The 117,068-nt window shown below is 42.6% G+C and overlaps 8 protein-coding genes across 10 annotated transcripts in view; 6 read left to right on the forward strand and 2 right to left on the reverse strand.

Moving 5' to 3' along the window:
* lap3 (leucine aminopeptidase 3) overlaps positions 1-1,077 on the forward strand; it is a 4,731-nt gene extending 3,654 nt beyond the window's left edge. Inside the window, exons 11-13 of the mRNA XM_084005686.1 lie at positions 152-231; positions 316-428; positions 685-1,077. Coding sequence (XP_083861812.1) covers positions 152-231; positions 316-428; positions 685-871 — 380 coding nt within the window. The 3' untranslated portion in view covers positions 872-1,077. The remainder of the gene's footprint in view (positions 1-151; positions 232-315; positions 429-684) is intronic.
* Positions 1,078-1,624: 547 nt separating this feature from the next.
* On the forward strand, positions 1,625-3,303 carry med28 (mediator complex subunit 28). Its single transcript, XM_084005242.1, has 4 exons — positions 1,625-1,792; positions 2,389-2,455; positions 2,564-2,676; positions 2,965-3,303. Exons 1-4 carry the CDS (start codon positions 1,634-1,636, stop codon positions 3,166-3,168), a joined length of 543 nt encoding a protein of 180 aa, XP_083861368.1. The 5' UTR covers positions 1,625-1,633; the 3' UTR covers positions 3,169-3,303.
* A 1,873-nt stretch (positions 3,304-5,176) lies between these two features.
* Positions 5,177-16,879, forward strand: klhl2 (kelch-like family member 2). The gene is made up of 15 exons (XM_084005813.1): positions 5,177-5,609; positions 8,662-8,781; positions 8,880-8,986; positions 9,084-9,205; positions 9,505-9,667; positions 9,895-10,004; positions 10,129-10,245; positions 11,319-11,468; positions 11,558-11,675; positions 12,264-12,461; positions 12,674-12,775; positions 13,906-14,034; positions 14,175-14,315; positions 14,394-14,537; positions 15,270-16,879. The coding sequence occupies exons 1-15, from the start codon at positions 5,542-5,544 to the stop codon at positions 15,296-15,298; spliced, it is 1,818 nt and encodes a 605-aa protein (XP_083861939.1). The 5' UTR covers positions 5,177-5,541; the 3' UTR covers positions 15,299-16,879.
* Positions 16,880-17,625: 746 nt separating this feature from the next.
* msmo1 (methylsterol monooxygenase 1) lies at positions 17,626-21,834 on the forward strand. The gene is made up of 6 exons (XM_084005957.1): positions 17,626-17,645; positions 18,495-18,783; positions 18,870-19,018; positions 19,749-19,875; positions 20,083-20,237; positions 21,121-21,834. Exons 2-6 carry the CDS (start codon positions 18,529-18,531, stop codon positions 21,308-21,310), a joined length of 876 nt encoding a protein of 291 aa, XP_083862083.1. The 5' UTR covers positions 17,626-17,645; positions 18,495-18,528; the 3' UTR covers positions 21,311-21,834.
* Positions 21,835-24,239: 2,405 nt separating this feature from the next.
* On the forward strand, positions 24,240-35,842 carry cpe (carboxypeptidase E). Its single transcript, XM_084005955.1, has 9 exons — positions 24,240-24,516; positions 31,816-32,012; positions 32,174-32,341; positions 32,991-33,108; positions 33,412-33,594; positions 34,133-34,272; positions 34,557-34,656; positions 34,914-35,032; positions 35,265-35,842. The coding sequence occupies exons 1-9, from the start codon at positions 24,276-24,278 to the stop codon at positions 35,361-35,363; spliced, it is 1,365 nt and encodes a 454-aa protein (XP_083862081.1). The 5' UTR covers positions 24,240-24,275; the 3' UTR covers positions 35,364-35,842.
* Positions 35,843-44,222: 8,380 nt separating this feature from the next.
* On the forward strand, positions 44,223-86,536 carry tll1 (tolloid-like 1). 2 transcript variants are annotated; one of them, XM_084005949.1, is made up of 22 exons: positions 44,223-44,415; positions 45,906-46,382; positions 59,777-59,899; positions 60,089-60,169; positions 60,862-61,035; positions 61,136-61,253; positions 62,771-62,949; positions 63,494-63,599; positions 64,881-65,005; positions 66,370-66,485; positions 66,600-66,702; positions 67,391-67,507; positions 67,734-67,879; positions 68,377-68,572; positions 68,699-68,824; positions 69,742-69,902; positions 70,004-70,184; positions 77,188-77,313; positions 80,138-80,265; positions 83,145-83,358; positions 83,679-83,929; positions 84,579-86,536. In XM_084005949.1, the coding sequence occupies exons 2-22, from the start codon at positions 46,202-46,204 to the stop codon at positions 84,711-84,713; spliced, it is 3,087 nt and encodes a 1,028-aa protein (XP_083862075.1). In that variant the 5' UTR covers positions 44,223-44,415; positions 45,906-46,201; the 3' UTR covers positions 84,714-86,536. The 2 variants fall into 2 exon arrangements, with proteins under 2 accessions (XP_083862075.1, XP_083862076.1); XM_084005950.1 differs by having other exon boundaries at positions 44,223-44,402.
* Positions 86,537-91,474: 4,938 nt separating this feature from the next.
* On the reverse strand, positions 91,475-109,602 carry stox2a (storkhead box 2a). 2 transcript variants are annotated; one of them, XM_084005946.1, is made up of 4 exons: positions 109,233-109,602; positions 100,540-100,692; positions 94,428-96,984; positions 91,475-91,805 (listed from the first exon to the last, which is right to left on the reverse strand). In XM_084005946.1, exons 1-4 carry the CDS (start codon positions 109,585-109,587, stop codon positions 91,604-91,606), a joined length of 3,267 nt encoding a protein of 1,088 aa, XP_083862072.1. In that variant the 5' UTR covers positions 109,588-109,602; the 3' UTR covers positions 91,475-91,603. The 2 variants fall into 2 exon arrangements, with proteins under 2 accessions (XP_083862072.1, XP_083862073.1); XM_084005947.1 differs by lacking the exon at positions 109,233-109,602 and adding an exon at positions 102,156-103,450.
* A 1,514-nt stretch (positions 109,603-111,116) lies between these two features.
* Positions 111,117-116,572, reverse strand: casp3a (caspase 3, apoptosis-related cysteine peptidase a). Its single transcript, XM_084005066.1, has 6 exons — positions 116,399-116,572; positions 115,962-116,101; positions 113,204-113,332; positions 112,901-113,076; positions 112,681-112,792; positions 111,117-112,572 (listed from the first exon to the last, which is right to left on the reverse strand). Exons 1-6 carry the CDS (start codon positions 116,455-116,457, stop codon positions 112,343-112,345), a joined length of 846 nt encoding a protein of 281 aa, XP_083861192.1. The 5' UTR covers positions 116,458-116,572; the 3' UTR covers positions 111,117-112,342.
* Positions 116,573-117,068: the final 496 nt, after the last annotated feature.

The raw sequence follows: 117,068 nt of genomic DNA on the forward strand, positions 1-117,068 counted from the left end.
TTGTTTACACAGTGACATTTAAACAAGAGACGACGGATGTTTTTGTCTTTTCATCATATTTACACCATGTTTATGAGATCTATCCATAACCAGATGCCGGCTCTTCTTTGCCCAGTTTCAGCCTATAATCATGTTGTTATTCGTGTTCTAGGTGCGATGGATGTAGCTCTCGGCTCGGCAGCAACTGGAGTGTTTACAAACTCAGACTGGCTCTGGGAGCAGCTGCAGAAGGTACTGTGTATGCACAGTAAACGTGCAACATCAGTCCATCAGCTCCTGTGTTGACTAATGGTGTGTGTGTGTGCGTGTGTGTAGGCCAGTGTTGTGACAGGTGACAGAGTGTGGCGCATGCCTCTCTTCCAGCACTACACCAGACAGGTGACTGACAGCCAGCTGGCTGACCTCAACAACATTGGCAAGTACAGCCGGTACGTATCTCCCCCTACGCTCGGCGAGCGCCTGCAGCTCCTGCTTCAGACATTCCTATGCGGATAACCAAGCGATCCAGATTCGAGTGTTTAAACGGTTTGACATGAGTCAAAATGTTTCCTGATTTTAGTTTCGACTCTATTTCAAAATAAGGACACATTGTTGCTTAAAATAACATCATCCAGGATAAATCAAGAGGTATACCCATGGCTTTATTTCCCTGAGTCTGACTGTTTGTGTTGATTGTCTTTCAAGTTCCGGCGGCGCATGCACAGCAGCTGCATTCCTGAGGGAGTTTGTCACGGCCCCTCATTGGGCCCATCTTGACATCGCAGGTGTGATGAGCAACAAAGATGAAGTTCCCTACCTGAGAAAAGGCATGTCTGGAAGACCGACACGTACGCTGGTGGAGTTTGCTGCGGGACTGAGCCACAGTGGCTGAGAGATCGACACAAATGTCGGATGGGAAACGAGACTGTGAGCTGCTATTCTGGGGAGATTCAGCACTGATCTCTCAGAATTGCCAAGTTTAGAAGTCCGTGTACAAATGGACAATATCATAACCATGGAAAAGGCAAGGATTTATTACTGTATTTTCTAAACGAGTATATTTAAAACTGTTACGTCAAATAAAGTAGAATTAATTATGTGTGTGACGCATGTGTTATCTCTTTTGCTCTGTTTTAACATAGATTGGTTCAAATGTTCCAGCCATATGTGATTTGTGAACACCTCATTCTAAAACAATGGCCATTAATGCGCTCCAGTTATGGACTCCACTCTTCTGAGAAGGCTTACAATCAGATTTTTTTCAGAAAACCATTCAGCCACAAGAGGATTAGTGATGCTGAATGCTGATAACAGGACAGCCAGTCGACTTCTTCCCTATCAAATTTTGAAAACAATTTCTTTATGGACCTCTCGTTGTGTAATTGTCACGTGAAAAACAAGGAAGTGCCTTCCCTAAACTGTTGCCACAAAGTTGGAAGTGTGTTATTATGTAAGCGTTTTTGCATTTTTCTTGGTTTTGCCTTCCTAAATTACATTAAATTAATTATTATATGAATTATTAATAATTTGTGGCATCAAAATGACTCTCAAATAAACCAGCTAAATCGTGAGATCCCCAGAATAACAAACCTAACAAGTGGGCTGTCCAGAGAGCCACGTCCCTTTGTGCGCATGCGCATGCACACAGATCAAGATGGCATCGTCCATGAGTGGGATGTTCTCCGGTCAGCAGCCGCCGGGTCCCCATCCAGTCGGGGGTCCCGGTGCGCCGGGCCAGCCGGGCTTCCCCGGTACCGCTGCCAGACCCCCGGGAAACAACACGCTGGTGGATGAACTGGAGGCTTCCTTCGAGGTAGGAGACGAGCTTCCGCTGGCTGTGTGTGTGCTAACCGCCGTTAGCTAACTTAGCTAGCTAGGTGACGTTCGATGTACAAATCGGTGTTGTTGCTAAGATACTACGGTTTCACACGGGAGGGCTGTGGACATAATATCACATTTTGACATTGAGTACACGATGGTAAGATAATACTTAGCTAGATAACTGAAGTAAAGGAGCTAACGTGGATGCTAAGTTACTCTCAGACTTCCAGACATCCAGAAACTCATTTTCTAGCGTTATGATTGCAGCCCCATCCACTCTTATGGGATGAACTTTAACCCCAAGTATGAGTCAACGAATTTAAGTGACCTCTTTAATACTCTGAATGGGAGCAAATCCTTGCATATTATAACATCCTGTGGAAAGCTTTCCCAGAAGAGTGAAGACTGTTGCAGCTTATTTTTGTCCAGGGTTTTAGGGGGAGACATTCAACAATCATATACATATCACAGAATATGTCATCTCCATCATAACCCCCAGCCTGTGTGGCATGATGAGGTAAATTCTGTTTCTTTGAGGAAGCAGAATGACGCTCATGCATGCTGTTCTCTCTGCGTTTTGTTCTCCAGGCATGTTTTGCATCCCTGGTAAGCCAAGACTACGTTAATGGAACGGATCAAGAGGAGATTCGAACAGGTGAGTGAAGCCGTCTGATCATTAATGTGTCGTCGTTGTTGTTCGTGGTAAGTTTTAATTGATCTCGTGTTTTAATCTGCACATCCTCTATCTGCCTGTTGATTGCAGGTGTTGACCAGTGCATACAGAAGTTCCTGGATGTGGCTCGACAGACGGAGTGCTTCTTCTTACAGAAAAGGCTTCAGTTATCTGTGCAGAAGCCAGAGCAGGTGGTGAAAGAGGTACATTATTACATTCTTAGTTATCTTGAACCTTTTTAGGTGGTTCTCTCCAACTTATTTACCACTTATTTTCCTCTCATTTGCGTATTTGTACGTTTTGATCCACAAATTATCTCTGTAAGAACAATATTAACTCTTGATCTGTGGTGAAGCCAGACTTCCAGAGCGTTTATTTCTTAATTTCCCTGCGATATGTTGTCAGTGTTTACATATCATGCATTTCTCTCCATTTGTTAATGCACCATCTCTCTTCTCACATACGTTTTTTCTCTCTCTCTCACACCTCAGGATGTGTCAGAGTTACGTAACGAGCTACAGAGGAAAGAATTGCTGGTCCAGAAACACTTGTCCAAACTGCACCATTGGCAACAAGTGCTGGAGGATGTGAGCGTTCAGCACCGCAAACCCTCGGACCTTCCTCCTCCTGGACCGCTGGCCTTTCTGGAGCAGGCCTCTGCAAGTCTGCCACCTGCCCCTTTAAAACCAAATTAACACGCCACGATCACAGTAGTTTTGTTTCAACTTTCTTTCTTTTGAATTCTGTAAATATTTCTGTTGCTTAGTTTTTTTTTTTTTTACTGTAAAAATAAAAAATGTCTGAGTATTTTGACTCCGGACTAAAGTCTTGATTATGTTTTTCTTGTTGTACAGTACATTCTGATGTGTTTAAAAGCCAAATTTAAAGGGACAGTCCACCAGTTTTACATGAAGATGAGTTTACCAGCCGTAGTTCAGTACTCTACACACACACACACACACACACACACACACACACACACACACTCACACACACAGTTGTATAATTTATTTTGTGCCTGTTAGATTTGTTAAAGTCTAAAAAAAACTGGGAGCCTCTTGGGCATTTACAAAGCAGAGGCCATCTGACAGCAAGAGATGCTGTGGACTTATAGGAATTGTGGGATCCAGCATTCTTGGAGCATTACTCCTACTCAGGACAGGAAGTCAAGACCTCGGCTTCTGCTGCTTCAATTTCCACCATTCTTTGTTTTTGTCTCATCTCTCACAAGTCCCCAAACTGAATGGAAATCCTAAATGTAGTGGAGTGGAGTCCTCCTATCATCACTAAAGCTTGGCCCTGAGGAGAGTGGGTAGCTGCAACAGCATCGCTTACAGCAATGCAACTACGATGCATCATTTAAAACATCTACATATTTTGTCATTTTGGGTATAAAAACAACAACCCTGACAGATTTAACATTCTATGTCCCTTCTGCATGAAACCATGACTCCAGTTAAGCCCCGACTGAGCCTGTTTTTCTCTAATGCATTCAGCGTCTTCGCACCACAACAGACTTGTTCTCCGCAGCTTCACAGCTGTCGCCTTTTCCACTGACGGTACAGACACAAATCACCACAGATGGACGGCAGGGACAGAGCTTCTCGCAGAAACGAGGTCTGTGGCCTTGACACCATTAAACAGGGGAGCCATGGTTATGTTGTTGCGTTTGCAGAACTCCAGATGGGCTTTTCTTCTCTTTATACAGTACACGCTCTCATTGAGATCATGTCTACTCAACTGAATCAGCGGCAGTTGGGAAAATGCGTTATGCATCCTTAAGTCTAGTTGAATCTTACGGAAGCCTTATAAAAACTCAAATTATTTTATTAATGATGAATGTTATATTATTATATTAATAATTATTCATTAGTTAAGAGATAGAAAATCAAAAATGTCCAGTTAGGCACATTTCTAAGATAATATTCAGTTACTGAGTCAAACTTATTAGATGTAAAGTCATAATACAGTCAGTCAGATACTGAAGAAATTGTGAGATATATAAGGTTACCAAGTCAAAAGATTGCAAGCTATGAAGTCTAACAAGCCTTCTTCCAGACGTCACGAGGGTTATGAGATACAAAAATCAAAAACTACAAGGAAGCAAGTCAACATTGTGAAATAAAAAGTAAAAACTCAAGCAAGTAGCAAGTAAAAAGTTACACTCACTGAATCAAACGTATGAGAATGATGGGATTCTACATTTTTAATAATGAAGATTATGATATAAATTAAAAATTATGAAATCATGTGGAGGAAAATTGACTCACTAAATCAAAAAATGACGATAGAAAGTTGAATTATTCATGGATTCTACATTATTACACATGCAGACCTGTGTGAATTAACATGAAATGTACTGTACATAATAAAACATTTAATGATCTATTAATGTACAATATGTTATCTATTTAATTGGCCAGTGTATATTTAATACAAATTAAAGTTATAGATTGGGCTTTATTCTCAGCATGTATTTTAATATGTTTTATTTTTGTTGTTGTACAGATATGTGACTTGTTTCTTTATTAATAATTTTAGTTTATTATGATGAGCCTCCTCCCTCCCCGGTCGGTCTTCCACAGCTAGAGGGAGACAGTGCTTTCTTGCGGGACGCCTTGGCTGATCTGAGGACAGTCTTTGCCGACACGTCCTTGTTTGTGCGTTTTAATCAGCGATTGGAAAATAACAGGTAGCCTCGTCTGTCCGCCTCTCGCACCCGTATACACCCAGGAGGGGAGCGGGAGAGGACGGATCAAATAAACCCCCGCTAGACGCTGCTGCTCGGCTCCCTCACTGGGAGTGTGTGTGTCTTTTTTAGGGGGCCGACAGAAGAGGCAGTCCTGCGGGGCGCAACAGCCGGGTTGAATCGCAACGTGTTTTGTTACTGAGTGTCACCGCAGTCGGGCTGTGTGTGTGTGTGTGTGTGTGTGTGAGTGTGTGTGTCTCTATGAAACGGGCTGATTTAATGGGGCTGCCGTCAGCCCGCCTCGCCGCCTCCGGACAGCCGATCGCCGCGATCCACGCTTGGATTTAGACCCCTTCAAAGACGACGTTGTGGCTATGGAATGGTGCACGCCGCTGGGCCAAGTTTTCAGCCTCTGAAGAACACCGGAATCATGGACAGTCATCCGCTGTAAGTGCAACAAAAACAGTGTGTGTGTGAATGTGTGTGTGTGTGTGTTGACGTTTCCCAGTGGCGGCTTGACTGATGGTGCCGCATTGACAGCGACAGCGGCCAGCCGGTGTTGGCTGCTCGCTCACCGGGGAGGACCGGTCACTGACACCCGGGGACGGACACGGAGCCTGTCGGCGGCCGGGGAGGGAGGGATGGAGGGGGGGTTGTGTGTTGTACGTTGTGTGTTGTTTTTTGTTGTTGTTTATGTCAGAGGGAATGTGCGTTAAGTATGCGGCCATGTGTGTGTGTGGGTGTGATTGTGACAGAAAACAAGGGGCCACGTGATCTTTTCCCCCACGAGCAGCATGATGGATCATATGTGTGTGTGTGTGTGTGTGTGTGTGTGTGTGTGTGTGTGTGTGTGTGTCATTATGAAAGGGAGAGGCCATGAAAGTACATTTACAATCTCGAGGTTTCTCTTCTTTTTCAACTCCACTGCATTTCTGTGACAGTAAAAAAAACACAGAATAACTCATACAATACAATACAAGTATCACCAGCTGTAGCTTCCAGTCGTTTTGTCTTCACAGAATACTGCTAAATCCAAAGTTTTTTTTTATTTTTAACTTCCTCTCCCATCAATCATCTCACCCCCCCCATCTGATTTATTGAGTGACCCTTTAGAGGAGAATCACCCTTGGTTTGGGAACCACTGGACAAAACTTGCTTGACAACAGGAAACGCTACTTTGATGCAACAGTGCTGGCAATTTAATAATAATAATAGTAATAAACAGAATGCGTACTTTGACGCTTAAAAATGCTACATTTGACTCATAATATTCCTTCAAGTACAATTTTGAATGACAGATTTGTTCTTCAATAAAAGGATCTGAATAGGTTTTCCAGTCAGAGCTGAATATTACATTGTGTATTACTCATGGGTAAATGGTAAATGGCCTCATTTAAGCGCTTTACAGTTATGACTGACATTCACCCATTCACACAGGCATTCAGCTAGGAGGAGCCGGGCATCGAACCGGCAATCTTGCGGTTGCCAGCCAACCCGCTCTACCTCCTGAGCTAAACCCCCCCAACCCCCTGGCTGGTTCCAATTTTTTTTTAAAGGGAATTAAAGTACAAAAAAAAAGCAACAATTACCAGCTCAGCATTATCAGCTACTGTTGTGGCCCCAAAAAGTCAAAAGGTATTCATTTTCAAATCCATATTGAGCTCACATGGGGGCCTATTCTGAACTTAAGTGTCGGTTTCAATCAAACCAACTGGTTCACATAAACGCTGGGGACAGATGGGATTGTTCAAGGATACGAGCACTTGTTGGGTTTGGTCTTTAGGGGTAACTTGGAAGCGAATGGGTGCATGAATCCTGCTCAGAGGGTGTCATGTAGGTGGTGGGGTCTCACCAGGGCCCGGTTCATTAGGTAGTCCTATATAACACTGATTCTGATACCATAGTCCTGCCATAATACTGTCCGCTTTTAGAGATCTGCCGATTCAGCTTTCAACCAGTAGCTTAACTACCCTCGAATACTCCACATAAACGCCACATTCTCATTGCGACTGGTCACATGACGCTTTGTCAGAGCCCTGGGCGTCACTTTCTTAGTGCAGAAAACGCATCACTAACTGCAATAACTCCTCACCAGTCTAAAACACACGTCTGCTGATTGGGAGGCCTGATTTTCTTTGACACACACACCCCTTTTTCAGTCTTTATAATACGTCATCACACTGTCTAAGTGCTAATAACGATGCAGAAGGGTTGAGGTTGTAGTTGAAAACCCGCTGTTTCTACACCCCCAGTCTATTGGTTTCATATGCAGGGACGCAAATTGTCAATTTTTTTCTTCGTGTCGCTCAGCATGAAACCAAATGTTAACAGAAAGTCAATCAGGGTCGTTTTATTGTTTGTTTTTGCTTCCAATTGTAATACATTAGTTTGAAAGTCATGCCGAGCTGAACGAAACACCATGGTTTCACTTCTGGGATAGCCGTGAGACTGTGTCGGCCGGTATCAGACGGCGAGGGGCGTGGCGGAGCATCTGTGTTCGATACCCTGGGAACGAGAACAGGTTGACATGACATGCTGTCAACAGGTTTTACGGGGACCGTGTCTGTGGCAGGAAAGCATTGTGTTCTGGTGGAGGCAGACGTCGAAACCTCTGAAAACAAATCCAAAATGGCTGGAAACTTCAGGAAGCAAATGGAATAAGTGTGAAGTAACTTAATCCCCGTTGCATACCATCCTTTGACACATTTGCCACATCGACATACTAATCAATCCTGTCCCGTTGACCTTTGGCCTCCGTTTCGTTTGCTTCAAGCAGTGTGTTCATGTTTGGTGTTTATTGCAATGATTTTTTTATGTCATCTTCCCATAAAAACATTAAAGTGAATACAATGAAATGCTTTATTTTACCGCTGCACTTTGAGATTTACCTCTTTGTAGCCTCTAGTTCTGCTGATTAACATTCAACCTGCTGCGATGCAAACAAGTTTCAGACGTGTTGTAATTCATTCCAATGAAGCTGTTATACAATGAAGTGTTTACGTCACATACTTCAGTTTCTTATTGGTCCAATACATCATCTCATTATTACACCTCCCTTGTGGTTGTGAATGTAATACTGTGGGCACTGCAGAAAGACAATTAAAAAATCACCTGTATTGCATCCGAACGGAGGCAGAAATCTCAGAAATAAATATATTAAAATAAATAAATCCCACACTATTTGGGTGATTCGGGTGAATCAACACTTTAAAATAAGTTTGTAAGGTTATTAACCTGAAGGCACTTATAACAACCGCATGTGCTAATTGCCACTCCCTCCATGCAGTTCAGCCAACTTTTGCTATTGAGAAAGAGATGACGATTTGAACACAGCATCTCATTTTTCTTGTTGTTACTTCGACATCATACATGAAAGATAATATGCCTTTAAGATGTCTTTCAGAATAACAGCTATTCATCCATCAGGACACCTCGTTGTGTATTATTATCACTCACTCCTGTATACATATATGTTGTGTGTCTGTGCTGTCCTCCTCAGGTGCACCAGACTTTGTCCACATGCTCTGGACAAAGAAGACGGCGTGGAGAGGCAAGGTCCTGTCACTCTCAACCCTCGGCACATGAGGAAGGCCTTCAAAGTCATGAATGAGCTGCGCAGGTGATGCTCTCTCTCTCTCTCTCTCTCTCTCTCTCTCTTCAGTTCGTCGTCGTCCTCTCTGTGCCAACTTTTCAAACTTTCAAATCTCTCGATTGCAGCCAGAGCTTGTTGTGTGACGTGACCATAGTGGCGGAGGACGTAGAGATCGCTGCTCACAGGGTGGTTCTGGCTGCCGGGAGCCCCTACTTCCACGCTATGTTCACAGGTGAGGACTCGCCTCCGTCCACGCTGCCGGACATCCTGCGGGATCTTCGTTTCACCTGTGCATGTTGGTGACATGATGGATGCCTTTTAACCCACAGGTGAGATGGCAGAGAGCCGGGCGAAGCGAGTGAGGATAAAGGAGATGGACGGTTGGACTCTGGGCCTGCTGGTGGACTACATCTACACGGCAGAGATACAGGTCACGGAGGACAACGTGCAGGTGAACACACGGTTTAGTAATCTTTGTCTTCAGAGGTGTTCTAGTTTACTAGTTTGACCTTAAAATAGGAATCTGTTTTTTATGACATCAGAATTACTGCCGAGATCAGCAAACTGTAGATTTAAAAGCATCTTTTTGTTTCACTTGATCATGTTTTTAACTGTTTTAATTGCCAAGGGGGGGAATTCATTCTCTTTGAAAAGTGTAAAAGTTCAAACTAAATTTAAAGGAGTTCTTATTTCTTGGAATTGTACCGTAAACCACACCTTCATGTAAAGGATATTCTGTGTGTTTGCCAGGCGTTGCTGCCCGCCGCCGGCCTGCTCCAGCTGAACGAGGTGAAAAAGGCGTGTTGCGAGTTCCTGAGCTCTCAGCTTCATCCGTCCAACTGTCTGGGGATACGAGCCTTCGCCGACCTCCACGCCTGCTCTCAGCTCCTCACGCAGGCCAACACCTACGCAGGTTTGTGCATGCAGATCTCTATTATTGTGTGTGTGTGTGTGTGTGTGTGTGTGTGTGTGTGTGTGTGTGTAAACGGGTTTTGTGTGGAGGATGTGGGACAGAGGATGAGACGGAATGAGAGCAGGTTTAATTAATGACAGTGGGAGAAAATGTGTGTTCATCTGCAGTTCTAGTGCTTTTTTTAAAAAATAAAAAAATAAAAAAATAATTAATGCTTTTGCTGACAGAGCAACATTTCACGGAGGTGGTTGGGAGTGAAGAGTTCCTCAATTTGGGCATGGAGCAGGTGTCCAGCCTGATCGCCAGCGACAAGCTCACGATCCCCACAGAGGAGAAGGTATGCACCGGGGACACCGGGGACACCGGGGACACCGGGGACACTGGGGACACCGGGGACACCGGGGACACCGGGACCAGACGGCTGATGTGCTCAAAGTGTCTCTGTGTACTTGTCTGCGTAGGTGTTTGAGGCGGTGATCGCTTGGGTCAACCACGATAAAGACGTCCGTCAGGAACACTTGGCCCACCTGATGGAGCATGTCCGCCTGCCGCTTCTCTCCAGAGAATACCTGGTGCAGGTACGAGTACCTGACTGGAAAATGGATTCATAGGAAAATGTATCTGTAGTAGTCATCTATGTCAGGTTATTCTTTTTTTTTCTTCTGGCAAACTGACCACTGTCCTCGCTGCAGGAACATCTGGAACATCTGGTGGTTATCTCTAATCAGTAATACTGCTTCTGGCATCAAATCGTGTCTTTTGGACGTAGTGACGCCTTTAATTGTAGAAGTTTGACACTTGCTGCCTTCAAAAGAACGTACGTGGTTAAAATATATGAAATTTGAGAAAGTAATACAATTATAGCTGTATGAATCCATCCATATATCGAAGTTTATTACTTTTAATTGCATTTCAAGCGGGTCTGAAGCAGATTTAAGTTCAACTTCAGACCTCTATTAGAGTTAATCAGGCTCAGACTAAACCACAGGTTCAGTTTAAACCACAGTTAAGCTAACGCCAGAGCAACAGCCTATAGTGTTCTAAGGCCAGGCAACATGTTGCTACGTATCAAGTTGTTCTACTAGTTTGGTTTCTGCTGTTAAAACACGGTTGAGGTGGAGAAAACAACGTCAGGTCGTGTCTTGTAAAACACAATCAAGCAAATTCCCATGACAATCAGATCTGGGACCGGGACACTTTGTCGTCGTACTGCATTATTCTAGTTGATTGAGCTCAGGTTTGTTGTTTTGCTTATTGCTGTAACATTCTCTGTCTTAGGAAAAGAATGTAAATATGTCTTTTCTGGACAGCTGATATTACTGATGTTTGATTATCTAACATTCATCTCTGTGATCAATGCATCACTGGAGGTTATTAAACTAAATAGAACATTTAATCTATTAGTGTCATCAACATGCAGATCAAATATAAAGAACGCAAACTTGATCTATATAGAAAAAAACAAAAAATACAAATATTTTGTGATTTTTCAGTAGACTCGGGTCTGGTCTTGATTTTGGTTGAATATGATGGATTTCCGTTTTAGTCATACAGTGACGTCCGTGTCTCGGCTGCTGTGTGACAACACGCTGCAGCACTCTGTAAGTCCGCTTGGCTGACTCGCTCTTCTCTCTCTGCTTGCTTGGGTTAGCGGGTGGAGGAGGAGTCTCTGATTAAGAATAGCAGCGCGTGTAAAGACTACCTGATCGAGGCCATGAAGTACCACCTGCTGCCAGCTGACCAGAGAGCTCTGATGAAAACCGCACGCACACGCATGAGGACTCCGGCCTGCTGTCCGAAGGTACTCACACGACCTCTGCTCCCGTTGGTTCATCAGAAAACAACGATAGTTGACGTTCAATGTCATGTTTCTGGTTGGGTTCTGTGTAGGTGATGGTTGTGGTCGGAGGCCAGGCTCCCAAGGCCATCCGCAGCGTTGAATGTTTCGACTTTGAGGAGCAGCGATGGTACCAGGTGGCTGAACTCCCGACCCGGAGGTGCAGAGCAGGTGGGTGACCCTCCGTAACTCCAACAGCAACCTGCATCACAGCTGAGGCCATTTACAGCTCCATCAGAACACCTGAACGCCACCTAAGTCACCAAACTAATGTTGCATTCAGGTGGCTCATCAACTTGTAATGAAGTTATTAAATCAAGTTTTGTAGTCTCATTTAGCCACCTTTTTTTTAAGGTGTGTAAAACCTTTTTTATTCAGAAGAATTATAGTGCTGAACGTTAAAATCTTTGTGAGGAGGGAATCAAAGTGCAAAAGTTGCTAACTCGTTGCTGCTAAATTCTGCAGCAACCTTTTGCAATTGGGATATAATTTGTGATATCAGTGAAAATAATAATAATCATTTTTACATCTTTATTGTCATTTCATTGAAAAAGATATTATAATGGTTGTGGTGTGATTTTGCATTGCAGCACAAAAAATATTTAATTCAAAATTGTATATATTTTTTTTAATTTGCAGCGAGCCATATTGTGATTTTGATAAAAAAAAAAAAAAAAAAAAAGATTAATAGTGCAGCCCTACCCCCCAACTTGATTTGCAGTCTATTACCTGTGTATTTCCTGTGTTTCTGCCTGTTAGGTGTGGTATACGTGGGCGGGTGTGTGTATGCAGTCGGTGGTTTCAACGGTTCTTTGCGCGTCCGAACGGTCGACTGTTACGACCCGATGATGGACCGCTGGACGAGCGTGAGCAGCATGCAGGACCGTCGGTCAACGCTCGGGTCCGCCGTGCTCAACGGGCTCCTGTACGCGGTGGGGGGCTTCGACGGCAGCACAGGTACCGCTGTGTGGCTGGGACTTTAAAATACTTTCAACTGCTCAGTGAAGGCTGAATCACTACAGTGTGTGTGTGTGTGTGTGTGTGTGTGTGTGTGTGTGTGTGTGTGTGTGTGTGTGTGTGTGTGTGTGTGTGTGTGTGTGTGTGTGTGTGTGTGTGTGTGTGTGTGTGTGTGTGTGTGTGTGTGTGTGTGTGTGTGCGTGTGTTTGCAGGTCTGTCAACAATCGAGGCATACAATGCGAAGACAGACGAGTGGTTCCATGTGTTACCCATGAGTACCCGGCGAAGCAGCGTAGGAGTGGGTGTTGTCAATGGTGAATACAACTCCCACTTCAGTTTGACCGTCAGTATATAGGACTAGAGCAAAGCAACAGAAGCACTTGATTAACCGTTCAATAGTCCTGCAATAAATACATTTTATGCAAAGCACATAACTTTGTTTTTATCTTCAAAGTTTGCAGAGACAAGCAGTTGGCTTGAAGTTTGATATAATAATGCATTATAGCACTGTTTTAACTTATAAACAAGTAGATTATATCAATGAAGAATCATCATCGAATGAAGGATACTTAATCAAGCACGCATACTTTATTTCTATAGTTTTATTTCAAATCAGAAGTTTCTTCACAGGAAGAAGGAAAGGGGAAAGGGAGATGGAAGAGATGAAGAGGAATAAGTATATAACCCACAAAGTAAAAGTTACAAAATCAAATACTTAAAAAGTAAATATAAAATACTTGCATACTTAAAAAATTACAAATAAAATACTTGCATACTTAAAAAGTAAAAATAAAATACTTGCATCCTTAAAAAATAAAATACTTGCATCCTTAAAAAATAAAATACTTGCATACTTAAATAATAAAATACTTGCATACTTAAAAAATACAAATAAAATACTTGCATACTTAAAAAGTAAAAATAAAATACTTGCATCCTTAAAAAATGAAATACTTGCATACTTAAATAATAAAATACTTGCATACTTAAAAAATACAAATAAAATACTTGCATACTTAAAAAGTAAAAATAAAATACTTGCATCCTTAAAAAATGAAATACTTGCATACTTAAATAATAAATACTTGCATACTTAAAAAAATACAAATAAAATACTTGCATACTTAAAAAAATACAAATAAAATACTTGCATACTTAAAAAGTAAAAATAAAATACTTGCATACTTAAAAAATAAAATACTTGCATACTTAAATAATAAAATACTTGCATACTTAAAAAATACAAATAAAATACTTGCATACTTAAAAAGTAAAAAAAAAAAACTTGCTTACTTAAAAAATAAAAATAAAATACTTTAAAAAGTTTGGCTAAATTGCATCAAATACTATCACTGTTTTTAGTTTGACAAACCTTTTATTTCCTGCACTTAAATGGATTTCAATGTGTTTCTACTATTTTGTCCACCACCTCTTCGTTCTCCAGGGATCCTGTATGCAGTCGGAGGTTATGATGGCGCGACAAGGCAATGTCTGAGTACAGTAGAAGCTTACAACCCTAAAGGCAACGCGTGGAGCTACATCGCAGAGATGGGCACGAGACGCAGTGGAGCAGGTCAGTGTGTGTGGTTTTGCTTTCATATTGTAAATCCTCTACATGTAATTAAAGAAAAAAAGACAAGATAATTGATTGTAGTGATGGAAATTCACGATGAGACAGAAATGGTGAGCAGGTGTTCTCGCTGCCTTCCTCAGGTGTAGGTGTGTTAAAAGGTCTACTGTACGCTGTGGGGGGTCACGATGGACCGCTGGTGAGGAAGAGCTGCGAGGTTTATGACCCGGCCTCCAACAGCTGGCGGCAGGTAGCCGACATGAACATGTGTCGACGCAACGCAGGTAATGCAGCCCGTCCGTCCAGCAGACGTCCTCGGACGTGAGAGGCTCGCTGGTCTTCATCCCAGTGTGTGTTTTCAGGCGTCTGTGCTGTGAACAACGTGCTCTACGTGGTGGGAGGAGACGACGGCAGCTGCAATTTAGCCTCCGTGGAGTTCTACAATCCAAACTCGGACAAGTGGACGCTACTGCCGGCCTGCATGAGCACGGGACGCAGTTATGCAGGTGTGTAGAGAACCGTGAACGCATGCTGGAAACGTAGTCTAACTCACACATTAACATGCATCCAGACTGCAGAGAGGGGTTACTTAAAATCGGGCCATAGTTGAAAATTATTAGAAAGAGATATCATAATCATTTGATAACATCGTGCATCTCTTTTCTGAATTGCAAAAGCAAAAAAAATCATTATTGTTGTTATTAAACATATAGATCTAATGAACATGTGATGGGAATTTCTTCAAATTTGGCACATCCACTTGGACTCAAGGATAACTGATAAGAATTTGGTGGTCAAAGGTCAAGGTCAATGTGACCTCACACATCACTTTTTTTGTTGTGGAACTAAATAATTCATATGCTAATTATGACAATTTCACACAAATGTCTAATGAGATAAAATTAGATAAAATTCGGTGATGAAGTGATGGTATTTTGGACAGACGGCGAGGCGTACAACCATGTGGCAGTAATTCTAGTTTAACGACTATAAAATAATACAAAATTAAATTAAATTAAAAAAATATTTGTAATACAAGTGATGGAACTACTCCTACTTTTCAGAGTATTAGCAACATTTACTATAGTGGACATAAAAACTTTTTTTCCCTTTGAATTTCTTTCATTTTTCTTCCCATTTGTATTAAATATTTATTAACATTTGCTCGGTCTGAAAATGATGTCACGCATGGCGATAGCGACGCAGCCTCTCATCCTTTGTGTTGTCTTTGACCACAGGTGTGACCGTGATCGACAAGCCCTTATGACTGCTCTCGTGACACCTGCCGCCGATTCGAAGCAGGATTTATTCGCCTGCTGAATACTAATCTTGGATCTGTCTATGATGCCGATGCTTCAATGCTGGGCAGAACTGGCACAGGCACTGGCGAAGATGAAGAACATGACAGGACTGCTGTTGTTGTGGAGGATGATGATGATGAAGAAGAAGATTTTTTTGCACTTACCTGAAAGGGGGAGCTGTAACAAACCGGGATCGGGGAGGGGGGGGGGGATCTCCTGGCGGGACTGTTGCTAAGCGATGGGACAAACCAGCTTGAAGAAGTCATTGAAACGCTACTGAAACAAAGCTACGTGAACTGCAACGTTACTTTAACGTTAGGAATGTTAACGTGAACCAGCTCGGAGAGAAACCACTGAGAAAGGAAGGCAGAGAAGCACCATTTGGGACTGAAATCTTTGGTTTCTCCTTTGTTTTTATCCTGAGTGTGTGTGTGTGTGTGTGTGTGAGTGTGTGTGTGTGTGTGTGTGTGTGTGTGTGTGTGTGTACGCTTGCATTTAAAGGTGCTCTTTTGCTTGCACATGTGAGCATGTGTGTTTGTGTGCATCTGAGTCTCTGTGTGGTGACGCCTGGTCCGACGCCGCATGAAACGCATTCCGTCATGACCTCTGACCTTTTTACAGTGTTGCAGTGTGGCTGTTCAAGAGTGCCTGAATGTCAAAATGAAAACCCGCTCCCCTCCCCCCCTCCCTCCCTATCTCCTTCCCCCCTTTCGTCATGCCTCGAGTACTGTTACTGGACGGAGAAACAGCTGGAGTCGGCAGCTGTGCTGGGAATACGTTTGAGAACTGTCTCCAGGTCAGCCATGATGGAATCCCCCCCCCCCTCAGCATGACATGAGAACGGCGACGTGAGAGGCAGAAAATGTACATTTCTTCGAAATAAAAACAATACTTTAACTGGAAGAGTTCTCTTCTGGTGGAGGTCGTTCATGTCGCCAAAAAGACGTGACAGACGGAGGGAGAAGCTGTTTGAGATGAGAACCAGCTGGATGTATCAGTGCTTTACTGTCACCCGGCAGCCATCTTTGTTGTGGTTGTAGCCGCCGATGACGACGACAGCCTGAACTCGCTGCATGGTCCCCCAAAGTCTAACCTCCTATCCTTCAACCCTCCTCCTTCTCCTCCTCCTCCTTTTGGTGTAGCAACCCTATTAACTACTGCACACCCTGACGTACTATGAATGTGCCAATTTGAATATGTCTCTTTCATTTCTGTCTCTCTTTACTAATCTGTTCTCTCTTTCTGGAAAGTGACCAAACCTACTCTTGATTTTCTGTTTCTTCAGTCTCTCTTTCTCTTCTTCCCCTCTCTCTCCTCCTATATTGAAAAAAAACAACAACAAAACAAAAAAAATGCTATAATAGTAACTGGTATCGCTGTTTTCTTGTCAGTGTATTGAGGAATGTCATGTAGGCTAATGACTTTGAAAATGTTTCATTACTTGTTTTATATTATCATTAATAAATATGCTTCTTGTATTTAAAGCTGTGAAAATGACATAATCTGTTTTTAAAACTTTGCCAAATCAGTAAAACGTTGAAATGGAACACCCTGTGTGTGTGTGGTGTTTTAATAATTATACAGCGACTAACATATTTCAATTTCATGTCACCCTGACTGTTCTTGATATGGTTTAGACGATGTTTAATATTTGAGAACGTTGACTTATTTTTTTGAAGTGAAAAAAAACAAACAATATATGCAGTGGTGGAAAATAAATGCACATTTACTGTCATTTTAATGCAACTTCCACCACTTTGTGGAGTGAAAACATATTGTTTTGGTGCTCGGCTATGATTTTAATACCAGTACTGAAAAGTTAAATATGATACTCAGCTGTTTAGTCAACATTAAATATGAGAAGAACTGAAATACAACAAGGATGAGCTTTATATTATTAAATACGTTTTAGGGAAAAAACAGCTGTGAAGAGAAAGTCTTATTGTTTGTATTTAAGGTTTAAAAAAACGTGCTTTAACTGACTTTATTGACATAAACAGTTGCATGTAAATTGAGCCGGACAACACACGGATGACTCACGGTTCTCCGGACCACCCCATCTCTCTCCTCGCTCACTTCACTCGCCACTGCAGAGGTTATGAAAAGCCGAGCTCGCCGCTGATTGGCTGTCGCTCTAGACACACGCAGTCTCACTATCATCGCTCCATCCCGCGGACCAATCGGCGAGGCGGCTCGGCCCGGCGACGCCGGTCTCCTCTCCTCTCGGCCAATCAGAGGGCTCTCTGCGACTGTACTTCACGGGAACCGGCCGCCTCTGCTCGCAGGTAGACGGACGGGACGTGCCGCGGAAAGGTGAGTTTACCGTCGTCGTTTGCGGTCAATGAGGTATTTTAATGTATTTGTTTATTAGCGATGGCTTGAAATGCATGTTTTGTTTATGTATTTGAGGGAATAGAGGCAGACGGGCTCCGGCATCGATAGAACAATATGTTCTGCCGGTTTTGTAAGCGGAAACACACATAATCGACCAAGTGTTAGTGATACTGGAAGGTCTGTCTCTTTGTTTGAGGTGTTTAAGTTGCTGCATATGCGGTCTGTTAGCAGTGGGACTCTGCATGCGTCTGTACATCATGTATTGATTTAAATGTTGTTTATTGTTTCCTTATGCTCCTGGTATTATGCAACAGTGTTATGTCATATGTGCCATCATTGTGTTTGCTTTAAAGTAATGTCTTTAGGTTCTGCAGTGGTAGTATAGAGTAGAAGTATAATGTTATTTATTTTATAATTTCTTCTTCTTCCTTGAGTTTATACGTGACATTTATTTTTAATTTGAAAACTCACAGTTACTAGCTAGATGGCAGATTCAATTTGATTTTTACATATAAAACCATTTCCATTTATAGCATATAATGCATAATTATAGATTAAACTATCATATCATCTGATAAAAAAAATCAACAAGTTGGGATGTGTAAAAAAAAATCATAGCCTATATATGTACAGCACTCCAAAGCCTCTGAATTCTGTTTGGTGTGGTTAAAAAGTGGTGTTTGGTATCACTATATTCATAAAATGTGTTTTAGAAGTATTAATACCTATAGACATGTGGTAATAACTGTTGAATGAATGTTAGAAACTGAATACCTGAGTGTATGATCCTGTCTAGTACACGAAATATTTAGTGTCCCTGTTCTTCAGTCTTCTCTCCAGACCTCACCTTGCATCATCCATCATGGCGGTGAACGACACGGCAGACATCTTGAGCTCTGCCTACCTGGCGGCGGAGTACGTAGACGCGGTGTTGCCCGAGAACCCCCTCCAGCCCTCCCTGAAACACGCCTGGGACTACATGCTGGACAACTACACCAAGTTCCAGATCGCCACCTGGGGGTCGCTCATCGTCCACGAGTTCATCTACTTCTTCTTCTGCCTGCCCGGTTTCCTCTTCCAGTTCATGCCCTTCATGCAGAAGTACAAGATCCAACAGGTTTGTTTGGCTGCTAAGATTTTATATTCAGAATGTACGATGACGCCCCTGCTAACAGAGCTGTGTGTGTGTGTGTGTGTGTGCAGGACAAGCCAGAGACCTGGGAGAAACAGTGGAGATGTTTCAAGATGCTGCTGTTCAATCACTTCTGCATCCAGCTGCCGTTGATCTGTGGGACTTACTACTTCACTGAATTCTTCAACATCCCGTATGACTGGGACTCCATGCCACGCTGGTGAGTAGACGTACGACAGCAGACCGAACACGTCGCATTCAAAGCACCGAGCTGGGATAAAGAGAAGAGCACTACAGCTGCTCCACACGCCCCCATTTGTAAATGTTAAAAAAAAGGGTGTGAAAATGCAACATAGACTCAGCAATATTATTAATGTTTTATTAGCATGGACATATTTGTTATGGTCATTAGACTTGATAGAGTTTACCTTTTTGTTTAGATAAAGATATCCATGTGTAAATGTATTTGAATACGGAAAAATGGGGATAAAATCACATATAAAATCAAATGGAGATTTGAAGCAATTCACTGTTTTACTGTTAGAAAAACTCATCACACGTGTAAAACAAGATGATGAACAGTTTTTTTTTCATTAATTTTGAAATAAAGATATCAGGCAAATACAACTACTACTAATAATGATGATGATTATTATTACCTGGGCTTTAGGTATCAGCCGATACCAAGTACTGATACGCTACCAGTGTTTAATTAGTAATGTAGGCTTGTAAAAAAATATATAACAAATAAATACATAGATACAAATTTACTGATTTTTTATTTATTGAAACGATGGTTTACCAGATTGGCCTGTCGTCACTGATACCTGATCCAGCCATTTGAGTCATTATCGGACTGATATCTGATCCCGGTATCAGCATCTCCAGTGGGAACCTGCAGTCTAATCGGCTGCTTGAGATAACGAGGCGTGCTTTTCCTTCTCCTCCAGGCCGTACGTCCTGACTCAGTGCTTCGGCTGTGCCGTCGTGGAAGACACCTGGCACTACTTCCTCCACCGCCTGCTGCATCACCGCAGGATCTACAAGTACATCCACAAAGTCCACCACGAGTTCACCGTGAGTAAAACACACAAGCCACGAGATCAATAAACCACAGGGACGCTCCAGTTAATCTCTTTACTGAGGAGTTACTGATTAACGAGTCCACACACACACACACACACACACACACACACACACACACACACACACACACACACACACACACACACACACACACACACACACACAGTCGTCTTCATCAGTGTCTCTGCTGTCCCTCAGGCTCCCTTCGGCATGCAGGCTGAATACGCCCATCCTGCCGAGACTCTCATCCTGGGAGCCGGTTTCTTCATCGGCATCATGATCTTCTGTAACCACGTGTTCTTCCTGTGGGCCTGGGTGTCCTTCCGCCTGCTGGAGACCATCGATGTCCACAGGTAGGACGCGTTTTCTATGTCATTTTGTTGTTTGTTACGGTATTGCTGTGACTCTAAAGAGATATTTTTTTGAAGAGTATTGGAGAACAGGAACAGCCATTACATCACCGATGACCGATTACATGAGAAACTGCATGTGTAACTCTGTTAGTAATACATGAGGTCGGCCACTAGAGGGCCACAGAGAACACAAGATGATACAGGTCACATAGAACTCCTTTGTCTTGTGGTACTTAATGTTATAAAACATTAATATGTTGCTATTATTTCTGGATTACATACATACGTCACTGAAGACTGACATGGACTCAGTAGACACATCACACGAGGCTCGCAGTGTAGTAGCGTAAACAATGGAACAAATTCACCCTGTCTTTTAGAACACATTGTTTTATTCCTGCCTTTTTACTTACTTTGTTTGATTTGTCACACCTTTCTTTTTTTTTACACCCTTAGCCTCACTTTTTTTTTTGCTAAAATGATATTTTAAATCAAATTAAAATAAATAAAACTAGCAAATTTAATTGTAAATAATTTGAGTTAGTTTCACTCTGGTCAATGCATTTTCTGGTTTTATATATTTTCGTAAAAGGCTCTGCAACTTGCCTTTTAAAATTATCTGAAAAAATAATATTTCATAAATTCTTATTTTATGTTAAATAACCCACTGATTCTAAATTACAAATGAGTAATGAAAGTAATTTCTGTCATTTAAATAAAATAATGTAATAATTGAATCACAGATTTATATAAATCAACAAATAGCAGAACAAATATTAATAAATATACACAAATTAGAGTTTTTCTTGCGTTTTTTTTTTTTTTTTAAATCGGCACATTATCACCATTAAAACAAAATCCTCTTATTGTCGCTCCCTCTCAGTGGTTACGACATCCCTCTGAACCCACTTCACCTGATCCCCTTCTACGCCGGCACCCGCTTCCACGACTTCCACCACATGAACTTCGTGGGGAACTACGCCTCCACCTTCACCTGGTGGGACAAGCTGCTGAAGACCGACAACCAGTACAACAAACACACGCTGAAACAGGATGACAAGAAGGAGCAGTAAACCACTCGGCGCTTCGGTCTCTACACTCGCCTGGTCTGTCAGGAGGTGGCGAGTTGTACAGACACACAGACTCTGCTGCTTTTCCTCACACCAACACACTAAAGGCTACCGATTCTGAATCGGACTGTGTTCAGTTCGTCCTCCGTGCCTTTTTTTGTAAAATAAATATTTTTGTCTGCTTCTACCAACAGCTGCTAGCTGAATAAAAACCACCAACAATCCTAATTTTTATTTGACACTCTGCTTGGTCATTGGATGAAAAAAAAGTTCGTACCACATGACTTCCTTGTGAACCTTACCTCTGAATGTCTAAGCACTTTAGCGTTTCCTCTTGCGTTCAACTGAGTCAGAGTGACATTGTGTTACAGCTGCAGTTCAGTTGAGACTGAGAACTCAAGGCAGGCTTGTTTGATGCAAATCCGTGTGAACAAACATATGACACTTCTGAGGTGTTCAAGCCTATTTTGTATACGATTGTATAATAAATAAATAAATGCTGTTTTGATTTTACAAAAAAAACAAAACTTTGAATATGTTTTGGTTTTTCTGTTTTTGTCATAAATATATTAACTAATTTGAACAGGTTTAGTTGTGTTGAGCAGTTTTTGACAGAATTTCATACAAAAAGAAACAATATTCAATCCTGATAAATGGGGAGACATACCAGGCAAAAAAGCTGTCTTATTCATGTCCTATTAAATAAACTCTGTGTCCTTTCTCTGCACCAATATAAGATAAGAGAATCCTTCATTGGTCCCACGCTGCAGGGTTACAGCAGCAAAGAGTGCAAATGACAGAGAGCAGTGCAAAATACAATACAAACATACTAAAATAATGGACTACAGCAGTGTGCATATGTAATAGCAGTGTGTGTGTGTGTGTGTGTGTGTGTGTGTGTGTGTGTGTGTGCATCAGGAAGAGCAGTGCTGATTGTAGTCCGACTGCTGCAGGAAGGAACGGATGTTGAATATGGCAATTAGGCTACATTTATATTGACTACATTGAATTGGATATTCCATTGAACGCACCTTATAAGCAACACTTTAAATCATCCTTCCGTCTCCTATCCATTCAAAGTGGATATATTTGTGTAGTGCCACCAGACAATATTTACTGTTCCTATCCATCATCATCCACTAGATGGAGCCATCCCAATAAACAAAAGAACAAAAAGCCAGTGGATTTATTAGAACACAGATGGTTTTAGATTGTCCCCAACATCCATCCATCCATCCATCGTCTACCGCTTATCCTGTATTCAGGGTCGCGGGGTGCTGGAGCCGATCCCAGCTGTCATTGGGTGAAGGCAGGGTACACCCTGGCCAGGTCACCAGTCTATGACAGGGCCGACATGTAGAGACAAACAACCATTCATGCTCACATTCACACCTACGGGACATTTAGAGTCATCAATGAACCTATCCCCATCCTGCATGTCTTTGGCCTGTGGGAGGAAGCCAGAGAACCCGGAGAGAACCCACGCTTACACGGGGAGAACATGCAAACTCCACACAGAAGGAACCCGGGCCCGACCCGGGAATCGAACCCTAGACCCTCTTGCTGTGAGGCGACAGTGCTAAATGCAAATCCACTCATCACACCTTTCTCTTTAGTTCTCTCTAAACTCTGTATAAAACTCTGACTAGCCCCGTTTTATGGCAACGCTGTGAACTCCTTTTCCCACTGAATAGTGGTCAAACGTTATCTGAACCAGCCACAGAATTGGACCCGAAGAGTTTTTCTTCCACACAAATCAACTGGGGAAGCTACATGGTGATATCTGTTAATAAGGGCTTCTCCCCTTATTACAAGTATTGACACATGACATTTCTACACAGGATCCATGACTGTTCACCCTCAGATATCTCTGCGATTACATCACAGATCTGAGTGTTGTCTGTGAGGGTTCCTGTGTAAGTGGAGGTTGATGGAGGAAGTGGGTGATGTAGGTTCCCTCCATCTCTCTGCTGCACTGTGGACACACCCCTAATGCTGCGTCAAGTCAGCCAGCAACAGCAGCAGCTACCAAACAGGAAGGGAGGCACTTTTATACTTTAGACGACCCAAACTGAGTTAATAAACACGTGAGTGGATAATGAATGGATAACATGGTCCAAAACTCCCTGAGATACATCAAATAAATGAAAAAATAAATAAAAAACTATAGGCAAATGTGCAATGTCACCATGAAAAATGATTACTTTAATATAAAATTACATCATTGTTATGTTATTTCTTCTTGCTTCTTTTCACAATAAGACAACTTATTGCAAGACGCTTTTATTTAATTCCATTCCAAAGCAGATTCCATTCAAAATGTCCCCTTTAAAAAGTTGTTTTTCCTAATGACTATTTTATTTAATTGTGCTAATTTTCACCACAGTCTGTCAGACAATCAGGGCAGATGACGTGTTACACTCATTAAATGTTATTGTGGCAGAGAGGCAGGAAGAAATAACCTTCAATAATGCTACGATGAGTTTTGACAACTTAATAAGGATATTTCACATGTAAGGGTCGTTTATTTTGTCTATTTATTTCATGTTTTATTTATTTATACTATTGAGTTTCCATCTAGACTTTTATTTGTGGTATTTTCTGTTCTAAATATCATAAACACATGTTGTCTGTGATGTTAAACATACAAAAACAGCACATTCTGTTGTTCATGTCATGGAGGGGGGGAACGTCTTTATTCTGACAGTGTTGGCCGGATGTGTAAACGATGTGTGTTTGGGGCTTGACGCTGGAGGGAGTCTGCGCTCAGGTAGGGCAGCGCATCACAGACGGACGGAGGGAGAGAGAGGCAGCAGCAGCAGCAGCAGCAGCAGAGGGAGGTGTATTAATAGCTTAGAGCGAGGCTGCAGCAACAGAGATAAGGCTTGGGACCAAGCCGCAGGCAGGGAGACAGAGACAGGAGCTTATAGGGAGAAGATAAAAAAACGAGAGGATACGTCCAAAAAAAATGAAACAGTTCACCTCGCTAGTTTTATTCGGGGCCGCGGTGGTCGCCCTGGTCGGCGCAGCCGGCACCGAGGGCGAGATCTCCTTCGAGTACCACCGCTACGAGGAGCTGCGGAAGGCGCTGGTGTCGGTGTGGCTGCAGTGTCCGACCATCAGCCGCATCTACACCATCGGGGAGAGCTTCGAGGGCCGCGAGCTGCTGGTGCTGGAGATGTCCGACAACCCGGGGACGCACGAGCCTGGTCAGTTTTTACGCATAGACTAACCCTTCCAACCCCCCCCACCTTTTTGTGCCCGCTTCCCTCCAGTGTTAAACCCGTCCCCCCCCCCCCCATGATAATAACACAAACACATCACGCGCGCCGTATTGCGCATAGCGCGTGCGGGTGCTCTTCTTTATTAAAGTGTGTGCGAGGAGGTTGTTCCGAAGCGACCCGTGTGGCTGATGTGCGCCGAAATGACCGGCGATCAAGCAGAGGAGGAGCGCAGGTGTGTCGCGCGTGCGAAAAAAAAGGGGGGCGAGCGCGCGCGGGCCTGCTGCATCACTTCAGAGGGATCTGGATAGATAGATGGTGCGATCGGCCACGCAAAAGCCGCCATTTTGCTGTTTGATAGAAATCGCTTCGTGCTTTTTAATAGTCGTGATGCTGATAAAAGAAAGATAACAATCATCCAGAACATTCCACGGCTCGTTTTCAAATCCGCATCCCTTCCAATCAGAATCAGATGCATCAGCAGCTGCCAGGAATCAGAGAACATAGTTCATGCATTCAAAGGTGGACTGAATATTAAATGAAGTGGTGTGACAGCAGTTGTTATGTTATTGGGTTATGTCAGATTCCCATCATCTCCATCACTCTCCTTCCTCCTGGCTGGACTGCAGGCTGGAGGAACATATGTGAGACTTCTTGCATCAGCCACAGCAACACTACTGTTTTTAGATACAATGCAGCTTCTCCTCGTTATGAATTCACACCTTAGTGTGAATAGGTCCATTTACATCACCTCGAAAACAATGGTTTCAGGATATTCGCCATAAAAAAGGAAGAAAAGAATGTCTGAAAAGTCACCAGATAATATTAAAACGACAAGGAAGTCTGCGATACAAAAAGCCTTTTGGAGATGGAGGGACGGGCCTGAATGATCTCAAGCTGTTTGTGTGATAAAGAGACGAACACTGAGACCCAAATTCTCTGGAACTGGGTTACGTCACGCTGGAGCTGATCGTATCGCACTATGATCATATTCTAGCTTTTTTAGAATGTAATTGTCTATTTCTCAAGAAACTGAATGCTCTTTCTCCATATTGGTAGAAGTGATTGAACACCGGGGTCAATGATGGAAATAAGTCTGGGTCACACAAAGTCTCGACATATTCCACATGTTGTGACCAAAATTGTCCATATTTAACCGCTTAATCCAAAACAAACAAAAACAACAACCCGTGCTGCAAGGTCCACATTTCCCTCCTGATAGCAAGAGAACACCGGGTCGACACCTCGAGCAATCATGCAACGTAATGGATTAGCTTAATGAACTGCCGGGTCAGTGGTTCCTGTCCAACTGTCTGACCAGGAGACTTAACTGTTAATGTCAGCAGGAAGTGATTAATTTCATCCTCCCGAAACAGAGAAGAAGAAAAACAAACATTGCCTCTAATTACAGTATATTTGGTTTACAATGTGGTTGTTTTTCAGCTATACGTCGTTTTTTTTTTTTTGGTGTAAAGGTGTATTTTCTTCTCTGGGTGTAATCGTGCGGTCCTAACGGTGCAACCACAGGTTGTGTGTGTTTAGCTGCTCGCATGGTCACAGAGTGACCGTATGTGCGTACTATATGTAAGCCAGTAATAGTCCGGTGGGCCTGCGCCGGGCATGAGTCACAGTAGCGTTGTGGAGGCCTTATTACTACCAGATGAGTTTCCAAGCTGCCGCTTCACCAACAGGGGCAGCCCTCCCCTCTCCTCCCCTCTCCTCCCCTCTCCTTCCACCTCTGCTGAGCAAAACATCCAGAGCCAGCAGGAGGGGGATGAAACAGACAGGAGCTCCAGAGACACAGAAAACAGTTCTGTTTCATAAGACAAGAAAATATGCTAAGAAACCGAAGCTTCTGCTTTTACTTCGCCCTCACCAATATTTTATCTGATCCCCGCAATGTGTGTCGAAAAAACTCCAAGGTGGAGCCAAAATAGCAGTTGCCGGGGCGACAGATCGGCTTAGTGCGCTGAGCTGACGGACAGCTCGTGGTTGGCTGGTTAGCTGGCTGGCCCCGGCTCTGGAGGACGACGGTCCTCCTGAGCACGTGCATCTGTCGGTAAGCAGCCATCTGTCAGCTCCACTGCAGGAAGTGTGTAGCCAAGAGTGGATACACCGCTTACATATTAGTATACGGTGCATGCAATGTAGGAACACGGGTACTGCTCTTAAAGAGGTACTGGGTTTATGACGTGTGTCGTGACCTAGTGGGTGAAGTTTCACTATAAATACAATATTATCATTATTTTTATATGAGCAATGGATCACATGACGTCTTGTGCAAAGGGACACTTGTGCCGTTTCCCTCAGCTCGACAGGGTCTAAAGTGGCCTTTACAGCACTCATTGTTTTGGTTTTACGGCCAGCATTTTACTACTAATCAAGTCTTTCTATCAGCAGCAGGTAATTGTTTGAGCTCTAGCTTGTAGTGCCACCTACCAGGCAGGCACCAAACATCATAGATAGCTAATGAAGGAACATTTACTGCCTCCAAGTAGCCAAAAAACAAATCAGCTATTGCAAGTTCAGCCAAAATAGTTTGACATTTTGGGAAATAAGCTACAGCGTATTCGCCCTCTAAAGGAGCATTTAAGTTTCATATCACTCTCAATCCTGTTAGCATAACGTCCTGTCTTTGTGCTAAGCTACGCTAATCAGCTGCTAGCTTCATATTTAGCGTGCAATCATCAGAATGGTATGAGTCTTCTCATCTAACTCTCTGCCAGAAATAGTTTATTTTCCAAAGGGTCGAAGTTCAAATTTGATACATACTTGATTATTTTGTTGTATGCTAGCCTACTTTATACATGCACTTTTTACTCCACTACATCTATCGGCTGGCTATCGGATATGGCCTACTAGTTGCTTTACAGATTAAATTATACATTTAAAACATGTGATGAGCGGGTTGGCTGGCAACCGCAAGATTGACGGTTCCAACCCCGGCTCCTCCTAGCTGAGTGCCTGGTGTCCCTGAGCAAGACACCTCCTGACTGGGTGAATGACAGTCATAACTGTAAAGCGCTTTGGATAAAAGCGCTATATAAATGAGGCCATTTACCATTTTATGAAAAATATAATATAAGTTTAACAAGCCAACATTATTAATTAATTAATTAATTAGTAATACAATTCAAGAATATCATACAGCCTATAAAGTATAGTAATAATGTACTTTGCTTTAGTAAGATGTATGTTGCTACTTAGGTAGTAAGGTAAAGGATCTGAATACTTCTTCCACCACCTAACACGGGTGACGTGTTTTCTCATTAAGGAGGTGTTTACTTCTTGCAGCTGGGTCACATTTGAGGGTACGAGATCTGAAAAGGGGCGTTTTTTCCTCCAGTGGAAGGGGCTCCGGCTAAACTCGTTTGACTCTCATGTCTGGAACTATTTAGAAGGCTTCTAGTATGAGGAGAAACCCTATATTCTACAGCATGAGGCACGGCTCCATCATCTATGCTGTAGACCATCTCATTTAACAGAAGTCGAGGAGAATAGAGCATCGTTTGGACATTTTAGCTGTGAGGAGCTTCCTCAAGCACAGATCGCAAAAACAGCTGAGAGGAAGGACAAGCCGATGAAAAGGAGAGATTAAAAAAAAGAAAGGAATGATGATCGAGAAAACGGGAATGTCCGGGTGACGAGGGAGAAGGAGAGGGATGGGCGAGAGAATAAGGGAATAAGGGAGAGGCAGAGACGGAAAGGAGATGAGAGAAAGGCCATCAGCCAGAGGTCATTTATTATACATCAGACAGCGACGTGCATCCTCCTCCTCCTCCTCCTCTCTACCTTCATGTTGCTCTGACTCTCCTCTTCTTCTTGCCTCCAAAGCCTCCTTCCTTTTTCTCGCTGTTTCCCGCACAGATTTTCTTTCCACCATTCCTTTTATGCTCTCGATTTCACCTTCACCATTTGCTGTCTTGCAGTTTATTTCTGCGTGGTTTGCATGCATGACGACGATGTGTATTGGCCTTAAAAGCAATAGAAGTCCCACCTCCTTTGTCTCGCCTCCTTTCCGTTTTATTCTACATGGTTTATTCTCATATATGTCTCTCACAGAAAATGTTTTGAGAACATGTTGTCTTTTTAGCACTCTTTTGCAGCTAATTTGTTACTAATAAGCAATTACAGCCCCCACAAGGCTTAGACGGTGTGCCAGTGACTCAGCGGATATGTTGTCAATGAACCCTAACAAAACCACAATATTTACACTAATAGATACACATTAATGTACAATATGGATGTCACAGTTTTAAATATTAGAGCTGAAGCAATTCATGGATTCACGAATAATTAATGAGCAACGTGAAGCGAAATATTATATACACCAGACAATTGATAAATTGATCGACAAACAGATTAATTGATAATAAATTAATCATTGGAACAAATAAAAATGACATTTTGACATTTATTTCTGTGTGTGGTGTGTGTGTGTGTGTGTGTGTGTGTGTGTGTGTGGTGTGTGTGTGTGTGTGTGTGTGTGTGTACACGAGGCAGGCAGACAGACGCAGAGGGAGAGTGTTTGCTCAGCATCCCAGTTGATTTGTCTCCCTAAGCACCTGTCCGTGTCAGCGTTGCCATGCCGACTGAGAGTACTCTAATGTGGTGTTTCCCCTAATGACGTTGCAGCAGCAGTCATTATTACGTGGTCGCCATGGAGACCGTATTGATCACCTGCCAGACGCGCTTCTGATAATTCGTGATGAAGTGGAACATGATGCGGTGGATTTTTGTCGGCCTCAGATGTGTCATATCCACCCGGAGAGAGCTTAAACAACCTCGGCTGCTTCGTCATATGATTCCACGTTACATGTATCAAAAAAAAAGAAAAAGAAAAAGGAGAGGTTGTCCACACACTGAACATTGCAAGCTTGCAAAACATATTTAAAAAGCACCATCAATTTCTCATTCAAACATACGTGTGCAGGCCATCTATTGGTCACTAGAGTGGCAACAATCAATACGTCGATTAGTTCAGTGACAACAAATTAATTAGCAACTGTTTTGTTTTGACAAAACAAGACTTTTCAAGACTGGGATCTCTGGGAACACTGTGTCCACTGCACTCTATTTATCGACTAAACAACCAAAAATGACAGATCCTACTACGATGCTGGAGATCTCACCACGTACTTGATGGTTTAAATGCTGCACCCTTAAATGTCGGATTGTGCACACTGTCCACCTTCTTTGCTTTAAATAAACGAGCATGTACGAACGGGAAAGTATTCTCACGTGTCCGAAAAGCCACATGTTATCCATGTTAAACTTACATGTGCACTTTTTTTTTTAAACTTCACTTTATGTGCAAGAGACTAGAATCTCAGTGAGTTTGCCAGGAAAGAGGAATGAATAGAATAAATATATATTCCTCCATAAAGTTAAGGACGCTTCGCTTTGTGGAAAAATGCTCCCTCTGGTCAAAACGACATGTGTACAACAGAGTCAACACAATTAGCAAAATAATCTGTGCATTGAATGCATTGAATCATCATGAATCATCGTCCTGCCTTGTCTGTCTTACATGGATCACTTCATACATGTGTCGGAGAAGGAAAGGTCTTCAGATACAGAGCATCTGTGTAATAGCTTGAATCATAGTAACTCATTTTGGCAGAGTCCAACTTCAAAGTGTGTGTGTGTGTGTGTGTGTGTGTGCGTGTGTGTGTGTGTGTGTGTGTGTGTGTGTGTGTGCTCAGGCCTCTGAAGCCTGTAAAAAAAAGTTCACCAATGTCAGAACAGAAAGAGTTAATTGTAGTCTTGAAATCATTAGTAGCAACTCACATATGAACCGGATTCAAGCGGTTAAAAATAACCTGACTACCAGATGTGTGCTGGGCGGTGTGTGTGTGTGTGTGTGTGTGTGTGTGTGTGTGTGTGTGCGTGTGTGTGCGCAGCCACCGGGATACATCAAACGCTCAAAGAAATATGCTCAAATGGATCAAAAAGATGCAAATGTGAAAAAATATTGACGCAAATCTACTCGCATCTTGAAAGCATTATTTTTTGTTATTCCAGGCAGCAAATTGGATTTAATGACGAAAACGAGTTAAAGTAAAAACAAAGCAAACAAACAATAAAGACATGCACACAAAAAAGCCCCTCATTAAAAACAGGAGCCCTGCTGCAATTTGGCTTCAACACACACACACACACACACACACACACACACACACACACACACACACACACACACACACACACACACACACACACCCTTCACCATCTGCCACTTGTGGGCTTCTTTTTTTTTGTCTTTATTCCTCAGAGCTCTGAGAAGTTCCTTTATTCTGGTACGGAAACCGAACGCCACTAATCTTTGGTTTGTAGTTAATCAAACGACGTAGCTCAGACTCCATCATGCTCTTTGTCGTTCTGTTACAGGGCTTTAGTAACGCCTTAGTAGCGCTCTCTCTCGTTCATGTGTGTTTGCAGTTGCAGAAACAGAGAAGAGTAGAAACGGCTAATTAGTACATTAGACAGATGGTTAGAGCCTTGGTCATTAAAACACAACTCTACTGAGCATGCTGATATAAATATGTTTCAGATATAAAAGCAGTGTCTCCTATAGGAAAGTAAATCAAGATAAAGGAAATGTCATGTTTTATGCCTGTACACAAATGTCAGTGAAAGAAGGAAATACAATTTGATCAAACACATTCAGACATTTGATTAATCAACAATTCTGATACACCAAATAATCTCTGGCTTCATCTTCATGTGCAAAACTGTGCACCAAGTTGAGGATCAGAGTCTGCCTTTGATGCGTTTACCCTGAAGCTATTGTGAAACCATGACAATAGCATTATGAAAATAATTTTTTTCAGATGAATCAATCATGAAAATAATTGAGAATAAACCCCACACGTTTCACATTGAATGTGAATCAGCTGTTCACACGTGAAAACATACATTTCATATGTTTTTTCTTTTGTAAGCATGAGGTGTATATTTTACAAAAGTCCCTAAATTTGTAACATGTCCTCGAGGCAAACTCTCTGCGGTGAAGTTGAATCTGACCTCAGACCTGTCACTCCAGCAAGTGAATAACCTGTGACAGCGTCACTTAATAAGCCACCGTCTCTTGGCCATTATTGCCCAAATCTACTTCTGGCCTGCAAAGTTCAATTGTGTTAAACCTCTAGCTGCCAGCTGATGAGTCAGGGTGTTTGTCACTGCTGGAGTGTGAGAGTCCAGTGTTATAGTTGAATGGTGTGCATGCATTCTTCTCAAGAAATGTGACGCCCAGTTGTGAAACCTTCCGTTTTCCTCCCGTTGCAGGAGAGCCTGAGTTCAAATACATCGCCAACATGCATGGCAACGAGGCCGTGGGCAGAGAGCTGCTCATCTACCTGGCCCAGTACCTGTGCAACCAGTACCAGCAAGGCAACGAGACCATCATCGAGCTCGTCCACAACACCCGCATCCACTTCATGCCGTCCATGAACCCAGACGGCTTCGAGAAGGCCGCTTCACAGGTGAGATGACGCACCGGAACACAGACAGATTAAGTGCAGGCGACAAACATTGAATTAGTAGCCACGAGTCTTGGTTGTTAAGTCGCACATGCACACCGAGAATAGCAATTATCAAAAGCGCCCTGTTTATGTGCGATCGTCGTCTCCTGCCTCCTGCTCAGCCCGGAGAGATCAAGGACTGGTTTGTCGGCCGCAGCAACGCACAAGGGGTGGACCTGAACCGCAACTTCCCCGATCTGGACCGCATCATCTACATCAACGAGCGGGAAGGCGGAGCCAACAACCACCTGCTGCAGAACATGAAGAAGGCCGTGGATGAGAACACCAAGGTATGCAAACAGACAGTGAGAACACAATAAATCTCATTAAAAGTCCCAAAAACAACAACAACAACAACAACAACACCTCACTCAATAATTATCATTTATTGACCCTGTCTGTGGCACTCTAGTTCCTTCTGACTGTGTTAATCTTTATAAACAGGTCACGAATGTATAAAGGTTAATTGTATTTACCTGCCAGGTGTTTAAGTGACCACCTTGAGGAGCATTAAGCAGCTAAAGAGCTAGATTTTTACCCTCAGAGAGACCAAAACCGAACAGAGAGTACATATTGGAATTACATCTGGATAGTGGCACAACCTAAAATGAATGATAATGTTGCTCTGTAATGGCTGGATGGCTAGAAAAGCAACTAAAAAGGTGCTTTATCCGGTTTCTGCTGCCCTCAAGTGGCCAAATCAGTTATTGCATTTTTAAAATAAATACAGAATGTCATCAATGTGTTTTAAGAGTTGTTTTTATTTTTATTAACAATTGAAGTCCATGACAGACAAGAATAAATTAAACCAGGCTTTACTTATAAGTAGGATGAATAAGACAAAAATAGAAGTGGTAATATTTTAGATACAGAAATGTGTCTTTGACCTGCTTGTTTGTGTGTTTAAGTATCATCAATGTATGTGTTTCTGCCTTTCAGCTGGCTCCAGAGACCAAGGCAGTGATCCACTGGATCATGGATATCCCCTTTGTGCTCTCAGCTAACCTGCATGGAGGAGACGTGGTGGCCAACTACCCATACGATGAGACCCGCACTGGTACATGAACATAAATTGTATTAAAAACGTTCCCTTAATTTTTATGAAAATGTTCACCTAATGAGACAAATATTAGGCACTTAAATTACACAACAAACTCTTTTATTTGTTTCGAATGCTGTAACTCTAATTTAAATCAGATGGAAACGTATGCTTCTACGGCTCCCTTTGCATTATTACACCAAGTAAAACAAAATGTGTTTGCGCAGGCTCACATGTACTGTGTTGCAGATGAGAGAGATTAACACATGCATAAACATTGTGCACTTGTTTGTTCCTTCCCCTCTCGTTCCCTCCTCTAAGGCTCGACCCATGAGTACAGCTCCAGTCCAGATGATGTGGTGTTCAAGTCTCTGGCCAGGGCCTACTCCATTTACAACCCAGTCATGTCCGACCCCAACCGACCCCCCTGCCGTAAGAACGACGACGACTCCAGCTTCAAAGATGGCATCACTAACGGAGGGGCCTGGTACAGCGTGCCAGGAGGTAAGAGACACACTTGATACTAGAGAATTACTGCATATATTATATTTGGGACAATGTGGGGTTCCCTCTGTTTGAATCTGTCTGGGGATCCTCGTTGCATGTCACGCTCATCCCTTTCCTTAATTTCCTGTTAATTCCCTGCTGTATTCTGTCTAATAAAGGCAGAAAATGTCCCCCGAAATATATCTGTATCAGCATTTTGACAAGGATCCTGTGTTTTATTAGAGAAAAAAGAAATATGCGTTTAAGGGAATATTTTACAGTCGTCAGTGCTCTCTAGTGTTCAGTTTAAGCAATGGCAATGCTTCCCAAATTATCCCAAACATATCTTTGTTTGTCACTACAGTACATCAGCAACAACAATCAGCAAAACCAGACGTACTGGGCTCTGAATATCTGAATATGTATGTTCTCTTCTGTCATACAGGCTGCAAACTACAGGGGGAGCCAGTTGCAGCTCAGCTCCCATGATTGTCTCTAAAATATTGACCGTATGCAACATCCTGACACTCTGTCTCATTAATTTCTCCCATTACAGGAATGCAGGATTTCAACTACCTCAGCAGCAACTGCTTTGAGATCACTCTGGAGCTCAGCTGTGACAAGTTCCCCAACGAGGACACACTCAAGACCTACTGGGAGCAGAACCGCAACTCACTGGTTAACTACATCGAGCAGGTCGGCAGCACCGCCAGGACGTTATATAATATCCCCTAAATATGTCTACGTTCATCTGTAGTTTGGAATCTGGTATTAATGAATCTCTATGAGGTCACTCTAAATGAGATCGCTGAATTACCTTTGGGGGAAAAAAAGTGATGATTCTGATTTTACACTTTTATGGTCAAGGATCGGTTAAGTTTAGCTTAGATGAAAAATGACTTTAATAAAAAGCAACGCCCCCTTCTTTCCTTGAACCAAACCTTGACTGTGCCTCTGTGTGTGTGTGTGCATGTTTGAAGGTTCACCGTGGTGTGAAGGGCTTCGTGCGTGATCTCCAGGGCAACCCCATTTCCAACGCCAGCATCTCTGTGGAGGGCATCGACCATGACATCACGACAGGTATCGGCATCCAGTGCAAAGTCGCACAATCCTGACAACTGCTGACATGAAGTGGGATGACATTTTTAGAACATTATAAGCATTTTTGGACCATCTGGTGGTCAAAGTTGGTACTGCAGCACTGTTTCCAGCAGCTGATTTGTGCTCATCACATAACTGTGATTGTAACGGAAACTCACAAAAGAGTGATGGATCAGTTAGACATTCTGTTTATCGCTCACGTACATGCATTAATGAGGAAAATCGTTATTTTGTAGCCAAAGATGGAGACTACTGGCGCCTCCTGGCTCCAGGAAACTTCAAAGTGGCAGCAACTGCCCCAGGATACCTGACAGTCATCAAGAAGGTGGCTGTTCCTTACAGCCCCGCAACCAGGGTAAGACTCACAGACACATGAACCAATCAAAAAGTGCCTCACATTCTCGTCCTATTTCCAAAATGGCAGAGCAGACCTGTCTCTTTGTGAGAGACTATCCTTAGATCAAATAATTCACTTTCGTTTGCGCTGAACAAAAATAGTTAAATCTCTGGTAAATTTAACACAGTCTTTGGTGGGACATTTACAAATTGGAGTGTGTAAAATAAGAAAGTGTCTCTTTCCATCTCAGGTGGACTTTGAGCTGGAGTCTCTGGTGGAGAGGAAGGAGGAGGAGCGGGAGGAGCTGATGGACTGGTGGAAGATGATGTCAGAGACACTGAATTTCTAAAACCCTTTGTCTGATTGATGATCAGGCCGTCTGCACATCGATGTAATATATTCAACATTATGTGTGCCCTAAAAAAAAGGATATATTGTCTCTTTATTTGTTTTGTTCTCTTTCAATCATCATTTTAATTGATTATTACTGTTTATCAATGTAATGGTTTTGCCTCATACTCCTGTAGACTGGTTGTATATCCTGCAGAGAAACATCTACTGACTGGACACGGGATGAATTTTGCAGGTAGTTTAATTGGCAGTGAGATCGGTGTGGATTTCTGTGGTATTGTGTTCTTTATCGTACACGTGATTTGGTAACCATGGCACCCATCTATATAACCAATGACTGACTGAGTAATTATGTATGTAAAAAGAGCTGTTTACATCATGAACACATTCGTCATTTTTTCCGGTTTTAAATGTCTCTGTTTCTCCAGACTTTAGTACACAAATGTAACACCCACACACACCCCAACACACACACACCTTTGACAACTGTAAACGTGCACACAAGTAATCTTTTCCTTTCTCTGTTAATTAAAAAAAACCCCAATGCTTCAGTTTTGAGAACATCAGACATTAAAAACACTGTACAATCACTGTAAACATGATATTGTAAACAATCTATACAGGCAAGCCCATTTCCATGTACGTTATTGATGTTGAGATTATTTTTTTTTATAAACTGTCTGCAGCACAGCTTTGATTTTAGCACAAGATGAATGGTTATAATATATACTGTATTTATGAACTATAGGTATAGCAAGAAATATGTGGTTTTTGTAACTTAAAAAAAAATCAAAGAAAACAAGGCCATAACACCCATAAATCTGTTCACCTCTGTCCCAAAGGAACTGTGGTACATGTACAAGGAGTTTTTTCATGGATAGATTAACACTAATCTGCTGAATGATCGAGAATGTATTGAATGTATATCAACATTTACATTTAGAAACCGTTACAAATGCAAACAATGAACTACTTAATAAAATCTCCCCTCTTTGTGTTGTCAAAAGTAGTCTTGTGGCCTTTTGTTTGCTCATTTAGGGGAAAGTAGCCACAAACACGATCAGCTTCGTGGTTGCTAGGAGGCTTGTTGCTAGGAGGCTTGTTGCTAGGAGGCTGGTTGCTTAATGGGAGTATATTCCATTTATGGCCGCTAGGGGGGGCAAACAACTTCTGAAGAAGCTAGCAGGTACCCGGTAAACACCGAAAACACCGGTTTTATAGTTGTTAATTATGGTTAACGGGTTAAAATGTTGGCAAGCAGACACCCGACAGATGAAGAGCAACAGTCTCTCCCCCGTGAAGTCATGTTTCGTCCACCGGACGAATGTGAGTCCAACATTAATCTCTCCTTTTTCGCATTTTGGTCCTCGCCAACACCGTAGAAAAGCAACGTTAGCTTGTCAGATGCTAACGTCGCTTGTGTGTAGTGTTGTTACGACGGAAAGGTAAGACTTCATTCATTCATTCCTTTGATTTAGTTCATTAATTCTAATTGTTAGTGTTAACTGTGTTAACTGGTGATATACGTATAAACCATATTCAAGCGTCTGTACTTGAATTGCAGCTCAGCCTCCTGCGACTTTGTAATAAGTTCATTTATTATGGCCCATTAACACGTTTTATCTGCTGAAAAGGTGCCACTTAAACTTTTTTTTATTATTTTAAATGGTGTGCAGAAGTGTGTACCCCCCTGTGGCAAATATATATATATATATATATATATATATATATATATATTGCTTTCAGAGTACAAGATGTCTCTAGTTCTCTGAAAATATTGCTACAATAAATGAAAAATATAAGTTAATATATGAAACTGAATCTGATGAATTGTGGATATTTGGTAGTTTCAGGTCCTTTAAGAGCTGTTGGAAGGCTACAGTTTAGTTTAGGCGTTAAAACTGATGAATAAACTAGATGAAGTTTGGTCGAGGGTTACTGTGAGCCCTGTTCTGATGGATAGTTGGACAATGGTCACGTCTGAGTGATTTTAAGTCAATACAAATGTGACTTTAGCTGTGAATCCAGGCATTATCTGTGTGTATAATGGTGTCCTTCAGCCTTAAGTAGGAAGGCATTGTAACTCAAGTGTATACACACACACACACACACACACACACACACTCAGAGCAAGGGTGGCACTTTTAGTCCAACTATGTCGTTGAATCAGCTGTTTTAGCATGAGGTGCTAACTCTGCAGATCAATGGCTCCCTCGGTCTATTAGTCATACCGGCCCTATTAGCATCAGCTATTAGCATCTCCTCATCAATACCATTGATCGAGCTGCTCTTGCTTCAACGAAAGAGTGGGACACAGAGGAGACCTGGAGAGAGAGAGAGAGAAAGATGAGGATATTAATCTGATCGGAGAGTTGACACTAAAATGTGATGTCTGAGTTATTTTCCTCTATTTCTGACATTTTATAAACAAAAATGCAGTTTATTTTTTGTTGCCATTTAGCTTTAATGAAACATTGTCATTGGACTTCTCAGTATGAACCGTATTTGGATTAAATACACCAGAAACAAAGACATCTGTAATTTGTTTTTTGATCAGTTTTTGCTGCATAATTTGTCATATTACACTCTGGTGTCACAGGTGTCCGGTATATGACAGCAGTCCATCTTTTTCTTTGTCATTACTCCTTTAATCCTGCAGATGACAGTAGTGTGCTGATGACCTCACAGTCATTGACAAGTTTAGTCTCTACGGGCCCCTCTGTGAGGATCCACCGCCTGGTCACGGGTCATTATTTTTATGTGGATCTGAGCTCATGCATCATAGGATGTGGCTGTCTTTAGCTGTGGTGGTTGTGGACTCAGTGGATGTTCTTCATTAAAGCGGGGTTTCCCCAACTCTCAGAGAAAGAAGCTGCAGGCCCATCGACCTGATTTGTACATACATATAATCGTTTTCATCTGATATGTGAGAAAAGGTGTATAAGAACCTTTGAGAACACAGAACAGAACATCTCTTTGTCTATGCTGCGTGCATGTGTTCACGTTATTTTTCCTTCCTGTTGAGAGTTTAGTAAGGTCGAGGATGAGTAGAGCAAACTGCCAGCAATCAATTCAGACAGATGTCATAATAAAAAAGACTGCATCATCAAAGCGAAGCGTAAAAAATGGTGTCATTTATTCTCAACACTCAAATTGTACCCATCCATCCATCCATCCATTGTCTACCGCTTATCCTGTATTCAGGGTCGCGGGGGGGCTGGAGCCGATCCCAGCTGTCATTGGGCGAAGGCAGGGTTCACCCTGGACAGGACGCCAGTCTATCACAGTCAAATTGTACCCGTGTTCATATTTTTAAAAATACTTATTATTTTTTTAAAAGATCGAAGCTTTTGATTTCAACCTGCGAAATAGCAAGAAATGGCCCAGTGTACCTTACCGGTGGCCTACAGCAGCATTTTTCAAGACACTATGGCGACTGCCGGAGTCAGAGATAACAGAGAAACGGCAGAACTGGAAAAATCCTCCTGCTTTAAGGAATAAGCAACACTTGGTGTGTAAACAATGAAGGCATGATTGACAGAAAAACACTACAGGACCACGATCTGGTGGCTTCTTGCAGGTGAGGAAACTCAAACTGCAGGTGTAAAGTGCCCTTCTGCCATCTAGTGGCTGTTCTTCATTTGTTTTGTCAGTCTAATAGGCGTCAGTGCCTAAAACAAAGTTTGTTTAATTGTGACGGTAAAATCCAAAGTCAAATTGAATTGTGAAATGTTGTGTATGTGACCACACTGTAAGTGTTGAAACTGTTGCTAATTATACCGTCTTTTGCTATAGTTGGTGCAGGCTGACGGCCGTCGAACAGGCCCCCCCCCCATCCTTTGAATATTCTACATAACATGACTGAGTGAGTTTTTGAATACCTTTACAAGAGATGCTTCATATTTAAATACAACTTTTCAGTTGTATTACATGTTTTCACGAGCTGAGGAAAGACATTTTTCCAGTGTACCAAAGTTGCGTTCTACACACACACACACACACACACACACACACACACACACACACACACACAGAGACTCACACACACACACAGTCTGAGGTCTTTGCTGCTTATTTCTACAGTCTTTCTGAAAGGAAGCATATCTGCAGGGAGCAGAGGCCAGGGCGCACACACACACACACACACACACACACACACACACACACACACACACACAAGTTCCTGAAGAAGTGTCGTGTCAGCAAGGGACTACTGTTTACATTCACACACACATACAGCATCTTGGGCTTTCAGAGCAGCAAGACGGTATGAACAGGAGGATTTGGTCTGTTATTGCTCGCTCAGTACAACTTCTTTCTCGCTGTTTAATTCACCAAAATCTAACTCGTTGTGTGTGCAAGTGCTGTTCAAATGTGCACTTTTATATAAGATATTAATGAAAATATCACCAAAGGTGTAACGTGAATTACAGGGAAATCATTTTTTATTGAAGTCAGAATTTCACATTTGATGTAATATCGCAGACAAAGAAGGTGGTTTGGATTCTGATATTTCAAATAGTGTTCTTGTAATACACTATAAAGAATCAGATATATACATGTGATGTTGTCCAAAGAAAATGATGTGTTTTGGGAAAACTTAATTACCCTAGCGTAGCATAAAGACTGAGGGGAAACAGCAAGACATGCTGGCTCAGTCCGTTGTTAAAAAAACCCACCAACAACTCTAAAGCCTTGGTTATACTTTCCTCAAGGACGATTGCACGGACATGAGCAGATGTGGAATTGTGATGTTTGGATCTTTTAACCTGTGCTCACTGAACATATCTGGCAACCCGTGGTATAGCTGGCGATACTGCACAAGCGGATTGATAAACATTGTCAAGAAATAGTTCTGAATAGTTCCTGAATGACACCCAAACATCACAGTGTTATCAATCATCTCATGCATTTCTTGGAAAGACAGCATAAAGGGTATTTCCCAAAATGTTTAAATATTCCAGTGCTTTGATTTACTCTGAAGGAATGTGAATTTTAAGGGGAATATGTGGAATGTATGGATGTGAAAAGTTAGATTTCTGCCCTACATTATTTAATAATCCAGAGTTTATCAAGAGGATATTCTAGTAACTGAAACTGAGAAAATGTTTATTCCGTCAGCGTTTATCTCCATTTCCAGTATTCATTTCTTTGTTTTCCATCTTTTCCTCCTCCCAGCTGCAGACATTGTTTTTAACGCCAACATGCATCCTGCATGCATTCTTCTTCTCCCCTGTCGGTTTATTCTGGTGGCATGAAGACCAAAGCTGGTCCCTTTTTCCAAACGCACGACCAGGATCGTGAATGCGAGGCACAAGCTGGCACGTGCACGCCCACACAGTCACGCCCACATGCACGAAACACACAAGAGGCAGCGGAGGAGAGATAAAGTTGGAGAATCTGAGCCCTGAGGGATGCAGAAAAGAGGAAATAAGAATGGGAGAGAGAGAATGGCACGCACAGCTTGGCATTTAGACAGGATTTCCTCCATACCTCGTCTTCCCTCTGCTCTCTCTGTTTATATAAGGAATGTCTACTTGACATATGAGTCTGAGAGTGTGTGTGTGTGAGTGTGTGTGTCATCATTTGTATTAACAGTTTCACACAGTGTGAATCAATAACTCTTAACTTAAACTTCCCCTTAAGTGGCTTCAAAGTGAATACCATCTTGTGTTTGTTTTTTTGTCTAGTTGGCACTAATCGAATTTAAGAAATGAAGTGCTAAAGAAATTAAACTGATCTGCCATTTTCTTTTTGGAGCTAACAATATTGAAGCGTTTTGTACTGGTGCATTCTGCTGTAGTGTCAGCAGACTGTCTTCCTCTGCGTTTTAGCCAAAAGGTGATGGATGTCTCTGGCCACCTCTTTGCTCCTTCAGGGGAATTTAATAAAACACTTGACACAATCAGAGTCAGCAGGTCTGAGAGAAAAGATAATATTTTCTTCTGTCTCCAACTTTTTATCAGCTGTTTAATGTTTTAGACGGCATACCTTGTAGAAAGGAAAGGGAAGAAAAGTTGCTGGTTTGGTTACTTTATTGTCATCATCACATGGCATTAAATATGACAAACATCAAGAACGGATATGTGGCTTAATTTGTTTTTATTATTTTGGGATTAAACAGTCAGATCTGTTTCCCTTTCAGGTTAAATCTAACAGGCTGTTTCAGGCAAACATTTGACTATTTATGAATCCAGATGACACGGAGCGACATAAGCATTTGGATTTTTCTCTTTCTTTCCAACTGACGAACGTATACGTCTGACATTCACTCTCCTACTGGCTCTGGTTTTGGTTTCCATTAAAGCTGTAGTCTACCATTTGAAAGATTTGTCAAAATTCATCCAATAGTAGTCATGCGGTCCACGGTGTCAGCGATCGCCGAGCAGTTTGGGATCGGGGACAAACATGCAGTCGGGGTGAGAGAGAAATCCGACTGTTACCGGCTGCATTTACACCGATAATGTGTCATCATTCGTGGCCGTAATAAACACTATTACTGCTTTGTACATGTTGTGGAAGTCCCGGACACACAGGGAAACTAAACCGGCGTCCACAGAGGGGAGGGGTGTGTGTGTGTGACCTTTGAAAGTTTTTTTTTCAAACCTTTCAAATCGTAGACTACAGCTTTAACTGTTGGGACAAATTTCTGGCTCATAGCTTGTAAATGTTCCGCTCGGTTGGTAACGTTGCCGTTTGTGCTGGAGATGAGGCAGCTTTTCAGAGAATGAGCAACTGTCTGCTACTGGAAGCAAGATGGATGAGAGTGTTGAGAAAGAAGCTCAAAACTAAAGTTGCAGGCCAGAAAAATAAAACCCACAATGGGTGTTTCCCACAGTGGGGTGGATCCCATGGAAGGATCGTATAGTGAAGGATCCTTCAGTGGTTGAATTTCAAGGATACTACGTCATCGAGGGACTGACAGCCAAAGGACTGCTCCAATGTCAAGGATGCTTCAGATTCTACCAATGACTTGAAACTTTTCATCCCTGTGCATTCCAGAAACACCCAAAATCCAATGCACGGGATGCATTTCCTGTCCCGCAGTTTGGGAACGTTAAAATATGCGAGTAAACTTTTAGTTATATCCCCTCAGCAGTCTGCCCAAATCTGTTTCTGAATAAATCTGAGGCAAGAAATCACCAATCCATTTGCTGAATCGTACAAGAACTAATTTAAAAGTTTGTTCCCGACTTTCGTCACTGGGCGAGTGTTGGGACTATTGCCTGCCCCCCCTTATCCTCTTGAGAGATATATTGACGAAGCTGCAATTGTTTAGAACATAAGCGTTTGCACGGACAGCAGAGAAGAGGATTATGCTGCGGGTGTGGTTCGAGAAGTTTCAATAGATTTTTTTTTTATTGTCTCAGTTGTGAAAATCCATCACCACTGGAATCGTAATGACTGAAGTTAAGTTAACCGCATTAACTTAATCTCAATTTAAAAAATATATAAATTATTTATCACTATATTTTGATTGCTGTGTTTGATATTCAAAAGGCAGTATATAGCTTTTTTTTTTTAAAGTTAAATGAGTACAGTGCCTCTACCTTCTGGAGTTGAGCTGCTGCATATAATTGAATGCAAAGGCTGTTTGAGGAAAACAAAGCTAATAATAGTGCACAAATACCTGCAGACCACAGCACTTGAGGGAGTCTCGAGGGGCTGCTGGGTACCCGATGTGTGTGTGTGTTTGTTTGTGAGGTGTGTGTGTGTACGTGCGTATCAGGGAGGGGCGGTGGTGGTCAGTGTGCTGGGTCAGAATGCTGGCGAGGTACTTTTCACAGAGTTTCAGAGACGCACTGATCAATACATTCTTTAAATAGGGACACAAATACCTGCACACAGCATTAATCTCAATAGCTGGATCCTATTTAAGAAGGAAGCATTTTGCTGAATATAGATTTGTACAGTAAGTGGCTGGAGAGGCCCAAACGTCACTCACTGCCTTCCCCGGTGTTAATTAGCAACTGTTCAGGAGAGAATTCTACACCAGAAACACACACAAAGTTATATTATGCTTTTTTTCCTATTAGTTTTAGATCAATCTCCTCTGAGTTGCCACTATCATGTCTAAAGCTTACTTCTACGTGATCTTGCAGAAATACCTATAATAAACACAACCTCTTAACAGCACATTACCTGTTGTGTGATGTTTAAAATGTCACCACGGAAACAAATGAAAGATTAGGCAACAAATTGGATAGGTTTATGAAAAAAAACATCATACTTATATGGGCTTGTTTGACCAATCCACCTCCCCTCATCCATCTGTCACCTATCTTCTTCCACCCACTTAAAAGAAGTCTTCCTCCTTCTATATACTGCATCAATAACCATCACCAATATACAAATTCAGGTGGATGCATTTATTTTACAAATCCCCTCAACTCATTGTGTGTTAAACCACGTAATGCTCCGTGGTTGTGTCCAATATTTTACAACAAAATACCCGGCATCCTTATTTAAAACTGAATTTCATATTAAACTAGACTGCCAGATATTTGTCTGAGGAATCAATTTCAACATGTTATTGTTTTATTGTTATGAGAACTGCTGATACTTTCTCCTTTTTATCTGTTGTTGAAGATAATCTGCTTCTTCCTCTTATAATATGAAGGTTCAGGTTGGATCTTTGGGGGGAAAAATCAGGAGTGTTTTGACCTACACTTACTAAACTGTGTGTGTGCGTGTGTGTGTGTGTGTGTGTGTGTGTGTGTGTGTGTGTGTGCGTGCGCGCAGCCTCCAGGGGATTTGCGTCCATGCCTCGGGGCGTGTGTAGTGGACAGCTTGCGGCTGGATTGATAGAGTGACGTCAGCGCGCCGCTACCTCTACCCGAGGGCAGGATTAGTCGGGAGCAGCAGAGACAGCGCTCCGGTAATCTCCCGGCAATAAATGGGGGGAGACGGGCACGTTCGGAACTGCCGGTACCGAGTGATACCAGAGGCCCCCTGAGACTCCTGAGATTTGACTCCCGCAGTTGAGGCGTGATGGGCCGCTTCGTGACGCCGCAGCAAACCGACGCGCCCCGGGCAGGTAAACGCAGCAGGTAAGCTGGGGGAGACGCAGGGTGAACTCGTCTCAGGAGGATTTACCTTTGGCAAGGTGTTCACAAGGCTGCACTGATTGTCAACAACTGCTGCTGTTTTATTTTTACTGCTTGTGTCTGCCGTGTGCGTGCGTGCGTGCGTGCGTGCGTGCGTCTGTGTGTGTGTGTACGTGGGGATTGCGTTAAGGGATATTATGGGAGAATGTTGACAACTTTACAGTGCGCACAATATGTTAGTGAACAAAACGCCAAGTTGCTCTCTTAACGCGTGTTTGGTTGCACACACACACACACACACACACACACACACACACACACACACACACACACACACACGCACGGGAGTAGAGGTTCTTTCAGTGAGCTACTTGTGGGTACCAGTGATGCGGTGGAGGATGGTGAACCCACTTAGGGTCGTCTGTTGTTGACCGACCTACAGACTGACGTGGCCTTGCTAAATGTGTGTACCTTTGCTTAAAGAAAAATAAATAATCAGAATTAAAAGTCAAAATCGTCAATGTGCTGGCGATGAAAAAACGTTTTGTTGTTTATGTCACGTTTCCAAGTCAGTGTTCACGCTGCAACGTCCTTTTTTTACGCGCATGCCTTAATTAGGCGTAATTCTGTTCTAATAACAATTAATCTAGCCTTTGATCTTTTTTTTCTTTTCTCTCTCTCGAGGACAGAATATGGGGAGGTGAGAGGACGGATAATGACAGACCTGTATACTACCTCTGGGCATTTATGGTTTGGTTGTCACCTACTTGGCACATGCCTCTAAATAACCAGAGGGGTCTCAAGGGCTGATGGACACTAAAAACCCACGGGCCAATTTGTAGCCGCCGTGTTACTTTTACCGCTACCGGTTTTTACTGTAAGTTCTCTGTCGCCCACTTTACGGATCCGTGCGAGTAAAGGTCCAATGACCTCGAAAGATTAGTGCGCGTTTTCTTCCGCTGTCACCGCGCTGAGATGAGGAAGGGAGCCCCTGACGGGTATTTATTACAGTGGGTTATCCGAATGTATGCGCCCTTTCTGCTAAGTGTGTAGGGAGAGAGGAGGAGAGGGAGGGAGAGGGGGGAGAAAGAGGGGAGAGAGGGAGTCTTTGCACATGAAAAAGGCAGCAAATGCTCAGTGAATAGAGACAAAGGGAGACAAAGAAAGTTTTGGTTCTGCACCACTTGGGTCAAACAGTGCAGGTATCTGACGGAGTGTGTGTGTGTGTGTGTGTGTGTGTGTGTGTGTGTGTGTGTGTGTGTGTGTGTGTGTGTGTGTGTGTGTAGGCGGTGCGCTGACTCTGGCAGAGAGAGAGAGAGAGAGAGAGAGAGAGAGAGAGAGAGAGCGCGCGCTGATTGGAAATGAAATGTGCGGATGTTTCTTGTGAGCAGTAGACACACAGCCGTGCGTCTTTGCGCTCACAGATCATCCAGTCCGGGTCCACTCACTGCGTATTTCTCTCCTTTTTTTCTTCTTCTTCTTTCTCCCCCCAGTCTCACCTGCGAAGCCACAGCGGGAGCTCCTCAGCGGACACTTGGCTGACTGACAGACACCGGGACGGACAGACCGACACCTCAGTGTACTTTTACCATGGAGGAGAGCCGGGCAGAGTAACTTCCAGCCAGCCTACAGTATCCACAACCGAGACTGTAGGAGAGGAGAGCGGTCTTAAACAATGATCCGTTAAATTCCTGCCGCCGATGTTTTCTTTGGAGAGTGCATTCACCATCTCCTAACGGCAGAGGAGACGAGCAGAGCGGCCTTTTATTCCCTTTATTTCAGTCTTCAGATGGACCGAGTGCCCTCGGCACTGGCCGCTAAAATGCGCTGGATCACGCTGCTGCTCGCCGGCTTGACTTTCTGGGGCAAAGTGACTATTTGTAACTGTTTCGACTACGAGGAGCCAGACTATGATTATTATGAAGAGGAGAGAGCGGAGACCATCGACTACAAAGACCCGTGCAAAGCCGGTGAGTCCTGCATTTACTCAGTTGTTACTTTGTAATAATAAAATAACATTGCAAATAAGTATTTTTACGCGTGTGGTCCCGAGTGATCCCGAACCCCTCGTGCGCGCTGGCTCTTAGGTAGCACGTGTATGAGAGATGACAGCAGGTGTGTGCGCGCGCGCGTGCACACCGGTCCAGATGACCCCCTTTTCTATCACGATTCATAACCGACGGTTATGATCCCTCGGTGGTGCACGTGCAGATCGGTGACATCCGGCTAAGCACGCGCGCACATCCAATGCATGCATCACCTGTAGGCAGAGGTTTGGTGACGATTGTGGATGAAATGTTGGTGCTGCATGTATGGACATGCGCGTGCAAGTGGGTGTCTGTATGTGTTCGCGCATGCACCCAGATGTGAAATCAACCATCAAGGAAGATGAGAAACAGCTGGACACAAATGTACCAAAACATGCTCTCTCTCTCTCTCTCTCTCTCTCTCTCTCTCTCTCTCTCTCTCTCTCTCTCTCTCTCACTCACTCACTCTCACACACATAAACACACACACACACACACACACACACACACACACACACACACTCACACACACACTGTGAAACCATTGGTTGGAAATTATTTAATGACAGTCCGGGAGCTTCTGTGGACCAACAGTGAATATCAAGATATACAGAAGGCATGTGCATGTAATCAAAGAACAAACATTTACAAGTTTACAAGAAGTTTTTCCTCTCTATATTATAGGTCTTTTATAGTTGTGTGTCATGTCTGGTGTTCTTTGTGTGCTCCACCCAAATTAACTCATGTTTTTGACACAAAGCTGGAGATTTTGTGCAGTCCCTATTTAAATTGAGCTTCCAGACCATTCTTCTTTCTTTTACTACATATTTAACAACCCGTATGGGCTGTATTTGTTGGTGCGACACCATCTACTTCATGATTTGAAAATTTGTATTGAATGTGAGTTTCAGTAAAGATACCTGTATACTTCTTTCCAACATCATAGATCAGTATCTTCATTTTATACGTACATCCTTTTGCATGTAACTAAGTATTCTACATGACTTTGCTTAAAACATATATTAAGACCATAATTAAGTGCTTTTGATTTATGATCAGACGCTCAATTGCCAGCCCCCAAATTTGCGTTTATCTCGCACTTATCGAGCTCTCCGTTTACGATCGCCACACTTTGTCCAGACCATGTAGCAAAGCTCAGTGTTATTGTTGCATGCCAACCCTCCGGCAGTACAAGCATCATTCCTGTGGAGCAGGTGGAGGAATCTGAACCTCTCCTTTCTTGTCGATTCTTGTTTTGGTTACGCCCATCTGACTGTGTTTGTATGCACAGATGTGTTTGTGCACACCAATTCCATTCATATGTGTTTTAATGGCACTTTTGAGGCCTTAATGTTGTCTGTGATGACACGTCGGACTGATAAGAACTCCACCCAGAACACTGAGTGTCCACATGCTGACCAACACACATTCCTCACATACCAAATACACAAACCTGACAACCCTGGACGCCAGCCTGTGTGTGTGTGTGTGTGTGTGTGTGTGTGTGTGTGTGTGTGTGTGTGTGTGTGTGTGTGTGTGTGTGTGTGTGTGTGTGTGTGTGTGTGTGTGTGTGTGTGCACGCATGTTTTTTCATGTTACACTGATCTCTATGTGGGTGAATTTATGTTGATACTGCAATCCCATGACTTTGTGGTTTTTAGTTATGCTGCGACCTGACTATGTTTGTGTGTGTTTGGATTAAAGCCCGGCAGGTTACAGAGAGACAGTCAGTCTATATATGTTTGAGTAACTGAGCGACTCTTAAAGGTTAAAATAACTCGGTGAGAAAAACACAGGCAATGCTTTTATTTGCTGGAAGTACATAAAGAATGTATTCATACATACACGCTTAGATTTCTCACAGCAACTGCATGCACGAGTATCCCCTTTTCCCTATAAACCTTAATTGGTACCAAGTTCTGCTTCTTCCAATAAAATCATGTGTGCATTTGAAGGCATTGTTTTTCCTCCATTAGGTAGATGACAGTAGAGTGCAACATATAATACAGATAAAGTGGGTTTAGGAGGTCCCTGTCTCAGAACATTGTATTTACAAACGTCAGCCTCGCTTTCTTCTGCTGGAGTGCTGTCCTTGTTCACAGGGGACAGTGTGGACATTTTCTTTAGTCACCTAACAGCATGCACATGTGCAGTATGTAAGATTTCAAAACTTCAAATCAGGCATTTTTTGTTTTTGGTCCTGTCTCCGTACATCAATCCTTCGCCTCAGAATAGCCTGAAATGTTTTGATTAAATTGAAACATTTTCAAATCAATATGTCTTCATTGCAATAAACACCATCTAGATCAAATCCACATCTGTTTGCATCCATACATTTACTTAAATTTTGTTTTGCAACTTTTAGATTTTGCCCGACATTCCCGTCATCTTCATTCAACCTATTCACGTTCATCCTTATACTGTGTCGAGCTTTAAATGAGGTCATTTTATTGCATATATAATCTGTAGTGCTGAAATTCTAAGTGGGTTACTTGATTAGTCGGTTGAAATAATAATCCACCCGTAAGGTCCATTTAATAGCTCTTAGAGCTTTCGTCTGAATAACAGGATCCTAATCCACAGATTGAGTTTTGTTAATTTCCATGGAAGGTGGATATTCAAACACCTCTATTCATTATTAAAAAAAACAAATCAAGTCCTTCTCTTACACCATTTTTACACTTCCATTTACAAAACCACAATACCACTGCTCCTCCTGCAGCAGAGACAATTTAACCTCATATAGGGTGGCCATATTTCTAACCCCCAAACCGGGGACCCTCAAGCGTACTGCACGTTCATGCACCCATCATAGGCGTACGTGAGCACCAGTCGGAGTCTACAGTGAGTTGCTTGCACCTGCACATCCATCCATGAATTGAAAAAGGAACGGGTCAGTTAGTCGGTGTGTAAAGAGTCGGTGGCTGTGCGTTACTGCGTGTGTGCAGCTCGTAAGAAGTGGAAGTGCGGCTCATTCCAGGCCTGACCCTGTGGCATTGGTCTGAGTGGTTGGTATTCCGCCTCCTGTTTTCGCTGGGAAAACACAAGGGGAATATTTGGCTGTCTGCTTATCTCCTCCGAGTCTCGCGCTGGTAGACAGGAGAACACACACTTCCAGGCCTTTGTGAAGTGATTTCCCTACACTCACACACACACACCCACATGCACACAGACGCACACACTCGCGACACACACTCACACACACACACACACACACACACACATGCAGAGCTCCTTCCATTCACCCGTGCTTATCTCTTCCTGGTTGTCTGCATCCTGCTACTCAGCTGGAGATGACACACACGCGTGCACGTCCACACACACTTGCGTGGACGTGCACAAGCTCTTACGCTCACTCAAGAGTCATTCATGCTTCCTTCCAAATCACTGTTCTCATAAAATGCTCACACAAACGGAGCGCAAGCTAAACAAACCTCGATGTCCGAGTGAAGCTGTGGGTCATTTCTTCAGGAGTGACCCAAGAGACCAACTGCCTGTACTTCAGATACAATAGTGGTATATCACAGGAGTGTGTAGTACAATACATAATGTACATTTTCTCATGGGTGTACATGCTGAACTCAGATGTTACTGTTAGTACAGGAATTACAATAAGAGTTCAGCCTGTAACAAACTCTTCATCATGCAATTATGCAGCTTGACTGCTATTAAAACTTCCCCAAATCCTGCAGCGAGGAATTGTTCTTGTCCGTCTTGTCTGGATGGGAGGGTAGAGTTAGATAAAAGGGTTGACGGTGATTAAAGGTCAAGTTTATGAGCACTTAAGTAACATTTTCTAATAATAATAATAATAGTAGTTACGTCATAGTTTCCATGTGGAGCTTGAACCAGGACCGTCTACTTGAAGTGGTTTACGTGCAGCTCGTTCTGTTGTCCAAGGCCGGCGGCTGAGTCTTAATGGAGTGGGATGGGGTACATGTACAGTGCTCATGTTATATCACAGGTGTAGAGGAGAAAAGCATATGTTGGCAATTTAGTTGTTCCGGAGTAATGTAAGAGGTACTTCCAGGTGTTTGGAAGTTGCTGTCATGTTGGTTTATCATCGTTTGATAGACACACGTTTGTTTGTGTGTCAGAAAACTTTTTAAGGTACCATTTTTGGTTTGTGCAAACTGTGTAAAAGCGTCGTAATATGATGAACGCACATGGATTTCTTTCTTTATCTGAATTGCTGGTCGGGGGTTTATTCTCCACAAACAGCCAACGTAACGATGGTACGGACGTTAGCTGTAAGCTGTTGGCTAGCTGGCAACGTGTGCAGCAACTTTGTGCGTGGGATGTGTGAATGTTTACAGGTCTTCACAATACAAAACAGACTGATGTGATATAAACTGCACATATTCCAGTTTGTTTCCAAAAAAGAGACCTGATCCAAAAAGGACAGCAGGACAGTTAGTACTGATTCGAAAGGCAGTCGACCTGAACACACAAATAGAGAGAGACAGACATTTCAGTTGCACTCTACAGTTTAAAATCTTGAATTTAGTCTGAGCACAACTTAATAAGTCCAAAAAGGAAATCAAAAGTCACAATAAATGATTATACTTTATATAGGGTTTTTTTTGGCAGTTGTGGGTGAGATCTTGTGTAAGTTCATAAGAGTTAATGGCTCTCGGGCATATTGTTTGTGATTTCCAGACGATTATTAAAACCGAAAAGCAATTGAAGTACATTTTCTAAGTAAAGCTTCATTCGCTCGTCGACTCTTTTCCTGGAATCAGGCGACACTTGCGGGTGTTCACGCTGCTGTTTTGGTGTTTAACTAGCATTCTTAACGCTTTCATCTGCCAAATGCAAGTAAATTTAGTCTTTGGCGAGTAAATTATGGAGACCACCCACCAATCTGGCTGGTTAGAAAACAAATAATCTCCAAAACGCTGGAGAAAGCTGCCACCTGGCATACTGGGACCAATCCCGGTGAACCTCCACATCAGGTGGGCTGATCAAAAAATCCGTTGCACATGAGACCAAGAAGACATGCTTAGTTAAAAAGTAATAGCAGAGTGCAATTGTTAAAAGCAATTTATTATATTGTGCTGGCCAGTAAATCTTTTCATCTATCAGCCACCTAGCCAAAAAGTGAATTTTGGACCCCGATAACATCAGTATCCTATCAGTGCATCAGGTGTGTGTTAAACAGCTGAATGTGTGCGGGCCGATGGCCCTGTATGTGTGATTTTGAGTTTTTCAGTCAGAGAGTGAAGCCCACCATGTCGTGACAGTGAGCTGCAGCTACTGTTCACCCCTTCCCCCATTTCTCAGTAGGAAGGAAACTAGAGCAATGTGTGTGTTTGACACTGAGGCTGCTGTGTGTGTGTGTGTGTGTGTGAGCTAGAGGACGAGCGGTCTCACTCATATTATATTAAACAGGATTTTCCCGAGCAGAGTGCTCCTGCCACTGAGCTTCCGAAGTCTTCTTCTGGATTCCCAGCTCAGCATAAACCCTGCGGCCGCGCTGAGAGGCCGACTGTTTGTTTTGGAGCGTCATTGTTCCGGAGCTGCAGAAGCCATGAGTCAGCACCGCCGTCACTCCACCCACCTGCCATGCTTTGCTCAATTATTAAATGTCCGGCTGCTTTTATGTCACCTAGCTTTTCCTGATGGTATTTATAGCAGCAAAATCATTGACGTTATTGGGTAGCTGTCCCGAGTGTAGTGGGAATAACCCAGCTGTGTCACAGTTGCAGCCTCGTCGCATCACACGACGCATGGCTTCATACTCGGTCCGCTCTGTGGATGGTTCAGCTAGACACAAACCTTAGTTTGCTAAACAAATGTGCAAAGACAGTACTGCATATACAGTTACCTTGAATTGCTACGTCAAGGGCAACAGGACTTCTTCAGTTTATGCTGACTGGTGGGGATTCCCAGATATTTAACCCCTTTGGGAACACTTTGCGAGTTGTTACGGTCACATGTGGGTTGTTAGTCCACCTAGCTGTCATGTGAGAGTCTTTATGGTCACATGATTCAAAGGCAGAACACCTTGAAGAAGGCCAAGCGAGTCCAGTTGCCCTTGGCTTAGCACTTCTAGATAGCCTCTCACTCCCACTTGAGTGAAGCCATGCCTTCACGACGATGCAGAACTATCCATCATCCTCACCAAAAATAACTCTCCTTTACACATCTTTCATTTGATCTTCATACATGTAAGAGTGTGCAGCAGTGTGCACACACAGGACGCCCTGATGGTTAAACCGAGCCATGATCGTGTCCCGTCACAATGTCTGGCCAAACCCATGACCTGCTGGAGGGAATCTCAGTGTCGCAGTAATGTGATTAGGAGGTTAAACCAGCTCTCTCTCTCCCTCTCTTGCTCTCTGTGTGTGTGTCATATGATATTATGTTATCTTGCCTGTTATCTCCTTCAGTATATGTGTGGTAATATAAGTGCTCTTCACATCTGTGTGCTCTTTAGTAGTCACAGATGTTCCTTTTTATTGAATATTAAATTACAGTGCATTGTAACAGACTGTTTTTGCCAAGCGACTCAATAACATTTTGTTTTTAATAATATTTTTTTTCCACTTCATTTTGGTTTTGACTCAAGTAAGACTTTGGGATTGTATTTTGGTGGGTTCTCCACCGCGCTGCTTTTGGTCTTGTATACTTTCATACAATCGCACACACAGCTATTCTTGTTGATTCATGTTTAAACAAAATAAAATAAAAAATAGTTCTGTGTGGGAAGCAGCAGGACAGTGTTTCCCTGTTAATTGGATTTCTATGTGATCAGTCCGGGCTTTATTTCCGGGTCGTTTCAGAAGTCCAGTGGTTCGCCTCACTGCTCTGCCATTAGGGATGTGAATCTTTGGCTTCACAGCGATTCGATTACCGATACAGTAGTTGGCGATTTTTTTGGGAATGATTCGATTTGATTCTGTAAACCACGATTTGATTCAGTAACTTGTAACCAAAATTCTATATCCATGAAATAAACATGCAATAATGTATTCTTCCTAAAGGTGAAAAAATATACAGAAAACAGAATCAGTTATTTAACATATTCTATAAAAAAGTAGTTCTGTATAATATTTTATGCTGAAAACAAAAATGTAATGCTCTGTTATTTTTAACATTTTCAGTAGACTACATGCTGGCAGGGGAGAGAGTGTCTTAAACATATTACAACATTAATCATAATTAAGAATCACGATTCATCCAATTAAACGCATTTATATTGATTATTGGTGAAGCCAAAACGATTCATTCTATTTATTTATTATAGCAGATCGATTTAGTTGAATCAATAGGGCTGACAATCGATTCATCGGTTAATGGAATGAATCGTTACTCCTCTATCTACCATCTTTTTCTTTTTAGTTTTTTTTTTTAGCTGCAGCTTGAAGAGACTTTGCCTAAACTCATCAGTAGACAAACATACACACACATTGTCAACGTAGAGGTGAGTAATTGGGTCTTCGCAAGCGCCACAACAGTTTGTGTATATATTGTTGATAATATCATGAACTCTAGAGATGCATGTTAAACATATGTGAAGAACTTAGTCTTAACTTTTAAAAATGTGCATCTTATGTCAGAGGTCGAGATTATCCCACCATCTCTCTCTTTCCATCTCTCGTTCTCTTTTAACACACATGCTTGCAGGAGGGTGGGGGTATGAACTTTCTGAACTTGGCCTGAGGTTCTTCCCTTTCCATTTTTTCTCCTCTAAAGAGCACATTTCCTACCGATGACATTTCAGACTCCAGCATCTCTTCACATTGAAACACCTCACATGTGCCAGGTGGCACATTGTTATTCCATCTTTTAATGCTCAGAAAGAAAGCTATAAATCGTAATCTCAGTTTAAAGTACTACTTAAAGTAATGCTTTGCAGTTTTGCCCCTCCGTGGAGAATGTGGTTAGCTTAGCTACTAAGTAGTAATGGATTCCATCAGTGGCGAGGATCAAAACATCCAAAGAAACTTCCCAAACAACTCATGTAGCATAACCCAGTAAGCCCAGTAATGATGTTCACATTGGACCATTCCACACCCCATGATTTACGTCCAATGCCAACATTCAATGCAGATGCAGGAAAAATTGGGCCAAATATGTAGCGAGGCGGAAATTAAGGGTGTGGAGGGTCAGGACAGCGGCTCTGACATTCATGCAAGCAGCTGGAGTCTTTGCCTAACCGTAACCGTGTTTTGACCACAGTTTATGTTTATGTAACCATGACCTTTCCATAACCTATAACTTATTGTTCTGGGTTTTGTAGAATGTGAGCGCTTGAAGAGCCTCGGCATTGGATATAACAAAAAAAGTGTGTGAATGTTTTGTCGAATTGTCCAATAGGGACGTTTCTGTCCCAGTTGTATGTTGCTCAATATGTTTCAAGCAGTTTAATTTTGCCAAATCATTACACTATACAGACAGAGCTTCCATTTAGATCCGCCTGAACAACCCTCTACTCATTGGCTCCTTAGTCTAATTAAAACAAAGTATGAGCAGAAGATTATTACAAATTTACTGTCATACGCGTAGTGAGAGTAAACAAAAGGGAATGAAGGTAGTGTCTGATATTTTTTTGTAGAGGAAGTTATATTTATTGTTGAGCCCTACAATTTTTGGGGCATTTTTGTACATTTTTCAACACTGTTGGCTTACAGTGAACTGGCATTGCAGCACCTGCTAAGGGTTAACGTGGATCAAGCAGCTTGCACAACAATTCCTTTTGGAGAAAATCCTCCAACGGGGCAAAATTAATCTCTTTTTAATATCAAAGTACGTTCACAGTCAGTTATATACTGGAAGGGCTCATACACATGCACATATTGATACACGCGCGCTCGCACACACATCTTAGGCCACCTACAGTGTGACCTTATATTTGCTTAATGAGGAGCTTAGTGAGGTGTGTGTGTGTGTGTGAGAGAGAGAGAGAGATACAGAGCAGCGAGTGCAGCATGAGTGCATAACTCAGCAGTACATAATACTCCACTGTATTCTACCGTTGTGTCTGTAAAAAATGAGAGGAACATATGAGTCTCTTTTAAAAAAAATAGCACGTGAAACGTGTCAGGAAAAGTACAAATACTAAATGTTATTGTGTTTATCAATATATTTTTTTAGATTTATTTCTTATGTTGCTGAATGTGCATTGTGTCTATTCACTCCAGCTGTGACCAATTCAGTCATTGCAACACTCATTAAACTAGTGCATATCAGCAGTGGAGTCTGGTGACTTATGAGGACAGTTCTGTGAGAAAACCATCAAAGTCTGAACGTTAAAAGACAGTTGGGACTGTCTCTAAGAATTGTACAAAAACATATTAAAGTCAAATATATAGTGACATTGAGGGGGGAAAAAAACAAAAGCTCTTATAATTCAATTTTAATTATTTCTCTATCAGATAAAAACAATAATAAGCTGAATTGTTTTATTATTATTTTTGCATCTATCAATGCAAATTGGATCAAACTGATCTAATGGGAGGAAGGAGAAGTCTGGGTTTTGGCACGCATAGCCAACAGGTTTTGGTTGGATGACCTAAGTGTCCGTTCAATGGTGTAAGGGTTTTGTAACTTGGAAATGTAGGCGGGAGCTAGGCGATGGACGATGTAGTGCCTCATAAGAGATGAAAACAACCTTAAAATCAATCCTGAAGAGAGGCTAAAATAGGACTGATGTGAAATCTACGCCTAGTCCTAGTTAGGAGCGAGCTGAAGCTGGGTCAGGCCTTAGTTTGACTAAGGCAGGTATTTGACTAAGCATGGGACGTCAAACAGTCACACATAGCCACTAGTGTCCTGACATTTGTTAGCAGGCTGCAGAGTACACTTGCAGAAAGCCACACCGCTCCCATGAGAAGTTGATCAATACAACGCAAACCGATCCGGTTGCTCTCCGTGGTGTGAGGTGCTGGATGCGTGTGAGGGAAGTCTGCCTCCCACTCTTGTTTGGTGCATTATTCCTGTGTGTGTTTGCTGCAGTGCCCCTGCTGAAGGGCGAACACTAAGGCCCTGGTCAGCATGATGTAGGTCCCCCGGGACATCCTGGGGTTTTTTGGATCAATACTTTTTCTCCTGCATCTCCCTGCATCACTGTCCTCACCCCTCCTCTCCCACTGGCTTGACTTTGGGCTATTTATGGTAGCCCTTTGGATTAACAAGACCCCGACAATCAATGGGCCAAACTTACCATCGGTGTACTCTCCCTCTTCTTCTCTGCTTGTGTCAGCTCCTTTTTCCTCTGGGAAACTTTTAGTCCTCGTAGTTTTTCTTGTCGTCCTAAAATACCAGAAACTACTCAAAGTGTAATGACACAAACACGCCGTCCCACAAATAGAAACAAAAGCCAGGGGGATATCGTTTCAAATGCAGGTGCAATGTGATACTGTTTATAGGAGAATTCAGTAACGATGACCTTTTGCTTTAGGTTTCTTTACGAGTGTTTGTGACTCACTATGACAACCACTTTGGCAGAGTTTGTACCCGTGTCATTGTCACCCCACGGTACAATTTATACAGCCCGTGTTCAGATCACGTCTTAGCACAAGCAATGACGTAATTGCTATTTTTGCGGCTTTAAATTGCGAAGTCACATCAAGCTCTTCAGAATCAAATAAACCTCTTTTATAGTTTTCATTAAAAAGCAGACAAGGGAAAGACATTTTACTGTCCTATGTTATTACTTCTGCACATTTCATTAAGGGATAAATCACTTTTCCATAGCGATGTTACAAAGCAAACAGTAAATGACAAGAACTGATGTGGTTGGTTGTTATTGGTCCAGCTATGTGATGGAACCATTGCTCATAAAATGACCAAAAACCTGTCGGCCATGGCCAAGTCATTGGTATGAACCCGTACCTGCACCTGAACTTGCACTCTGATTCACACAAAGTACCGTCTGTATAATAGATACACAATATATTTCCTTTGGATCAGACATTATCCTCAAATCCATCAACCCAACGCATCGTATGCCACCATCCATCGGCACACACACCCAGTCTGTATCGAATATCATGATTTGTAAACCATCTGTGGTCATTGTGGTTCGCACCTCACTTCAACAATAGCTTGGAGTCGAGCACAATGGCACCCTGACCCCCCGTTTCCTTTAGTGGCAATCCTGATTAGCTAAGTGACAAGCTTCTCCCATGCCATTGTTTATGTATTAGTGTCTTGAGTCCCCGTGGAGGGCAGTAACTCCGCTCAGCTAATCATTCAGCGATGGTTATCGTCCAGTTGTTCATTGTTGGAGGCCGAGAGGTGTATCGTAGATATGGAAAGAGAGGGAGGGAAGAAATAAATAAAAATGTGTGTAAGGAGTCACAAAGGGATGAGGGAGGATGGGGATTGAAGCGGGAGCAGGAGGGAAGGTTATTCAGTGAGGCGATGAAGAGAGGCAGGCAGGTGAGGCATGCTGCAGGAGGGATTTTAAGATTGTAAAAAGCATTTGATATGACAGGTGTGTTCATCTTCCAGATGTTTTTACTTCAAAATTCCTTCCACAGAAAGAATTGGCTTGCTGAGTTTCAGTGGAGGTTTGGTTGCAAAAAGGGAATTTCTATGAAAGAAAGGCCGTTTCCTAAGGGTAAGCCCAGAGATGCACTGATTCCAAAGGTATTGCCGATTACGATTTTTATAAAGATTTATGCTGATTGTGATTTTCTCCCGAAAAATAATTTAAAATGTCCGGAAGTCAGATTAAACGGGTTTTTACGTTGTTATTTTCTTGTATTGTGCTCATTTGCATAAACCATGCTTCAAATGATTAGGTAATATACAATATAAAAAAGCATTAACACATTTAATTCTATATTATAAACTACTTAGAGTGGTCAAACTTCGATATTCTAATCTTACTTGGTTAAAATCACTGCATTTCCCAACAGCATTTTTTCAGCCTAACGTTGTAGATACAGAGCAGATAATAGGTTACTGTTACCGAGACCAATAAGTTCCAAATGTTTGAAAGCCGTCTCTGCTCTCGGCATATTGTAACCGATAGCAGATCCAGCTATTTGAGGATCGGTATGCGAAATTGGTATCTGAATTATTACATCTCTAAAACTAGGTAAATAAATATCTTTCTCATATTAGATTACATCATATTACATTTAGCTAAAGCTTGCGACCCGGTTGAGAGGAGGAACAACTATTTCAATGTACATATGAATGTGTTAGTATTGTTTTAGGAGAGATTGGATGAAACGTGAACGATCCTTTTAACAGTCGGCATGAGTCACACTGAGACCTTTAACCAGATTGGTTAAAGGAGAGAGGAGGGACGTGAGGATGAGCAGGGAGAGGATGGAGGGGTCCCAGTAGGCATGGAGGGAGGGAGAGAATAGGCTAGGTGCCGAAAGGCCTTATATCAGACCACTGTAGGACCACCGGGTCTTACTGGTGACTGTTCCTGTGTGATAGGGAGGGAGAGGAAGAACGCTGAAATCAGCTCTCTGGGCAGCTGATATCAAACACACATTAATATATTATAGGTGGTGTCAGATGTGTAAGTGGAGTGAAGTGGAACTAAGATGCTTGTGGTATGACAGTGTTGATGTAACTCAGAGAATCAATAACCAGATTTATGTGATGACTTCCCCTATTCTGATAAAGAAAACATCAGAGTACACTTCTAATTTGCACTTCTAATTTGCCTACAAATGATTTTTAATCCCTTGTAGAATTTTCTAATTGTTTCTATGTCTGACTCAAACCAGGGCAGTAGAGATTCACACTCGTAGTTACACTCACAAACCTGGGAGCTGCCATAGAACGACCAAAGCTCCACTAGAGTATTCGAGGGGTTGATGAAGGGGTAGCAAGTGCCGCTCTTTCACTTTATCTTGAGTCACTTCCTCTTTGTCAGCCTCTAATTCATGGTTCACAATTCAGGATTTTATTAATAGTAAACCACACACAAAAGAACAAAAGAAGACTTTTATGTTGGAGCACAAGACATGCAAATATAAGACATAAGTTGTGAACTCTGCTAGAGACTTGGGACAAGTTCAAGAAAGAGATAATGCCTGCTTATTCCAAGTTTTCCACTTTTTCTACAGTGACGCTGTTTGATGTGCGTATGATTCCTCCCCTTCACTCTGGACACACACCTACATGGGCATCTAACTCACTAGGAAAAAAACTAACAAGCCAACAGCAGAGCTCTTGAATTACCAGAAACAATATCAGACATTTCTTGGATTCCGTTGAATGGATTAAAACTTGCTATAACACAGACCTGAGATGGGGAAAAGGGTGCATATTATACGTGTCCTTTCCAGTGATCGTGATACTATGTGCGTGAGCCTGTTGTGGATTGTGATTGTAACCCAAGTTTTTGTCTCGACTTCCAGCGGCATTCTGGGGCGACATCGCTTTGGACGAAGAGGACCTGCGCATGTTCCAGATCGACAGGACGATAGACCTCACGCAGCACACACACATGCACACGCACTCCCGGCAGGGCCACACGTCTGGTAAGTCACGTCTCAGTAATCAACATGAAATACTCACGTTTCCTTCTGAAACTCTCGTTTCTCATTACCTGTCGGCTGTAGAGTAAAGCAGCTTCGGTGGGAAGGAAGTAGACGGGGGGGGGGGGCATGTGATATCAGCATTTATTGTGCATTGTTCGTGTTTTGACTCTTGGCTCCTGTGTTTGTCAGGTGGCCTGGAGGAACATGACATTTCTAAGAAGAGAGGATCTTTATATCTGCTGCTTGATAGAATACGCAGGTTCGGCTTCGGTAAGGACCCTTAACTCTACTGCTCACTTTTAGCCAATAAACTACACATCCTATATCCTGTGCCTAACATGCAATAATGACATCCGAGATCTTCTGGGAATTTCCCTTTATTTCCAACAACAGAACCCTTTTCTGCAGAGAGCTTCGATTAGACTTCTAAAACCCACAACTTTGAATGCACTAACATTGCTTGTAACAATGCAAATGTTGACAAAAAACATATAATGAGATTTGATGATGAGCAAATGTCACGTGTCTGACGTTTTTTTCAATAAGTGTTGCTGGACCCGTGACAGTGACTGCTTTTCTTCTGTATGCTTTTTACAAGTGGGCTTGCAAATAGCAAGTTTGTACCAAGACTCTACCGGAGCACAAATAGATCCAGAACTACAGAATGTTTAAAATTAACTTTTTAGCGCAACTCATTCAGTAAACATGAAATTAAATTAAATTGGAATGTTATGTTTGATAAACCAGTATATTGTAGCCAGAGCTATATCTGTCTGAGTTTTATTACCCTCTGATCTGAGGAGAAACTCTGAAAGGTCACGTATATAATAAGAAATCGTGTGATCCAATAATCTCAGAGCACATTTATGAACTGACGTTCATAATAATAGTCCGGTAATTTATTCTGTTTGAACACACGACAAGAACTTGTGGAACTTTCTCTCTCCTCGCGACTCTCTAAGACTATCTCCCCAAGAACTCCAGCAAGGCAGCTGCCATTCCCAAGAGCCAAACTGGGAAGCTTGGGAAGGCTGGCAACGTCGCGAAGAGCCGCACTCCTCGAGCGGCCACATCCCGAGCTGAGAGGATATGGCCCGGAGGAGTCATTCCGTACGTCATAGGAGGAAACTTCACTGGTAAGCAACTCCACTGGAAAGCTGCCTGCACAGCTCAACAGTAAAATACACGGCGACATGTCATTTTGTAAAAGTAGGATGTGAAACGTGTGTGTTTCAGGTAGTCAGAGAGCCATGTTCAAGCAGGCGATGCGTCACTGGGAGAAACAGACGTGCGTAACCTTCATTGAGAAGACGGATGAGGAAAGCTACATCGTGTTCACCTACAGACCCTGCGGGTGAGTTTGGTGAATCTCTGTGTGTGTGTGTGTGTGTGTGTGTGTGTGTGTGTGTGATTGTGTACCTAGAGTTCAGTAGTGACCTTGTCACAGCGAGAGACGATACGGTCACTCAACAATGGCTCCACTTTCCTTCCTGTCCTGCTGCTGTTTCCCCGTCCCACCAATCACGCTGCTCACTCTTAAGTTTTTTTGTGTGTTTGTGCACTTTTTTTTGTTTGTACACTGCAGAAGTGCATTGTTCTGTCGAGTGGCAGCACGGTGGGGGTCATAGTGTGTTTGTACAGTGGTGGCACTTCACTGACTGTAAAGTTGGAGGGTTTTTAGAATGGCTGAAATCCGGACGTTTGGGTTTATCTCTCCCAGGATGTTGGATTAAAAGAGTATGATAATAGGATATTGAAAATGGTTAGTTAATTTCATACATTGATTGGTTGACCAGCAGTGAATGAACCAGCAGCAATTAGTTTGCTCTGCACTGTTTGAGTATTTTGGTATCAATATGTAAACTCAAGTCTTTTATTGTATCGCAACGAGTTCTATACCCAGAGCTACATTTTAAAACGACTTTATCATTGAACAATAACAGTAAGGCAATGAGTAGGTTGCAATTAACTGCATGTTGTTTTTTGGCTCGCAAAATAATATTAGATGCCCAATGAAGATCAAAATGATGTTAAATGATTATTAATGTTTGGTTGGAACAAAGAAACAGATTCTAATTCTACTTTCTTTGGATTTGCCTAGTCCTCTCTTTTAATTGAACAATTATGGTTATTTGCGTCCTAAAGAAGTTCATCTTGAAATATATGTGCTTTTCAGATGTAAAACGCTATTTAGATTGAGTGAAAGATCTGCGTGTGAACAGATAGCAGCAGTTGTCTCGTGCTCTGTGACTGGCTGGCTGTATCAGAGATTAGACACTTTAATCTGATGTATAAATACCCTGCAGCTTGGATGTGTGACAGAGACGGAGACAGAGACGGAGAGAAAATGCAGAAAAATAAGTGATTTATGTTTTATAACACAACCGCAGTAAATGCGGCGCACCTGTTGTGAGTGAAGTGCTGATACTAGAGCTACACACGCTTGAATAAAAGACTCTGTATCTACTCCAGTGACTCCTGATCCTTACCCTGCAATCAGCTCGCTGGATAACTTTAATCAGATTTGTTAGCTTGGCACGGATGTCTCGGCTAACCAGAAAAAAAAAAGAATGAGCGTGTGTGTTATGTGTGTGTTCTTTGAGCAGCGATATGCGAATTCTCACAGCCTATTCACATTTGGTTATGAAACAGCAGCGCTATCGGAGCATTGTATGTAAATAAATGGCTTTCCCTCTGGTGGACGTAGTACGGGGCAGGAAATCCTGAAAAGTGTGTGTGTGTGTGTGTGTGTGTGTGTGTGTGTGTGTGTGTGTTCATACAGCACTGCTAGTGCCTTTTTCCACTGCCAAATGTGTAGTAAATATCATCCGCCTATCTCCCTGCTATCAACTTCCTACTAATTCTTATTAGGTGTTGTTCCTATGTGGGTCGTCGTGGCAACGGGCCCCAGGCTATCTCCATAGGCAAGAACTGTGACAAGTTTGGCATCGTGGTGCACGAACTGGGCCACGTCATTGGCTTCTGGCACGAGCACACGCGGCCTGACCGCGACGATCACGTGACCATCATCCGCGATAACATCCAGCCAGGTGAGACTCGGTACCCACGATGCACCTGGGTCTCTTGTTGGAATCATCCAGGCTTGTTAGCACTTTTAAAATGAGTGCGTTCATGGAAAACGTGTGTGTATGTGTGTTTTAAATTCATACTAGTGTGTGTGTGTGTGTGTGTGTGTGTGTGTGTGTGTGTGTGTGTGAGAATGAGGCTTTTAATGACTGTGAAGTTATCTTGACCCCAGATTGTCTTTTTTTTCCTCCCACACACTCCTTTGCACCGTCACGCAATTTTGACATGAAATCAAATGAAGCAGCAGTGAATCAGACCTTTCACAAGTTTTTATTAAACATACCAGAGCCCTCCGCTCAGCTCTATTAGTCTTCAAGTATTTAATGAATGCCCTGATCTTGATCATTTAAAGGATGTTTTGTGTGATCAGTGATGTGTAAAGAGTGTATCTGTGCATGTTTGTTGAGGCGTGATAAAATTAAAACCTTTCTAATACCGCTGTCCTTGCATGCGTGCCAATGTGTGTGTGTGTGTGTGTGTGTGTGTGTTTGTATGTGCGGTTCCCAGGCCAGGAGTATAACTTCCTCAAGATGGAGCCAGGGGAGGTCAACTCTCTCGGGGAGCCATATGATTTTGATAGCATCATGCACTATGCCAGGAACACCTTCTCACGGTAACAGGCGTCATAATCGCATCTCTTGACTCTTGACTTAAAAAAAAAAAAGAAAGTAACCTCAATGTTTTAAAAAAAAAAATGTTCCTCTATGTTGATGTTGTTCGCAAATGATGGCTCAGTTCAACATATAAAAATGAATATAGAAAGACTGTAACTGTGTAACAAACAAAACGTATCCAGAGATCGTAGTGAAGGGGACGTAGTTAGCTTGGGCGTCATCAGAATGCTTAACAAACGGAACATGTGATCATTGTGTAAACCCAACACAGTATTTGTACTCTAACTGGAAAACAGGAAATACAGATGCTAACCTTATGTCTGAGTCAGGCAACTGTTAAGTTGTAGCAGTGTTACCCAATCTTTTTGGCCATTAAAAGTATGTCTTCTTGTGACCCTGTGTCATGAGTTGCTTATGTCTTCTGAGCAGTTCAAATAAAAAGCAGTGATAACCAGCATTTTAACATTGTGAAAGGGAATTATCACCTTAATCCGCAGCTCTTGCCAGCTTTATGGAGCTTGACAGTGATTGTCAGTTGATTATTTAGCTGTCTGCAGTTTTTCTTCACTCTCCTTGCTCTCTCGGCATCGTTTTCGGCCGCATCGGCCAGCTGTTTTCTAGTGAAAACGCTCTAAAAAACACCCTCATTGGGTATAATCATCAGGTGACTCAGGGAGCACGACTCCAAATGGATGATAACGTTGCTCCGTATCTGCTGGATGTGTAAATATGCAACTAATTGCTAACAAGTTTGCTATATCGACTCAAAACTTGACGACAATGTTACACTCACAACTTGTTTCCACTGCCTCCAAGTGGCCAAAAGTTATTGCAGGTTTAAATGGAGATCACCCAGAGTTAGAAAATGCAGTAATTCACAAAACATTTGTCTTTGTACCACAAGGAAGCGACCGAGTTTGAGGTCTAGTCAGCGATAGAACATTTACTTTGAGAGAAATTGGAAATAATCACTTACACCACAGTAAAACTAATGGAAGCTTTTCAGCATCATGAAATCACTTCCCATGTTATTTGGCAGCGACAGCAGTCACGGATTTACTTTCCATGCTTCCCATGTGAGGATGCTTTTTAATCTCTGCAATACCTACTCTCATGAGCCCTCCTGTTCCCACTCAGCTCCATGTCACACATTAGAACGCTGGCGGTGTGATCAGTATTCACTCTTTGAGTTCATTAGATCATTTTGAAGATACATGAATGGGTGGCTTTATTTGATTTCATTGAAAAAAAATCAAAGATCCCTCTTTTCTTTCCTGAAGAGGGATGTTCCTCGACACCATCCTTCCATCCAGAGATGAAAACGGGGTCCGGCCTGCTATTGGCCAGCGCACCAGGCTCAGTAAAGGAGACATTGCACAGGCAAGGAAGCTGTATAGATGTCCAGGTACTGATATATTTACTATGAGAATATAGTGTGTGTGTGTGTGTGTGTGTCAAAAGGTTACTTCTGTCTATCTGCTCGTATCATTGACGTAAAAATGTGCCCACCCCTTTACGTTCTCCGAGGCACAGAGGTGAAGTTGAGTAATTTGTTTTTCCATGTGATGCTCGCACACATCACACACACTCCACCCAATCGACACGCCATCTTGCGCACACCCGTGCTGTCCGTGACGTCCCTCTGGACCCGGTTGCGCAGCTCTTGCGTGATCTAGATCTGCTCTCAAGCTGTGTTGTGCAGAAATGTCGCAATGGCTGACGATCACAAAATGCCGCCATCCCTCTTTTTTGGCCCGCGCACACACACACACACACACACACACAAACACACACACACACACCCAGGACAGTTTCACGCTTTAGGTCATCTGTATCTGAGACAAATGGATTAAAGTCTCTGTTTCATAGTGTTTTTGTGTCTGTATCATTTTGACTAATTTATCATCTGTTCAAATCCAACCAATCTGACAAAATGCAATTGTGGCGTTTATTTATTCCGTTAATATGAATAACTGCTTAATCCATCTTCATACTCGAGTGAGAACAAGACTGTTTGTGTGTCCCAGCTGGAAATAGATACAACTTCAACCTTATAAGGTCATGTTTGAGTGATACCATATTCACTGACAGATGAACCGAGCCCCAGGGCATTGTGGGGGAAAACAGCATGCATGATGGGATAGGAGGGGCACATTTGGCTAACCTCCTTTTGCGAGGGAATGACAGCGTTAAACTCAGACTGAAGAGAGAAATGTTATCTGAGGATTTTTACATTCAGCTGTAATTGTTCTCTGTGGTTTTCTTCATTGCGATACATTTCAAGTCCGTCTGCCTTGTTCACTTACTGTCAATGACTGTACTGCTGAACCGTGACGAGGCTTCCTGACTGCGGTCGGAGCTCACTTGTATAGTGATACACACAGGGATACAAACATGCATATTGCAGCTTCCATCATGCCAAATTCAAACAAAAACAACAAAAAAACACAAGTTTGTTTGGGAGAATCATTTTCATTGCTTTACTGGTTTATGAATCGCGAAATACGTGCCTGACAGTTTCCATATGGACGGATCAGATATTATAGAATGAGCCGTAGTACCTATGTTTATTTGTGGTAAATTCTCAGTTAAAAAATGAGAATAATAATAGATAGAGAGCCATGTGTTCTTTATTAATATACCCAAAATAAGGATCGGTACGCAGCTGAAAGGATTACGCATGACTCACCACAAAAAGTAACCATGTGTGTGTGTGTGTGGGTGTGTTTGTGTGTGTGTGTGTGTGTGTGTGTGTGTGGGTCTTTACAGCATGCGGCGAGACGCTCCAAGAGTCAACTGGCAACTTCTCGTCGCCCGGATACCCCAATGGATACCCATCATACACACATTGTGTCTGGAGGATATCTGTTACACCCGGAGAAAAGGTGCGCACGCACACACACACACACACACTTCTTGCTCCCCCTGCCTCTTGTCTGCTTCCGTCTGGTGTAAACATCTGTATGACATATGATAAATATTTACTGTTTTCCCTCCAGATCGTCCTCAACTTCACCACCATGGATCTGTATAAAAGCAGTCTGTGTTGGTACGACTACATCGAGGTTCGGGATGGATACTGGAGGAAAGCTCCACTCCTTGGTAAGGTCGAGCCACAGCCAGCCAAAGGGTACAGTGGCTACCTTTTGAATAAACTGCCTTTCCTTATTTGCTTGGTAGAAATTTACTCCAACCTTTCAGTTTCAATTTCTTTCACATGCCCATCCCACACTCTTTTAAAAGCAGAACCAAGAACCAAGACAGCGTTCATGTTCCCATCAGGAAGAGGGAAAGAGAGAGAGTTTCTTCTGTTATAAATTAAATCAATTTATTCCAAGTTTTGTTTTGATTTTTTTTTTTTCCTTTTTGGATCCTCAGTGGCAGTAGCCACTTCCTAGTGATGTTTTTTTTACTTGCTGCCAAAACGGCCTGCAGCAGCTTTGTATCCCTCCTCTCTTTCAAAAACAAAACATGGCCCAGATAAAGAAGTCTCCAAGTTCAGGGCTATTTGAGTCTTGAATGCCGTGCGTAATGTTTTCTGAATGCCATTCCAATATAAACTCAGTTTGGGACAAGCCCAAAATATATGGAAATGATTTGCCTCCGTTGAACCACGTCGTCTGCAACATGTCCAACATGTTTATTTCTCCTGGTCGAGAAGTCTTAGAACATCCTATAATATTTTCCAGCAGTGGTCTCTCCGATCCATGGAGTCAGTTCATCATGTATTTCCCATCACATTTCGTAGGTTGTATATCCCTAGTTTGTTTTTCTGTGTGTTTTTTAACAGGCCGGTTTTGTGGAGATAAAGTTCCTGACGTCTTGATCTCCACTGACAGCAGGATGTGGATCGAGTTCCGCAGCAGCAGTAACTGGGTGGGAAAAGGCTTCGCCGCCATTTATGAAGGTAACGCCCCTTACAAACTCAAATATTAAAATAATATGGACACACTGTGATTGTAAACACACTGTATGTGATGAAACAAAGGTTGGTTTCAAAATTGATGACCGTGACCTCAAGGTTTCCTTGCATTCCTACGTACACACGTGTGTTTCATCTGTCTCATCTGTCCTGTCTGTCTGTCTGTCTGTCTGTCTGTCTCTCTCTCTGTCTGTCTGCCTCTCCTGTGCAGCGATCTGTGGAGGAGAAATCACCAAGGACTCAGGACAGATTCAGTCTCCCAACTACCCTGATGACTACAGACCGTCCAAAGAGTGTGTGTGGAGGATCACTGTGTCTGAGGGGTACAACGTTGGGCTCAGCTTCCAGGCCTTCGAGGTGAGTCACTCCGTGTGTGTGTGTGTGTGTGTGTGTGTGTGTGCGCTCAGGAATGTCTGGGTCAAATTTCACGCTTGTGTAGCTGCTAGGAAGTTAATAATGTTAGTGTTGCACGTGTGTGTGTGTGTGTGTGTGTGTGTGTGTGTGTGTGTGTGTGTGTGTGAGTGTGTGAGTGTGTGAGTGTGTGAGTGTGTGAGTGTGTGAGTGTGTGTGTGTGTGTGTGTGTGTGTGTGTGTGTGTGTGTGTGAGTGTACAGAGAACAGACGAGGATCAGTTTAGTGCCATAAAAATGTCAGTGTGCTGAATGACTCATCTATCCTCAACCTGACTTCCCTCTTGTAAGGTCAAAGTTCACCGTTACACAGAAGGTCAAGCTCGTTTAAAAGTGCTCCAGATATTTTTTCTAGGCTTGAACTTCACAGAGATATTTGAAGGGTGATAGGATGGATTGTTGATATTCATACTCCGTATGTCTTCGCGTGAACCCAAAAATTCAGATCGAGAGGCACGACAGCTGCGCTTACGACTACCTGGAGGTCCGAGACGGCCCCCTGGAGACGAGCCCTCTGATTGGTCGTTTTTGTGGCTATGACAAACCCGAGGATGTGCGCTCCACCTCGCACACACTATGGATGAAGTTTGTCTCAGACGGGACGGTTAACAAGGCCGGCTTTGCCGCTAACTTCTTCAAAGGTGTGTTTTGTGTGTGTGTGTGTGTGTGTGTCGGTTGATTATGTTGTCTTTTTTTTTTAAACCAAAGCATTCTTTAAATGTGTGTGAAAATAAATGTGCGCTGACGTGTGTGTGTGCATTTTCCAGAGGAGGATGAGTGTGCCAAACCGGACAACGGTGGATGTGAACAGAGGTGTGTAAACACTCTCGGCAGTTTCAAGTGTGCCTGTGACCCGGGCTATGAACTAGCTCCTGACAAGAAGAGCTGTGAAGGTAACTGAGTGTGTGTGTTTGTGATTGTGTGTGTGTGTGTGATGCTGAATGCACGTGCCTTCCTTTGTATGCCGCTGTGTGTTTCTGTAGGATATGAGTCTTAAGTCACACATCTGAACCGCCTACATCAACAGGAAAAAACACATTTCTGACGCAAAGCCACATGCCTAGTTGTTCCAATGCCACAAATGCTGTGAAGGTCCTTTTAATCCCACAAAATAGATTAACTACCCGTAATGACCCACATACTGAAACAACTGGGGGAAAAAACACTTCTGAGGCAGAGAGAGGAAAAAGCTTTGCTTTGCTATCCAAACGGTGGTTTTTGCTGTATTTCTTTGATGAGCAGTATTTATTTTGGCAACTTTCATGTGTGGGGGAAGATTTAAAAAATATATGAAACATCTGTAGTCAGTATGTACAATTCCAGTGTCATTTCACCATACCCACCTCAAAAAGGACAAATTAAAGCACTAAATAATAAATATGATGCTCCTGCTACGTTGTTTTGAATTTCCTTTTCTACTCCTATTTTATTTCCATGGAAACTCTTATTTCTTTACATCCATCCATCCATCCATTTTCTACCGCTTATCCTGTATTCAGGGTCGCGGGGGGGCTGGAGCCAATCCCAGCTGTCATTGGGCGAAGGCAGGGTACACCCTGGACAGGCTTATTTCTTTACATGTTACGTGTAATTCATATCTTTAAAAACATAGGAGTCACCACCACTTGTTTATGTATGATGCGGTTTGGCAGGGTCAGGGGAATCCCACTCCCACCGCCATGTAAAGTAAAACAGATCAAACACATTCTGTACAATTCTGTACATGTGGTTTGTAAAACATGTGAGCACATATACAGTTTCCCAGGAGTGTGTGTATGTCTATGTCTGAATTGTTTGTGTGTGTTTCCAGCGGCGTGCGGCGGCCTCCTCTCTAAGTTGAACGGGACCATCAGCACTCCCGGTTGGCCAAAAGAGTATCCGCCCAATAAGAACTGTGTGTGGCAGGTGGTCGCTCCCACTCAGTACCGCATCTCCATGCAGTTCGAGGCCTTCGAGCTGGAGGGGAATGAGGCGAGTGTGTGTTTGTGCGTTGATATCAGGGAGACGCGATGTAGTGTTGCCCCCCCCCCCTCTGTGGATGCGTGTTAAAAGAGCCTCATTTGTGCGTTTAGGTGTGTAAATACGACTACGTGGAGGTGCGCAGCGGCCTTTCATCCGACTCTAAGCTGCATGGTAAATACTGTGGCACCGAAGTCCCTGAGGTCATCACTTCTCAATACAACAACATGAGGATTGAGTTTAAGTCTGACAACACCGTCTCCAAGAAAGGCTTCAAGGCTCACTTCTTCTCTGGTAAGACACATGTGTTTCACCTGTGTGTGTGTGTGTGTGTGTGTGTGTGTTTGTGTGTGTGTGTGTGTTTGTCGGGGGTGGGCAGAGCAGTGTGTTTTGTTTGGAAAGTACAGATTACGTTACAGGAGCCATTTGAGGAGAATTAACTGTGGATATTTTAATACTTTTTATTTTAAGCAGGAAACTAGCTCACAACTGGAATTCATTACAAGGGAATAAAATGTAATGGCTCACTGGGTGCTTTGCTGCTGTCTAGTTAAAGTTTTTCAAAGTATTTCCATGGCCACAACAACATTGATACTAGATGAACCTGCAACCGCCGCCAAAAGTAGTTTTTGAATGTAGGTTGTTTTAAGTGTTAATTGTACCTCAGATATTCTTCTTTAGTGACTCCGATGTCGTTAAGTGGTTAAGACAACGATCCGTTCCCGCCACATATGGTAGGGTGTTACATTTCTTTCTCTTCGTGCTACCAGTGCAGGGAAACAGAATCCCATAAATGAGTGTATCTTCACAAATCATGCTAGACTTATCTATCTTAATTTCGATACAAAGGAATATGCAAGTGGATGGTTACAAGACTTTCAGAAAAAACGCTGGTTTGAAAAATGTTCTGCAATTTCCCGCTCATCTCATATCAGCACAGGGCAGACATTTCTATGGGCTACTAATAATTTATAATTTAATCAGTTGATCAATTGATTTCAACCCCTCACCTTACCTTTGTTGCTCTTTTATGAAGGGTTATTATCCAGTAATGGACACTTCCAAACTAGGGGTAGGGCCAAGGGAAGGGAATTGGGATTAGGCCTACCATTTAATTAAGATTAGGAAAAGATAAAAGGTCCCAGTTAAATATCAAAAACATTTAGAGTAAACAGCGGAGGGTGGAAGGCAAACCAGAGTCTTTACCTCCCCCATTAAACCCCTCTACTACCTCCACACCTTTACCTTTTCGCCACACACTTTCCTGCATTTGCATGGGTTGTACTTTTTCCATTCCTGATTCCTGACCTGCCCACCTCCATTGCGTGTCCACATGTGTGTGTGTCCGCTTGCATGGTTTCAGTATTTGTGAAAATACCCATATGTTATGTGTGCACACCCCCACTCTGCTCTTCTGCCCGTCGACATGTGCTACGTATGTCATGCTGTGTCTCCCGAGCTTCCACCGGCTCTCAGGCCTCCTGCACCCATCACCCATCACCCATCACCCATCACCCTGCACTCTGCCCTCTCTCCCTCAGACAGGCTGCCTCTGTGTCACGAGCGTATGATTGTGTTTGAGTCATGCCAGGACATAAAGCGCAGCCGCTCTCCCATCCGTGGGGATTTCAACAACAAGCTGGCAACCTCATCAAAGGTCAGAGGTAACATGACCTCACAATCGGAGTACTCTGATTGGCTCTGGTCTCCTGTGTGACGAGGGAATGGATGGATCCCGTTTTAATGGCGTGGATTGTTGATGTAATCCATTCCCCTCCAGAGGGAAGCATGTGCTTCGTCCCAATTCCATGCTACATACTAATACTATGGATATGAGCACAACACAATATTAACATTCAGTGACTTTTCAGCAGAATAATAATTAAACATACACATGCATAGTTTTCATTTGTTAGAGCTGTGTGAAGGTCCTCCTTTTCTGTTTGCATTGTGTCATCAGCACCATTAAGTCTCTTATTGATAATGTGAACATAATAGGTATGCATATTATTGTTCCACTTTTCACGCCACACTGTGAAGAGTTCGTACGTAGTATGGAATGGGACCGAGCGATGATTCCCCAGGAGAAACACAACAAATCCCCTACTCTGTGTCGCAGGGATGAATTTGTTGGACGTTAACATCAGATAACAGTTTAAGGAAGTTGTTCTGATGAAAATATCTCTTTTCCTTACTCTTCACATTTAAGGTCGCTTGAAAAGGAAACTGATCTAAAAGTCAACTTCAGTGTAACATTTCGGCGGCTTCCTCCTCCGTCAGAGGAAGTAAAGCTGTTGACTGGATGAGCTTGTCAAAATTAAATTACACCTGGAAGTTAAAGTGCTCAGCGGAGCGTGGCTTCACAGAGAAAGTACTTACTCAGATATAGATAATGTGTGTGTGTGTGCGTGTGCGTGTGTGTTAATTGTTGCTGTGTGAGTGTCTCGCTGCTATTGTCAGAAGCTTTTGGTTGGCAAAGATCCAGTAGCTTTAGGGAGGTCCCTTCGGCCTCCCACACACTACTAATCCATGTGAATGTGCACGTGTGTGTGTGTGTGTGTGTATGTGTGTGTGTGGATATTGTGTGCTTGACCTGAAGAAAGCTACAATGAACACTGTGTAGCATCCAACGGCAAAGCTTCTTAGCCTGTGTTAGGGTGAGACTGAGCCCACAATAGCACCGTAATACCACATCAGACACAGACAAACGCATACGCACGTACACACGCACATACACACACACGTGTACATACACACACACACACACACACACACACACACACACACACACACACACACACACACACACCGGGAGCGGAGGATTTAGTGCTTTCATTAAAAGCAGATCTGGTTTGATTCACAAGCTCTTGAGTTGAGGTGAGACTCTGTGTGTGTGTCTAATCTCCCATCTCTTTATAAGAATCTGTCTCCCACTCAGTCACAAACACTCTGTCTCCCGTACTCCCCCATACTCTCCCGTTCTCTCCACCAGCACTCTCCCGTACTCTCCCATACTCTCCCATACTCTCCCGTTCTCTCCACCAGCACTCTCCCGTACTCTCCCATACTCTCCCATACTCTCCCATACTCTCCCGTTCTCTCCACCAGCACTCTCCCGTACTCTCCCGTACTCTCCCATACTCTCCCGTACTCTCCCATACTCTCCCGTACTCTCCCATACTCTCCCATTCTCTCCCGTTCTCTCCACCAGCACTCTCCCGTACTCTCCCATACTCTCCCATACTCTCCCGTTCTCTCCACCAGCACTCTCCCGTACTCTCCCATACTCTCCCGTTCTCTCCACCAGCACTCTCCCGTACTCTCCCATACTCTCCCGTACTCTCCCATACTCTCCCATACTCTCCCGTTCTCTCCACCAGCACTCTCCCGTACTCTCCCGTACTCTCCCGTACTCTCCCATACTCTCCCATACTCTCCCGTTCTCTCCACCAGCACTCTCCCGTACTCTCCCATACTCTCCCGTTCTCTCCACCAGCACTCTCCCGTACTCTCCCATACACTCCCATACTCTCCCGTTCTCTCCACCAGCACTCTCCCATACTCTCCCATACTCTCCCGTACTCTCCCGTACTCTCCCATACTCTCCCGTTCTCTCCACCAGCACTCTCCCATACTCTCCCGTACTCTCCCATACTCTCCCATATTCTCCCGTACTCTCCCGTACTCTCCCATACTCTCCCATACTCTCCCGTACTCTCCCGTACTCTCCCATACTCTCCCATACTCTCCCGTTCTCTCCACCAGCACTCTCCCATACTCTCCCGTACTCTCCCATACTCTCCCGTACTCTCCCATACTCTCCCGTACTCTCCCATACTCTCCCGTTCTCTCCACCAGCACTCTCCCATACTCTCCCGTACTCTCCCATACTCTCCCGTACTCTCCCATACTCTCCCATACTCTCCCGTTCTCTCCACCAGCACTCTCCCGTACTCTCCCATACTCTCCCGTACTCTCCCATACTCTCCCGTTCTCTCCCCTACTCCCCCGTACTCCCCCGTACTGTCCCGTACTGTCCCGTACTCTCCTGTACTCTCCCCTACTCTCCCGTACTCTCCCGTACTCTCCCCTACTCTCCACTGCTCTCCCGTACTCTCCCGTCCACATGCTCCGTCTCCTTGTGCGTCCATCTGTAGATCCCCACCTCTCTCCGTTGCCGTGTCTCTAACACAATCAGTGTCGTCAACATGGCGACCCGCACAAAGCGAGTCTTCCCTTCTCTTTCCGCCTCTGCCCTGTGATCCTTCAGTGTTCGGCTTCACTAAAAATGGGCGTTGTCATCATCACGCTGAGAAGAAGCGGCGCGGTTGCAAAGAAGCCCCAAAAAAAAGGGAGAGGGAGGGAAAATGAGCGAGAAGCGAGAAAACACCACAGTTGGGTTCTTTCAACTTTTGTTTTAAGCCTACGGATATTCAAACCTAATCTCCTAACGAGCATCGGCACGCCAGTCATTATAAACTCACGCTGTCTTCGAGTTTATTCCAAGTTCTCGTGGAGAACTACGTCTCTGAAGATGCAAAATATGTCAGGCAGAGTTTTGGGGGGAAATGTGTATAAAAAACATTTGACTAGACATCTGGAAATGATGCGGCCAATTGAAGATAAAGTCTTCAGGTTTGACTGTTTCACTCTTTGTTAACATCACATAGCTTCAATGAAGAGGTTTGACAGAATATGTTTCATACCGTCAGACCGTGTGGAATAAGATTTGAACAACCTTAAAGTTACTTAAGTTGAAACAAAGAGGGGAAACTGTTTCGGAAATACGCATCTTCTCTTGCCGAGAATAAGATGAGGAGAGGAATGCCGCTCTCACGTTTCTCTGGTAGATATGAAGCTCCAGCAGCAATGAGCTTAGCTTAGCACAAGGACTGACAACGGGAAAACAGCCAGGCTGGCCCTGTTCAAACATAACAAAATCCATGTAAAAAGCACATCCAAAGCTCAGAAGTGAAACCTTTCTTTGTATATTTATTTAATCCGTGCTCTATAATGTCTGCACGGATTAAATAAATATACAAAGAAAGGTTTCAGAAGTGAAACCTTTCTTTGTATATTTATTTAATCCGTGCAGACATTATAGAGCGTTATCGATCTTCTCATCTCACTTTGCAAGAAAGCAAATTGCGCGTATTTCACCGAAATATATGCATATAAAGAATGTAAATCCTCAAACAGTTTCTTTGCATTGCTGTGCCAACATAACCAACACCAAAACAAACAAAAAGAATGATAAAAATAACTGTAACAAGTGATTTCATGTAACGCAACCATTTGGTGTAAAGCAGTAAGGCTTTATTTGACTTTCAAGATAATCAGTTCAGCCTTGTTTGCATGCAAATTTATGGAGCAAAGTGCTCCAAATATCAAATCAGTTTTATTCATGGGGGGAATTTGTGGTCTACATTTCGGCATCACCATGACAACGTAATGTCCCACCCTACCATGTACCGCGGTGATGAACGTACAAATCACAGAGAATTAGGTCTCCGGTATCTTTCCAAATGTATGACACGCTGCTCACAAGATTCGAATGCGGCGACGGAAGCTTTCATCACATTCAGTTTCTCTGAGTCGGCTGAGTGAACACATCACACGGGTTTAACAGTGGTGGGCTGGCCACAGGAAAGAGCAGCGGATCTGAAAACAGCTGTTATGGGCAGAGGTGTTTCAGAGCCAAAGTCCTGAGACTGACCACAGAGCAGCCATAACCATGAACCCCCAAGAGCAACACAAAGACGGTTTTACAGGCCAGACCCACACACACTAACTGACTTAACCCTGTGGAGGTATCCTGTGACTTAAACTTCTGTTAATTCCTCCTTTAGATGCTAGTATTTCAAAATAGTTGTGCTGCAAACAATATCTAAAGCTGCGATGGCTCTACATGACTTAATTCCCACCTTTCTAAGTCCCGCCCCCTTAGTTATTGCTGCTATGCCCTTCAAGCTTTCTCTTCTGCCACATATTCAGTTGAAAATGACAAACGTAGCATATTTATAATAATAATAATATATAATAATAACTTTATTTATATAGCACCTTTAAAAACAGGGTTTACAAAGTGCTTTGACAAGCAGAGCAGAGACGATTAACATTTGGGGTCATGTCAGACAGAGACAATCAAAAACGATGATAATCAACCAAAAGACATGGAAATAGTTCATTAAGGTAAATAAAAGCAATAAAAAGGCTTTTAAAGGTGCTTTACCACTTTAAATTCTTGAAACAATCATTCCCTCATTTCACACAGTGGTAAACAAAAGCAGGCTTTTTATTTATTTCAAGCCAGCAAACGTCCATTTTGCCAGTTGAAATCACAGCTAAATTGTTAGCCGACTAACTTAAGTATCAACTAAACTCAAACACTGGCTGACTCGCTTTAATACAAGAACCCTGTAAGGGCTCTAACATATCTATTTGATGACTTAGACACCGAGGCTAAGCTACATGTTCCGGGGAGGAAAAAGTCCATAGGAAACATGGAAACAGATGTGCAACATTCTTCTAATATTGCGGGCAACACTGAGATTTATTTATGCTTTGTTCCTTGTAAAAGTATATTCACGCTTACAAGGGCTTCGGGGATTTGGATTAACCAATGAGTTTGGCAAAAGTAACCCTATCTTATGTAACGAAGTGTAAACTTTCCCAAATCCAATAAAGTGCAGGACAGAGCAGCGATCACTCTGATATACGGTAGTAGTAGGTGGCTAACATTGACAGCTACCGTTCATTACACCCTTGCTCTTTGTGCTTTTGGTTGAGGAAATGAATAAAAGGTGCAGTAATCCAAAGCTCGACAGGCCTGCTGCGCCCAGTAAAGCTGTTTTGGGGAGGGGTTGAGCCAACGGTCCATTGAGCCACTCTCTTGGCTTTAGCTCTTTACATGTGTTTAATGCAACAGTCTTACTTTAGTTGTGGTTGATCATGTTTGCCTGACATGATTGCTGGATATTCATGCTTTCTTAATTTGTCACCTTCTCTTATTTTGACTGTACTTTTTTTTTCGCTGACTGTAACTTCCTACTTAGATGTGATTTCCATCTGGTGCTCTCTTTATATCACTGTGTTCCTCCACCTCTGCCTTTTTTTCCCTGCAGTCCGCCCGTCACTCCTTATCATCTCATTTTCTCATTTTCCTTAAGGTCTCATCTTTCCCCTCCCCTGCTTGACCTCTTGCTTCCCCTCCACCCCGTCTTTTTGTGTGTGTGTGTGTGTGTGTTTTTGTTGCTGTTCCCACATGAGTGATGTGTTGCATGTGTATCTCTCACAGACAAAGATGAGTGCAGCAAGGACAACGGCGGCTGCCAGCACGAGTGCATCAACACAGTGGGCTCGTACGTTTGTCAGTGTCGCCATGGCTTTGTACTGCATGAGAACAAACATGACTGTAAGGAAGGTGGGTTCCACGCACATTCACATCAGCACACATACCGGCACAAAAGCATCGGAGTGCACATGCACGTGCTGCCACACTCGCACAAGCATGCTCTCGTTCACAAGAACGGCCATCGTCCGTCGTACAGCCCGTACTTTGTTTACCCGCACCAGAGTCCACACGACAACAGGCTGGTCCTTTCCATTTGAGGGTTTACATACATTACATTACCACACTTGGTGCCTGCAAGCAGACCTGCGGGTTTGAGGCTTCAGATGTGGGCACGAGTCACATCAAGTTACAGAGCTGAGGACTGAAAGACGTGACTTGTGCGGTCAGTCAAGTCTCACAGCCACGTGACTTGAACATTTAAAACATTCAAGTCTTAAGCTTTGACCTGGTAAAATCCTAACACAACAAGACACTTGAAAAAAACTGTGTCAAGAAGGCTTATCAACATGCCTTAAATAATTCATTGCTCTACTTCTATTCATGTTTAGTTTTATGCAGCAAAATTACTTGCTGTTGGCTATTTACAGGTTATGCTTTTTTCTCTGAAAGACTTTACTTGTAAATAACTATTTAATTGAACTTGAGACTGGACTTGGATTTGAAAGACTTGAGACTTAACTTGGACCTCCAAAATGTTTAAAACAGCGCTGGTGTCTAGTCACTACAGCTCTGCTCACTAAGACTTGACTTGGACTTGCACTGAAGTACTTGATGGCAGGTCTGCTTGACGTGGACTTGGCTTAGAGGACTTGAGATTTACTGTAACACAAGCCTGACTCGTCTCAGACTGGACTTGAACTTGCCTCAAAAGACTTGAAAACAGCTCTGCCTGCAAGTCACTGAAGCTGTGTTCACGGTGATGTGTGTTTGTGTGTAAGAGTCAGACTCACTCAGGGAAAAAGGTTTCAGTTTGACAGAAGACTATTATTTATTAGAAGCTGTTGGCACATCCCCCTGTGCAAGCAAACACACACACACACACACACACACACACACACACACACACACACACACACACACACACACACACACACAAACTGTTGAATTGACATATTACACTCAACCCTTTGAAGTTGAACTTTTGAACGTGTACACACACACACACACACACACACACACACACACACACACACACATCAACACACTCATACTCACCTCACTAAAGGCTCCCTGCGCTGCCCATAAAAACACTCGAGTTTCAAACATCTGGGAGTTTGAAAGCTTCGCATGTAGCGCCGACTTCCTGCGAGCGTGTGTTTACGCGTGCATTAGACATGCAGCTTGACCCAGTAACCTTGCGGAGTCATGTAAATCCATATTCCCATCACGCGGCGTGTGTCCGTGGTTATGTACACACATACGTGTTTCAGCATGTGAGGATGGACATTTGGATATGGCGTGTGTTGTTAACATGTTGGAGTAATACACACATCACCTTTTAGTGATAGTAGTCACCTGACACAAGTGTGTGACAGTATGAGACAGACAAAGACTAAAAAAAAAAAAGAATAGATCTTGAAACTGTTATTTACTTGAATTCTTGTAATATTATATGATGCTGTGGAACTCTATTCCTGGTGATTATGTGACAAAATTCTCTGCTTTGTCAGACTACACAATTTATTATTGTCAGAGCTTAAATCTGTATCATGTAAGTAGCTAGATTTCTTTTTTCTTTTTTTTTAAAGATGTGAGGGTCTTGTGTAAACGTGTGTGTGTGGACTATGACGTCTGTATTTAATACTTTGCCAGACTGTCCTTTTACGACATTGTTCTTGTAAAAATCCATCCATCTCATTCTGTACATGGGTTCAGTTTGTCTGAGTCTAAATAAAAACTCACTCTGGAATACATCCTGTTGTCTTTTGCATGCCTCCTGCCTCCCATCACCTTCATTAGGCTATCCATCAGCTCACACACACACACACACACACACACACACACACACACACACACACACACACACACACACACACACACACACACACACACATATATAGAAATGCCATGTGTGACTGTAAGGGCTGACGTGGGTAACTTTCTCACCGCATTTACAGCAATATATATATATATATATATATATTACATGTTTCTGTAACATTATAGAGTAGCAATATTGGCAAAGCTTGACTTTGACTTGTCTCGAATAACTCGAGAGACACATTAAATTAAAAAACAACAAAGATGTAAAAAGAGATGTATGTGGCCCACATCAGTGTCATCCTCATCAAGTCATTCAATGATCCCAACTACATTTGCTACGTTTCTCTATCTCTGTCTTTTACATGTCACGTATTTCTGAACTCATCCAGAACGGAGCATGAATTTGAATGAATTTACAGCTCAGCTATTGGATGTTTAGGAAGTGTTTTAGGATACATTTCTGATAACCCCTTAGTAAACATCCAGTTCCCAAGGGCTTATATTTTAGACAGCAGAATGTAACTATAAGCACTCAAATTTTCTCTGCGTTGGATCAAGTATTGTGGACTTTTGCTTTCGCTTCTAAAAATACTGATCACATTCAAGGTTCAACTGTCCTGCTGCTAATACAGATATTCCATCAAGACAAAGTACACCAGGCTTACTGTAGCTGCTTGTTTGTCTTAAGCATGCGTGCAATGCAACCATGTGAAATTCACACTGAACGTGTCATCAGGATGTGTTTCTTTGAAATCCTTTCTCCGTCTTTGGTTCTCTCGTTTCTCTCCTTCCTGTTCCCTTTCCATTTCCTCTGACCTTTTCCTGTGCAGCTATGATTTTAACTTCCTCTCTGTGTGTGTGCTTGCGTGTTTCTGTGTGTGTGTGTGTGTGTGTGGATATGTGTGTTCAGCTGAGTGTGAGCATAAGATCCACAGCCCCAGTGGGACCCTGAGCAGCCCTAACTGGCCAGACAAGTATCCCAGCCGCAAGGAGTGCACTTGGGACATCACGGCCACGCCGGGACACCGAGTCAAGATAGTAAGTGTGTTGAAAACTAGCAGATTTCAGAGGCTTTTGAAGCCTCTTTCACCCCTTTTACTTTGGCATTATTGGACGTCGTCTTCCCTTCCTCATAACGATGCATTATTCTGTCTGTGGGGTCACGTCTGATGTTAAACCCTCAGGCTGCCTCCCCTCCCCCCTTCATTGTCTATGATCTCTCTTTCCCGTGTTCCTCTTATGAAACCCAAATGTGAACGGGAGAGAACGCGCACGTTTATAAATTCGGGCTAACTGCGAGCGTGTGCTCATGCGTTAGAAAGAGGCCTTGGGCAGCGGCCATCTGTGTCCTTGTGGCTTTTATGTGCATGTGCAAGTGCATGTGTGTGTGTGTGTGTGTGTGTGTAGCCTGGACGTACACACATGCATTTGTGCATGTAAGCATTTATGCGTGACCACAAATAGTCATCTCCACATTTTACTGCAGATAGTTATTTGGGAAGAAACCGACATTTTATGCCGTGCTGTGTGCTTCACGGATTGAAGATAGTTTTAATGGGCAGAAAAGTTCCACGGCGATGTGTGTGTGTGGTAGAGAGAGAGAGAGAGAGAGGAGACGATGTGACTCAAGACAGATGGTGTTTGGCTAACAGTGTTAGCTTTGATGCACACAGAGTTCCTCCTGACTCAGGTGGATTCACAGTAGATGATTCACACTGTCTGCAAGAGGTGATGGACATGCATATACAGAGTCTAACCTTGAGGATAAAACCAGACAGAATGTCCTCGCTCTAGTTGTGAATATACGTTCACGCTTTTTATCAACACGGACACACACCGATAACTTTTATATCATGACGGAAAAAGCAACAGTGGCAAGCTCTTATTACTTTCAGAGCCGGCGAAGAGACGGTCTTCAAGTTGTTTAGTTCGGCCAACGGTTCAAAAACTACAGATGTTCAGTTTATTATCACATCGCACGAAAGAAGTCAGCAAATCCTCACATTTTGAAACGAGAAAAATTCACATTTAATTCATAGTTCTCGGTCAATGCTTCTCACAAAGGTACAGGAGCACACGTGCCCACATTCACACACATTATCCTCCTGAAGTCGCTTTCTTCGTGCAAATCGCGTCACACAGGCGCACAAACACACACACACACACACACACACACACACACATTCCCGGTTGAGACACACAGTCAGATGTTTAGGATTTGGCTTCTCACCTCACTTCCTCTCTGCAGCCACACGCTGACATCGCTGCATGTTATCTAAATTCTCATCAGCTGTCATTTTGACTTTTCATAATCTCTTAACGCCGTTTATGTAACTGAAAACACATTACATCATCAACTGATATATTTCCTTTTTAGAGGAGAAATACGAGCATAGACACATGAAGGTCATTCTGTTATTGATTCTTCGCTCTCTGTGTCACACACATACACACACACACACACACATACACACACACTAGAGTTGGAAACAGCTGGAAACCGTCGTGACCCCAGAATCAAACACTTCCCCTCACATCAGCCCACCTTCGCTCCCCTCCCTCCCCTCCTCCAGGCCGGCTGGTAGAAATCAATGCGGTGTGGTGTTTGTGGCGGCGTGATGGAGCGCGGCTCAGAAGACAATCAGGGAGATGTGTGACTGTGTGGGAGAGGGGCCTGCAAGGTGTTATGACTCAGCTCACGGTGACTTGATTAGATCAGGAATCGTGACACATCCATGTCAGTGTGTAAGCAATGTGTCGGGAAAAAAAGAAGCAAGCAGGCGTCCTCGTCTGTAGATGTGTATTAAAGAGCATGACATGCAAATATATCTATTTTGGTTTGGAAGGATTTTGAAGGGGCGCACTGATGGAAGATATTCAGCATCTCGACCCAAGGTGTCTCATATTTAAGCAAACCATTCAAAATTCCATCCATCCATCGTCTACCGCTTATCCTGTATTCAGGGTAGCGGGGGGGCTGGAGCCGATCCCAGCTGTCATTGGGTGAAGGCAGGGTTCACCCTGGACAGGACGCCAGTCTATCACAGGGCCGACATGTAGAGACAGACAACCATTCACACTCACATTCACACCTACGGGCAATTTAGATTCACCAATGAACCTATCCCCATCCTGCATGTCTTTGGACTGTGGGAGGAAGCCGGAGAACCCGGAGAGAACCCACGCTTACACAGAAGGAGCCCACCATTCAATATTAATGACAGAAATTACTAATATGAAATATTTTTGTATGTATTCACATGACATGACCTTTATAGCAATTTTCACCTTTACTGCTCCTGTTCACTAGTTCCACGTTGTCATCCCGCTGTTTATTTTTTAGATGTTTCCACATGAAACACTTGAAAAACTCCCTTCATGCTCCCATCACAGCACCCGGTGACTAGCTGGTGACCATAGTGGAGCATTAAAAAGCTAAAAAGTCAGATCATTTCCCCAGGAGTTGAAGGAGAACAAAAGAGGTAGCCAGAACACTCCTGGACGTGTAACTTTTAACAACAAGTTCACCAATATATCAACTTAAAAGGTGGTAATATTTCAGTGTTGTGCCCAAAAATCTGTTATTGCAGGTTTGATTAAAGACGTGAAAGATGTGTTCTAGCTTTTCCATCCAGCTATTAACTCAGAAGTTAGTGTGCCTTGTTTTTTCTAAATTACATTATTAGAATCAATTCAGGAAATGATTCAGATATTATAATGAAGATTTCTGCTTAATGCTGGAAACGGTGTCCCCGTTGACTCTGGATAATCCAGGGAAAAGTTTTCACTGGAACTGCTTTCTAACAAAGAGATCACCCCTATAAAAACTGTGGACAGCGTGGTCAACAGTTAATCTGTCGACGCTTTCTCCCATCACACCCAGCGATCTCTCACCCTCTGTGCTTCTGCCTTCCCAGGCCTTCAATGAGTTTGAGATCGAGCAGCATCAGGAATGTGCATATGACCATCTGGAGGCCTTTGACGGGGACAGTGACACGGCAGCTATCTTGGGTCGACTGTGTGGCAGCAAGATCCCGGAGCAGCTCGTCTCCACCGGCAACAAGATGTACCTCCGCTTCATTTCCGACGCCTCGGTTCAGAGAAAGGGCTTCCAAGCTTCACACTCCACAGGTGTGTGTGTGTGTGTGTGTGTGTGTGTGTGTGTGTGTGTGTGTGTGTGTGTGTGTGTGTGTGTGTCTATGTGGAAGCATATTTCAGTGTTCATGTATGTTTGTCGTAATCGTTCACTTTATGGGCAACAAACACTGAGTTTTTGTGATTGCAAAGAGCATCTCTAATATAGCAATACCTCCCTCTAGTGGTTTACAACAGCAAATGCACGATGAATGTCATTCATGAAATCTGACTAGAGTTGATTGACGATCAAACTGACAAATGCATAGTTTTTCCACATTAGAACGTCACACTTCCCTTCTCCCGTGTCTCGGCAGAGTGCGGAGGTCGTCTGAAAGCAGAAGCTCGTCAGAAGAACCTTTACTCTCACTCCCAGTTTGGAGACAACAACTATCCGGGTCACACCGACTGCGAGTGGCTGCTGACGGCCGAGCAAGGCTACGGCATCGAGCTGAGCTTCATTACGTTTGAGGTAGAGGAGGAAGCCGACTGTGGCTACGACTACATCGAGCTGTACAACGGGTACGACGCCAACTCACATCGACTCGGCCGCTTCTGCGGTTCAGGGGTAAGATTTTATGTTCTTCTTAAAGGCTCACTTTTCCTCTTTATGTGAATACTCTGCCGGGTTTAGGGGACTGTTAGCCCTAAGAATTAAAACCAACAATTATTTCATTCCACGTGCACCATCCTGGTGCTTTAAATGCTCAAAGCAGAACATGCATGTTATTCTGCAGAGATTTTAGTCCCCAACCAATGTGCTCTTTAGTACTGTTTGAGTAGCATTTGCTCAAAACTTTAACTTGTATTCTCTCTGGACTTCAAGTTGTAAAAAGAAGTCCGATTGCATGGAAGTCTATGAGAAAATGACCCTTCTTCTCACCTGATTTATTACCTCGGTAAACATTGTAAACATGAGTTTATGGTCTCAATGGCTAGTTTTGTACTGTGGACGAATGACCCCTGTAAGTGATGCTCAAAGTACCTCAAATTTGTACTTAAAGTAAGTACAGTACTTGATACTTCTAATTGATGGTCATACATAATGAATGTAAACTTCGCCTGGAAGGTTGGAAAAATACACAACAACATCTAAGCTACGAGGGAAAGTATATTTGATTAGTTAGTTAATGGACAAAATTACACAAAACCAGAGTCATGTAGCTCTAGATGTCCGGCAAAATGCTTCACACGTCTCTCTGTCTTTCCTTCCCCAGCCCAGGGAGGGGATCTACTCGTCCGGAGGCGCTATGCTGATCCGTTTCCATAGCGATGACACGATCAGCAAGAAGGGTTTCCACATCCGCTACACGAGCACCAAGTTCCAGGAGAACCTCCACACCAGGAAATGACCTCACACACAGCCTGGGACCTCTGACCTCTGTGCGTCCCCCCCCCCCCCCCACCCCCGCCACTGTCACCCTGACCTTCACCATGGCAACGAGAAAAGTCCAGCCTGTCCCCTCTTCTCGGAGCTAACGGACAGACGCGGACGTTTGTGGACGCTGGCGGCAGCGGGAGGAAGACGGCACTTTACGGGAACATTAGTCTCCTTCCGCGGCTCCACACGGCGTCACGTCGCACTCTGAGAGGAGGCACGACAAACTATGAGAAATCAACACACGTGACGACTGAGTGAGCCGTTTCTGTGATGGCTTTCATTACTACACTATCAAGCGACTGTCAGTGTAAATACTCACGGTCGCAAAGCAAGAGTACAAACACACACATAAACCCCAGTAGATTCATATTCAGAATTATAAACTCTGGATGCGTGAGAAACTAAGGAGCTTCTGCCTAAAAGAAAAATGCATCCAACAAGGGAGCTTAGAGCCTTTCTGACTCCCTGAACTGCAACTTACTGTGATCAGACAGGCTGCTCATACCAACAGTTACCGAGAGGAAACTCTTGATCAGACATTTGTATTGCCTTTGATGCCTGGGAACTGGTCTCTTCAACCCAGCTCAGAATGGCTTCAGATAATTTTATTTCATGTCTTATTGTAAAACCCATTGTGTTTACTGTATGTGTGTCTGTGTACATAGAAAAAGTACAAACAAAAGGCGGAAACGTCACTTGCCCTTTTTTTTTGCTTCAAGCTTATGCAGACGACCATCGTTGAATGGGGGAAAAAAAGAAAAAATGCAAATGGAGAATTTCCAAATGATCTGTGATGTTAATATTAAGCCTTGCATTATGTTGTGTGTGAGTGTTTGTGTGCGTGTGTGCGTGAGTGCGTGTGTGTGTCCGTGTGTCCATGCTGTTTTTGAGTTTGCACCATCTTGTAATGAACTTCCATGGATGTTTCCAGCTTCCACCTCACCCCAAAAGAAAAAGGATATCTGAAGGGAATATTTTCACACCTGTCTCTCGGAGTGACAGGTTCTGATTGAAGGAGAGATTCCCATGGTGCTAACAATAAAGAAATACACTGAATGACAGATGACTGCAGTTGGAAGTGAAAGGTTTTCAATAGGAGACAGTCAGCGTGCAAACAGCACGCTGCATCAACAGCACTAGTCCTGTGGAACTACAATATTGCCTTAGAACCTAAATGTATGCCGTCGGAGGTCGCTCCGATGCTCTTGGGTCAGCGGAGTGTTTTTGAGGTTTCCTGGCAGCATATCTCATTTGTTTGGAGATCTCGAATGGTTTTATTGTTAAAAAAAAACAAAAAAAAAACATGGGAAATGTAGTCTGTGTGTGTGATAGAGTATCAATTGTGCATGTGTGTTTGGGTGTCATTTTTGTAGCTGCTCTCAGAGATACATAGACACATGCTTACACATCCACTTATACACAAAAACTCATCTCTGGGCATTTTCCCATTTTCCGAACACACACTTCCCCTTCTGTATATTTGGAGCGTGGCCTGCAAGGTGCTGTAAATTGAAAAGGAATATCACGGTGCATAAAGGATGCATCATTTGTTGTGTTAAATGCAAATTTGTAAGTGTGTGTTATAGGAGACTATATAGAAATAATGTGTGTGCGTGCGTGTGTGTGTCTGTAAAGCGTATGTTTTTAAGTTGAATCATTCATTGCTGTACGTGCCAAGCTCCAGGTGACCCTGATCCACTGTAGTTTTTGTTTTATCATTCCACCTCTGTGTCTATAGTTCAGAGACGTGATGTCCTCCGCATCGGTCATTAAAATACACACAGGTAAAAACTACACACAGCCGTGTTTCGTGGTTTATTGCTGTTTTGAATTAATAGACTGCTGTGTTTTTAAACCTGTTTAGATGAGACAACCAGCAACAACACCATGAATCAAATCCTGGCGTTTTTTCCTTTGGTGATGATTATATTCAAGTGCTTTCTTTCACATGATTAATTATGATGAATTATGTTATTCTTATAACACGCCATCATATCTGGTGGTTTTTAATGCATCTGATTAGGTCTGTTTGTTAGTCGGTATTAGACCTTGGCAAAAGTGTCAAAGAAGCTAACCCAGAAGAATCTTTAAGCCCCGTTTTTGTTAGACTTAACAGACATGTTTTCTATGAAATCTGTACAACTTGAGTAAATATAAACGGTCTTTTTAAATGTTCCATTATACCAATTTATAAGTTGATATTTTTGGGGGAAATATGCATGTTTGCTTTCTTGCGGAGAGTTAGAGGAGAAGATAAATACCATTATCTTGTCTGTGTGATAAATATGTCAATTGACATGATAATGGTAACAAGCAGCTGGTTAGTTTAGCTTAGAAAAAACACTGACAACGGGGGAACAGCTAGAAGACATCATGCAGAACTGCATCTATTTATAAACCGAGTACATTTAAATACTGTAAAGTTAATAATCACTGATGACACCATAAATAATATTCCATAGTGTTTGAGGCAAAGCGCCACCTGCTGGCTATCAATAAACTACTGAGTCATTGAGAAATTATTATGATTCTGGTTTAATGCATGATAAAAAAAAACGTACGGATCATTAACCTGCAGTTTAAGGTAAGTAGCTGATTTAGTTTTAAATGCGCTTTGGTCGCCCGCAAAAGTGCCTAATATGGGAACGCAACAACGCGCATGCTCAAAGAAACTCTCGCGAGATGTGCCACTTGCGGCTGGTGCCCCGCTGCAGTTTGATTGGCTGTTTGGCGAGGGGCGTTGGCGTCTTTTTGACGTTCGTAAGTTCGGCCACCGCGAGTTGTGTGTATTATCGCACATTTTTAAGTCTGCCTTTTGAATAAAAACGTATGATTGAACACCTCGGTGACCCCCAGTCGCGGGATTTTGTTGTAAACCAAACCACTTGTAGAAAATAATCAAGTTAAAGGGCGGAGCGGTTCTGAAACTGCTAGCTAGCTAGAGAAGACGCTTCTTTTTGCTTCCCGAGTGCGTTTTTAAACCGGAGAGCACCGTATCCGGTCAACCACGGACTTCTCGGGTCTCAAGCATTGGTTTCTGTGAGGATTAACCCGAAGTTCAAAGCCGCCGGACAAAGCGGGTGACATTGGGCAACCGCAGCTAACTTCCGGGCCAAACGGATGGGCGACTGAGCAGCCAGCAACGGCTAATTGGGAGAACAGGTATGTGCTTGTGATGATGAACACCTGTGTTGATAAGTGTGGGAAATGTGAAATGACACATTAAGTCAACATTCTCTGATTTACCATCTGTGCAAAGTTCTTGCTCCACCATGTTGTCCTGGTTGAAAACTACTGCATACCGTGCTATACTGAAGGTACTGCATACCGTACTATACTGTAGGTACTGGCATACCGTACTATACTGTAGGTACTGCATACCGTACTATACTGTAGGTACTGCATACCGTATTATACTGTAGGTACTGCATACCGTGCTATACTGTAGGTACTGCATACTGTGCTATACTGAAGGTACTGCATACCGTACTATACTGTAGGTACTGCATACCGTATTATACTGTAGGTACTGCATACCGTGCTATACTGTAGGTACTGCATACCGTGCTATACTGTAGGTACTGCATACTGTGCTATACTGAAGGTACTGCATACCGTACTATACTGTAGGTACTGCATACCGTATTATACTGTAGGTACTGCATACCGTGCTATACTGTAGGTACTGCATACCGTGCTATACTGAAGGTACTGCATACCGTGCTATACTGTAGGTACTGCATACCGTACTATACTGTAGTATGCAATACCTACAGTATAGCACGGTATGCAGTACCTACATACCGTGCTATACTGTAGGTACTGGCATACCGTACTATACTGTAGGTACTGCATACCGTGCTATACTGTAGGTATTGCATACCGTACTATACTGTAGGTACTGCATATCGTGCTATACTGTAGGTACTGCATACCGTACTATACTGTAGGTACTGGCATACCGTGCTATACTGTAGGTACTGCATACGTACTATACTGTAGGTACTGCATACGTACTATACTGTAGGTACTGCATACCGTACTATACTGAAGGTACTGCATACCGTGCTATACTGAAGGTACTGCATACCATGCTATACTGTAGGTACTGCCATTCACTGTGGAACAAGACTGCGTTAAGATTTATATTCATGCATTATGAGTGGAAATCATTAAAAAAATATATATCCTCAAGGCATTCATAATTTAAGGCTTGTAACAACAATCTAAAATTAGCTCTGCAATAGATTATCTTGTGACCTTTGACCTATTTTAAACACAACAGCTTGGTGTAATCTTAAGGATAAACCCCTACCTTTTTATAGGATCAGTTTGATGAGCTTAAGGTGTCACACATTTGGTGCAACACACACAGCTGCCACTGTTATACAACCAGTCAACCACTAGATGGCGTTCAGTTTGAACTCTGTAAAGGTCAGTGCTCTGAAATGGATCAACTGCCCCCCCCCCCCCCAAAAAAAAAGTACATCCTGTTTTTAGTGCTTTTACTTACAATGTTGTCTGACCAGCCTATTTGTCTGAGCCTCTCAAAGCTGCAGCAGTGTGTTGAAGATACACGAATATTGTAACTTTGGCTCCATCTACAGTTCATCCAGAGAACTGCAGTCAGGCTGCTTTGACATCACTGTATGTTCAGGGCCAAGCTTTCTGGACCAGTTCACCCATAGTGGAAGAAACACCTTTTTCTCTCTTACCTACCTACCCAAAGGAAGTTTTTAGATCTACAATCCCAGTACAATTGAGTAGAATTGTTTTAAATTTGAATTTTGTTTGTTCTGCTCGTAGCATTGAAACATGACATGGATAACACTTAAGGTACTCATGCATACAGGAGCAGGATGTGGAATTTATAATAAAAATCCACCTCTATTCAAAGTCTTTAAACCCTGCTTCAAGCTGGTATGTTTTTTTTTTTAAATAACTCCTCAAGAATGTAACTAATAAAGGGGTTTCATTATGAATGCCACATTTCTTGTTTCTGCTCCAGTGAAATTGATTGTCTAAATGACTTTGTGTAAAGATAACCATAGAAGGCTACGTGGGTACATCCTAAGACCTTTTCTGGAATTTCATTGAATGATTATGACATTATGTATAGCTGCAACTAACAGATATTTTCAATAATCTGCTAGTTATGATTTTGTTATAAACATATCCACCTATTTGTCAAAAAACTGTTGGAGAACAATGAAATTCCCCTGAGCCCAAGATAACATGTTAACATATCTTTCGTTGTCAGTTCAAAAAGCAAAGATTTTCAGTTTACTTACATATAAGACAAAGAAAAGCAGCAAATCATCACATTTAGAAGCTGGAGCCATGAAATGTGTGTCGATTTAGCTTGAATCACTCAAACAATCCTGAATATCCAAATAGTTGCTCATCAATAGTCGATTGACCAATAGATTGAACTCTGGACAATCTGTTTCCAAACTTTTATCTACTGAATAAATGAAATCTGAATGAACTGACCGTTTGATGTTTGAAGGTGTAGCACGTGGTTGCACATTAAACTAATTTTGCCTATAGTTCCCACAATGCACCATGTCCATGGTGTTTCAAGAGACGTTAAACACAGAAATGAAAGTGAAGCAAACTTAGAATTCCCAACATAAACCCAACATTTTTATATTACTATCATGCTTGAGTCTCAACGGACCTGTTAAAAAATGTAAAATAATTTCCTCTGAAGAAATTGGTGACGAACAATAGTTGAGAAAACAATCTCCTTCCAAATTATACAATTTAATGACAACTGGGCACACGACATTGGCTGAAGAAGATCACGTGATACTACTGAAAGCTCCAGAACAGCTATAACTGGACTGTTTGGAAAGATTGTTCTGTCAACTGCCGTTTCCAAGGCTGAGAATTAATTTTGAATCTTCAACATGGACTACAACAGTCCTATAAGTGCTCAGGGAATTGTAGATGCTAATATTTCCATTTCTCAACTTGGCAAATTCATTCTGCTGAGGAAGATCATGCGATATGATTAAAGCTCCAGATCACGCATTAAATAAACCTCGTGGTGAAATCGTTTTGTGAGGTGTCTGTGATGTATACTGTATGTGAGGGTTGAGGTGCAGCTCATTTTATCCAAACATCATTTTTGGTCACATAGCATCTTTAATACCACCATTATAATAATTAGGATATCAAAAGTATCGAGTATACATACATCATTTGCATTGCGGTACACAAATCTGAGCTGATTTATGTTTTTATATCTTTCATTCCTTGTTCTCAGGATGAACTTTTATTGTCTCGACATTGTGCTGACATTGAATCGTCCTGAAGAACTTGACGCGATTTCAGGAAGGAGAACATTTAATTGGACATGTATTGTTAAGTAATATAAAAAGTTTTTTTGATATTTCCAAATGTAACTTGAATCCTATAGTCTACTACTTTCCAATACCAATAGTCAAGAATCTTGATATAAGCCAAACTAGAGTCCATGTCACCAAAAATCAAAGTACTTCAGGTAGGTTTCCTCACCTACAGTGGTCTTGATATTCTGTAGTTTTTCTTCTCTTTTTTTGCAGTAAAGTTCTTGAAGCTGTGGGAACAGTCTCTTGAAGCCATGCCTGTTTTTGTAACAGTCCCAGTAAATGGATTCATAGGAGTTTGAAGGTGTGTGTGTGTGTGTGTGTGTGTGTGTGTGTGTGTGTGTGTGTGTGTGTGTGTGTGTGTGTGTGTGTGTGTGTGTGTGTGTGTGTGTGTGTGTGTGTGTGTGTGTGTGTGTGTGTGTGTGTGTGGAAAGCGAGGGTCAAATGGTGAAACACCTCACTTCCTTCCTCCTCCACCACCTTTCATGGTCTCAGTCTGTGCTGCCTGTCAGACGCTGGTGATGGAGGCCAGGCAGTTCGATGACTTCTGGAGTTTCTCCGGCTGCGTGGTGGGGGGTTCTGGGATGGCGCGAAAGCTGAATGGCAGTCCGATACTACTCGTGCCGATGTGGCCAGGGCTCAGCGCTGGATTTTGCCGTCTATTGCTTTCCACTATGCTGGATGTGTTGGATGCGAGGCTTTCACGCGTCCTGCACAAGAGACAACAGAAAGTCAGGACCCTGCTTCAAAATGTGCTGGAACATCTCACAATGTGTATCTCATAAGTGATGCATTGAAAAAAATGTAATGTAAGTATATTTTGCAGACTGAAGGAAATCATAGATAAGTTGTAGTTGGGGAGAATAAGAAAAATAGCAAATTTCTGCCATGTTTTCATAAAAAAACAACAAAAAAAACAATTTTTTTTTGTCATTCTCCTGGAAAATACATAAGCACAAAAAAATCTTACCCAATCTTAAGTCTTAAGCATAAAAGTTCATAATTATTTAAATCATAATAATATAATACATTATAAATATGTGACATGTTATATACTTGCTTATTATACATTATTTATTCCTAATTTACTAAAGCCCAATATATTTGTCAAAAGAGTAAACTTTCTCAGGAGCCTACTTCTGTAGCAATTTTACTCATTTTACTCAATTTTACTCATGTACACATTTGTATTACAGTTGTATAATGTTGTGGCTCTGAAGGGAGCTTCCTTATTTCCTCTCATCTTGCATCGGTAAAATGAGGAAGGAGGCTATGATGATGACAGATGCTGTTCAGTTGTATTATGGGAAGTGTAGGATCCAGCGTATTTGGAGCTTAATCCATACCATGCAATAGTAATCAGGATCGTGCAATATTAAACTGGTAGCGCTATCTCTTCTATGAACTGTCCGGTAAACATCTTCCATTTTTTGTAGTAGTAGTTTGCTCGCTAGCATTTCTGTTTGTGTGATAAACAGACATTTGCAGTTGAAACTATTAATTTTATGCATTTTTTCCATCATTTGCTTCAGCATTTTCTTCTGTACATAACATTCATTATGAATGTGTTGCTTGCTACTAGGATAAGTGTCTATTCCATCTAAAGTTAAAACAACCAAAAAACATGATTCCATTAGAATAATTTCCAAAGGTTAGTAAGCAAAGTAAGCAAAGGTTTGATGCCATCAAAGATGAAGGAAATACAATAAAGACACTGCAGTGTTTAGAGCTGTGTGATCCAATTTGCTTCAAATACAATTCCAATTATTCATACACCAACAGAATTAATGCAATTAATAAATTATTGGAATGCTATAAAGGTATTCAATGTTTAACATAGGACTGGTGGTAATGCTATATATTTTGCAGACACGTATGTTTGTAATGAATTAATCTGTCAGAATGTGCTTTACACATGATCAGCTAACCTCACAGCCGAGTTCAGGGTCAAAACCTATTATGTGTGAACATGACAACGCTTCACACCAACATTTGTCTTGTTTTAGCTGGATTTTACTCTTAGTAGTGCTGCTTGGCTGTACTTACATGCAGGAAACTGGACCTTCTTACTGTTTTGACATTTTTTTATCTGAATAAATGGCACCATTGAAACGCATCACTAAGTGCTTCTCTGAAAATAGTGTATTAGGTACAACTGGACAATCTACTGTAATCCAACCTCGATAATAAACATGAAATTTACACATTCACCAAAAACATTATGATCATTATGAGCTTCTTAAAGATAGATGTCATATTGGATTCAATTATATTCTAAAGGTCACTTAATGTAGCTATAAAGTCTAGACCTGAATTTGTGTGTAAATGCATCAACCTCCATACTTAAGTTGCGTGATGACAACCAAAAAAACCTCGAAATCAGGATTTTTTGTTGTTGATTTGTCAAAATGAATAAGGTTATCTGGCATTGGAGCGTTCAAAATTCCCACTGAGTTCTACTTGAATTTAACACATTTTACCAAAAATGCGGGTTTAAAGGTGCGTTCACACCAAATGCGAAGCAAATTTGGCCGCATGATGTTTATTTATGGGATCATTTGTGTTTATTCACGTTGCCCAGGCATGTTGTGAAATCCCAGATATGCCTGGAAACCAAACACCATCCTGTCTGGGTTTATAACGTCACTTAGAGGTGCTCAGTGAATTTCACCAAGCTGTATTCATAGTCAATAGCTAGCCACATATCGCATGGTTTACTACAGCGGTATGCACCCATATCAAACAACTTGATTTAATTACAATAAACGGATAGAAATGACACCAAAGTAACACCATAATGACAATGATTAGTAAAAACTCCGATGTCATTGTTTCTTAGGTCTGTAAGCAAGACAATAAGCAAATCACTTTTGAAATGATCGTTTTCTGAATAGCATTGAGATCGGTCAGAGCTAGACTATGCTAACACTAGCTGCTCCATAAACACATACACGTCTAGGCATAAATACGACAGTTTTTGGTTTGTACACATAGTTTTGTTCGGTCTCTGTATGAAATGAAAGGTACCGTTGTAGAGCTCTGGGAGACCACAGACCGCTATATGTTTTTTCTCCATTTCTGATGAACTGACGAGTGACAACAGGAGGAGAATCTCAACGCTGATTGACACGCAAACTTTGCTTGAGTTTAAAATATTTCCACTCCAGCTAATACAATTTTTTTAGCCATTCACGCCACATCATTCGAGCCACCTGAGGCCTCCAGGTTACAAAAATGTGCTAAGCATTTGGTGTGAATGCCCCTTAAGACTAAGCAAACAGTTTGAATAGTGTCCGATAAAAAGACACATTCATTACACTTTTAGCACATACCTGGGGGAGTTGAATCCACTGTCCACCGTGACACTGCTGCTGTCCATGCTGTCCAAACGGGCAGAGTGGGCCGACTTCTGGCTGCTGCTATTCTCTGTCTCCTTGGGGCTGAGTAAGGTCAGATTGGTCTCCAGTTTCCGCTGCAGATCATGGTCCTTCTCCCGCTCCAGTAACCACTGCATGGTTCCCTCCCCACCACCACCACCACTACCTCCACCGTTACCACCCACTTCCCCACGGTCTTTGTTGTCCTCTGCCGTCGCCAACTCTTTGTGCGAGTCCTCCTCTGCCTCTTCCTCATCCTCATCATCTGATACATTATAATAGTCAAAGGAGGCGGAGGGGACTGTTGGCTCTAAGCAGCCCTGTAAAACTGCCGGTGACACTGAGGAAGTGGCTGAATTGGAAGGCTGCTGGGGCTCAGGATTGTCTAGGGCCTCTGTTGATTTGGCATGTGAGGCTTTCCGCAATGTGCCGGACTTGGTGTAGCTGCTGTCCACGTAGCCTGTGGACAAGGCATTGTGTGGAGGTTTGAACAAAGTGTCCTTGCTGAAGATCTCTTTCCTCTTGATCACTATACTGCCTCCTCCCCCTCCGGGATCTACATTGTGTTGGTGTGGCGTCAAACGGGCATTTTGCACCGGCTCCGGCGTCTGGCTTGGTGTCAGTCGCACTGAGCTATTCTGTCCCTTTGCTGCCGACAATTCCTCTTTGTACTCCATCGTGTGAGGAGAGGTGAGGTGAGGCGTTTGGCGGTCAGCCGGAGAGCCCTTTCGGAGTCCCCCTGATGAGGTTAATGTGTCATATTCTGATTTTGCCTGAGGCGAAGGGGCAGTTAGGATTGTTTCATTTGACGTATTGCACTGGAAGTACTCATCTGTTGAGGGCTTAGGAGAAAGTCCCATTAGCTCATTGTACGATGGCAAGCTGTCTCTGCTTTTGTTCCTCTCCATCGTACTCCGGATCCTTGACTCGTCCAAACTCCCTTTCCCCAAATCAGGCACATTAAAATCAGAGTGGAACTTAGCAGCAGAGAACATGATCCTTGAGTAGTGGGAGGACTTCTGCGTGGCGCGCAGGGTGCCGTCATCAGTGTAGTAATGACTACGCTCCTCCAGAGTGGGTTCAAAGTCTTCTGGCGCCCCCAGTGATGGGCCCTTGAGGGAGTTGTCCATGGACCGAGAGCGTTCCTTAGCTTGATCTGACCTATCGTGACGTGACTTCCTGTCCTGATTATGACTGTGACTTCTTTGCACTCTAGACTGGCACGTCCCCCGCGACGGCTCTGGGAAGGGCATCTCTGTCCGTCTCTTGGCTAGTTCCCCAGACACGTCCCACTCAGGGGTAACAGGGCAGTACGATTCAGTAATGTTGGGGTTGCTATGGACCAGGTATGTTGCGCCTCCACTTCGTCTGCGCTCCAAGGTGTACATGGCCTCCCGAGGCGAGCGAACTAAGGAGTGGCTAAAGAAGCGGTAATCCCTTTCCATGAACAAAAGGTCCCAGTTTGAACCCTCTGACGGGTCTCCCCTGGAGGTTCTGGGCTTGCTATGTGAGCGGGACTTACCATGTAGGGCCCTCCTGTGGCCCCTCCCCCTCCTGCTGCGTGCACTGTGCTGGGCTGAAGACCCTGCCTTGTTCTTCTGTGTACGCTCCTCCTCTAGCCTCTTCATCACAGCCGTGTGCCTTGCAACATTCTCCACTGTTAGATCAGGGTTGATTCGGCGGATAATCTCCATCTCCACCTCCCGGGGAATGGGCGTAGTTGGCACTTCCTCGTCACGAAGTGGCCACTCTTCTGGAGGGAACTGGGCTGAGAAGGTGGCCAGCTGCCTCATTTTGTCCTTCTTGAAACTCATCCTGAAGAGCCTGAGACCGAACCTTTTGGATTGCTTCTCTCCACTTCCACTGCCACCACTTCCTTCCTTCTTTTTGGTCAGAGTGTCACTTTTATAAGGGAAAGAAGTGATGCTTTTGCTCTTTTCAGCAGGCTCTTGAGGCGGCGGTTGCTGGACAGGAGGGGATGTGGGAAGGGGAGGAAGAGGGGGATGAGGATATGATGGTGGTTCTCCTCGGTGCTCCTTGGCTGACGTGTTTGGTGGAGGCTCCCCGCCATTGTGATCCTTGGGGGGCTTATTTTGATAAGAATCTCCCCTGTGCTCCTTTGGCGACTTACTACTGTGAAGTCTGGACGAGTCTTCGCGATAGGAGTTGTATGAGTCACTGTGATTCTTGCGAGGAGGCCTCTCTCTCAGGCAGCCAGGTGTGGATGGTGTTACATTGCCAGACTGAGGCGAAGTGCATTGCTGAGGTTGCTGCTGCTGCTGCTGCTGTTGTTGCTGCTGCTGCTGCTGCTGCTGTGACTGTTGCGGTTGGCGCTCTTGCAGCCGATCATCCAGGTGATACCACTTGTTGTTGGTTCTTATGAGGGAAGGGGTGATAAAGTAGGTCTGTGGTGTGACGATGAAGTAGCCCTCTGGAGTTGGGTAGATCTTCCTCTCTCGCACCAGCATGTTCAGGGTATGTCGCAGAACCTCTGAGCTGGGTGTAGGCACGCCTACAGGAAACACAGATCAGACAAAGTTGAAGCACAGCTTTATAGATTTTAGTTAAAAATTTACTTTAAAATGGTTCCAACACATTTTGGAGATAGTAAAATAACATAATTAACAGATTATAGATGAAGAAAAAAAAACAATGTGGGAACTGCTGTTATAAAATAAAAAAACAAACAAATCAACAACACAAAAAACAAAAAACAGCTTGTCAAGGAGAGATAAGATAACAACATAAAACTAGCTTGAGGGCTATTTTAATATGAATAAAATGTGTTAATTCTATGATGTTTCATTCACACAACGCATGTTTTAACATCAATTAAAATGCAAATCAGACATATATAATCACACCAGAAGCATATTAAATATGAAATAAATTTGGAGTGAAAGATGGGACTGGGTGAAGATGATGTGACGTATTTCTTTTTTTTTTTTCAGAGCATGAAAAAAGCGAACTAATCGTTAAGACATTTTTGAAGATACAACTATACTTTAGTACTGTTTAAACATATTCCCTTAAATTTCCCATCACATTTCTTAATTAAAAAAAGCATATTCTGCATCTTCCTTTTCCATCATTCACACTTTATATAATGCTTATGTGGAGTGAATTGTTCAAACCAAAGATGTCATGTTTTTCATGGATGCAGCATTTCACATTTCATCACATAGTTATTGTAGATGTATTGTGCAATTCAATTGTGTTATTCAAATTTCTCTGAAACCAACCAGACCATAGACTATATAAGAGGTCGACATAGTCATCGTGACATCCCCATTGGTTTTGGACTACAGATTTGAAGCCTCGAGTTGGGCATTTTGGATGTCGCCATCTTGGAATTTTTGCAACCAGTGAAAGGAAATGACCATATTTTGACTGCCAAGGAGTGTATCTGACGAACACAAGTGGCAGAGCGGCAACCTTAATGGATCTGGCTCGTTCTGGCTTCTGGTGTGAAACTGTTAATAAAGTTAGCTGCCATGATTTAACTTTATTGCCAAGTGTTCAAAGTAAACTAAATAAACTCATGTTTACAATTTTGTCTGCGATAATAGTAAGTGAGAAGGGTAATTTTTTCCAGACTTTCATGTAATCGGACTTCTTTTTGTAACCAGAGGAGTCGCCCTCTGGAGCACTCTTAGAGCCTTCTTAGCTCTACCGTAGTGATGTTTCAGCTCCTGACGCTAGTCGCCGCCACTGTACAGTAATCCAGAAAACTGCACATTGCCAGTGTTGTGTTTTCACCAGTGGTTTTAAGTCATTCATGAAGAAAATAAAATCAAATGTGCATGCATTTCATCACAAGGCTAAGGTTTACCTCAACCTCAGAAGTAGCCTAGGTGTGTCATTTAATTAGCCCATTAGGCCTAGTCAATGTCAAGGCATGCACAATCCTGCAAGCATTTTGGGAAATTGGCACATCGTCAAACAATTAAAAACTGTCATAAATGGACGCCGGTGACGGTTGTGAACGGTGGCAAAACTGTGGCAGCGATGCAACGTATCCTCGTGCTGAACGAAAGACGTCGCCTTCCTCGGAGCCGTTGGAATACATAATTTCATAAGGATCAACTTAAATCCCATGGATATATTGACCGAAGCCGCGGCTATATTGCATAAGTTTCGACTACAACGGCAACAAATACGCATGTAATTAAGGATGTAATTGGCTCAATCTCCTCAATTTATTTATTTATTTTTTTAAATCAGTACATGGTAGTATGTTCGACCATGGTTAAATAAATGTTTAGGCCTAGAAGGATTTCTAGCAATGTTTTATTCGCAAACACTGCAATAGCCTACATTTTATAATATAATGCTGTCATGCACATGCGCATGAAATGGAAAATCAAACTCTGAGCAATCAATTTCAGCACTTTCTTTATGGACAGCGCCGTCTACGTACGACGTAAGGAGTGTTTCTTAAGAAGACTCCTAAGAGACCGTTTAGGAACCACGACTATAGAGGTAAACAACTTTGGTAAGTCATAACGTAGGAGTCTTCGTAGCGCGCTAAGAGTGGACGTTATCGGGAAACCGGGCCCAGAGTTTTAACAGCTATTCATTTGAATGTTCCTTTCACTTTTTTTATCAGTTTTGATATAATAAATAATATAAATATACAAAGAATAATAAAATAATAATAATAAAAATACAACAACATAAAAATCCTCAAGAACATGATAAAAATGATTGCAGGTTTTTCTCTCAAACAAATCCCAATGCAATTTAAGGAATGTCCACGACTTAACACTCATACCATAACACAATTTTATATTTAATCTCTATGTAAAAACGAATGGTACTTAATAAACTGTATACTCACATTCCCAGATGATTCCTGAGGATATTTAATCAGTCATAAGAGCTAAGCTTGTATAAATCAACATTAAAAGTAGTGCATTTCAAAGATCATTCACAAACTTTGTCTAGCATGGTCTTGTGTTGCCTGACGTTACATCACCCCTGTTTTTTTTCTGAATGTAATGCAACTTCTTTTCACGGTGGCCTCTTAGAAATCAAGATGAATTAGAGGGATATGCTTCCCATTCAATTTGACTGACAAGTCAGTTACGCATGTTAAGAGTGATCCTGGATTTAATTGTTTAAATGTGAAAATAACTATACTGTTAAAAACGTATGTATATTCAACCCATTCAAATTAACAAAATTGTGAACATTTTTGTGGAACAACATGACAATTTGGAGACTCCGAACAATGTTTGGCTCTTCTCAGCTAGACATTACTTCTATATCGTTATATAACAAATGGTTCATTGCTGATATATTAATGCTATGAATGTCTCATATTGCAGTTTGACTGTACGCTATATTTAAAATATTTTCCGACAGGGTACTGAACGGAAAGGGAAACTTATCTATATTTTTGTCATGAAGACAAAAAACGCATAGATCTTAGATTGGAAATGGCTGTCTGATGGCAAGAGAAAACTGAAGAAAATGGTGAAAAATGTCCACCATCATTGCTCAACCTCTTCAAATGTCTTATTTTGCCCAATAGTCCAAATTCCAGAGGTATTCTGCTGACGATCATATATGATGGAGAAAAACGGCAAATCCTCTGGGAAAAGGATCATTAAAGCGATGAATCGATTATCAAAATAGTTGCCAATTAATTTTCTGTTAATTGACCAATCGTTTAATGGACTAATCGTTCTGGATCCATCCCTGTTGAAGTATTATGATGTAGTTTGCAAAAATGTACAGGATGAAATATCTCAATTCCCAATGAATCACTGAAATGTGTCAAAGCCCTGAGGTGAGATCAATAGATGTTTTAAAGCCTACAAAGATCATTACTTTGCTGTTTGAACCTGGCTTTTATATTGAACATGTATAAAAATGATACTGATGTTAACAAGAAACAAATCAGAAGACGATAACAAATGTACGGACGGGTACAATCACCATTTTCCACCTTAGTATTTACAGTAGCTGCTAATATTCTAACAACATATAATGCATTCGAAGAAAGGTTTCTGCGTTCTTTAGTGCAGTACCCGTTTTGCAGAACCAGGTCAGAGGAGCATACCTGGGAAGCTGGCAGTGAGGTGCTCCACCAGAGCCTCCTGGTTGACAGGCTTGTGGGCAGAGTTCATAGAAGAGATGGCCAGGCACAAGATCTCTCCCAGTGGGATGAACTGTGACTGGCTGATAGGTGACATACTGATCGGGGACACATCACCTGCAGGAGGAGGAGGAGGCACAACTGTTAGATCATGAATGAACAGCAGGCGCAGCGTGTGAAGCTATGATGTAATGGTCAAACAGCAGCAGTTTGCATGCTGCCTCGGAGAGCTCCACCCCTCCTCTCTGTGCTTCCTTTAGCCTCTCATTCCTCTCGTTTCTCGTAGGTTAGCAAAGCGAGGAAGCTGCTGCAGCAACCGTAGTGTGAGATCACCTGAGTCTTTGCAAGCCCTGTTATTCAATTCACGTCATCTCACGAACAGAAAGCTTACACAATCCAAACCCAACACGTTTGAAAATTTAACAAAATATAACTGACTTTAGTGCCACATTGAGGGCTTACACACAGACGTTCTCTGTTGCCTTTGTTGAATTAAGCTGGCTTTGCTGTCAGCAGTAGTGAGTAGTGAGATCATCCTACAACCAGACGGCCCGGCTTCAAGCCCCTGTGAGAGCAAACATCTGCCCTGCTTAAAGGTTGTAAAGCAACACAGTGAATCCAGCGCTGCAGCATCTTAGCTGTAGCTGACCCGGTCCTCTGACCTAAATCTGGTGATCGATAGAGAGTCACGCGATACGTAGAACGTAGAAAATATACAATCAAAGCCTCCATCTTTGATTTTTAACCGAACACTCGTGTCACCTGATGTCCGCGGATCAACAGCAGAATGAATGTTGCCTCATTAATCACCATTTTGAAGTTGATTTTACTATCCACACTTCTTTTACCTGAGCTGTAATCTGTGCAGGGCCCTGCCTCCAGTCCTCAGCTGAATGGTCAGTTAAGCAACACGATGACGTTATCTCTGCTTAGTATCACAGCCCCTTAAGCTTTATGTGGCTTTATAAGGCTTTACTCGTTTTTTTTTTTTTTTTTTTAGTAAACATGAGAAAAGCTGGATCTGCCAGTGAATTTGTCCAAAAAAATCCCTATCCTGTGGTTTTATAGTGTAGTATGGGAATGAGTTGTAGTCTGATTTTCTTGCTAAGGACATGAGTTCATCACAAGAGATCGCCCAAAAGACCCTTTTTTTAATCTTAAAATTATGAATTTGTCACAAAATTTGGTGCAAAGGTGATGCAGCTGATATAAAATATCATACACGATGAAAAAATATATTTTGAAATATGGACCAGTAAATATGAAGGGAAAATATGTCACAAATTAAAACTGTGGTCCCACAGAAATAGATTTTTGAATTTGAATACTAAAGCGAGTCAAATGCGTTCAATAGTGCCAATAACAGAAAGCTGAAGATTAAATAATTCAAAAATATTTCTCGTTCGCCATTTCGATTCGACCTTACTTAAACCATTAGAAGTAATGAATACCAGGAGCTACCAGTATAACACAAATATTTTGTCCACTTTGAACTCTGCCCTTTGCCCCCAAATCAAACCGTCTTTGCTCTGCGTAGAGAGAGGGTGGAGCTTCTGTTAGTGGGAGTGTCATCGACTCACCTGGCGCACGGTAACTTGGCGGGGACGGAGAGAAATGAGGAGCAGTAGGGGGAGGAAGATGCTGTTTTTGGACACGGATGTCTTTCTCACTACGCTCCAGCGGGCGTTCGGTAAGCTCCGAGCTGGGCCAGGCCCGCCGTTGATTGCTGCTGTGGTTCTTCTTCATCGTGACCCCTTTACCAGGTGGCCTTCACCCCCGGGGGCTGGGATAAGGGGGAGGGGGGGTGGGTGATGGAATGGGGAGAAGGAGGAAGGAAGGAGGGAGGCGGGAAGGGGGGGATGTGCAGGGGGAGGTCGACCAACCTCAGGCTCAGTGCCTCCCCCGCATCAGTAAGAACGTCCCGCTAGAGCGATCACACACCAGACATGGCAGGAACCAGTGTGCACCTTCACACACATACACACGTCTCATTTACATCCACGAGCAAGCTACAAACGACTGTGTTCGCACTGTGGGTGGTTGTCATCGGCTGCTGGGCTCTCCCAGGCTGATCTGGAGCGATGGCGGCGGAGGTGCAGGTGATTGCGCGAGGCATCACCCTTTCATCGGCATCAGTCCCAGCCACCATTTGTAGCATCCCCATTTGCATGCGTAGGGAGGCACATTACGTAGCCGCTCTGATGTGGGAGGAGGGAGCAGGAGAGAGGTGGGGGGGCAGGGGTAGAGATGAGGGAAATGGGGCATTGGAAGCAAGGAGGACGGAGAGGAGAGATTTCACTGGAGGATTTGGGATCCGCTTGTTCCGTTTGAGTAGAAGGTAACGGGGGAAGAAAGGCGGGGAGAGATGGATGGTCAAATATTCAAAGCTTAAGAGGCCCAGTCTTCGACAATAGCTCAATTCACCACAGGAGTGCTCGGCCGATCCCCGGAAAACAAAAGGGCCCACTTAAAAAAAAAAAATTAAAGCTCCATTCACCCTAATGGGCAGTGAAACCTCAATAGTATGCCAAGCATCGGAGACTTCACGTTCACCTCCATCTTTATCCGATCAAGCACAAGACCCCATCGTCCTTTCGACAACAGCGCACCAGGAGAGGGTGGGGAGAAAAAAAATGGAGAGCATAGAAATAAATAAATATATTTCAAGAATAGATATCCACCATTTCCCGCAATCCAACAGAAGAAGCTCCCGAGCCTATCGCCGTAGCATCCATTCATTAACGGGGGGGGAGGCAAACTCCAGTCAACGGCAAATCTCTTTCAACGCTAATGCTGCAGCTGCTCCCAGCACCTCCAGGAAGGGTGTGTGAGTATGTGTGTGTACGTGTGTGTGTGTGTGTGTGAGAGAGAGAGAGAGAGATTGTGTGTGTGTGTGAGTGTGAGAGAGAGAGAGAGGGAGAGGGAGAGAGAGAAAGTGTGTATGCGCGCATCCGCCTGCTGCGCGCGATTCTGCGTGAGCATGCATGCGTCTGTGTCTGGGTGATTGAGGCTGAGGGGAGGGGAGGAGAGGATGCAAGAGAGAGAGAGAGAGAGAGATCGAGGACATGCATAAAGGCAGAGAGGAGAGCAAATATCAACAGCTCGAAACACACAAGAAAAAAAAAAAAAAAACCTCAGCCCTCAGATGATGTCCTGGGAATAGTTCAGCTCTGAATCTTTTGGCTGAATTTCCATCCTCACCCTCCTCCCTCTCTTGTTCCCTCACCCTCTGCTCTTGAAGGAAGAGGGGGCCCCTTAAACCGCCGTCCGTCGTGAAGCTAAAGACTTGTAAGGGCCACAGCCGATGGGAATCATTTTACAAGCTGCTTCGTGTCTTTCTCGTCGTTGCTTTCCACCGGTTGGTTCGGTAACTAATACTGTGTGGAGCTGTCAGTGTAAAGAAACCCCGAAGCTTCACCTTAATCACGTCCAGAGTTGCAGCTCCTGCTAGCTGCAGACTCCTGCTGACTCACATGTGTGGAGTGTGAATGGACCGTTAGAGGGACAGAATAAGGAGCAAAGTGAGAGGGCAGGACGGGCCACGGCTGGGGGGAGGGGGAGGGGAGAGGGGGGGCGGTGTCACAACCAATCTGCTCCAGTTCACTGAAACCAAAGAGAAAGAGGAGAGGCAGGGAAGGAGGGGTGGTGAGGAGGAGGAGGAGGGAGAGCGACACCATGCCAGCCATTTTATTTCTCAGTAGTGCTGCAACAGCCTTTGTTGCTATGGCGACGCAAGCCGATGATCTCATAGCTGTTACCTTTGAGTGCTCTTCCCTTAAAGAGCCAGTTGCTCAAGATAGAAGCAGACAGACACCACATAGACGAGGACTGAACCGTCTGTTATATGGACAGAAAATAGTCCTGCATAACCGCTGAAACGTTGAGATCCTCCAACACGTATCTACAAACCTATACTAAAAGACAATTAGACCAACTCGGAATAACATAGTGCAAGGTGTCCTGATGGTGGCAAGATCTGAAAAATACAACGGCGATTTGCAGGATACCCCATGGAAAACCATGACCGACTCCAAATGAGAGGCTATTAGTCAATTTAAGTTGACAATTTAATCAGATTAGTCAGTCGACAGAAAAGGAATTGGCTACAATTTTGTGAATTGATTCATTGTTTAAGCGCAGCACGGTGCTGTGGTGGCATTAGCATTGTCGCCTCACAGCAAGAGGGGTCCAGGTTCGAATTCGGGTTCCTTCTGTGTGGAGTTTGCATGTTCTCCCCGTGTAAGCGTGGGTTCTCTCCAGGTATCCCGGCTTCCTCCCACAGTCCAAAGACATGCAGGATAGGAGCGGTTAATTGATGACTAATTTGCCTGTAGGTGTGAATGTGAGCGTGAATGGTTGTCTGTCTCTGTGTCAGCCGTGTGATAGACTAGCGACCTGTCCAGGGTGAACAATGCCTTCGCCCCATAGTCAACTGGGATTGGCTCTAATCTTTGGCAGTAAATCTGACAAAAAGGTGCTGCATGCTAGCAGCTCCGTGAAGCTCTACTTGGTGCTTTGAGCTAAATGACAATGCTAGCATGCTAACACGCTCACAACGATGATGCGAGCGTATTGATAGGAGGATAACGTTGAACATGTTCGCTGTCTTAGCATTGATAATAAGCAGTTCACGCTAAGTGCAGCTGCGTTATTTTTGCAGGTATACGATCATTTGACTGATTAAGTATATGTATTAGACAAATTACAATTCTCACCTGATGAATGAAAAATCAGTGGATTACCAATCAGACAGAGCAACATCCATAGAGCTATTGCTAAAACATATTTGAAGATAGAAGTTAAATTGTGTTGAATTCTCATTAAATGCTCTAGCTCTGTTTCAAATGTGTTTTAGGTGAAGTAGAGCAACTCTGATTAACATCACAATATTGTGTAATGCAGACTGAATGTGTTACCAATAAATGACCAATTTAATGTTATTAAATGAACCCTGCATGCATAAATCCCCAACGGTTGTTGCATTGTGTTCAGATTAACATATCAATAGTCGGATAGTACCGTCCTGCTGTTTGAGGCCCTATTTCTGAGCCGCAAAGGATTTGTGGCCTGTCACAAATTCATCCAACTTCCTTGCAAACAGGACCATTTTTGCTGGTGGTCTGCCCTCCAGTGGAACATTTATGACAACACGTCTTTTTCACAGGAAGCTCGATAGGCCAGACAGCAAATAAAGTGACAAAAGCCGTTTTGCCGCTGCAGCCTACATGACACACCTGACATTAAGATAAACGGTAACAAATCTCTCTGCTGCGTTCCACATTTCCCCCAATTCTCTACAGGGGACCCTCCCTTTCCTTCCAATGCAGAGCTCGGCTGTAGCAGGGAATGCAGTGCCGTAGTGTTTTCCTGAACAAATGCTCCACTTTTCCTTCCTTAAAAGCACACACTCCTCCCAGTCCATTGTGTGTATCCTACTAACGGATACAAAGTCCCTCAGTTAATCAGATTGAATTGTCAGTATTAAAAAACACACTTTGTTTGCACACATCTGAAAATCAACCACTTTTGTCTAAATGTTGTAATCCAGCTACTTTTTCGGCTCTCGGCCCTAATCAAACACCCCAGGTAGTTTTGGGGGGATAATCTACATTATATAAACATGTAGCAGTTATATGAGTAAATGCATTTCACGACAGCTATATGATTTCAACCTTCGAACACTTAAAGTAAACGTAAATGATCTTGATTCATTTTTAAAACAATAGGTATTTTCATTAATTCATTTGACCCTGTATCGATTTCTTTCTACAGTCTTATCTGAGCCATGCCCAGGAAAAAAACAACTTTTTCAGATGTTTTTAATTGTCCCAAATATTCAACATAAATGATGTATCATTTTGCGAGCACATTATTCCAAATGCTGACCTACTACACACAGTTAATGAACAGCCCAATTTGTCTCAACTTTGTTTGAAACTCAAATCTTGACACTATAGCTGAGAAAACGAGTCAGCCAGCAACTTGGAAAATCAATACAGCAGTGGTTTTCATCTGTATACTATTGCCAATAAACTTGGACATTTTCTATAAGAATGCATAACACTTAAAAAAATAATTCCTGGTTGAATTCACATGAGCTATTTAACTAAACATTGATTATGCTGCCCTATAACGTAGTTATATGCACTGCAGTGACGCAACTAAATTACTTTTTTAAATATTTTTTTTACCATTGGTCCCATTCAAAGTTAATTTCTATTGTAGATGATGGATTTGGCAGTGAAAACTATTTCAGTATCTCATGTGCATGTGGACCAACAGCATATACACTCTGTTGGTTTTCTGCATTATAGAGTCTGGTGATTTATTAGCTATAAGACAAACATTCCACAGCTTATCAGTGTTTGCTTCAGCGGTGTCAACGAAGCTACGTCACTTCCTCTGAGCAGAGAAGCGGTGACACAAAAATCACAATCATTTTAAGATTTACCTTTGGACTATAACAGACTGATATTTAAGATTTTAGATGTAACACAATCATGGTCAGCATATGGAAATCTGATAACATGAAAGGAGCTGTAGAAGGTCTGTGACCAGTTAATACACACTCAAATCTAAGAATGACACCTTTAACGTCACGCATGTTAATTAAGTCAATTATTTGTATTATTCATCACAGCAGCTTTGATTTTTTTTTGCAGATAATATACAGCAGTACATGGGTTTTCCCCAGACAGGTGGTGTACACCACCCAGATCTGCGTGTCGTGATTAAGTTTGACTTGAGCATCCCATGCTCTCATAAGGTTCTTGCTTCATTTTTAAAAAGTTTATCAGTTTTGTATGATTTTGTGTGCCGCAAAAGCCAAAACAATAGTCTAAAAGATGCTAAAACACTCTCTAGAGCTGAAGGGAACTGCAGATTTGGGTGATGAGTTAAATGTAATGATATTAGATGTGCTTTTACTCGTACTAGAAGTACCTCTGCTTTATACGAGTGCAGGTTGATGCTGCTCACCAATGAAACTGCCAATCTAAACTGACGCTGTATTGTGAAACTGACATAAATAAGCTAATCTAATAAATAACACACACACAGATGGATAAAGAAGCCTGTGAGGGCAGTACTCTGGGTGCAGGTTAGACTTGCTGATGATACCTCAGGTCGTCCAAACCTGTCCCAGCACATACATGAATTTATAGCCTTGTCAGCAGAAGATGAGTATGACTGGGAATGTTGAACTGGAGCAGAACTGGGCCTAAATCCTGTCTCCCCTTTCTGAACAAGCAAACCTGAGGTTATGAGGTGAGATGCTGCCGAACAAACTCCTCATCGGACTAGCCACGGCTGGTTTCATGTAACCTGTCCTGACTCTCAGAAGTGAGTCATGAACATATAAAAACCTCCGGGGAATGTATTTTCACTCACACTTCTAATAAAAAATGATCGTTTAGGTTGAATGCCAGCATTTACCAGCGATTAAAGAGGTGTGGAAGTCGGTATGAAAACAACCAGCAGAGCTCTGAAGAGTCACAAACTGTAGGTTAATCTGTCAGAAAGGTATTTAGATTACCAAAGGTTAACAGTCTCAGAGACTGTGTGGACAAACAGAAAACAGCAGTCGCAAATGGAAACTGACGAGACACAAAGATGTTTTTAGGTCCCCCGGGGCATGTCTGAAGTCTCGACTTAATCGAGTCTCATCAAACCAAATCTCTGATAAAGATTCAGCCTTCTTGTAGAGTGCAAACGGGCTGCGTTTTTGCACATTTTTGTAAATCACCCCGACGCCGTAAAGCGTTGGTGAAAAGAGTATTCCAGTTTGTAAGTTAGAGTTGTTTCATTTAAACTTCTGGTTCTTTGTAACTTGAGCACCTAGTGTGCAGGTAATGACAGTGTACTCATCCTACAAATCAAGTCCTGAGTCCTAATGAGTGAGCTGTGTGTCTCTCTCACGTCTCTGAGTGCTGACTATTATATCTACATCTCTCAGACCCAAGAACAAAAAACATTAATTAGAACATCCACAATTATTACTCAAGTAAGTTAGTGTCTCGAACTTGTTTTGCAGTTTATTCTAGAAGTAAGGCATACAATACCTGAAACCTGCCTTCCCCAGTTGTTTACGGTATATGCAGCTATCTTTTTAATCGTTCCAGGATTTTACAGCGTAAAAAGATTTGGATGTTTTTGTTTGGAAGTTTCATGTTAGCTCAAGTCTGTATAGTGTCGAGTCCCAAGTGAAGTCTGAGAGACGTCAAGTCCAAGACTTCAGTCTGACTCGAGTCCGAGTCTCAAGTTTGCATCTCTGTCCTGACACACATAGTGTTAAAAGGAAATGCTGCAAAAGTGGCATGCAAGTGAATATGGCCCACCGGAGTTGAAAGTTGAAATCACTTCATCACGTTGTGGAGTCGACTCGTTCTGACGGACTCTGGTTGCGGGCCAAGATTTGTCAGATTTAATCACGTTATTGACACTACGCACTATACTTATTGTCAGCTGTCTCATCTGTAAACGCTTGCTTTTACTGCCAATGTGTGCAACTTATTCTAAATGATATTTGATTCATGTTTCTTTCACTGGTGGATGAGTCTGATTTAATAGGCATGTTTAGTAGCCAAACTACATGCATGACAGGAACATAAAATATGTTCAGACTTTCATAGCACTGCAGTTGTCTTAAACATACCCACCGATGCACTCGATGTCAAAGCCCCGTGGTGGTTTGAGGGTACGCCTGGTCCATCCGTTCCTGAGGACCTGCAGGTGAACTTCTTCGCCCTGAACCAGCAGCACATGCTCATCAATCCAGCCGAGGAAGAAGATCTCGGACAGCGCTCGCGTCAGCGCCGTGTTCCAGAAATGTTGCATGTTTACGGCTTTGAAGTTGGCGAACACCTCGTAGCCGGTGCGATGCTGTAACTTGACCGGTGGCGGCGGCGGCGGTGACGGCGGCGTTGACGACGGGCAGAGCCCCTCATCTCCTCCGCGGACCTGCGACAGGACCAGAGCCAGAGAGTGCGGGGCGACGTGGAGCGACTTCTCCATTAAAGTTAACGGTGGTCCGCGTGGAAGTCAAAGAAAACTACGTTGTCGAGGCTACTCAAGTGTTACGGTTTTATCAACAAAACAAAACTCCCTCATGATGTTAACTGTATTCTAGAAAGGACTTAAGTAAAGAAAAAAAAAAGAAACCCCGCGATGTTGATCCAGAGTCCGCGGGGCACAACAGTTAGTCCACCACAGGTGCCCCATGTAAAAGCGGGGAAATAAGCAACCTGACACGCCGTCCGCAGCAGCCAACTAACCCCAAGTGTCAAAGAGTATTAGGGTCTATTTTCAGCGACAAAAGAGGCGAGGACTTGTGCTGCGTTCAAGGGCCACACGTAAACTCGCGTTACACACTTTGGAAGACCATCGATGACAGCCTTTCTTTGTTACAAATAAAGTTGTTTACCTATCGTATGCCGATCTAACGATCAATTTAATGTATGACTCAAAACACCAGAAGAAAAAAAGGATCCTACACGATTCAGTGCAATGTCAACTTCAACTTTATTGTTACCAAAGGGACGTTTGTCCTGATGCAAGCTAACAGAACAGACAGAACGATTTATTCATAAAGCATAATAATAATAATAATAATAATAATAATAATAATAATAATAATAATAATAATAAAACATGAGTTGAATCAATGGCATTTATTACAGGATTGCTGCACTAGATTACATTATGATGTACAGGGGTATGTCAGGTATTTGTTGATTATTTATTAGCAGAAATCAAGGGACATGATTATGTGTCTGTTCATTAGCACCTCCAATTGGCAGAACTCACAATGAATGTGTTCACAAATCAAAAATTGATCAACAAAAAAACTTATTTTGATCATCAATTAACCATTTATCAAATAATAATAGTACATTTTTAACTTTTTGTAATAATTCCCCAATTTGATAGGCATGGCTTGTGCAAACAACAATGATACAATAAAGCTAATTACTTTTGTGTATCCAGCAGATTTGATCCCAAGACTATATTCATAACATTAACAAGCGGAAAGAAACTGAGTGCATGTATATTCTAGTAGCCTCAGGTGGCTATATTGAGGTGCAATTTGTTGAATCAACTTCTAATTTAGAGGTTTATATTGGTGTGTACGTGTAGGTGTTGTATAAGTGTCAGCTGTGAGCACTTATATTCAGTACATCCAACAGGTACTTAGTATGTTGTTTGTGAGGGCTGGTTTAGGTGAAGCGCTTCTGTGCTGGCAGTGAAGGAATCTGAGGCCCAGTTTAATTTGGCCCAGGGCCTCAGGATCTGGTGGCCCAGTTCTTCTCACCTCGAGGCATGCCAAATCTGGAGTAATCCTGCCTGTTTACCCTCGCTGGTGTGAACAAGTAGACCCTTTACTGTGTTTGTAGAGGTTAACTATCGATGACATATGAACAATTCTGGCTGGTCTTGATGAAAAAAGTGAGCACTTTAACTTTAGTAATATAGATGGTTAATGATCTTCACTATTGTTGCACTGTAGGAACCAAAAACAAAATCAGTAACACTGTACAACACAGAACAATGAAGTGTGTTTTTATTCAGGAAAAAGATTACACCAACCTCACAGTATCACTGCTTACAAAATAGTGACGTTCAAAGAAAAGCCAAAAAGTGACGTTCCATAGCAAAGTGTAGTATATTGATACTGGATTGTCAAACAGTGAAAGATTTTAACAGCTATATTGTGGTAAATATTGAAATATTTACTCACAAGTGAACAGCACCTGGATCAGTACACAATCAAATTGTGCTTTGTCTGTTATAAATCACTTAGTGCTGATGGTTTCCATATAAAAGTCTGACTCACATTTCAACTGGAAATGTTTTTAAGGAGAGGTTAATGACCGTAATTATAAAAGCAGAGTGAAAATGCATCCTATTTGCCATTTCATCTTGAAAAACCACAATACCGGAGTTACTGCTTAACATGAAATGTAAACTTACGTTCAAGTATGGAAATGTGCCTCAAATAAAAGCATCGTACAAGTGGGCTAAATTTACTCATGCATGCTATGATGCCCGACACAGACTGATTTGAGGACACAGACAGACACAAGATAGCTTAGTGGTTGTACCTGAACTTGCGACAACATTATCCTTTTAATTTACCGACTGAGCACAGCAACTCACACAACTCATCAGGTAATATTTCAATGAATGATTATTATTTTTGTTTATACAACCTCACTATCAGTCGTGTAAGGTGACATGGAAAAAAAAAAAAAACAGGCACACAAACGAAACATGATCCCTTCATAACAGACTGTTGTCTTGCTTAGACTCTGTTAAAGTTAAAATGAACTGCTGACTCATAAAATGCTGATGCTTGAGGGAAGAACGCCCATCCATGGTTTCATGATTAAATAAATATATAAAAGATATAGAGAGATAAAACTGGCTCCCAATCAGTTCCCTGAAAAGTGTATAGTATAAACAGAAGAGAGGCATTCACTTGTAGAAAATTATGACCTTGAGCTTATGGTAAATGTTTAAAAGTGAATACAAAATTGTGTTCCGGTAGAGATAATAAAAGAAGAAGAAATGTATGCCTTGTAGGATATCTCAGAACCGTGCTCCACAGAACCGTATAATGCCAAGCTTGTGAAATGTGACTTTGCATCAACTACCCAGAAATATGTACGCTGGGCTTTCAAGACATATCCAGTCAGAAAATGTAAACTAAAATAATTCACAAACACCACCTCATACACATCCTCAATCCTGTCTTCTGTAGATGACGACATCAAGCAGAAAAATACATCTCTTTGGTCAGCATTGACACAATGCATGGGATTTGTTTCTTTGCATTAAAGCCTGGCGAATTGGAGACGGACACAAACTCTACTGCCACCTTGTGGTTCACTCGAGTCAGGATGTGCTGGACCTCCAGTTCTTTTCCATATTTGCTGATCATGTCACACAGTGACTGCATGAACCAGGACCCAGTCATAGTGTTCCTCCAGGAATAGTAGCCTGTAGACGGATGAGTGATATAATTAATGGTGTCTCAATATAATAAGTCAAAAACAAAGGGGAATGATTGGTACACAAAAAGGCCTGTTTGTGTGTAGGAGTATTAACCTGGGGCTGTGGAGAAGGCATAGAGGAAGTCGGCTTCCACAGGGATCTTGGTAGTGCCGTCTTCTCCACTGTCAGTCTCAATGCCTGCATCCAGGTCGCAGCCCCTGCAAGCCTACTCGGTGTGCACACAAACAAAACAAAGCCAGCTTAGACACTTCAGCAAAGCCCCAAGATGCATTGGTGCAGGAGGGGGAAAAAAAAAACGAGAGGCTCACAATACCTGGATGAAGAACAGTTTGGGTTTTCCCACCAGTGATTTGCAGCGATCGCCTCGAAAAAGTGATGTCAGATACTTAAGCTCTACTGATCCATCCGTACCAAAGAACACACCCTCATCTCCATGACTCAGCAGAACACAGACGAATGAGGCATAGCAGCTGTGATCTTCCTTGGACACTGAATAAATCCAAATGTATAGCTTTTAATATCATTTTGGAAAAAGACGTAAAAGACAGCAGGTGAAAAGAGCCTCAGTATTGATATTATGTGTACACATTTTGCATGTATTCTGCAACAAACTTACCAGAAGTTAAAACGTGTTTCATCTGCTCGACCGACTGGTCGTTGTAAACCTTCACTTTATAACCCAACTTCCCGAACACTTTGAATGCGTTGGCGGCATCTACGTCGGTACCGTTCCGTTGATTCATGCCTTTAAAAACAAAGAGAATCTGGTTACAATTATTTTAAAAAGGAACCAACATCTCTTACTTCTTCTTCAGTAGCCTTGATTTAACGAGCAGTTCGATACAAAGCACATATTGATATCAAGGGGATTATTATTTTGGCAGTTTCCACCTCTTCTCGTGACTGTGTTACATTCAGTCATGACAAGCCAAGACAATTTGAAAAATGTGCTCAGTCTCAGACACAGGGTATCTGGTTCATTCGTGCCACGAATCCATGGACTCGGGCCATTCTGCAAACGGACTGTTTTGTGCACCCCCAACCAGCACACGCCTGTACTGTGACGGTGGGATTTTGGAATGCACCCTTTAATAGTACATGACGCCTGGTTACCTCACAAAAGCTTTACATATCTTCAACCTTATCAGCCAGTTAAAGTAAAAAAACATCCACACAGGTGTAAATAATGAAATGATTTCTGGCTGAATAGCATTTGCTGTCACACGGTCATGGCTGAATGGGACATTTGAATAGAACGGATTGATTGTCAATGTCATTAGTGACAGCTGTGCTTTTCCTACTATATGACGAGTCAAAAAGTCTGCTGTGAAAGGTAGTTTAATACTAAACATCCCTAAATCTAAATTTTGTACACATAAATGCAATTAATCTTTTATTCAACCTATATTTACTCTATTCCTTTTCTCTTTTACTATTTTAGACATTTTTTTTAAGAAATACAGTGTCAAAACTTTTCAACTCAGACCGACTTTACCAATTTTAGTTTGAGCCTCGATACAGTGTTTCCTGCATCTGGTGAAACTGAGTAGTGCTGTGACTTTTCCTTACAGCCTTTCTTACTGCGTTTTTAACACAGTTGGGAGGCATGTTGTGTGTTGTAAGGTTGTTACATACAGTAACTGGTCACCTGAGGCTGTAGACCACAAGCCTTTACACAAAATCTTATTGGCTCTTGTAAAAAAAATGCTGCAGTGTTCCTTGGAAACATGCGTTGGGGATTACAGAGTACATATCTACAATAACAGGAATATTTGCTTGGTTTAACAGGCTTAACAACTGCTGATTTTTACCCCACTCATATGATGAACGTACTCATGGAACATTGTTGACCAAGCAGTCATGTGCACTCAGTTAGTCCTGCTAGACAAGTTTGACAGTACGGTAACGGATGCCGAGCAGACTGAAGCTGCATTCACCCATGTCCAAGGTCTCCTCAGACAGATGGCGCTTTTTTCAATAATAGCATATACTGCTCTTCAGCTTTTCATACTTATTTTATAAAAAATATATTAAAAATGTAGGCAAGGACATTATCCATTCTCCAACTATTGTAGACATCAATTTTTAAATCCAAAAGAGAAATACGCCTTGGATAAAAATTGCCTAATAGATACAAAAACCCCCAAAGGAAACATGTCAATTCTGACTACCACAATATCCATAAATATACCGAATGAACATTCACACACAGATCGCAGTCTACATCAAACTTGGAAGAGGAACTAATCAAACCATGGTCACGCATGTGATGCATGACAAGTCACTACAAATCATGTGGATAGCAGAACTTCCCGAAGAGCCACAAAGAAAATGTTACACTGGGAGTTATTGAATTGTCTAATCAAATGCAATAATGCATAAAGCTGCCTGCTTGTTCCGACTCTCACTAAAGCCAACATGAGGACACGGGGCTAACTCTAATTAACTGACATGGGATGACGTTATATCATTCCATAGCAACAAGAGTAAATTGTGTCCGTCATCTCATGAAGGTGTGGATGCAAGATAAACTGGACAGGTCGTCAGACTATCACAGGGCTTAAGAAAGACAACCATTAACACTCACACCTACGGGCAATTTAGAGTCATTAATAAACCTATCCCCATCCTTCATGTCCTTGGACTGTGGGCAGAAGCAAGAGAGCCTGAAGAGAACCCACGCTAAAACAGCGGGAGAACATGCTAACTCCACACAGAAGGAACTCTAACCCGGGTGCCACCCACTACACCATCGTGCAGCCCCAAGATCAACTAAACATTTCAAAATGGCACATTGTTAAATCCCAGTGTGGAAAATATCCCTGAGACCAACAAGGCAAAATGCACATAGTAGTACATTAGTGTAGTGCAACATCATGAGAACCTGTCCGACTATAGAGTGAAAAACCTACAGGTATTTGCTATTTAAATTACAATGATACAAGGTGACAGAAACCAGGTAAACACCAACCTTTGGATTTAGAGCCTAGCACCAGATGCTTCTGTTTAGGGATGCACCAATCCAACGTCTCAGTCCAGTGGGGTTTTTAAATAAGCTCTATGCCTCATTATGTGGAGGTGACTGGCCATATTCTTTTATGTTTAAGCCAATATAAGGCTAGACTTAAACATTGCTTTCCAAACAAAATGTAATGGATATAAATGTACCGAATTGTTATTTATTAAAAAGAATGGTATCAGTATAGTACTTTTTACTTTACATTAACTAATCATTTCCTATTCATGAGTTTAAACCCAATAGATTAACTCTAAACCTGGTTGTGTATCAAAAATAAGCTTTTATAAACTCACAACAGACATGAATTTCATTCATCTGCCCTGACCAACAACAAATAAGAAGCCAGAATAAACACCTGTTCTTCTGTCAAAGTTCTTGTTGTTGATGATGACGCACTGGCCGATGCTGGGGAAGTCCAGACTGTATCTGAAGCTGTGGGCGTTGGGCTTTGCATCCACGTCCATGGAGGCAGAAGCAGACGAAGACATCGCCGACCTGAGAGACAACGAACCATAACTGTACTTAAACTGTACGGTAGTTATTACGCGCCGAGGAAAGCCCTTAAAGGGCCAGTTAAAGGGCCAGTTACAGGCCTGCATTAGTGCCTCGTATATCACGGGTGACTCACAGTTAAACAGTCTAACGTTACAGACTACATGTATAGAAATATGCTGATAACAGGGTTATACTGCGATAATAACGTAAAACAACTGCCTGCCCACTTGGAGAGGACAACAATGAGCTGCTGGTAAAGATGCTAATCAGCGACATAGATAAACTGTTTAAACTCACTGTTGTCCACCGTCGATCTTTGCGTCTGTGGAGTCTTCCCCGGGTCCGTTTACCGACATGTTTCTGATCCGCAGCGTTTAAACCCACAGACTGAAATTACACACCCTGTAACCTATGCTAACGTAGAGAGACGTGGTCAGGAGCCCAGCTAGCTGCGTCCGGCTAGTAAACAAAGATGCTGATGTCATGCGCAACAGAGGAGATGCACTCGTTTTAAACGCCCACGCCTACCGCGTGAAGGGGCGGGTCGCGCAGGAAAAACGCCCCATGGTGTGGGGCGGAGCTAGTTAAAAAGGTATATTATTTCAAGATCAAGGGAAAGGAAAATGAAAAGGTGAACATTTTCTGATTATTCTTTTTTTTTTTATTGTTCTCATTCAATTAACTGATTATACATAATCACTTTACCTCACCACCCACGTTTTGGTCTAAATTCTGTTTCAAAGCCTTCTCCTCTCATTTAAAGTTAGGGCATTTAGCAGACACTTTTATCCAAAGCAACTTACAATAAGTACACTTCTGGTACTGAAAATCTTATTTTTATTGGCCTAATAAATTTAAAATTAAATTCCCGTGGTTGGTAAGCATTTCCCCAGAGAAATTAAGTCCCTGCTTCTGATGATGTAGTTTTTTCCTTTGTGTTTTACTTAGTTGTGTAGATTTGTAATTC

Source organism: Eutrigla gurnardus, assembly GCF_963514095.1.
Source record: "Eutrigla gurnardus genome assembly, chromosome: 3".
Classification (NCBI taxonomy): domain Eukaryota; kingdom Metazoa; phylum Chordata; class Actinopteri; order Perciformes; family Triglidae; genus Eutrigla; species Eutrigla gurnardus.

What these genes read in the sequence shown, in the direction of transcription:
- med28 (XM_084005242.1), top strand. Translation starts at nt 1,634, where the DNA reads ATGGCATCGTCCATGAGTGGGATGTTCTCCGGTCAGCAGCCGCCGGGT. An exon ending in AACTGGAGGCTTCCTTCGAG is followed by an intron (nt 1,793 to 2,388) that starts GTAGGAGACGAG and finishes TTTGTTCTCCAG; the next exon opens with GCATGTTTTGCATCCCTGGT. An exon ending in CAGAGCAGGTGGTGAAAGAG is followed by an intron (nt 2,677 to 2,964) that starts GTACATTATTAC and finishes CTCACACCTCAG; the next exon opens with GATGTGTCAGAGTTACGTAA.
- tll1 (XM_084005949.1), top strand. Translation starts at nt 46,202, where the DNA reads ATGGACCGAGTGCCCTCGGCACTGGCCGCTAAAATGCGCTGGATCACG. An exon ending in CAAAGACCCGTGCAAAGCCG is followed by an intron (nt 46,383 to 59,776) that starts GTGAGTCCTGCA and finishes CTCGACTTCCAG; the next exon opens with CGGCATTCTGGGGCGACATC. An exon ending in TCAGCTTCCAGGCCTTCGAG is followed by an intron (nt 67,880 to 68,376) that starts GTGAGTCACTCC and finishes CCAAAAATTCAG; the next exon opens with ATCGAGAGGCACGACAGCTG.
- casp3a (XM_084005066.1), bottom strand. Translation starts at nt 116,457, where the DNA reads ATGTCGGTAAACGGACCCGGGGAAGACTCCACAGACGCAAAGATCGAC. An exon ending in AAGATCGACGGTGGACAACA is followed by an intron (nt 116,102 to 116,398) that starts GTGAGTTTAAAC and finishes GTTGTCTCTCAG; the next exon opens with GTCGGCGATGTCTTCGTCTG. An exon ending in CCAAACTGTTCTTCATCCAG is followed by an intron (nt 112,793 to 112,900) that starts GTATTGTGAGCC and finishes CACACCGAGTAG; the next exon opens with GCTTGCAGGGGCTGCGACCT.
- klhl2 (XM_084005813.1), top strand. Translation starts at nt 5,542, where the DNA reads ATGGTGCACGCCGCTGGGCCAAGTTTTCAGCCTCTGAAGAACACCGGA. An exon ending in CTTCCACGCTATGTTCACAG is followed by an intron (nt 8,987 to 9,083) that starts GTGAGGACTCGC and finishes TTTAACCCACAG; the next exon opens with GTGAGATGGCAGAGAGCCGG. An exon ending in GCAGGCCAACACCTACGCAG is followed by an intron (nt 9,668 to 9,894) that starts GTTTGTGCATGC and finishes TTTTGCTGACAG; the next exon opens with AGCAACATTTCACGGAGGTG.
- cpe (XM_084005955.1), top strand. Translation starts at nt 24,276, where the DNA reads ATGAAACAGTTCACCTCGCTAGTTTTATTCGGGGCCGCGGTGGTCGCC. An exon ending in CCCGGGGACGCACGAGCCTG is followed by an intron (nt 24,517 to 31,815) that starts GTCAGTTTTTAC and finishes CTCCCGTTGCAG; the next exon opens with GAGAGCCTGAGTTCAAATAC. An exon ending in CGACCATGACATCACGACAG is followed by an intron (nt 34,657 to 34,913) that starts GTATCGGCATCC and finishes GTTATTTTGTAG; the next exon opens with CCAAAGATGGAGACTACTGG.
- msmo1 (XM_084005957.1), top strand. Translation starts at nt 18,529, where the DNA reads ATGGCGGTGAACGACACGGCAGACATCTTGAGCTCTGCCTACCTGGCG. An exon ending in TGGGACTCCATGCCACGCTG is followed by an intron (nt 19,019 to 19,748) that starts GTGAGTAGACGT and finishes CTTCTCCTCCAG; the next exon opens with GCCGTACGTCCTGACTCAGT. An exon ending in AAGTCCACCACGAGTTCACC is followed by an intron (nt 19,876 to 20,082) that starts GTGAGTAAAACA and finishes GCTGTCCCTCAG; the next exon opens with GCTCCCTTCGGCATGCAGGC.
- stox2a (XM_084005946.1), bottom strand. Translation starts at nt 109,587, where the DNA reads ATGGAGAAGTCGCTCCACGTCGCCCCGCACTCTCTGGCTCTGGTCCTG. An exon ending in CTTTGACATCGAGTGCATCG is followed by an intron (nt 100,693 to 109,232) that starts GTGGGTATGTTT and finishes CTCCTCCTGCAG; the next exon opens with GTGATGTGTCCCCGATCAGT. An exon ending in CCTCACTGCCAGCTTCCCAG is followed by an intron (nt 96,985 to 100,539) that starts GTATGCTCCTCT and finishes TGTTTCCTGTAG; the next exon opens with GCGTGCCTACACCCAGCTCA.